Genomic DNA, 140,905 nt, shown 5'->3' on the forward strand with positions numbered 1-140,905 from the left:
CTCCTGCTCCTGTTCATGGCTGGGGTAGGGTTGGGGGAGTGGCAGGAAGGCCCAGAGTAAAGAGAGCAAAATGCAAGGTTACCTCATGGTGGGGGGGGGGGTGTAGTGGGAGGCTGGGCTGGCCCACCTGGCTTGGGTCTCAGTAGGGACACTCTTAAAGTGACTGCACCCATGTTCTAACAATTGTTGTTGCATCATGGAATTCATAGCCTAGTAGAGAATCCAGATACCAAACAACCCCTTATAAACAAACAATTAAAACAGCAATAGTTATTAAAATGAGTTGCAGAAGACTGACAAGGATGTGGAGGCGAAGCCTCAGTCAGAGGTCAAGAAAGGGAGGCAGAGGAAAGAGCACCAGAGGGTTTGACAAGGGAGGCAATAAGGGGAGAGAGTTGAAAAGATTCCAGGTAAAAGTTTTGGAACCCGGCTGGGCATGGTGGTGCACGCCTTTAATCCCAGCACTCGGGAGGCAGAGGTAGGAGGATCGCCACGAGTTCCAGGCCACCCTGAGATGACAGAGTTAATTCCAGGTCAGCCTGGACCAGAGTGAGACCCTACCTCAAAAAACCAAAAAAAAAAAAAAAAGTTTTGGAACCCGCCAAGGCAAGTGTGTCAGAGGTATTAAACGGCCAATGGGGCTGAGGTGAAACTGAGAAAGAGGCTGACATGAGCCAGATGATTCAAGACTTGGAGGCAAGTTTCCTCAGCTGGAAATACTCTCCTTCATTTGTGGTCTCAGAACTGACTCTTGTCCCTCATTTAGGTCTCAGCAAAAATGTCACTGTGATGGTTAATCTTGATTGTCAACTTGATGGAATTTAGAATCTCCATGGAAACACATCTCTGGGCATGTGTGTGAGGGAGTTTCTAGATTAGAGTAATTGAAGTGGAAAGGCTCACCCTCCACGGGGGACGCACTAATCCATGAACTGGGAGCCAGGGTTTAAGGGAAAGGAGGAAGTGTTCACCTCTCTCTTCTTCCCGACTGCAGATGCAATGTGACCAGCTTGCTCCTGCTCTAATGCCTCCTTGGCCATGATGGACTGTATCCCTCCAAGTGTGAACCAAAATCAACTCTTCCTTCGGTATGTTACCTCTGTCAGGTGTTTTTCACAGCAATGAGAAAAGCAATGAATACAGTCACCTCCTTTGAGTCACCCTTTAATTACCAGAACTAAAGCAGCTGCCCAGTCTTTGACCTGCTCTACTCTGATTTCTCTTATTTATAGCATGTACCACTCTCTAGAATTTTCTTATGTATTGATTGTCTAGGCATCCACACTTCCATAGGGGTAAGCTCCAGCAGAGCAGGAACCTGGTTTCACTCACCTTTTGTATCTCTCTCAAAACAGAGGCTGGCCTATAGAAAGCACTGACTAATACTGAGTGAATGAATGAAAATCTCAGGGAACAGTGTGCACAGATATTTCACTGCTGGCTATTCTGTGGAAAGAGGACTTGAAGCAAACCAAACTGGAGGAGTATTAATTAGCATGCTACTTCTCTGGTGCAGGAGAAAGGTGCACTTTTTCTATACTGACTCTTCTCAACCCAGGGGTTAGTTCTACCTGCTGCATGACCAGTTAGTTTAACAACTTTTTTGTTTCGAGCTGGAGGTCTCATTATGGAGTTACCTGAACTCCTCAATTCATGGGATCCTCTCACCTTAGCCTGATGAGGAACAACAACAGAACATTCATTGAGGGATTAGGTCTCCATAAAGATTTAGGAGACTCCTAGACTCATGAACCCCAATTTTGGGTCCTTGTCCAAGTTATCAAAGAATTGAAAATGTAGTCTAAGAGAAGGGTGAATGATGTGATTCACTTTAAGGATAATTAAGAGGGGAAACAAAGCAGGGAAACACCCTAGTCAATAGATGAGGCTGGGCTGAAGACATGGCTTAGCTGTTAAAGTGCTTGCTAGCAAAGCCTAAGGACCCAGGTTCAATTCTCCAAATCCCAAGCAAGCCAGATGCACAAGATGGCGCATGTGTCTGGAGTTCCTTTGCGGGGACTAGAGACCCTGATGTGTCCATTCTGTCTCTCTCTCTCTCTCTCTCTGTCTCAAATTAATTAATTAATTTAAGGGGGCACTTGTGTGTTCTAATTAATTAATTAAAAAAAAAAGAAGATGAGGCTGGAGCCAGGCATGGTGGCACATACCTTTAATCCTAGAACTCAGGAGGCTGAAGTAGGAGGATCACTGTGAGTTCCAGGCAGCATAGGACTAGAGAGTGAGTTCTAGGTCAGCCTGTGTGCTAAAGTGAGACACTACCTGGAAAAAAGAAAAAAAAAAAAGGAGAGAGAAAGCTGGGAGAATCTCACATACTTCTGAGGAAAGGGAAGAAGGAGGGAAAAAAGCCAGAAGGATCTTATAAAGGTGTGTCAGGCCCATTTATAGGAATCAGACATTTAATTAGAATGAACCACATCATCAGGCTCAGGTGGTGTGAGGGAGAGACCTGATTGGTTGGTGGGCCCAAGTGGAACACTGACGCATAAGGGCCCACCCACAGGGGCTAAGCCTGGGATAAAGAGGAAGAAACCGGAAGCTGTTGCTGAGGAGGAATTAGAAGGTTGGTTTTTTCAGTCATCTTGGATGAGACTGGATCAGATGCAAGTTTTAGTCTCAATAAGTTGGGCAGGGTAGCTTCCAAGTTTCTGTGGACCAGTTCTTAGTAAAGACCTATCAGGAAAAAGCTGCCTGCTTCTACTGCATATCATGACTAGTCACTGAAATTCTCAAGAGGAACTCAGGGCTCTAACTGGTGCCTTGTTGAGTCACCCTGTTTTCTCTTCACGGAACCCATGCCTTAATCTCTAATACACAAATTTTAAGTGTCTCTTTCAACCAGTCCCAGTAGTATTTTGCCTCTTAGCTTTGGTGGTCCAGTTACACTTTCTGTTGTCAGGGAAGTCACACTTGCCACTGGTCAGTTTCTGAAGGTGTTAGGCCTGAGAGCCACAGCGGTGGCTCAATGTGTGTGTCTTCTTACAATGCGTTCCCAAGGGTGTTATTTCCTTCCCCTTCCCACCTCTGCCTCCTAGACAATTAAAGCATTTAAAGATAAATTTCAGGGCTGGAGAGATGACTCAATGGTTAAGGTGCTTGCCTGCAAAGCCTAAAGGACCCAGGTTCAATTCCCTAATACCCATGTAAAGCTGTATATATAAGGTGGCATGTGTGTCTGGAGTACATTTGCAGTGGCTAGAAGTCCTGGCACACTCATTCTCTCTGTCCCTCTATTCCTCTCTGCTTATAAATAAATAAATAAGTTAAAAATAAAGATATATGGGCTGGAGAGAAGGCTTATCGGTTAAGGCATTTGCCTGCAAAGCCAAAGGACCTCCATTAGACTCACCAGGACCCACACAAGCCATAAGCACATGGTGGCCCATGTGTCTGGAGTTCATTTGTAGTGGCTGGAGGCCCAGTGTGCACTTCTCTCTCTCTCTCTCTCTCTCTCTCTCTCTGCCTGCCTCTTTTTCTCTCTTGCTCTCTTAAATAAATTGATTAATTAATTAAAAAAATAAAGATATACCAGGCATGGTGGCACACACCTTTAATCCCAGCACTTGGGAGGCAGAGGTAGAAGGATTGCCATGAGTTTGAGGCCACCCTGAGACTACATAGTGAATTCCAGGTCAGCCTGACCTAGAGTGAGTACCTACCTCGAAAAAAACAAATAAATAAAATAAAATAAAACAAAGATATGTTTTTTAATCCATTGCATGGGGTCAGGGGACATGTGCTTGCTGCCACATGCATGTGGAAGTAGGCAGGCAGCCTTGAATGTCTTTCATATTGCTTGAGACAGGGTCTCTTGCTTGCCACTGCATACACCAGGCTGTTTAGTGAGTTTCCAGAGATTTTCTTCTCTCTGCTTCCTGGCTTGCAGTAGGAGCACTGGGATTGCAGATGTGAGCACTGCTGTATCCAGCTTTATGTAGGTACTGGACATCCAAACTCAGGTTCTCATGTTTGCACAGCAAGTGCTGTACCTATGGAACCACCTTCTCAAACCCACTTAAAGATCTCAATTGCCTTTATTTTGTGATTCTAGAATTGGGCAACATTTTATTCCCTAGAATAGAATGTGTACTGGTGTGTGGAATAGAAGAGGTTCATTTTACAGACAGAAGTGGACATGTGAAAGTAGAAACAGCTGGGCTTGGTGGTATATGGCTTTAATCCCAGAGCTTGGGGGCTAAGGTGGGAGGATCACTGTGAGTTTCAGTGGAGCTTGGGCTAGAGTGAGACACTGCTTTAAAAAAGAGAGAGAGAGAGAGAGAGAGAGCGAGAGAGAGAGAGAGAGAGAGAGAGAGAAAGGAAGGAAGGAAGGAAGAAAGGAAAAGAAAAGAAAGAGCCAGGTGTGGGTGGTGCATGCCTTTAATCCCAGCACTTGGGAGGCAGAGGTAGGAGGATTGCCATGAGTTCGGGGCCACTTTGAGACTATAGTGTATTCCACATCAGCCTGGGCTAGACTGAAACCTTACCTCATAAAGAAAAAGACAAAGACAAAGACAAAGACAAAGACAAAGACAAAGAAAAATACAAAGAAAAAGAAAAAGAAAAAGAAAAAGAAAAAGAAAAAGAGGGCTGGGGAGATGGCTTAGGGGTTAAGCGCCTGCCTGTCAGGCCTAAGGACCCCAGTTCTAGGCTCGATTCCCCAGGACCCATGTTAGCCACATGCACAAGGGGCGTACACATCTGCAGTTTTTTTGCAGTGGCTAGAGGCCCTGGCGGGCCCATTCTCTATCTATCTATCTATCTGCCTTTTTCTCTCTGTCGCTCTCAAGCAAATAAAAAGAAAAGAAAAAAAAGGAGTGGTGTGCATACTCTTGGGAGGCAGAGGTAGGATCGCTATGAGTTTGAGGCTAGCCTGAGCCTACATAGTGAATTTCAGGTCAGCCTGGGTTAGAGTGAGACCCTACCTCAGAAAATCAAATCCATTTTTCTTGTGAGGCTGGGATAGAGAGACAGACCAAAGATAAATGGTTAACATCAGGTTAGCATGGGTTACTTTTTTTTTTGAGGTAGGGTCTCACTCTAGCCTAGGCTAACCTGGAACTCACTCCGTAGTCCCAAACTGGCCTTGTACTAACAGTGACCCTCTTACCTTAGCCTCTGAGTGTTGGGATTAAAGACATGTGCCACTATGCCCAGCATTGGGTTACTTTTTAAAAAATTATTTATTTTCTTGGGTGACTTTTTGTAAGAATTCAGGCAAAATCGGCCTGGTTTTAAAAAAAACACAACAAAAAATCATAACTATTATCTATCCTGGGTTCTTGACTTCCTGGAAGGTTTGATAACTAATTTTATGATAACATGGAAGCAGTACAAGTGACTCGATTTTTATTTATTTGTTTGTTTGTTTGTTTGTTTGTTTAAGAGAGAGAGAGAGAGAATGGGCATGCCCAGGGCCTTTAGTCACTGCAAATGAACTCCAGATGCATGTGCCATCTTGTGCATCTGGCTTATGTGGGTCTTGGGAAATTGAACCTTGGTCCTTTGGCTTTACAGGAAAATGCCCTAACCACTAAGTCATCTTTCCAGCTCTATTTTTATTTTTAATCTGTTCTGTTGAAACCTAGTTTAGTCCAAGACAATGATCTCCTGTAAGGGTGTTCACTCCTCCTACTTTGCAGATGAATCTAAGCATAGGGAATTTCACACAATGAACTTCCTATGTAGATCTGAGATTTTGACACACAGCCTGACTTCACTGAGTCTATGCTTTTGGCCTACCAGCCATACTGTCCTTCAACTTGAAACGGCTATTCTTCTTTACAAATCTTGGCTATTCGTCCTCTTCCTGAACTTCCCCTCTATTCTCCTCCTTCTCTATCTGAATATTGCCCACCTGAGAAAGCCCAGGATATTTACACATCTTTAATGAAGAAGACATCACTGGCCACACCTGTCCACTCTGCCGTTCTGTCCAGATAGTTTGCAGGCTACAACACAAGCCTTCTGTGTATTTTATCATATAGCTATCCATGAGGAATCATATTATCTGAGCAAGAAACTCTCTATAAGTGTTATTGGATCCAAATCTGGCCTTGAAAGCCAGTACTTGAGAGATGAAAGGTGGTGAGAAAGAAATCAGTCTTATTCAAAGGCCAGCACTCAGAGAAGATGGTGGAGGGACCTGTTGCCTCAGCACCATCTGGGGACTCAGGTATAAAGGACTTTTTTTTTTTTCCAAACTTTTTAAATTAACAGCTTCCATGATTATAAAAAATATCCCATGGTAATACCCTCCCTCCCCACACTTTCCACTTTGAAAATAAAGGACCTTTATAAGGAGAGTTAGGAGCTTGAGGGTAAAGGGTACAAAGGCTGAATGCTGCGTGGGGTCTTTTGTCACCCAGGGCATGTGGCTCCTTGCCCTTTGGCCAGAACACCATCATTGTCTATAACTTAAACTTTGCAGCAACCTTTGTGCTAACTGATGAACAGGCTAAACAAGTAATGATGTGATTTATTTTGATGGTATTTTAAGGGCACCAGATATTCTAGGTTTGTAAATTAATTTTGTTGCTTTGAGACAAGATGTTAATATTGGCATAGAATTTGTTATGTAACCGAGGCTGGCACAAATTCTCAGTCCTCCTGCTCTAGCCCCCTGAGAGCTGGTATTACAGAAGTAAGCCACCATGCCTGATTCTGGGTAATGTAACTGTCTTTATACCTGAGGCAGGCCGCCTTATAAAGAAAAGGAGTTTATTTTGGCTCAAGGTTCGGGAGGCACAAAGCCCAAACAGAATGATGTGGGCTCTAAACAGGGCTCTCTCCTTGGCTGTATATCATGATGGAAGCCTGAGCAAATATGCCTGTTTTCTCTCCATTTATAAAGCCACCACCAAGATTTCATCATGGAGGCTCCACCCTAATGACCTCATCTAATGACTTTTCAAAGATTCCTCCTCTAAACACCATTATCAAATAAAATGCCCACCCTTTAATGCCAACGACATCACACTGGAGAGTCAACTCTCGAATGAGTGTAACTGACAAACTATATTCAAAACGCAGTGGCAACGAAGCCAGTGACTTGCCTAAGCTCACAGAGCACACTGGCAGTAGAGACAAAACCTGGACGTGGTACTGTTCTGGGTTAATTTCTCTACCCATGTGTGCTTTCTTCATGAGATTACCCTCCGGTTGCCTCTCAAGGGGTGACTGAGAAACACGTGCCTCAGCACCACGCCCACTAGAATCTGCATCTCAACAGGCCCTTTGAAAGACCAAGGTGCAGCAGTCATTCGCAGCTCCGTTCTCAACACAAGCTTCGCCTTGCGAAAAGGTTTGGCCCTTAAATTCCTACTGCATCATGGGAAATGTAGTTTCGTCTCTCCTTCCGGTCTCCTGTTTCCAAAGCGCTCTTGGGGAGAAGCCGAGCCAATCCGGAAATAGCCGAGTGTTGCCCGGAGGGCCTGTTCCTGCCCGGTTGCATTCTGGGAAAGGGCAGTTTCCGTTAGCTGCTGAAGACTGAGGCGCGCCACCGGCCACAGTCCCACGTGAAGTACTTGTGCGGACTTCGCGCCGCGGGGCTGCTCCCTGATAGCGGCCGAGCGTCCCGGAAACAGCGGGGAACCGGAAGTGGCCCGCGGAGGCTCGATTGCTGATCCGGGAGCTCGGTGTGAGGCGGCTGGGAGCGCTGCGACGGCGCCATGTCCTTGATCTGCTCCAGTGAGTGTTGGCTGCGGCGGACCGGCGGGAGGCGGGAGGAACGCAGCTTCTGCAGGCCGGGGTCCCCGCGGAGTCGCGAGAGGGCGCCCGGAGGCGGGGGCGGCCTGTCAGCACCCGAGTCCGCTCTCCTCATTGCCTGGTGCATTTGCGCAGTGACGCCGCAGGCCACCGGTCTCGTCACCGTCATTGTCGCAGGGCTCCTTGGAAGCCCATCGTCTCGTTCTGCCCAGTGGAAACACGCCTTAACCGAGGGAAGCTGGTGTGGGAAATGCTAGGATTTGTCCAGAATCCGCCTCCGATTGTGATCTGGTTCTAGGGTTTGGGCTTCCATTTCCCCACTTGAAAAATCGAAAGTAATACATTGGTGGTCTTAACGAGGTCGGGCATGGGAGTTTCTGCCATTTGCAAAAATCACTCAGTGATTTCGATAGAGACAAGGCTGGAAGTCAAGGATCTGGTTCCCAGCCCTGCGCAGTATGACTAATGAAAACTGCACATTTGCTAAGCCTTTATTGATTGACAACACATTTCCAAACCCGTGAGCTCATTTTATCCTCGCAAGAACGGTCTAAAAGAGAAATGAGTAACGATCGGTGTTTTACAGGAGGACGTAAGGCTTATGAACAGTGGGGTGTGTCTAAGGATATGCAGCTAGTAAAGTGGCATAGCTGGGGAAAAGAGTAGATTCTTCGACCCTGAACCCATGCCTTTTCCAATGCTATGTGCTGTCTTGGTATTTATTTTATTTTTAAGAATATTTTATCTATATATTTACAAGCAAAGAAAGAGAAAAGGAATGGGTACTGTAGGGCCTCTTGCCACTGCAAACAAACTCTAGGCCCATGTGCCATTTTGTGCATCTGGTTTTACATGAGTACTGGGGGAATTAAACCTAGGTCATCAGGCTTTGATAGCACCTTTAACTGGTGAGCCATCTCTCCAGCCCTTCCTTTTTTATTCCCCTGGTTTTTTGAGAGAGAGTCTTGCTCTAGCCCAGGCTGACCTGGAATTCACTATGTAGTCCCAGGCTGGCCTCGAACTCGCGGTAATCCACCTACCCCAGCCTCCTGGGTGCTGGGATTAAAGGTGTGCACCACCATGCCCTGCCCTTTTGATATTTTGTTATGACATGCAGATGTCTTCTTTTCCTCCTGTTTCATTATGTTACTACCTTCCCATTCTTCTGTCTATTCTCTTCCTGCTCAGGGTGTTACTGTTGATCCAGAGAAGGAAAGGAAGGAATGGAAATGACAAACAGAAAAGGGTATCTCTTACTGAAGACAGGGCTGTGTGCACAGTATTGTCACATGCATTGTTTCCTTTCAATCTTTTTTTTTTTTTGAGGTAGGGTTTTGCTCTAGCCCAGGCTGATCTGGAAATCACTGTGTAGTCTCAGGCTGGCATCGAAATCACAGCAGTCCTCCTACCTCTGCCTTCCGAGTGCTGGGATTAAAGGTGTGCGCCACCGCACCCTACACCTTTCAATCTTGAGAGAGCTCTTTTATATGCCCTAGCACCATGTAGGGGAGGGTATACGTGGTTGAATCTGCAAGGTGAATTGACAGTAGACAGATTCACAGGGGGAAAGCCCTATTTCTTTACACGCTTAATTATATATGCATGAGAATCCTGTAAAAAGTATCAGACTAAGGGAAGCTTATATAGCCACAAAGAATGGAGCTTAGGTCTTCAGAATAGTGACACCACAAGTTATGGAGGGTGAAGAGAGTTACGTGGTGAGTAAAAGATGTCTTGTTATGCAGTAAGTCTCAAGTAATAAAAGTTGTCTTAGAGCAGTCCTCAAAAGAGTAGACAAGCTGTTTGAGCATGGCTGTGGCTTTCACACACCTGCTGAGACAAGCTAGTCTTTCCTGGTTAAGGGAAGTTCAGAGAACTTCCAGAGTTCCAAAGATGAGAGCATCAGAGAAGATTAGAGAGATTTTGGTTCTGAGCCTGCTTCTGAGGCCTTCCCGTCTTCATTAGTTCAATGTACTCAGCATGCCAAAGTTCCATGCTTTGGGTTATTGTTTTCTGAGTCCCAGTGCTGACACATATATTCACTTATCTCTTCAGATGCTTACCAGTTGCCCATCTGCACTGTCCTGGAGGTCAGTGACAGTAACTCCCATTTGCCTGGGTGCATTGCGTACTTCACATATAGTAAATACTGTTATGAAATACTATGAAGAAGTATTTTTTTTTTTTTATTCAGTGCTTGTCACATTGCTTTATAGTTTCTGATCTGTCTTGGGCTCCAGGCAGATAGTAGAGATTTGAGGGGTGTAGTATATATGTCTCTGTCATGTGCGTAGACATTTTTGTTTAAAAATGAGATGGGGGGGTACAAGGCCACCCTGAGACTACATAGTTAAATCCAGGTCATCCTAGACCAGAGTGAGACCCTACCATGAAAAACCAAAAAGAGAGAGGGAGAGATGGGGAGAGGAGGGGGCTGGAGAATTGGCTTAGTGGTTAAGGCACTTGCCTAAAAGCCTGAGGACCCAGGTTCAATTCCCTGGTACCCATGTAAGCCAGATGTGCAAGGTGGCACATATGTCTGGAGGCCCTGGTGCACCCATTCTCTCTCACACACTCAATCTGTTGACATCTCTCTCTCGCTCTCAAAAATTAATAAATAAAATATTTTCAAAAAAATGAGATGGGATTGGGTTTATGCCTTCTCTGTAGGTACCTTGCACAAGTATTTGGGCAGTAATTATTTGTTGACTTTTATTGTTGGTATTTGTTGACTTTTATTGTTGGTGGGCTTAAGAAAAGCCAGTTAAGTAGCTAACGAGCAATCTGGGGCCAGTACCAAGCTGACTTGTTGTCAGATACCTTGCTTCCTCACTGTTGAGTGTGAGGATGGATGATTTGTTGGGGCCAATGCAGCTCACTGCCTGCCTTTCTCTGCAGTCTCCAATGAAGTGCCAGAGCACCCTTGTGTGTCCCCCGTCTCTAATCATGTGTACGAGAGGCGACTCATTGAGAAGTACATTGCAGAGAATGGCACAGATCCTATCAACAACCAGCCCCTCTCAGAGGAGCAGCTCATCGACATCAAAGGTGCCTGCTGATGGCCTCAGTCCAGGGCCAGCTCAGCTCAGCCTGTGAGGGTGGGAGATGGAGTCAGTCTGGTGGAGAAGATGGTGGCTTTAATGGCTAAGGAATCTGGGGGAGGGGAGGGTCCCCTGATTATGGTTCTTCATACCTGTTTTCCCCCTCTTGGTAGTTGCTCACCCAATACGGCCCAAGCCTCCTTCTGCAACCAGCATCCCTGCCATTCTGAAAGCCTTGCAGGATGAGTGGGTGAGTTCCGAGAAGAGAATCGGTGTCTGGGTTGGGACTTGGAAGGATGGATGGGGCATCATTTCTTCTTCCTCTTCTCTACCTTTTATTTATTTAATTAATTTTTTGAGGTATGCTTTTGCTATGTAACCCAGATTGACCTGGAACTTGTGATCCTCCTGTCCCAGCTTCCTGAGTGCTGGAATTACAGGTGTGCATCGTCACACCTGGCTCTTTTGGAGGGAGGAGTGTTGGCCTCATTCAAGTGTTCTACTACTGAGCTGCCCCCTTATTTTCTGAACAGCCTTCTTGTGAGGAGCAGAATGGTAGCACAGGGAGGAGTCTGGTGTTGGATGGCATGCAGATATCCATTCTAAACCTCTGCGCTGCTTATTAGCTTTATGACTGGGCATGTTGCTCACTCTGAGTCCTGATTTTCCTGACTGTAGTACACAAATTAGTGCTGTCTCTCTGGGTTTTATGAAAAGTAGAATAAAATTAAAGTCTAATCTTTAAGAGCAGCACCTGATAGATACATATGTGCTCTAGAATATGAATGAATGACTCAGTCACTCTTGAGGGACTATCTAGCATGTTCCCTTACCCAGGGTGATCAATAGTGGCAACTGCGTTATTATTCCATTTCAGAGAATGGGCAGCATTATGTTCATGGTATGCGGGAAGGTAGGGGTGGGAGAAGATGGCACCCACTTCTCTCTGTGTACCCAGTGGCTGGTGTGGGGTAGAGCTGGTGTCTGCCCATGCATTCAGGATCTCTGGGATGTTGCTTGGGTCTCTGAGCAGCTCAGGTTGGATTTCGTATAGGGCAGAAGGTAGAGGCCTTCTCAGGGCTGACTGTGTGCTTCCTCACAGTGGTCTTTCCTTCTCCCAGGACGCAGTCATGCTGCACAGCTTCACTCTGCGCCAGCAGCTGCAGACGACCCGCCAGGAGCTATCCCACGCTCTCTACCAGCATGATGCCGCCTGCCGTGTCATCGCCCGTCTCACCAAGGAAGTCACTGCTGCTCGAGAAGGTGCAGCCTTTTCCTTGCTGCCCCTAGCTCTGGTCTGGCCCTGCTTTCTAACAACCCATTTCTAATATTATTGTTTTTCTCAGCCCTGGCTACCCTAAAACCACAGGCTGGTCTCATTGTGCCCCAAGCTGTGCCAAGCTCACAGCCAAGTGTTGTGGTGAGTGTCCCCCACTTTTTGACTAGCAGGCCTAGGTAGTTCTCTTTATGCTGATGTTTTTGGTGTTTTGCACCTTTCTCACCCTCCTGTTTCTTCTCTACAGGGTGCAGGAGAGCCCATGGATTTGGGTGAGCTGGTGGGAATGACCCCCGAGATTATCCAGAAGGTGAGTCATGCTCTTCCTTACTGGGACTTCCAGTAGGCCCTCACTTTGCCTCATAGTCCTTGGGTCCAGTGTAAGAATGGGACATGTTGGGCAGTAGTGTGGAGGGGTGCAGACATGGAGTCTGGGGCCAGATTGCCTGGACAGTTTTTTGTGAGCATGATGACGTTGGCTTTCATTTCTCTTGCTTCTGAACAGGGATCTCTTTCACAGTATCTATTTTACAGGATTGCTCTGGGGAAGATTTCATTACTGATAGTGCAGCTTATAGCTCTTGGTGTTATTAGAGTTCTTTGTTGATATTAAAACATTTTGTTGTGTCTGGTATTTTTTGTCTTCAAGAGGAGACAGAATAGGAGTTATCATCTTCATCTTAAAGATGAATCTGAGACGGAGGCAGCTCAGGAGAGGCAGAGCTGACCTCCTCATTAAGATCCAGGGCTCTACTGAACATACAGAATCCTTGTTTGTGGAGCCCCGTAGTGTCTGAACAGATCAGGTTATTGCTATGCATCTGAGCTCTCACCTTCACAGCATAGTCCTGGTCCCTGAGCTCTATAGCTTGGCTGGTGTCCTTGCTCTTTGGTGACCTTGGCAACAGGCTTTTTTGAGGTTCATTTTCTCAGCTGGAAAATAAGGTCATAGGCACCCACCTCATAAGGTTAGGGTGAATGTAAGATAGAGCATGTTAGTTAGCCCTTAGTATAGTTTGACAGACAGCATGTTCTTATTGACACCAATGAAAGCATAGGGGTGACTAGCATTTGTTGTGCTTTGTCATTGCAAAATCATTTGTCTCAACCTCCCCATCTTCCCCAGCTTCAAGACAAGGCCACCGTGCTAACAACAGAGCGGAAGAAGGTGAGTTCTCCTTTAGAGGCAGGCAGGTGAGAGTGAGTTGGCCTGGTGTGAGTACTTGTCTGCTTTGGGGGAAAGGGTTAGTGGAAGCCTGTACTCATTGTTGCTCTGCTTGGGGGCCTTTTCCTTTTATCAGAGGGGAAAGACTGTGCCAGAGGAGCTGGTGAAGCCAGAAGAGCTCAGCAAATACCGGCAGGTGGCATCACATGTGGTGAGTGGCCGGGTCTCCCTCCCCTGGAGTCTTGTTCCCTGATGTTTCTGCGTCAGCTGGGCCAGGGTGGGGAGCAGAAGGGAAAGAGCTCTCGCCTTGGCTGCTCTTCCTGCCCAGCCATGTAGTGAGTGAGTTGCAACCAGGCAGAAAGCCAAGCTGGATGGATCAGGAATAGAATGTATTTCTGTTCCCTGGCTGTGGAGGGTGACTGGGGGGTCACAGTGAGAGAGTTGTTGGCTCTGGCGTGCCAGGATTTGGCCGTGACTGGCTTGATGTGGCTCTCTTTGCAAAGGGGCTGCACAGTGCCAGCATTCCTGGGATCCTTGCCCTGGACCTCTGTCCCTCCGATACCAACAAGATCCTCACTGGTGAGTTTGGGTGTGGCCCAGAAGGCCAAGACTTGTGTGTGCGGTGAGTGGGAGGGGGAGTGAACAGCAGGGGAAGATGTAAGCCCCAGATCCTCTTCATGGTTTGGGGGACAAGATGACCTTTAGCAAAGAGCCTGATTAATTTGTTCTTCTTGGGATCTTTTGCAGGTGGGGCGGATAAAAACGTTGTTGTCTTTGATAAGAGTTCTGAGCAAATCCTGGCCACTCTCAAAGGTCATACCAAGAAGGTCACCAGTGTGGTGTTTCACCCTTCTCAGGTAAGACAGTCTCATAGCCACTCTTGGTCCTCTCTTGAGTCCAGTTTCAGTGTTTAGGCTCTCAGAAGTAATCCCCCAATCCCTGCTGTCTCCTTGGCGAAGTGGGACTGAGAAAACTCTTGACTCAGGAATGGGTATTGATGGACCTCACTTTGGAACAGGTGGATTGTCCTCTGAGTAGGCCCTCCTAAGCTAGTGGTCTTCAAGCCAGTGGAGAAAGGAAATGCTGTTAGACAAAGTTTATTCACTGAAGCATTTTGTATTAGGGAATGAAAAAAACCAACCTTATAACATTCATTGTATAAACTACAGAAACCAAAGCTCAGCACAGTGCTCACTGCCAGGTGACTGGGGAAGACAGGCAGACCCATGTCCCCATGGCTTCCAAGGGTGCGGCTCAAAACCTGTTGACTTGGCAGTGGTGTGAGTTCAAGTAGATGAGAACCTTTGGCTTAGGGGACAAATGTAGCTCAGTAAGGTAGGTGAATGCTCTCATGGGATTTGAGCTTTAAGTCTACTGTGAGTGTGCGACTGGACTGGGTGACTGGAGCAGTGCTTCCCCGTTGGCTTTTCCCTTGACCTTAGGGCATGAGAAATAGAAGAATAATATAGCAAACTTTAAAAGCTAAATTTGGGCTGGAGAGATGGCTTAGCAGTTAAGCGCTTGCCTATGAAGCCTAAGGACCCCGGTTCGAGGCTCGGTTCCCCAGGTCCCACGTTAGTCAGATGCACAAGGGGGCGCACGCGTCTGGAGTTCGTTTGCAGTGGCTGGAAGCCCTGGCTTGCCCATTCTCTCTCTCTCCCTCTATCTGTCTTTCTCTCTGTCTGTCACTCTCAAATAAATAAATAAATAAAATGAACAAAAAAATATTAAAAGCTAAATTTAATTCAAAGCACTTTTCCTATTTATTTGTTATTAGTATTTGTGTCTTTTATGATATTTGTTAATAAAAGATGACAGCTGCTTTTATCTTATGGCTGTTAATGTCCTAACTAGTAAAATGATTTGTATGGGACACAATAAATTAAGTTCTTCTTTCTTGTATAAAATTAGCTTGCCCCTGAAATCCAGGTGTGGAACATCACTTTGTAGCCCTCTCCAGACCCAGTGTTGCTGACCCATCCATTACTCTTTAGTTAGAAAATTAAGTTAAAAATTTCTTCATTTACACTGAAAGCACTTCTCCTATCTGGGAAGTAGGGTAGGGATAGCTATTGGATGCAGTTATCCTTTTTACCACTGGGTGGCAAGGCCTCTTGACTGGTGTGATGTCTGTTTGAGTAACATTTTAGTATTAGCTCTTTTAGGCGTCATTGTTTGGCTAGGTGGTTCAGGGCAAGGCTGGGCTGAAAGCAGAAGCAGTTGTTGGTAGTTGTGGCCATCCATGTCCCCATGGAAAAGATGGTTCTGGTCTGTTTCTCTTCTTGATCTTTGATACTCTGCTTTCTCTTTCAGGAAGTGGTGTTTTCTGCCTCCCCAGATGCTACTATCAGGATTTGGTCGGTCCCAAACAACTCCTGTGTACAGGTTGTTCGGGCTCATGAGAGTGCTGTGACAGGCCTCAGCCTCCACGCTACTGGTGACTATCTCCTGAGCTCCTCTGATGATCAGGTGCGTTCAGCTGGGGCCTTGAAGAGGCCGGCTGGTCCCTGAGCGTGAGCATCCTGGGATGAGGATCATCTTGCCGGGGGCAGCCAGTTTTCCAGCGTGCTGGTGGGAGGTGTTTCCTCTGGTGTGGGCAGTGGCTCTGCCCGGGCCTACTGAACCATGGTCTTTCCTGAATGCTGTCGGACCTTTCTCACTGGCTTCTTGGTCTCTTGTTTCTAGTACTGGGCCTTCTCTGACATCCAGACAGGACGTGTACTCACCAAGGTGACAGATGAGACCTCTGGATGCTGTAAGTGGCCTTAGGGGCACTGCACTCTTTTGTTTGTCTTCTGTCATTTGTTTTTAGATTTGATTCAATCATTTGCTTATTTGTTCTTCTAAAGACAATATTTGCCACTGGCACCTGCCTAGTGCCCATCTTGTGCCGCACAGTAAAAAGTGTGAAGAGGGGCTGGAGAGATGGCTTAGCGGTTAAACGCTTGCCTGTGAAGCCTAAGGACCCTGGTTCGAGGCTTGATTCTCCAGGACCCACGTTAGCCAGATGCACAAGGGGGCGCATGCGTCTGGAGTTCGTCTGCAGTGGCGGGAGGCCCTGGCGCTCCCATTCTCTCTCTGTCTCTATCTGCCTCTGTCTCTCTCTGTTGCTCTCAAATAAATAAATAAAAATGAACAACAACAACAAAAAATTTAAAAAAAAGTGTGAGAAGAGATCTCAGCCTCCTTGTGTGCTCTGACCTCAAGCCTCTCCCCTTCTCCACAGCTCTTACTTGTGCGCAGTTTCACCCTGATGGTCTCATTTTTGGAACAGGAACCATGGACTCTCAGATCAAGATCTGGGACCTGAAGGTAGGGCATGAGGGCCTCATGGAGCTTAGGGGCAGATTAGGGCTATGGCACCTGGCCCTCAGGGTATCTCAAGGCTGGGGAGAGCCTAGCTCCTCATGTGTGGATTGGTAGGTGTAATTTGAGGGCCCTGGGCTGGCTGGCTGCACCTGCTGTTGTAGGATGTCTTAGAATTAGGAGTTTGGTGAGGCCCATTTACTTCCTCCTGATCAGTAAGTAATGTTTCATTCTTCACCCCCACCCCCCACACACCGTAGGAGCGTACCAATGTGGCCAACTTCCCTGGCCACTCAGGCCCCATCACCAGTATTGCCTTCTCTGAGAATGGATACTACCTGGCTACAGCAGCCGATGACTCTTCTGTCAAGTTGTGGGATTTGCGCAAGCTTAAGAATTTTAAGACATTGCAGCTGGACAACAACTTTGAGGTATGTTGCCCCTCTTCTACACTCTTGATGGTTTCTCCACATTTGTTGATTATACAGTTATGTAAGCTGTTTTTGTCTCCATTTTTGGAGCTTTTGTTCCTTTGTGTAACCTTATTTTGTGGTTTTTCAGGTGAAGTCACTGATCTTTGACCAGAGTGGTACCTACCTGGCCCTTGGGGGCACAGATGTCCAGATCTACATCTGCAAACAGTGGACAGAGATTCTTCACTTTACAGGTAGAGGCCTGGGTCCGGATAGAAGTGGGGAAACATCACTAGGGGAAGAAGCTCTGGCTTGGCCCACATTTGTCCAGGCTAATTTTTTTTCCCTTTTCATTTTTGTAATGCAGGGATTGGGGTGGGGCTCATGCATGCCAGTCAAACATGTAAAATTGCATAGCGGTGAGTGCTGGTACTAGCTGTGCCCTCCCAAGCTGTGTGTGGTGAGGAGCAAGCTCTATCATCTCTCTGGAGCCCTAGCAAAGTGGGAAAGGCCAAAGATTGTTTTAAGGTTTACATGAAAATGTACACATACACAGTGTAGGTCAGTGTCCGATACACAGGAAGGGTTTGCTGTGTCATTTGATAGTTGTGTTAGTTTGATTTGAGCAGTGATTAAGACAGAACCAGACTTGGTAGTGGTGACATTTGTAGTCAAATTGGGAAGAGCAGATAGAGGGTGATTTAGTAGATTTTGTTTGCTTTTTGTGGTATAATGTTTGAACTCAGGGCCTTGCCTCCATAAGGTCAGTGCTCCACCAATGGTTAAATTCCCAGCACAAGTACTTAATGGCAGTTGGAAGTGATCAAGAAGAAAAGTGTGAGAGGCTGAGGCAGTACATAAGGTTTCTGCCCTCTCCGTCCTATGGCCCAGGGCATGCAGCTTCTATCTGGGAGCTTTAGCTTCTTCATCTTTAAGAAGGGGTCTTGTAGGTGTGATAGATAACTTATACCTGCAATCCCAGCACTCTTGAAGCCGAGGCAGGAGGATTGCCTCAAGTTTGAAGCCAGCCTGAGCTACAGAGGGACTCCCTACCTCAAACAAAACAAAAAGCCACAGAAACCAAACTAAATAAAAAAAAAATGGGGATGTTGGCACTGGTTTGTGGCATGGAGGTGGCCTGCCTGGTGCTCACTCAGATGCTAATGATTGGTAGCAGCTGCCGTGTTTTTGATGAAATGCTCATCCTCAGTTGCAGGTTGTGAGCAAGAGTCAACATAGTTTCTTACACCCTATGCTCTCTTAAGCCCTGTGCACTGTGTCAGTGGCAAAGGTGTCATAGTCTTAACTGTGAGGCCCACTGGCTTGATTTCAGCTGCACACTGGGCCTGAAACTGTAATTTGGGGCTGAATTAAGTAGACCAGCAACCTGAGACCACAGAGGGGCTTATCATTGGGGAGCTGGTGGGCTCCAGGTGTGATCCTAAGTCTAGAGGGTATTTGCCCTGATGTTTAAGTTACCTGAGTCCCACTTAGGAGGGATTGCTCAGCCTTATCAGCCTGGAATCTACTCACTCCTGTGCTGTGTGCTCAGATTGGACCTCCTTGAGCCATTCCAGGTCCAAGCAAGGAGCTGGAGCTACTCATAAACCCACAAAGTGGTTTTCAGCCAAGGTTCCTAGCTGAGCTGAAAGTGGACTTGCTGAGAAAGCTCAGGAGGAGGACTGTTCATTCATCCCACTGACAAATGGTGGAGTGCCTGCTTTGTGCCAGGTTCTAGCACTGGAGAAATGGTGAGCAGATGCCTGCCTTGAGACAGTGCCGTCCCATGCAGTGCAACCTGTACGACAGGTTGTATCAGGAATATGGCATTTGATGTGAGTGTCCAGCCTTAAAGGAGAAAAAGCCTCTCACAGCTGCCTCTTGTCTTTCCTCAGAGCATAGTGGCCTGACCACAGGGGTGGCCTTTGGACACCACGCCAAGTTCATCGCTTCTACCGGCATGGACAGGAGCCTCAAGTTCTATAGCCTGTAGGTCCTACGTCTTCACAGACACCAGGCCTTATTCCAGTAGTCCATTAGAGTTAGGGGTGAAGGGGTGTCTTGTGTGGGGGGAGGGGGGTCTATGGGGTTTGACATCCACATCATTTCACTCTGGCCTGAGTAATGGTCTGAGCCAGGGTTCATGGAATACTCTCATCCATGTAGCCTCCAGGGCCCCACAGGAATGGACATGGTGGGCTGGAGGGAGGCCAGGGGGACGTCACCTTGTAAAGGGTTGGGGCCCAGTGCCTCCCCAGTGGTGGTGGTGGTTCCATACCCACTGTTTCAGTTCCTCCAAGACAGGCAAGCTAAAGGAACTGAAGGGGCTGGTCAGGAGGGTTTGTGCAGGTTTTTGTAAGCAGTGATCTAGTTTCATTAAAAAAAGAAAATAATAAACTTGGTTAACTCCTTGTGTCTGTCTGAATCAGGGACATCTTTAGTGGGGAAGGTTAAGGGGAAGGGGCACAATGTGGACACTGGCTACCAGGAATCCCAGTGTTCCCACCCCCACAGCAGAAGTAAAACAGCGTAAGTATGTAAGCCATTTGTCAAAAGTTTTATACCCTCATAGGTCTTGACCTTTCCAGGGCCTCCAATCACTTGTGCTGTACTTGTGTCCTGGCCTTGGCTTCTCCCACAGGCCTGAAAGGCAGGAGAAGCTCAGCCTGCTGGGAGGAGCTGTGAGTGGATGTTGGCATGTTACAGCTCTGCCCCAGCTGGTGTGAATCACTTATTGATTGCCAGTTGAGGAAGAACTGGGCCAGAGAGACAGTGAACAGTAAATAAAAAAAAGGCGGGGCTGGAGAGATGGCTTAGCGGTTAAGCGCTTGCTTGTGAAGCCTAAGGACCCCGGTTCGAGGCTCGGTTCCCCAGGTCCCACGTTAGCCAGATGCACAAGGGGGCGCACGCGTCTGGAGTTTGTTTGCAGTGGCTGGAAGCCCTGGCGCGCCCATTCTCTCTCTCTCCCTCTGTCTGTCTTTCTCTCTGTCACTCTCAAATAAATAAATAAATAAATAATAAAGGCCAGGTAAGGGCTGGGGAAATAGCTTAGCGGTTAAGGTGTTTATCTGAGAAGCCTTAAGGACCTAGGTTCAATTCCCCCAGGCCCACATAAGCCAGATGCACAAGAGAACACATGCATCTGGATTTTGTTTGCAGTGGCTGGAGGCCCTGGCACACCCATTCTCTTATCTGCTTCTTTCTCTCTCTCAAGTAAGTACATACATACATACATACATACATACATATATATATATATATAATTTATTTATTTATTTATTTATTTGACAGAGAAAGAGGAAGCGAGAGAGAATGGGCATGCCAGGGCCTCCAGACACTGCAAATGAACTCCAGATGTGTGTGCCCCCTTGTACATCTGGCTAACATGGGTCCTGGGGAACCAAACCTGGATCCTCTGGCTTTGCAGACAAACACCTTAACTGCTAAGCCATCCCTCCAGCCCACCTGACCTTTTTAAAAAATATTTACTTGATGGGCTGGAGGAATGGCTTAGCGGTTAAGGTGCTTGCCTGTGAAGCCTAAGAACCCAGGTTCAAGTCCCCAGAACCCACATAAGCCAGACTCACAAGATCATGCATGCATACAAGGTGGCACATGTGTCTGGAATTCAGTTGCACTGTCTGGAGGCCCTGGTACACCAATTTTCTCAATCATGTTAAAATGTTACAAATTTTTTTTAAAAAAAATAGGTTGGATTGATGGCTTAGTGGTTAAGTGCTTGCCTGTGAAGCCTAAGGACCCCGATTCGAGGCTCAATCCCCCAGGACCCACATTAGCTAGATGCACAAGGGGGCACATGCATCTGGAGTTTATTTGCAGAGGCTGAAGGCTCTGGCACACCCATTCTCTATCTGCCTCTTTCTGTCACTTTCAAATAAATAAATAAAAATAAACAAAGGAATTTAAAAAAACAGGTCAGGTGATAGATGTGTGAAGAGGGGATTTACATAGGGTCTTGTGGCCACTCTTGGAGGTCACCAGAGGCCTCTGGCAAGGGTGGGGTTGTATGTGTGTTGATGTGAAGCCTGAAGGGCAAGGGCCTAAATGGAGAGAAGAATTGCAGGCAGAAACTGAAGGTTCTGAGCCTAGTGGTGATGTACGGTTTTAATCCCAGCACTGAGGAGGCAGAGGTAGGATCACTGTGTGTTTGGATTACATGGTGAATTCTAGGTCATCCTGGGCTAAAGCAAGACCCTACCTCCAAAAACAAAACAAAACAAAAAAATGAGCAGAGTAACAACTAGGAGGCCAGTGTGACCCCCGTGTAGTGACTAAAGGCAGGTAGCCATTAGGTGGGTCCTTGAGAATGTTGGGTCTGGGAGTCTGACTAGAGTGGGTGAGGAGAGTGAAGTGGGGGCAGGAGTTGGTAAGTGCTGATGAGAAAGTGCTAGGAAGGGGCAGTGGGGCCCGGTCACAGCAGTCTATATTGTTGATGCAACATATGGCCTATAAGCCTGAACACTTGTCGTATCTGCCCTGGAGGCCAGGATGCCTTCTAGCTTGTGAAAGCTCTGGAAATCTTACAGTAGAGACACTATTTGCTATCTATAGCGCTGTGATTACTATGCAGCCCACAGCTCCCTTGTGAATATACTACATAAATTATTTAAAAAAAAAAAAAACTTGATGGGGGACTGAAGAGATGGCTAAGCAGTTAAGGCACTTGCCTGCGAAGCCTGAGAACCCATGTTCACTCTCCAGATCCCACATAAGCCAGACGCACAAAGGTGAGGCAAGCACAAGGGCACAAGCATCAAGTTCAACTGTAATGGCTAAGCCCTGGCACGCCAATTCTCTCTTTAAAAAAAAGTTAATGAGGCTGGAAAGATGGTTCAGCAGTTAAGGCATATCCCTGCAAAGCCTAGTGACCTGGGTTCAGTTCCTCAGTATCTATGTAAAGCCAGATGCACAAGGTGGCACATGAATCCAGAGTTCGTTTGTAGCACCTGGAGGTCCAGAAGTACCCATTCTGTTTCTGCTTGGGAGGAAAAAACGTTGGGCATGGTGACACACCTTTAATTCTAGCATTGGAGGCAGGAGTTTCAAGCCAGCCTGGACTAGAGTGAGACCCTGCCTTAGAAACAACAAAACTAACCCAGTGTTGCAGTCCGGTCCACATTGCTAGTAGAAATCCCCAACCAATAGCTTCTGGGAAAAAGATTTGTTTGGCTTACAGGTTGGAGGGGATCCCCACGATGGCAGGGGAAAATGATGGCATGAGCAAAGGGTAGACGTCACCCCCTGGCCAACATAGTAAGGTAGACAATAGCAACAGGAGAGTGTGCCAAACACTGGCATGGGGAAACTGGCTATAACTCCCATAAGCCCGCCCCCAACAATACACCACCTCCAGGAGGCATTAATTCCCAAATCTCCATCAGCTGGGAACCTAGCATTCAGAGCACCCAAGTCTATGGGGAACACCTGACTCAAACCACCACACCCAGTTTCCTTAAAGCTTTGATCAGCTAAGCTTTCATCTGTGTGTACCTGGGAACGGTTCATGGAATTCACCATTTGTACGTTGAAAAGTTTACAGCTACTGTACAGACAGCAGTATGCGCCACATTGCCAGTGGACATCTTGGGGCATGTAGCCCCTTGTTTGTTTGCCCCGGTCCTGGTGGTGATTGTCTAAAATTCTAACCACAAGGCAGTGTTTGAATGCTTTCTCACAGGTTTCCAACGTTTGCTATCTGCTGTGTACTGATGAGACCCTGTGGCTCCCAAAAGACTATTACCTTAACATATCAGCCAACTTTAGATTTTTATTTTGGTTTGAAAAGCATATGATTTTTATAAATTTATTATGCAGTTCTGAGGCAGGACACATTTTAAGATGAATTAGGACAAGTAAGGAAGGTAGGTGGGTAACAACTATTTACATTTTATTTTATTTTATTTATTTTATTTATTTACATATTATTATTTTAGTGCCAGTGGAGGTAGAGTGAGGGTTTAGGGGATGGCTTAGGACATCCTGGGCCTGAGTTGGTCCCCATAGCTAGTCAGCACTAAAGCATCAAATAATTTCTGTTAGATATAAACGTGCAATTTTTACCATTTGTCCTGAGAGATACTGAAGCACAGATTCTCTTGACGAGCCTTATGGTCACCATAAAATGTTATCAGCAGTTTGTTTCCCTCATAACAGATATGCCACCATTGCACCAGTTAGAATATTTAGCCTGACTGGCCAGCTATAAATCTTACAGGGTCCAACTGCTGGTTAAGATCCTTAATGAGGGCTGAAGAGATGGCTTAGCGGTTAAGGTGCTTGTCTGCGAAACCTAAGGACCCATATTTGACTCTCCAGGTGCCACATAAGCCAGATGCACAAGGTGATGAAAGTATACAAAGTGGTACATGTGTCAGGAGTTTAATTGCAGTGGCTGGAGGCCCTGGTGTGACAAATCTCTTGCATTAAAAAATAATAATAGGGCTGGAGAGATGGCTTAGCGGTTAAGCGCTTGCCTGTGAAGCCTAAGGACCCCGGTTCGAGGCTCGGTTCCCCAGGTCCCATGTTAGCCAGATGCACAAGGGAGCGCACGCGTCTGGAGTTTGTTTGCAGAAGCTGGAAGCCCTGGCGCCCCATTCTCTCTCCCTCTATCTGTCTTTCTGTCTGTGTCTGTCGCTCTCAAATAAATAAAAATTAAAAAAATAATAATGATAATAAAATTTAAAAAGCCAGCGTGTTGGGCTTGCCTCAAAACAAACAAAAATTTTGAAAAGATCCTTGATGACTTGTCTCCTGCAGCAGGCTAGGCTGCATACTCTTTCAAGCATCGTAACGGTCACCAGGAGGCTTCCAGCTCAGCTCCAGCTTGGTCTTTGTGTCCTGCAGCCCAGCCCAGACATCCCACATTGAAATTTTTAAAATTTATTTAGGGGAGAGAGAGAGAGGGAGAAACGGCAGATAGAGTGAGAGTGAATGCCCACACCAGGACCTCTAGCCAATGCAAATGAACTCTAGATGCATGTGCCACTTTGTGCATCCGGCTTATGGAGGTGCTGGGGAATCAAACCTGTGTCCTGAGGCTTCATAGGCAAATACCTTAACTTCTGATCTATCTCCCCAGCCCTGAATTCTTTTTTTTTTTTTTTACAATTTATTATTTTCAATCAGAGAGAATAGGCATTCCAGGGCCTTCAGCCTCTGCAAACCCATTTTCTGCATCCAGCTTTACACGGGTACTGGAGAATTGAACCCGAGTCCTTTGGCTTTGCCAGCAAGTGCCTTAACTGCTAAGCCCTCTCTCTAGCCCCCACACAGAATTCTGAAGCAGCTGGGTCCGAGGATGTTCAGCAGTCTGAGCCACTTCTTTGTGCTGGTACACCAAGCGCCGCTCCCTTTGGCAGGGGGTAGAGGGGAGGAACATAGGTAGGCCTAGGAACCAGACTCCCTGACCTGACAGCCTGCTTCTGGCACTTAGTAGCTGTAGGACCTTGAGCAGATTGCTTTTGTGGATTTTTTGTTTTTTCATAAGATGGGGATACTGTACTTTTTAGGGATATTGTAAGGATTGAATGGATATGAGACATGCTCAGAACAGAGGCCACGTATAGGAAATGCTGTACAAATTAAAATTGCTGCTGCTGTTTTACTGCTTTCTTTCCCTGGAGTCTCTTACCTCCTCAAGAAGTCTTCATATCCAGCTGAGCAAGTGACCTTCCTCAGACGTCATGTTAACCATGTTACCTTGAAGGTCTTCACGCATTTGTCTCTCTTGGCTTGTCATCTTACGGACAAGACCACATATTCGCTGCTGTCATCCATCTTCCACTGCTAAGTGCAGGTTAAGAGGTGCAACTCTGTGCTCAGTCCAAACCCCACACTGTGTTTCCTTCTTTGCTGCATAAAAGCCAGAATGAGCCAGGCGTGGTGGCGCACACCTTTAATCCCAGCACTCGGGAGGCAGAGGTAGGAGGATCGCTGTAAATTCGAGGCCACCCTGAGACTACATTAGTGAATTCCAGGTCAGCCTGGACTAGAGTGAAACCCTACCTCGGGGAAAAAAAAAAAGGCCAGAATGAAATGGAGAGCTTCCACCACACATACCTTCAGAATTTGAAATCAGCTGCCTTGGGGGTTGTAGTAGACAGCCTCACACATCCAACAAGTTTTATGGGAGGAAGGGATTTATTTCAAGCTTACAGATCCAAGGGAAGTTCCATCAATGGTGGAAGAAACTGGTTCCTATTCATAAATCCAAGCAGAGAGAGAAACCACCACCAGCCAGCAAATGCCAAAAAGCAGCAAGCAGGACCCCCAAGCCCAGACCTGTCTGCATACCTTTGGGCTGGAATTCAGATCCACCCCCAGTGACATGGCCCCTGTAGCTGGAGTCTGCCTATGAGGGGCTGCAAGCTCAGTAAGACCCCTGAGTCTGTAGGGCCATACCTTTACACTGCCACGGGTGAAGTAGCTCTCTAGGTGTGTGCTCTTAAAGTTGGCAATGACCAGTAACAATCTTAGTCTTCAGGCTGTGGGAATATCAGTGGGGCTAGTGTCCAAAGGGAAATCATTTGGTGGCAAAATCAGTCTTTCTTGTTACCTTCAAAACTTTCTTGAGCCTCTTGGACAAAGGCATGACCCTCTGCAGTTGGACTGGCAGGGCATCTGCATTGTGTTTTAAACTTGGAACACTAAATGGGGTTACCCAGGCATAGTGTAGTTACACTAGTCTGTCCAGTATTTGAAGTCTCTTCAGTACCATGCATGACCCTGCCCTGCCCAGCAGGTGGTGCTAGCACTGTTCTGTAGGTGAGAAATTACTCTTGGTTTATAGACAATGGTGCTAGGCTTTTATTTTATTATTTATTATTAAATTATATTTATTGAGGGAAGTACAGAGCCAAGGAAAGACACCCACATGGCTAGAGATCCCATGTGGAGGGCCTGGAAAGAAAGTATGGAAAGAAAAGAGGAAAGGTCAAGGAGCTCCTTCTGTGTGGAGCGCTGGAAGGGAGTAAAGGAGCTCATGTGGAGAGTAAGAGCTAGGGGCCCTCCCTGCTGGGCCTAGCCAGCCCAGGCCCAGCTGAGGGAAAAGCTCACCCATAGCTGGAAGTTCCCAAATGGTCAGAGAGCCTGCCCTCCCCTTGCAAAGGCATTTAGAGACTTGTAGTGGTAGGCTGTCATTTGAGTCAGGTAAACCAGAGGGAAAGCAGGTTTGTTAGAGCTAGGGGCTGTCTCAGGAAGAGGTTAATTCTGACACCAAGTTCCCGAGGATGAACTTAACCAACCACAATGTTTAAATCCTATGAAAGCCCTCCCTCCCAGGAGGGGTCCTGGTTGTTTATGGAGAACTAGGTCTAGGGAACTAGGCAAGAGGTAAGTCAGATCATCTTTAATTTCTAGCAAGTGCAAACTTTCCTGCCCCTTTTACCTTCAGGAGTCCAGTTACCCTAACTGTACCCTCCTTTCATGAGAAGTCACTCTAACTGCTGTTAGAGAACAGGGGATGATGATATCAGATTTTGAACTACTTCTAGCTGAATGGGGCTGTAAAAATATGGTAGTTAGAGAGTCTCCCCCAGAGAGGGGAACTATTCTAAAGGACCCTGAAAGTGTATTGATGGAGTGCAGGAAGATAGTTTTGGAAGAAAATGTTGGGGAGAAAGACTAAAAGTAAGGAGTGAGCACATAGCAAACTGGTCTCCTCAGGGTTCTCTTCTTGTGGACTTTTAGGCATTGGGGAGCATTTGAGGGAACCCAGGTAGATGGAGTTGGATTGTCTCAGGACCATATGAGCTGGCTGAGATTTTCTTCCAGAACTGTTCATTGAATGGCACAGTTGTGTCTGACATGGCCTGAATCTGTTTCTGTATGGCTTATAAAACAGACAAGATATTAGCAGAGTTATCAAGAATATATACACAACATTTAACCTTGACAATGGTGAATGTACCATATTTTGCATTAGTCTTCCAGAGTGTACTTTTTTAAATTTGTCCTGGGGATAGCCAGAGCCAGATTGGTACCATAGAGCCATTGGGTGCCATTAAGACCTATACAAGTATATTTTTGGCCCTAGAGCTTAATGATGTCCTGGCACCAGTTAGAAGGGACTCCATTGTTTCCAGTATAAGGAAGTCTTAAATCAAGCAACCCTTGGTCAGCCATCCATATCTATTTTATGTTTGAAAAGAACCCTTTTGACATTTATGGTTGTTTTTCTTTATTATAGAATCAGAACTATTAGAGAGGGAGCCAACATGTCTTAAGGCCTTGTTTTTTTCCTCTCATGGAAAGCTGCTGATACTTAATAAGCCATTCACATAATATTTGAGGTATCCCTTTATCTTTGGTTATACATTTTTCTCTGAGTGTTTAAGACCAAGCAGACAGCCAGAATTTAACTAAGGATTAGTTTTGGATGTCACTGATGGCTCTCCAGAGGAGACTTTCGGGACCTAGAAGTAGCCCTATAGCTTCTCCGATACTGGTGTTATCTGTTAGGATGAGTCAGGGCCGTGCTGGCCAAGTAGTTTTCCCTTTAGTAGGCCTGGAGGACTGATTTCCCCTCAGTTGTGACTCTCCTGTTTCAGACTGTACACTGATTTTGTTTTTGGGTCTCCAGATCTTCCCTGCTCAGGAAGACAGGTGACCTACCAGGGGGCCAGTGTAGAAGTGTCCTATCATCTCCAGTGGCCTCATGACCTGGGAGCACAGGCCAAAATACTGGCTTTTGGGAGCTAGGATTTTAAGCCATTTGACTTCAGATACCAAGCAGATACCCCATCAGCACAGCTCTCTGGTGCTTAAGTCATGGTCAGTGCAAGCTCTGGAGTTGGAAGCCCAGGCTTGAGTCCCAGCTCGTCAGCTCTCTACAATATATGTTTCAGTTTCTGCCTTTGAAACCAAGTCGGTGGTTTCTACCTGACAGGGCTGTTGAAGGCCGCATGCACTAACAGTGCAGTGAGCACAGAGACCCTCAGTAACTATGGCTACTATTTCTTTCTCTATGCTGGCTGCCAGTGAGGGATTGTGGTGGCACTTGATGCTTGACACATGTAGTTAGGTTTGGCCTAACTGCTTTCTTTATCCATAAACCTAACATTAAGGCTTTGGGAACCCAAAATCGCTGGAACATAATCTTGGCAGGGAGTCAGGATGCTGGAGTTCTGATAGGTGTATCACACACAGAGGGTGAGGCTATACCTGGTTTGAAACTAGGTGACTCTGGGGGAAGGTGACAGGAGCATTTATAAGTAAATTCATTAGACAGAGGAATGGAGTCGTGTTGGCTGGGAGGAGAAAGGATCACTGCAGTCAGTGGCCTGTGGTTCAGCATGGAGGGGCAGATGGCAGGCTTGGGGAAGTGGTAGATCCTCCTGCCCGAAGGTTTTCAAGGCTTAGAACACACTTTTAGCTGACATGTTGAAGGGTTTTTATAAATTAATTTATATAAATTATAACAGGTTATTCTTTTTTATCCCCTTGCCCACAGCTCCCCTTACCATGGAGCCCCCCTCTGTGAGGTTATGGTATTCACTGTGGAGTCATGAAGACCTGTCAGTCCCTTCCCTATGGGGCAGTGGGAGGACCGAACCTCAGGGTATTCCTACTCACTCTCAATGTTCCCTGAGCCATGGCAGGCTTGTTGGCAGTCTGATTTAGTGTTGAGTTCTCCATAGCCTCTAGACTTCTGTTTTGATAGGTTTGATTGATCGCCATGTTTGTCGCCATCAACCTGGGCTATTATAAACTATCCATTTATTCTTTTGCATATATACATGTTTGTGTGTACATGTATGTGTCCATGCATGTATGTGGAGGCAAAAGGCTGAAGTGCATGTGGAAGTGTCTTCCTCATTCGCTCTCCACCTTATTCTGAGATGGTCACTCCCTGGGCCTAGAGCTGATCAAGTCAGCTCCCTACCTAGACAGAGAGCCACAAGGACTCCTTGTCTCTGCTTCCTTAGTGCTGGATTACAGACCCCACAATGCCCAGCATTTAAAAAGAATATTTGGCAGAGAGAATAGTATGGGTAACCAGGGCCGCCTCCTGTGGCAGACGAACTCCAGATGCAGGCTCCACTGGCTTTACATGGGTACTGGGTGATTGAGCCCAGGCTGTCAGGCTTGACAGACAAACCCCTTAACCACAGAGCCATCTCTCCAACCCCATGCCAAGCATTTTATATGGGTTTTGGAGATCCAAACTCACGTCCTCATGCTTGTGAGGCAAACACTTTACTTACTGAACCATTCCTCTGGACTCTGAATTATTCATTTAAAATATCTAAACCTACTTGTACAATTCAAAGAGTAGGAACATCCTTGTGTCCACCCGCAGCTCATGAAGGGGCATTGGGGCCCTTGGTGTGCCTTCCCTGAATGCGACTCAACCCCTTCTTGCAGAGCAATCACTGCTGTGAAGTTGCTGTGGGCACTTGCTTTGTCTTTCAGGATCATTTTACTATGCTCTTTGCTGTTTTCTTTTAAACTTCATTTGAGAGAGAAAGAGGCAGAGAGAGGGAGAGAGAATGGGCGTGCCAGAGCTTCCAGGCACTGCAAATAAACTCCAGATGCATGTGCCCCCTTGTGCATCTGGCTTATGTGGGTCTTGGGCAATCGAACCAAGGTCCTTTGGCTTTGCAGACAAACGCCTTAACTGCTAAACTATCCTGCCTGCCCCTCTTTGCGGTTTTCTTGAACTTCATATAAATAAAATCAGTCTTCTTTTATACTTTTTTTTTTGGAGGTAGAGTCTCACTCTAGCCCAGGCTGACCTGGAACTCACTCTGTGGTCCCAAGCTGGCCTTGAATTCACAGTAATCCGATCTTTGCCTCCTGAATGTTGAAATTAAAGCCATGACCAGCCTATTTATTTTTTTTTTATTGAGAATTTTAATATAGGGACATTCTGTAATTTGATCATAAATCCCTCCTATTGTCCTCATTAGTCTCCCTTCCCATATCCCAATTCCAGTGAACACCTTCCTCTTAAAAAAATAAATGCTGGGTTGAAGGGATGGCTTAGTGGTTAAGGTGTTTGCCTGCAAAGCCTAAGGACCCTGGTTCAATTCTCCAGGTCCCATGTAAGCCAGATGCACAAGGGGGCACAGGGGGCACATGTGTCTGGAGTTCGTTTGCAGTGGCTGGAGGACCTGGTGTGCCCATTCTCTCTCCCCTGCCCCCACTCCTCTGTCTCTAATAAAAAATGTTTTTAAATGCTGGGCATAGTGGTGCAGACCTTTCATCCTAGTACTTGGGAAGCAGAGGGAGGAGGATCACCGAGCTTCAGACCAACCTGAGACAACATAGTGAATTCCAGTTCAGCCTGGGCTAGAGTGAGACCCTACCTCAGGAGGAAAAACAAAACAAAACTTATTTACAGAGTGTGTGTCAAAGCCTCTTTCCACTGCATAAGAACTCCAGATGCACGTGCCACTTTGTGCAGCTAGCATTAGTGCATACTGGGGAATTGAAGCAGGCCAGCAGGCTTTACAAGCAAGCACCTTTAACAGCAGCCAGAAGCCCTTCCACTTGTCATGGAGCTCCTCTTTTATTTTGATGTCTTATTTTTTCTCTACCATCTGTGTCAAGGTGCTAATGGGCTCTGGAGACAACCTCCACTGTGAGGCCATGAAGGCCCCAGTTCCTTCATGTCCCTGAGCCTTGGAGGGCAAGATAGATGTTACAGGTAGCACTGAACTCCCAAGAGCCTCTTGTTATCAGCACTTTGATGAGTTTCGACACACCCCAGTATCCACCGCCATCTCCAAAAAGGAACTTCTCTGGTGAGTGGAGAGAGTAGCAGCACAGTTGTGTGTAAGACGGATACCTCAAGGACAGAGTAGGGACCAGCCAAGGCTCGGGGTGTGAGGTCAGTTTCCCAGATTCACCCGGCCAGGTTGCTAGACTAGTGTGCCTGGGAGAAGCTTCTGGGGAGACCCGAGAATTGTCAAGGTGATGAGAAGTGACCCTTGACAGCTCAGCACTGGCAGCACATCTGACTCTCCTGCCAAGGCTCGGGGCATATGTGGAGATGGAGGGAAACAATGAAGGCTTTGCACAGCAGCCCTTTGCCTATAGCATGCTTCTGGGCTGGGCCTCATCTTCTCCCTCTGATGTGCAGCATTCCTTTGATTTGTGATTCTGTCTGAGCATGTTTTCACACTGAAGTGTTTTCTCAAGGCGGGATTTGCATTTGCTTTAGCCTGAAACCCAGGGATCAAACTGGGAAGATGGCTTAGGAGGTAAGTAGTGACCTGAGTTTGATCTCCAGAACTCACAGGAAAGCTGGGTATAGTGGACACTTCTGTAATCCCCATATGGTATAGAGGTGGAGACAGGCAGGCAGTAGGCCAGGCCTGGTCTACCTGAATTGGTGAGATCCAGATTCAGCAAGGGACCCTGTCTTGAAAAGTAAGGTGGAGGGTAAGGAAGACAGTCAACATGGACCTCTGGCTTTCATGTAACCCCCCCACACACACACACACGCAAACACGCATGCACAACACTCAGGGGGAAGAAAAAGGTTGGGAATCACTTTAAAGTACATTAGAATAAAATTTTCCATATTGAACCTTTGAGGGCTTCCCTTTTCTCCTCTGCCCCTCACAATAAGAATTTGGATGGCACACAACCACTGCAATCCTTATTGTCAGGACAGAGTTTTCTAAGATGCTCAGCACCAAAATAAAGACAGACATTATTCCTAGCTGACCTTTTGGTGCCCTGTTTGATCTTCCTCTCACCTTTCCCCAAGGACTGGGCCCTCTGAGCTTCTTAGAGAATCTGCACCTAGGCTTCATTTGCAGGCCCAGCACTTGTCCAAGCAGAATTCCTCCAGGATTCTGTAGACATTCTTAAAATAGAAGCTGGTTTTGCTTCCCAGAGTTTTTGCTTCTATTTTTGTTCTATCTGTAACTTTTTTTTTCTCTCATATTAGTTCAACAGTGACTTAAGCATATTTTTTTGAGGGAAGCCCAACAGACTGGTTTTTTTTTTTTTTTTTTTATTTGACAGAGGGAGAGAGGAGAGAGAATGGGCATGCCAGGGCCGCCACAGTGCAAAGGAACTCCAGACACATGCACCACCATGTGTATCTGGCTAACGTGGGTCCTGGGGAATAGAATCTGGGTCCTTGGCTTTTTAGGCAAAATGCCTTAACCGCTAAGCCATCTCTCCAGCCCCAGACTGGTCTTTTATGAGAGAGTATGCAAATTAGTGAGTTAGGGCATCCAGCCACTGTAATTGAGCTCTAGGCTCACGTGCCACCTTGTGCACATGTGTGACCTTGTACATGAATCACCTTGTGTGTCTTGCTTACGTGGGATCTGGGGAGCAGAACATGAGTCCTTAGGTTTCACAGGCAAGTGCCTTAACTGCTAAGCACATTTAAAAAGTATGTATAATTTGGCATTTCAGTTGTTTACTTCCAAGGATTGATCCATTATCTTCTGTTAGCCTTATACATGCAATAGTCTTGCAGGAAGGCCTGGATAAGAGCTAGGAGTGAAGCAGTCAGCTCTGGCTTATCTGCTTCCCTTTCTTTACAACAGAGCACTGTGGAGGTAACTTGCTCTCAGTGTAGACGGCAGGTTTGAGGCAGGGATGGGGATAGGCAGGGGATCCCGTTGGCTCTTACAAAGCTGTGGCCCAGACACTGGGAAAGAAATGCTTCTGGAGCATGAGCAGCTCTGCTCTCTGCCGCAAGCAGCAGAGCTGTCTTTGCAGGTCTGGCCCAGCCTGTGACAGGGCTGGGGCCTGCTCACTCCAGGAGCAGGTAACCAGAAGTGAGGAGAGGATATGGCCTTCACTGCAAAATTCAGGTGAAGGGCTGGTGAGATGGCTTAGCTAGTAAGGCACTTGTGTACAAAGCCAAAGGACCTAGGTGGTGCATGCATCTGCAGCTTGTTTGCGAAAGCTAGAGGCCCTAGTGCATCCATTCTCTCTCCCTCTCTCTGCCTCTATCTCTCAAATAAATTAGTTTTTGAAATTCAGAAAAGCTGGGCATGGTGGCGCACGCCTTTAATCCCAAGACTCGTGAGACAGAGGTAGGAGGATTGCCAAGTTCGAGGCCACCCTGAGACTACATAGTGAATTCCAGGTCAGCCTGAGCTAGATTAAGACCCTACCTCAAAAAACAAAAACAAAAAACAATAACAAAACAAAACAGCAGCAGCAGCAGGGCGGGGTGGCACATGCCTTTAATCCCAGCACTTGGGAGGCAGAGGTAGGTGGATTGCTGTGAGTTCAAGGCCACCCTGAGACTACACAGTGAATTTCAAGCTGGCCAGGGCTAGAGTAAGACCCTACTTCGAAAAACCAAAATAAATTAATAAATTCAGATGAGGCTTTGATATCTAGGAAAATGAAAGCTTCGATAATTCAAGCACAGGGAACCAAACGTTAGTGCTGGTCATGTTTTCTACACTTGTTTCAGTGCACAGCACCCTTAATACAGATAGATTGACAGAGCACAAGAGCAATTTAAATATTGAGCAGCATTTTCCAGCAAGAATCATGTACGTACATACCTGAAAGTAAGGGAGCAGCCATCTATCTCATTGTCACAGGAATGTCACCAAAAGGAATGGGGAATTGTATGATTATACAGCACAAAGTATTTGCCATATTCAAAGACAGAAATATGACGGGAAAATTCACTAAAACATCATTTTCTCATACAGAAATATGGAAGAAGCCAGTAGCCAAACAGTAGGAACTTTCTAAGCATGTTGATCCCTGATTTGGGAGCATTCTACAGACAAGGAGGGAAAGAAATAAAGAATAGATAAGATGTGAAAGGCAATTTGTTAAGTGCAAGCAGCTATCAAGATGTATCACTTCTGATCAAGGAGATCCACTTTAAGAAAATAATGCTTTTGGCCTCTGCTCAGATAGGCAGAGATCTAAGTGATCTGGGGAGGAACAGCCCCCACCACCACAATCTCAGAGCCTAGCAGTCAGAAGGGATGTGGCTTTTGACCCAGCAGTTCCGTGAAAACAGTACACAAAGCAGTCCATGCTTACATAATTGTGCTCAACACTTGTTACCTATAATAGGCCTAGCGTCCTTCAAAAGCTAGAAAAGTTAGAGAGTATAACTATAAAAAATGATAGGAGCTGGCTCAGGGATTAAAGGTACTCACTTTACAAACCTGCCCTCCAGAGTTCAAATCCCGAGCAGCCATGTAAAACTGGACATAGCTGGGTGTGGTGGCGCATGCCTTTAATCCCAGTACTTGGGGGGCAGAGGTGGGAGGATCACTGAGTTTGAGGCCACCCTGAGACTACATAGTGAATTCCAGGTCAGCCTGGGCTATAGTGAGACTCTACCTCGAAAAACAAAAAAACTGGACATAAAATGTCAAATGTGCCTGTAATCCCAAAGTACCTATGACGATGGGGGGTGGAGTCAGGAGCATCCCAAAGCCCATGGGCCAGTTAGACTGGACTTCCCAGAGGCAAAAACAAGATAGCTTTTGTCTCAAAAAAAAAAAAGTGGAGGACCAACACACCAAGGCTGGCCTCTGATTGCTATTGCCATGAGTTCGAGGCTACTTGAGACTACATATGAACTTCAGGTCAGCCTGAGCTAGAGCAAGACCCTACCTCAAAAAAACTATAAAAAGGAAAAAGTTCCAAAATGACTCTACTTGGCTTCTGTGATTAACATTCAAAGCATCAGTGCTATTCTGAGGTCCTCTAAGGCGGATAAGCTGATGTGACTTGGTTCAGAGCCCTACTTCTGAGAGCAAGGTAGCCTGGCTTTTCTAACCAGCTATACAGATTCCGCACTCCAAACCTGCAGAATATATCCTCTGCCCTCCTTCTCTCTCGCTAGCCTGGCCAAAGCTAGAAGGCAGGCCCAGAGGTGAGAAGTTACTTCACTTCATAGACATATCTGAGGAGATGGCTCAACAGATAAAGGCACTTGCTTACAGATCCTGACAGCCTAGGTTCAGTTTTCCAGTACTCACTTAAAGCCGGACGCACAAGGTGGCGCACGTGTCTGGAGTTTATTTGCAGTGGCAGGAGACCCTTGTAGGCCAGTCTCACTCTTTCTCCTCGCATACTTTTTTTTAATGGGTGGGTCTTCTGCCTCCATGTTGTGCTTCCTTCTCTAGAAAAAACCCGAAAGTTGCAGTTCCCCCGACCCTTCTTCATATTGGCCTGTAAATTTGTCCTCATGTCAAAACTAAAAAAAATTCGAAAAAAAATACAAAAACTAGTTGACCTTCAATTTGGGATAGGAGGAAGAGAAATTCTAGGTTGTGGTCATTGACATACAGTTAACACTGGCTAACATTTACACAGTGGGGAAGGGTCATTTGCCTCATTTTATAGAGGGGAAAGCTGAGGTTCGGCAGCTCAATTTCATCTGGCCAGTCAGAAGCAGAGGTGCTCAAATAGCCTGAGTTTGGAGCCCGTGTATTTGATCATATCCTGAAGGCAGGACAGATCCAGCAGGCCAGAGCAGAGGCTGGGGAGGGTTCTATAGTATGAAGACTGCTAGTCTGACCACATTCTCTGTGTACTAGCTGTCTGAGCCCAACCCTTACCAGAGACCCAGAAGTGTGTTTAAAGCCAAGTCCTATCTTCCCCAGATTCTGCTCCCTCTACACCTTCTCCTCCAAGCCTGGATCTGTAGGACAGACTGGAAAGTTTCCTGCTGAATCAGATGAGAGGCCAAGTCAAACCCAGGCCAACAGGGAATAACAACTAGCGTGGACCCATCTGGTGGCTGTGCCCATGTGGCAGGCAGTGACAGCTAACTGGCTGTTTCACGCTGCCAGATGAGGAATGGAGGCTGGTGACAGGCAATGTGGCCTGGAATCTGTATCCTTCAGTGGAGGGATGATAGGTGCAGCAAGGGACTGAGACATCAACTCGGAGTCATGCTTTTTTCTCTGGGCTCCCCTCCTCCATGAGGGCAGTCACGCGGGGGCTTGGAGAATGCCCTCATCGGAACTTGGGTCTGAAGGAAGGTGAGAAGCCAGCCTCATGGATGAGAAGCTCATGGTAGGTCTCACACTCCCAGCCCATGCTTTTGTTGGGGAGAGGGGTAGTTGTTTTGAGGTAGGGTTGCACTCTCCAGTCCAGGCTGATCTGGAATTCACTAATGAAGTCTTAGGGTGGCCTTGAACTCAGAGCACTTCTACCTCTCCCTCCCCAGTGTTGGGATTAAAGACATGTGCCACCACACCTGTGTTTTACTTTTGTTTTTAGTATTAGAGTCAGACAGAGAATGGGCCCACTAGAGCCTCTAGCCACTGCAAACAAACTACAGACACATGTGCCACCTTGTGCATCTGGCTTTACATGGGTGTTGGGGAATCAAACCTAGGTCCTTTGACTTTGCAGAAAAGCACCTTAACCACTAAGCCATCTCTCCAGCCCTATTTTTTTTTAAGTTATTATTTGCTTGGAGAAAGACAGAATGAGGAAACTACCAGGACCTCTTGCTGTTGCAAATGTACTCCAGGTGCATATGCTACTTTGCATCTGTCTGGGGAAGCAAACCTGGCCAGCAGGCTTTGCAAGCATGCATATTTAACTGCTGAGCCATCCCCCCAGCCACTGCTGTTGTTCTTTGGCTCTCTCACATTCTGACCTGCCCCTACCTACCTCTGCTTATGTTTCTCCCTTGCTTTAAGGCTACCTTTTCTTGCTGAGAAGCAAGATCTCCCAGATCAATCTGAGACACAGTAACACCAGGGCATAGCATGTATTAGGTACTGTCATAAGTTGCTTAATGAGTTAGTTCTCGAACAGCATCATTAAGTGATTTCATGGCCGTGAGAATGCCATAGGATGCACTGACACCTCGATGGGCAGCTCAATTTGACCTCAATGGAATCTAGACGTGAGAGGCCTGGATAGTGACCATTTCAGTTATTTTTATTTTTAATTTTAAAATATATTTGAGAGGGAGAGAACGGGCACACAGGGGCCTCTAGCCACGCAAATGAACTCCAGACGCATGCAACCCCTTGTGCTTCTGGTTTGAGAGTCCTGGGGAACTGAACCAAGGTCCTTTGGCTTTGCAGGCAACTGCCTTAACTGCTAAGCCATCTCTTCAACCCCATAGTTTTATAAGCAAGAGTACACTCTGAAATGAGCAATATAATATAGAAAATCTAGGGCTGGGTTCCCTATGATAGCTCAGTTGGTAGAGTGGAGGACTGTGGTGGATCATTGGAAAATATAGTGCGGGGATGTGGCGCAGTTGGCAGAGTGCTTGTCTGGCATGCACACGGCTCTTGGTTCAGTCAGTACCGTATCCTGTCATGTGGCAAGTGAAGACAGGAGGATCATAGAAGTTCAAGAACATCCACTACATAGTGAGTTCAAAGCCATCCTGGAAAGAATAGTTTCAGATAGAAACGAGGGCTGGGCTGGAGAGGTGGTTCAGTGGTTAAGGGGCTTACTTGCACAACTTGATGGCCCAGGTTTGATTTTCTAATACCCACGTAAAACCAGAGGCACAAAGTGGTGTTGAGTTCATTTGCAGCACCAAGAGGCCCTGGCACATCCATTCTCTTCCCCCTTCTCTCCTTGAAAATGTTAAAAAAAAAAAAAAAAAAAAAAAGAAAAGAAAAAAAAAAGACAGGGCTAGAGACATGGTTCAGTGGGTAAAGGCCCTTGCTTACAAAGCCTGACTGTCCTGGTTCAGTTCTCTAGTACCCATATAAAGCCAAAGGCCTGTGTCTGGAGTTTGGTTGCAGTGGCAGAAGGCCCTGTTGTACCCATATTCACTCAGTTTTTCTCTCAAATTAGTCTTTTAAAAATGAGATATGTGGTCCAATAGCAGTTCTTCACAATGAGGTATTACACACTGCTGGTTAACTGTTACACCCATTTGTATACTCAACACCATTGTGTACACAAGCACACGTGGGCGACACGGCCTTGTGTTACACTGAGGATGTGATAGCACTAGAAAACAGTTTCTTGCCCCTTATAATTCTATGGAGCCATCATTGTGTAGGTCACCTTATAGTTGACTGAAATGTAGTTATGGGGTGTGTGACTGTGTGTGAAGGGTGTGATCCGGAAAGAACGGAGCGAACTCCAAGGAACAAGTTTCACAGAGCACGCTGGGTATGGTGGCTTGTACCTGTGATCCCATCGCTTGGGAGGCTGAGTCAGGAGAATCACCTTGCACTCAAAGCAAGCTTAGGCTACATAGTGAGTTTGAGGCCAGCCTGGGCTACAGAGACCTTGTCTCAACCACCACAACAAAAACACCCTTTAAAAACAAAATCTGATGAGTTTGTTATTCTAGGTTTCACAAATAACTTCACCATACCTGCTTTCAGTACTTTTGAAATAATGGTTTATTGAGTCCGAGTCTTCACTTTCTCAGAGCTTCTGGCTCCAAGCCTGGCTTAGACCCACAAAGACACTGGTTCCTAGCACCAGGGTGATAGCCAGGGGCAGCAGAAGTGCAGTAAGCACAGTCCTCGGGCTGGAGTTTCTGCTGGAGCCTGCCAGAAGGGAGAGAGGGGTTGCAGCCTGGGCATGGCTGGCTGTACTCTTCCTCACTCTCCCTGTCCACCTTCCAGCCACACAGGTTGAAGGCTGTTCTCTGCCGATAAGAGGTGGGCTATTTTTACTTAGTTCCTCATCAAAGACTTACATCACATCTGCTTTTCCCCTGCCTGTTTCATAGGCACTCTTACAGAGGGACCATGTCTGAGGCTACCCCTAAGTTCTCATACCCGAGAGCCCCAATTCGGAAGAGTCCTCAAAGCTCACTGCTCCTGGAGAACTCACGATGTCCAGGGCCCTGGCGGTGTGGCTGTAGTGACCTGAGGATCGTCGCCATCGTCCTGCCCAGGAGAGAAGGTCTATTCGCTCTCCAGTTCCTGGGGGCCTCAGAGCCAGACACAGGCTTAAGGATGTGCCACAGGACAAATTGTGCCCCACCCAGGCTTACCCGCCATCCCAGACCCGCACACAGTGGAGCACGAGTCTGGCCCCGTGAGGTGGCAGGCGGAGGCGCTGCAGAAGAAGTAGACCTGATGAGAGGAGGAGGAAACCGTCAAGGTAGGGCTGGCTGGGTGCTGCTGGGCAGGACTGTGGGTGCTACTGCAGGCTGCCAAGCAGGAAGTAGCCTGGGCAAGCCAGCTAAAACTGCCACACACCATGTGCTCCCAATTCGGAGTCCATGCCCCCCTTCCCAAGGGCCCAAAGCTGAAGTAGAGGACCGTGTGGGGAACCACTGCATTTAGGAGAGCCAGCCACTGGGAAGTATGATCACTCCCACCCACATAGCCAGAGAGCAGATGTCTGTTGTCTGTCTTCTTCCTGACCCTTGAGACCAAGGCCTGGGGCCACAGGGATGGTCAGGATAGCTTCCAGAAACTGACCTCAGTAGTTTTCCAAGAGGAGGAGGAGAATGGACCTGAGCCAGCTCCAATAGGGCCTAGCCATGGGCACCTACTGTAGCAGTAGCAGGTCAGCACCTCTCAGTTTGGAAAGCAATAGGCCATAGGAAGCTATCCCTTGGCCACCAACAGTGCCTTGCACTGGGTCTAGTCCACCTCTGATGCAGCCATGGATAGTGACTTGAAAATGGACCTGAGTCAGGCTGGAGAGGTGGCTTAGCAGTTAAGGAGCTTGCCTGCAAAGAGAAAGGACCCATGTTTGATTCTCCAGGTCCCACATAAGCCAGGTGCACAAGGTGACAAAAACACAGAAAGTCACATGTGTCTGGAGTTTGATTGCAGTCTCCATGCAAATTCTCTCTCCTCTGCTCATAAAAAAACATAAGAGGGTGTGGTGGTGCACCGCCTTTAATCCCAGCACTCGTGAGGCAGAGGTAGGAGGAACACTGAGTTGGAGGCCACCCTGAGACTTAGTGAATTCCAGGTCAGCCTGGGCTAGAGTGAGACCCTGCCTCAAAGACCCCCCCAAAAAAAATAAGTAAATAAAAAGGGCTGGAGAGATGGCTTAGCAGTTAAGCACTTGCTTGTGAAGCTTAAGGACCCCATTTCAAGGCTTGATTCCCCAGGACCCATGTTAGCCAGATACACAAGGGGGCACATGCGTCTGGAGTTCATTTGCATTGGCTGGAGGCCCTGGCACACCCATCCTCTATCTCTGTCACTCTCAAACAAAAATTAAAAAAGAAAATGGACCTGAGTCCATTATGTGACTGGTAGAAAGAATGTTGTATGACCCATCAAGAGTTGTAGGCAATAGAGTGACACCTATGTATGTTGCACAGAAACCCAAGTACACCCTAAGTTTACCCATATTTATCTTCTGGAGAAGTTACTGTCAAAGTCAAAGCAGAAGCACACCAACCATATTGGTTCTAGAATCAGAAGCAAGTCCATCTCAAACACCACAGCCATGTTTGGTTTAGGGTTGATTAAGATGTACAGCATTCCCTCTCTCCCCCTCTGAAGTCATTTCTAGGTCACCCCAAAACTCTGTGCACATTGCTATCCACAGTAGTGTCTAGGCTGGGGCTTTGGCAGTAGCTCACAGGGCACTGGTAAGTTGTGGTGGCCAGCTTGTTGCCACGGGCCAGGCACGAGGCATGAGGCCCATGGGCGATTCTTACCAATCCCCTGAGGGCTTTCTGGGAGCTGGAGTCAAGGAGGAAGAAGGTGGCGACAGTGAAGCGCTGGTAGTGAGACCAGAAAGGCAGTTCCGTCCTGTCCATGGCCACCATTTGTGTTCTATAGTTGTCTCCCTTAAAAGGGCACCTGGAGTGGAGAGAAGTCAGGCGATGTCCTCAGGGAGGCAGGGCACACAGGGAGCCCTAGGGACCGCTCACCTGTTACCACTCACCCATCTTTCAGGATGGGCCACTGGGGCTGCTGGAAGGGCTTGGCACCGGGGGTGGCCCAGCACTGGTGCAACATCAGGACCAGACGTGGGTCTGTCCTCTGCAGGAGCCGGACCTCCACATGAACAGGTTCCTGGAGCAGCCTCACGAGGGGGTACTCATCCTCGCCATAGTAGGAGCTGAAAGTCTTGTCTGAGGGGAAAGGGGCTCTTGAGGCCAGAGCAGGATGAGCGCCACGGAAGTAGGGGCAAGGGGAGGGAGAAGTGGGGATGCTATACCCTTGGCAATCCGCAGCTCTAGCTGCAAGGGTCCAGCCTGGGTCACAGGAACAGGTGATGGAAGTGGGAAGATGGAGGCCTGGATGGGCAAGAAGTCACCAGCATTGAAGATGCAGCGGACATGAAGCCTGAAGTTCAAGAACAAGAGGGTGGGGGAGAAGATAGAGTGCTGATCACTTATTCAACCAGGTACCAACAGTGGATGCAACCAAGCACCCACCACAGGGTGGAAGAATGTCCCCCAAGCCATCTCTAGGGCCCTGTGCTTTGTTGCTCTTTGGCGGGGAGGGGTGCTGCGTCAGGCCAGGCTGTAGGTGGGAGGACACCATGCTGTTGAGACAACAGGGCTCTGTCTTAGAACCTGAGGCCTTTGGAGCCTGGCAGGCAGGTCTAGGTTTGCATGCTGGTATTTCTAGATTGCAGGATCAGCAGCAAGTCATTTACCCTAAGCCTCAGCTTACCTTGGGCTTTGGTGAGGATTGTGTGAGGCCACCGGATATTAATACATCAGACTCATGCTTGTCTTTGAAACTGGTGTTCCACGGCGTCTAGTGTCTCTCCCGGTAGCTTAAGTGCCATATGGGCATTCAGCCTGCTCCTGGGTCAGTGCCCAGTGCCCCTGACACCAACGAGGCAGTGTAGCTATGGCGATTGCACTCAGTGGTGAAGGCCACACACTTTGCCTATTTTTTACTCCTCCACTTAGTTCTGATGGCCTACAGCCGGCCCCCTTCTGTCCCCTGGGACTACCTGTTGCTCCTGGAGCTCTTAAATCCAAACGCAGAAAACCTGACAGAATCATGCCCCAACCTTCAGTACATGACTTCTCTGTGCTAAAGTCAAAGGCAGTTGAACCCTGACAGTTTCCTGCTCCTGCCCCCCCAACCCTTGAAGATAGGGTAGAACAGCCACTTGGGTACCAAGAGAGCACCTAAGAGATTTTCTATAGCCCGTAGCTTAAGATGCTGGCCACATAATAGCCATGGAAATTCAAAGCCAGCTATGCCAAGGGCAGGTTCCCCTGGGGTCATCCCTGCTGACATCCTGGGCAACTTGGACGGTTGTGGCACCTAAGCCAGCAGGTCCAGGAGGCCCTTTTCCTTGGTGCTTGTCCCCCCCTCCCCAATTGTCTTCCTCCACCAAATCCTCAGACCCTTCAGTCTGAGGTATCTTTTATTTCTTCTATGGTGTCATAAATGAGATCAGACAGTAATAGCTGCGGCCCTTCCTGGGGCCTGGAAGGGATTTTTCCTCCCAACCCCTGAGTTAGTTCTTGAAGGGATAAAGGCCAAGCTTTCTGGGGAGTTGCTATTGGCTCTGCCTGGGTCCCTTAGGCACAAAGTGCTTAGCTCTCACATTAGCCTTGGAAGGGGTGTGGATGGTCCCTGCCTAAGCTTGGAGAGCAGGGTAGGCTCCAGAAGGGAAGTAGCTCATTTAATGTCACACAGCCAGGCAACCAGAGAACTGCATTTGCTTCAGCTGGCTCCCATCTCACCGGAAGATGCTGTCCCGAGTGATGGAGCCCTGTGGCCCGTTTTGGACATCTATGTCAGACACCAGCTGGTTCTCATAGATGAGATGGTCACCAACTACCTAGGGAGGAGATAGCAGGTGAGTCCCCCACAGGAGGTTAGACCCCCCCCTCCCCAATCAGCCCATGTCCCAGTCCTACCTGGACTGTGGTTCCACAGAGGGTGAGAGGGACATGGAAGACCACAAAAGCATTCAACTTCTGGGTTGGAGGGCATCGGGTAGGGGCATAGGCCAGGTGGACGTTGTCCAGTGTGATTCTGTGTGCCAAGGCCATTTCTTGGGACACAACCAGGATGAAGTAGCCACTTCTGAAACACTGGATGGTGGCTGGCACAAAAGCAGATCCAAGAGACAGATCAGGATGTTAGGACCTACTGTCTATCCAGTCTGGGGACAGGGGATGGGCTGGGCAGTAACTTTTTAAAAAAAATATTTTGTCTATTTGATACACACACACACACACACACACACACACACAGAGAGAGAGAGAGAGGGGGGGGGAGGGAGAGAATGGGCACACTAGGGCCTCCAGCCACTGCAAATGAACTCCAGATGCATGCGCCCCCTTGTGCATCTGGCTAACGTGGGTCCTAGGGAATCGAACCTGAGTTCTTTGGCTTTGTAGGCAAATGCCTTAACCTCTAAGCCATCCCTCCAGCCCCAGTAATTAGTGTTTAATCACTGGCTGGGAGTGAGGAAACCTGGACTCTCATCCCAATCATTGGTTTAACCAAGTTCCCCGGTGACTAATTTCCTCAACCATGGAACAAGGGTTGGTGCGTACCCTAGAAACAAGGTGACATGACAAAGCAATGTTTCTCTCCTGAAGGTCAGAGCCTTTGAGAAAATTGAACTAACACTTCCCTGGGGCAGGCGCTCTTCCTATCTCAGGGCCTCTGTCATCTCTGCCTGACAGTTGGGTTCTCCTAGACTGGATGTGAGGCAATTCAGCCAGAGGGAGGGGACACCTCTGCTGCCATACCAAAATCCAAGGGGACTAGAACCATGTTTGGTGTGGTAGGCTGTACCTGTGTTGCCATAGTAACAGGGCACCTCTCTGGCATCGTCATAGCAGCAGCCAGCCTGCTGACACGCTTCCTTCGAGCTACTTCTTACCATGCAGGGGATGTGTCCAGTGGCCACCTGGCACTGCTCCTGGGGCAGATGGGTACCTGGAATTGGTTACAGAACAGTGAGAAAATGGCTTCTTAGAACCCGAGGGCCCAAGACTCAGTCAGGGTTTATACACGAAGTCCCATGTACCTATGGAATCCAGCTCAGCCATTTCCTGGGGTCCCAAGGTGCCCCATTGGGGTGGAGGCAGCGTGGGGCCAGCAGGACCAGGTCCTGGAGAGGGCGAGGCAGGGGTTGGATGGGCAGCACTGTACTCTGGGTGCAGCGTTCTGGCAAAGCTATGACCAGAGCCAGGCAGAGTGTGGCTGGAGGCAGAGGGGAGGGCTGGAGGGCGAAGCATAGGAGGCGATGGTGAGGGGGGTGGCACCAGGGTGGGGTCCAGAGTCCAGGCGTGCTCTGGTTTGGGACAGATCAGAGTGACATCTTGCGTTACATCCACGCGGCCATCAGGCAGCACGGCTTGTATGAAGGCTGTCAGGTGGAAACGTCCATCCTGCCGAGGGGGCCGTAGAGAGAAGCCAGGTGAGGACGTCTGGCGCTCCAGGGAAACCGCCGCAGTGCTGGAGGTCAGGCCTGCCGACTGGCTACTGACCTCATCCAGCAACCCCCCTCCCATGGTTTGTGGCATGAGAGCTGGGCGAGCAGGCTGGTAGGCAGGGGCTGCACTTGAGGTAAGTCCCGGGGCTGCCACCTGCCAGCTTACCAACCCATACTGGGCTCCTGTTCCTCCTAGTCGTGAGGGGCTGTGCTCGAACACATTCCCTCTGCTCCTACCTTCTCCAGCACGTGGCAGCCTTTGTAATCAGCAGAGAGGACCGCTGGCCTTTGGGGCTCAGAAGTGACCCAGTGGTAGCAGATGGAGCAGTTGTTCACCTCGAACTGGTTCCCAAATTCATCTGGGCGGGGAGTAGAGAGAGTGAGTGCTTTCAGGTGCTGAAGAAAGAAGGCCGAGGCGGCTGAGCTAGTCAGAGAAGATGCAGCCCTGGCATTGCCGGCTTGGCTGCGTGGCCTGGACAAGCATCCTCCGGGACAGGCCGCAGGTCTACTCCTGCAAGGGTGTAGATATCGTAGGTTCTTTCTACAGGGTGGAGAGAGCGCTTCAGGGCATAGAGCACTCACCTAGTTTAAGCTTAATCATTCTAGTTTCCGGGCTGTGGCCCGGGCAGCTGGGGGGTTCCAGAGTGCAGTAGCATACACAAGGAAGGGTGGGATTCACACTAAAGCCCTCTGCTATGCAGAAAAAAAAAAAAAAAGCTTGTTTGTTATTTCACTAGCTGTTACAGATTCTTGGGGGCACTTACTAGGTGGTCTTCCTTTGAGAGGTTTCTGCCCCCAGCATTTGTTCTGGTGCATGGGGCAGGTTCGGGGCTATCTTTTCCACCTAGTGAAAGTGGCACCGAGAGGTCAGCCCACAGCTCAGAAGCTGCAGGTCTGAGTGTCTCAAGGAGCCCACACCCGCCTCCCGCCCCTAGGGCTCTGCCACACTTCATAACTCGATAGCAGCAGGGGCCCAGCAGCCTTGGCACTGCAAGGCTTGGTTGGAAATAGAGAGACTAGTGTTTGAGTCAGAACCTGCCTTTCCCTAGAGGGGCTGGTGATTTATGCGCACACTGACTGGGTGCACTCACTGTGCATGGCCCCCACTATATTCAGTTCTTTATGGTTTGTAGTTTGCATCTGCTGGCTACCTGGCTGGAGGCAATATCACTGGGTGATCTTAAGGTGTGGTGGTGGGTTTCAGATTTCAACCTAAAGATATGCAAAGTGTGCCAAGCTGAAGTTCCTGAAGTGTGCTGTGGCTTTTGACTCTTAAGCTTGTGCTTCTCTGTCTGCTTGGGCCTGTGAAGGCAGGCCAGCTTCTTCTGCCATTATGGAACTTCCCCTGGATCTGTAAACTTCAATAAATCTTTTCCTCCATAACTGTGCCTGGTCTGGAAGTTCATCTCAGTGAACCTGAAGCTGTCCGCTACAGTGGGGGGGGGGGGGAAGAAGGTGGAGGGAGGCTAGTCATGGCACTCCCCTGAATGCCCCCCCCCCAACCACCGCTACTGGGAAGGCCTCTGCCCTCCTGCTCTAGGGGAGGGGCCCCAACTCCCTTCTTTCTGCTGCCTGGGCTTGGGGGTAGGAAGAGGGAGAGGAGGGACAAGCCAGTCTTCTGCTAGCACTCACCTAGGACCTTGAAGCGGACAGTGCGGCCTGGCTTGGGGAACACCAGCAGCTGCATGCCTCGGAGCCCACAGTCATAGCTGTGCTGCAGTCCAGGAAGTCGCTGACCTAGCCCCAGGGTGGTGGCCACCAGCAGTGGCAGGGCTACACAATACCCCCAGGCCATGGTGGCAGCTCCTGCCTTTACACACGCCACAGACACCCACAGCAGACCCTAAGGCTTACCACCAGCTGGGGCAAGGCCTTATATAGGGGAGGCAGCCAATGGGAGCCTTTGAGAGCAAAGAGGACCCACCTGGGGGAGCACCGCCTGGCCACGAGGGCGGGGGGCTATGAACCAACTCCTGTCTTGAAGGCGGGGCAAGGCACCTCCCTGGGGCCTAGGCTTAGTGGGGCAGCTCAGAACACTGCCCTTGACCCCTATTCCAGCTTTCTGCCTCCCAGCTGTGGCTGCCCATGGACATTAACAAGGAGAATTCTAGCAAAGAGGCTGCAGGTGGGTTATGGAGCAGCAGCCCCCCCCCCCTCCTTGAACACCTCAGTCCACCAGCTGACTGCTCCCAAACCCCTCGCGAAGCCCTTCCTGCCCAGGTAGCTCTTTAGGTCTCCTGACTGCGCTGGGCCTCAGGACCCCTGGGAACTGAAGGCCATATTGGTTTCCTCTCATTGCTGGGAGAATCCGTGGCAGGCAGGGTGGCAGGTGAGCAGGAAGACTGGTAGCCCCTCTCCAGGCTCGCCAGGATGAAGCTGATTGACTGGTGGCCACCACAGGTGAGCATCCTTGTTCTGAAATCCAAAGTGCACCAAAACCTGGAACTTTCTTATCACCAACACAAGTGAAGTCTACCCTTGGCATTCTAAGGGGTCACAGCTAAAGCACAGAGCAACTTAAAATGTTGTGTAAATGGGGGCTGAGGAGATTGCTCAGTCAGTGAAGTGCTTGCTGTGCAAGCCTGAGGGTCTGAGTTCAGATCTCCAGCAGCTGTGTAAAATCCAGACACCTGGTTGCTCTTGTATAATCCCAGCTCTGGGGAGGTGGAGAAAAGAGGATCCCCAGGGCCTGCTGGCTAGTTAGTCCACCTGCGGCAGTGAGCTCCAAGTCTCCGTGAGGATTCTGTCCTAACAAGTAAGGTGGGGAGTGACTGCGGACGAGCACTGGACTTTGGCACGGACCTCAACCTCTTGCCTCTGCAAGCCCACACTTGTGCAGGTGCACACACAGAAACACGCACACACAGACATTCTCGTACCTCTACATAGATGTGATATGACATTCAGGTACCTGTGTATGGTGGTAAGTTCATCATCTCAGCACTTGGAGGCTGAGGCAGGAGGGTCATGAGCTGGAGGCAACCTGGGCTATATATGGAGACCTTGTCTCAACAACAGCAAACAACCTCCATTACCAACAGCAGAAATATCTCCAGGCTATGTACATAAGAAGTGTATGAACATAGAAGATTTTTCTGTTTAGCTTTGGGTCCAAGCCCCAAGATGTATCACTGTGAATATGCAAACTTTCTAAAATCTGAAAACAAATCTGAAACACTTCAAGTTCCAGGCATTTTGGGTAAGAGGCACTCAAGCTGTATTAATACAGGTAATAAGAACAGATAACCAAATGTAACATGACTTCCTGGATGGATGCTGGGAAAGCTCAGATGTCTGCCTCTGGGCTCATGGCTGACAATAAATGCACACATTAATGGACAGTGTTAATCACGCGGGGATCAGTGTGGGTCTACGGAAACACTCTGCACTGCCTTCTCATTGTCTGTTAATCTACAAGAGAGATAATGTCAAAGGCTGCCACCACAACAATGTCCCACAGGTTGAGGTGTTTATTAAGGGCCAGGCTGGGTTCCAAGGCTGTGTGTCAGCTTCTCACCCTGCCCAGTCCCCTGAGGGCAATCACCTTCTACCCTTTGAGGTACAAATTTACCCAGAGCCCAGTAGTCTGAGCTTAGTGTTTGTGGCAGCCCAGAGAACTGTGTGGTAGGTAGTTACCATCTGGGTCCAGCTGCTATGGCTATGATTTGTGACCCACATGTAACATTTCTTTCTGAGCCTTGTGTTTCCCCTGTGAGAATTGCTGATGACAAATCCTGCTTACCTGGCAAAAGATGCAGAGACTCACAAGAGGTGTGCTAAATTACGTGTGGCAATGACCTAATGCTTAGCTATGGTGGATGTTTACTGTGTCCAGGCTGAGCTGGGAAAGCTTGGTGGGAGGCTCTGGGAGCAGAATAAATAGAGGCGCATGACTCAGGGAGGGTTAGGGTGAGGTGGTCTTAGAGAGGTTTCTGAAGGAAAATTGACTTCAAAAATTGGGGTTTGGGGCTAGGGATATATAATTCAGTTGGTAGAGTGCTTGCCCAGCATGCTTGAAGACCTGGGTTTCATTCCCAGCATGACATATACTGGATGAGATGGTTGCATGTCTGCATTCTCAGCACTCAGAAGGTGGAGGCAGGAGAATTGGAGGTTCAAGGTCATCCTCAGCCATAAAGGAATTTGAGGCCAGCCTGGGCTATATGAGAACCTGTGTTTTTTTTTTTTTGTTTTTTTTTTTTTAAAGAAGAGTAGGGGCTTGTGGGAGAAGGAGGAGAAGGGGAGAAGATGAGGCCAGAATCATAGCATCCAGGGAGGTAGCCTTTTCTGACAGAACAATGTTTACTTACTTCTTGTTTTGTGGCACTGTAATTGGAATCCAGGTGCCTCATGAATGCTAGGCATACATCCTGCCCAAGTGTCAAACTTTCAATGCATATTTGTGTGTATGTGTGTATAAGTGTATGTGGTGGGGTACATGTGAGGGGTCATGGAGGAGGGCATGAGCCTTCATCCTTCTGGAGGAGTTCTTGGCAGTTAATGGTTGCTGGGGGAGCTGGAGGCAGTGATATAGCCACTGGTAAATGGCATCTGTACACATGTAAGAAATCCGAATTAGGGACTGGAGAGATGGCTTAGTGGTTAAGGCACTTGCCTGTGAAGCCCAAGGACCCATGTTCACCTTCCCAGATTCCACGTAAGCTGGGCACACAAGGTGACTCATGCGAGAGGTTGCACTTACTTGCACACAAAATGCCACACCCAGAGTTTGATTACAGTGGCTGGAGAGCCTGGAGCACTAAGTCTCTCTCTCTTTGACTCAGTGGGTAAGAACCAGAGTGAGAGAGAGAAAAAAAGACATCAAAGTAGAAGAGGGACTAATTAGAAAGGGTTTAGGTTGGACGTGGTGGTGCACACCTTTAATCTCAGTACTTGGAAGGTAGAGATAGAAAGATCGACGTGAGTTCTAGGCCACCCTGAGACTACATAGTGAATTCCAGGTTAGCCTGGCTAGAGTGAGACTCCGCCTCAAAGAAACAAAACAAAACAAGACAAAACACCAAAAAGACAGGGCTGGAGAGATGGCTTAGCTGTTAAGGCATTTTCCTGCAAAGCCAAAGGATCCTAGTTCAATTCTCCAGGACCCATGTAAGCCAGATGCACAAGGGGAATGCATGCATCTGAAGTTTGTTTGCAGTGGCTGGAGGCCCTGGTGCACCCATTCTCTCCCTTTCTCTCTCTCTCTCTTTCTACCTCTTTCTCAAATAAATAAATAAAACATATTAAAAAAAAACAACAACAAAAAGACAAAGGAAAGAACAAAGGAAAGAGAGAGAGAAAGAAAGAGGAGGTTTAGTAGAAAGGGACAGGGAGAGGGGGCCAGAGAAGGTAATGGAAGGGTATTATGCTCAAATATACTATATATATGTAAAAAATAGTCAACAAAAAACACAGGAGGGCTGGAGACATGGCTTAGCAGTTAAGACACTTGCCTGCAAAGCCAAAGGACCCAGGTTCGATTTCCCAGTACCCATGTAAAGCCAGATGTGCAAGGTGGGCAAGAGTCGGCAGTTTGTTTGCAGTGGCTAGAGGCCCAATGGTGTGCCCATTGTCTCTCTCTTTCTCTCTGCTGCTTTTTTTCTCTCTCTCTCAAATAAATAAATAAACTATAAAAACAACAGCAGCACAGGAATAGTCTCTGTCCCGCAGCTGCTCATCACGAGGGTGGGAGTGATTGAAGAAAGAGTGACCATGGAGGACCAGGGAGGCTGTGTGTAAAATGACAGAGGGAGGATGGAGGAGGGGTAGTGTCTGTCTGAGAGGGAAAGTTCAGGCTTTGAAGGACGACTAGGAGTTCCCCAACCAGCCAGAGGAAGAAATAATCCAGAGCGGGGAGCAGACAGCATGGGTAAGGGCATAGACACCATCCGGGGCGTGCAGAGTATGGGAGGGCATGACAAAGGCTGGCTGGTACAGCCCTGGGACCAGGAGGCAGGAAAGTGAAGGTGGAGGGGCGGGTGGGACTACTGGCTGAGAGGAGGTGGCCTGGGGCTTCGCCATGCTCCCTCTGGGCCTCCTTCAGGACATCACGTGGACTCCTGTCGGGCTGCTCCTCTGCTAGGTGTGTGTACTTTGAGGACCCGTTGAGCTTTGGACTGGAAGATTCCAGCGTTTCCTGCTTGCATCTCACTTCCTCTTTGGTTGATTTCTTTAAAGTGACCAGAAAGGAACTCATAAAAACCCACTTTCTAAGGCAGAGCCCAAAGGAGAGAAACCAGCTGGGCTGGGAGGGTATGCTGGCCTCGTCCCTTCACTGGGAGTGTTCAGCAGGGCTGCCACTGTTCCCTAGGGCTCCCAAAGCCCTGGTAGGGTCACTGACGGGGCAGGTGTGGGGGCTGGCGCCGCCTCTACTGCTGCCTGGCTGTGCAGAGTGACAGGGCAGATGAGGTACACCCCAGCCCTGCTCCTCAAGTTCAAAGCCCAAGACATGAACTACTCTTTTGTTGTTTGTGTGTGTATGTATGCTTTTTTTTTTCTTTTCTTTTCGGGGTAGGGTCTCACTCTAGCCCAGGCTAACCTGGAATTCATTATGTAGTCTCAGGGTGGCCTCGAACTCATGGTGATCCTCCTACCTCTGCCTCCCGAGTGCTGGGATTAAAGGCGTGTGCCACCATGACCTGCTTGTATGCATTTTTAAAAAGTATTTTTATTTATTTATTTGACAGAGAAAGAGGGAGAGAGAGAGAGAACGGGCACGCCATGGCCTCCAGACACTGAAAATGAACTCTGGCTAACATGGGTCCTGGGGAATTGAACCAGGGTCCTTCGGCTTTGCAGGCAAATGCCTTAGCTGCTAAGCCATTCCTCCAGCCCTATGTATTCATTTTATATGTGTGCATGGTGTGTGTGAATGCATGCTCGTGCATGTATGTATGTATGTATGTATGTATGTATGCATGCCTGAAGGGTCAGCAAACCTAGAGCTCACAGCTAGATTAGCTGCCAGCAAGCCCAGGGATCCTCTTATCTCCACCTCCTAGTACTGGGGTTACAGGCTTGCACCACCATGCCTCACTTTTACATAGATTCTGGGGATTTGAACTCAGGTCATGTAGCGAGCACTAAGTGATTGAGTCATCTTCCTAGCCTCTGGGCTACTCTTTTCCTGCTATTCTGTAATTCCTTCAGGGCAGCTATGGGTGCTTCCTGATGTGCTTGGTCACATTATGATGACAATTCCAAGAAATAACTGTAGCAGCTGGCCCTCGTGTCTTCCCTCTGGGCCAGGCCAGGAATAGAGCTCTTGGCCTATAACCTTATTTATCCTTGTGGTGGTTTGATTCAGGTGTCCCCCATAAACTAAGGTGTTCTGAATGCTAGGTTTCCAGCTGATGGGGATTTGGGAATTAAAGCCTCCTGGAAGGCATGTATTGCTGGGGGCGGGCGTTATAACCAGTGTCCCCGTACCAGTGTTTGGCACACCCTCCTGTTGCTATGGTCCACCTTATGTTGGCCAGGGAGTGATGTCCATCCTCTGCTCATGCCATCGTTTCCCCCTGCCATTATGGAGCTTCCCTTCGAGCCTGTCAGCCAAAATAAATCTCCTTTTCCCAGAAGCTGCTCTTGGTTGGGTGATTTCTACCAGCAATGTGAACTGGACTGCAACAATCCTCCCAAGGAGACAGAAGCCAGGCTTGCAGAGAAGAGGCTTGCACTCAGCCCTCAATGAAATCTGTCTACCAGGCCTCTGTTGTTAGCCTTGAGTCCTCCCTCCACTAGCTCAGTCTCTCCTGTGGTCCCTGACCTGGCAGCACTTTCCCTAATGTGATGAAATGCAGATTCAAGGGTCAGGGAGGTGGGTGACCTTGCTTGCTGCTGAGATACATCTCCAAATAAAAAGCCAAGCATGATTGCATGCCTGTAACCCCAGACAGGGGGATCTCGGGGACTCACTGGTCAGTCTAATGGCAAAACAGGGAGTCTGAGGTTCAGTGAGAGACTGGCCTAGGGAAGTAAGATGGAAGAGTGATAGAGGAGGGTAGCTGATGCCTCCCACATGCACACACCACTGTGCGCACACACCAAATTCGCACACACACCACATGCAGTATATTACACACAAAAGAAAAGAAGAAATGCAGATTTCCAGGCTCTGCCGTGGTCCTGCCGGATCAGGCGGTCTGTGCAGTTGGATGGGCTGCACATCTGGGTTCACCTAGTGCTCCAGGTCTTTGTCAGGTAAATCCTTTGGGAACGTCCCAGGTCACCCTCAGGCACACAGACTTCTGGGAGGCCCTGTCTGACAGCCTTGGTGGTCTTTCACCCCCAGCAGGGGCCTGACACACTGGTGGCCTTTCTCCTTCAGGGCCTCAGGCTGTGCAGGTGCCCTGGTCAGTCAGGGTCTACCCTTTACTCCTGGTCAGTGACATCCCTCCACGGGGACCTCCATCTCCTTTTCTGAGTGGACAATGTTGACTTGGTTCCCTAGACCCCAGGGAAAGAGACAAAAGCCACATCCTGCCCACCCAACATCCTGCCCAGGCATCTCTTCCACATAGGCAGGAGGACTCAGTTCTGAGTGTGTGCACAGAGCTTCTTTTTAAGATGGGAGCGTGGTCAGAGCCCATGAGGCCCTCTGGGACCTGGGGGAAGAGGGTGCATGCCTTGTACTTCTTCGGAAAATGCCCCAGGGTCTGACGCCTGTGGAATCTTTGGTTTGTTTTAGGAATTCTAGTTAGGTTTAGTAACTTGCTTGTTTGTTTAGTAATAAGTTGTCCTCAGGGAGGGCTGGGAAACAAGTATTGACAGTGATTCCAGGGTTAGATATGAGGATTGAGAAGGATCAAAGGAGGAAAGACTGTTCTGGAAAGAAAGCACCTCCGCATAGGAGAGGTTGTGTTCAAGGCACCTGGAAGAGGGAGGGGCCAAGAGAGGATGGAGACCCTGAGATCCTGAGTCTGATGCTCTGCTGGTGACCTGTGTCTGTACAAGAGGATGGGATCCTTTCTCACTTCAAAGAATAGACTGAACTCTAACCAGTATCGGGGCTGGGATGCAGCAGAGAGAAGACCTTTTAACAGTCATATTTTTGGGGGGCTGGAGAGATGGCTTAGTGGCTAAGCGCACTTCCTACACAAGCATGAGGGGGTTTGATCCCTACTAAACAGCTGGAAGTGGCCACATGCACCTGCAACTCCAGTCCTGCAGGGGAACCAAGTCTGAGACTCAAATAAGAACTAGAACAAGAGGAAGAGTGATGGAGCTGGCCACCTGACCCTCTGCTTGGGCCACCCCAGGTGAGTGCTCCCTGCCTCAGTGAATGCATGGGGCCCTGCAAGGACACATCCATCACACATACCCACAACACACACACACACACACACACACACACACACACACACACTCACTCACTCATCGGAGCTGACAGCTATTTCCTCCTTTGACTCACTCCCCTCCCACTGCCTGCTTAGTGCCTCCTGTCCCACTGCTTCTGTCCCCAGGAGCTGCTAGACTCTGGGCCCCTCCTGTGCTCCCTTTGTGTCCAGGTAAGGAGGTGGTGGCCTTGGGGTTAGGCTGCCTTGCTGCCCTCTCAGAACCGATATAAGGAACAGCTTTCCCAGACAGAGGAAGGTTGTTCCCAAGCTAGTGCAGCAGAGGGGAAAGTTTAGGAGCATGGCTTGATGATAAAAGGAAGGATCACGTTTTCTCAGCCACAATGGCAAGCCATTCCAATGTGTACCTTCAGCATTCTCAATGATCTCAGAGGGTGGTGGCATTATCACACAGTGGGCTTAGAGAAACTGCCAAGTTCACCCAGCCTGGAAGCCAGAGCTGAGGGCTTGCACTCAAAAAGCTGGTGTTCTCTCTAGAGTGGGAGGGGTTCCTCCAGCTCCGGGGCTGGGGCTGTCTCCATGCAGCCAGAGGGATCAGACTGGGTGGCTCCCAAAAGTGCAGCAGGAGGATGCCCTCCGAGCATCCCGTGGGGCTCTGCCAAGCCAGTGGCTACCTGCAGGGACTGTGTCAGGACAGAGAGGGGATGAGGTGAAGCCTGCTGCTGGGAGTGGAGCCCGAGCCCCGCCATGCAGCTGAGGAGCACCTTCCCCGGGGCTGTCGCTGTGCTTCTCTGAACCTCAGGTTCCTCTTCTGAAGGAGCCTCGGGGTTATCAGGAGTGTGACTGCCCTGCAGACCCAAGCTTAGGAAGTAGGGCCAGGGAGCATTCCCGGCCTCCACCTACTGCAGACCCCAGCTCCAATGGGGGCTTTTTTTTTTTTTTTAAGCTCTGTGTTTTTGTGTATGAATGCAGGCATACATATGCCATAGCAGGCATGTGCTCAGAGGAGAATGCTGAATGTCATTCCTCACTTTGCACCTTGTTTATAAGGCAGGATCTATTTGTTGCTCATTGCTGTATATTCCCGGCTAGCTGGCCCTCAAGCGTCCAGGATTCTCTTCCCATCTCACTATAGCAGGGCTGGGGTTATAGATGTCTGCTGCTGCCTGCAGCTTGTACTTGGGTTCTGTGGAATTCAAGCTCCGGCCATCATGCTTGCACAGCAAGTGAGCCATCGCCCTAGTCCTCTGAGAAGTGCTTCTGTCAAGGAAAGAAAATCTAGTTTGGTGTCCCAGGACCCCACCCTTCAAAGGAGGATGGTTTCTGGAAGGGACTGGATTTTCCCATTCTAACCAACAGTGTTTGCGCTGGAAAAAGGAGTTCTAAAGACCACTGACCCTCCTCTTCTCCTGTCTTTACTCAGAATAAGCTTTTTTTTTTTTTTTTAAATGAAAAATTGTCTAGGGAGGATATTCCACCAGATGGTTTCTGTTCCCTCAAGGTTTTCTGAGCTAAGGGAAGTTTATCAATTGGGAGTAGACAAGCCAAGTGTTTCTGAGGTTTCTTTATAGCCTGCTGGTCTTTGGGACAGTTATTAACTCTTTAGTTCTCTCTAGTTTTCAGGGAAGGTTATTAACCCTTCAGACTATTAGTGGCATCTCTGAGCAAGGTTTTCTTCTTGCCTTAGCTGCAGGCACCTGGTTCCCCCTTGTCAGGCTCAGCTCCCCTCCCCCTCCCTCCCTCCCCACAGAAGCCAACCATGGCCAACTCCACGCTGATTCAGCCGCTCTGTCCCATTTTGGAGGAGATGAGCACCCTCGAAAGTCACCGCAATTCCAGCATTCGCTATATCGACCACGTGTCCGTGCTTTTGCACGGGCTGGCCGCCGTCCTGGGCTTGGTGGAGAACGGCCTCATCCTGTTCGTGGTGGGCTGCTGCATGCGCCAGACGGTGGTCACCACCTGGGTGCTGCACCTGGCGCTGTCCGACTTCCTGGCGGCTGCCTCCCTGCCCTTTTTCACGCACTTCCTGGCGGTAGGCCACTCGTGGGAGCTGGGCACCACGTTCTGCAAGCTGCACTCGTCGGTGTTCTTCCTCAACATGTTCGCCAGCGGCTTCCTGCTCAGCGCCATCAGCGTGGACCGCTGCGTGCAGGTGGTGCGGCCGGTGTGGGCGCAGAACCACCGCACGGTGGCGACGGCGCACGCGGTCTGCCTGGCGCTCTGGGGCCTGGCGGTGCTCAACACCGTGCCGTACTTCGTGTTCCGGGACACCATCCCGCGGCGGGACGGCCGCGTCATGTGCTACTACAACGTGCTGCTCCTGAGCCCGGGGCCGGACCGCAACGCCACGTGCGACTCGCGCCAGAAGGCCCTGGCGGTCAGCAAGTTCCTGCTGGCCTTCGCGGTGCCGCTGGCCACCATCGCCTCGAGCCACGCGGCCGTGAGCGTGCGCCTGGGTCACCGCGGCCGCCCGAGGCCCGGCCGCTTCGTGCGCCTGGTGGCGGCCGTGGTGGCGGCCTTCGCGCTCTGCTGGGGGCCCTACCACGTCTTCAGCCTGCTGGAGGCGCGCTCGCACGCCGAGGCGGCGCTGAGGCCGCTGGTGTGGCGCGGGCTGCCCTTCGTCACCAGCCTGGCCTTCTTCAACAGCGTGCTCAACCCGCTGCTCTACGTGCTCACCTGCCCCGACGTGGGGCGCAGGCTGCGGCGCTCGCTGCGCGCGGTGCTCGAGGGCGTGCTCGTGGACGACGGCGAGCCCGGCGGCCGCCCGCGCCGCGCCTCCTCCACCACCACCTGGGCCTCCACCCTGTGGCTCAGCGGCCGCGCCCAGCCTCTGCGCCCCGCGCGGCTCCTCGGCTGGCTGCGGGGAGACTCGGCCGAGTCCCCGCAGGACGGGGCGCAGTTCCGGGGTGAGCGGGGACCCCTGAGCCGCGCGCTGAGCTCCACCTCGGATTAGGCGGTGGGCCCAGATGGCAGGGCACAGACTTCTTGACAGCTGAGGCGGGGCGGCGATCACAGGCCAAACACATCTCACCTTCTTCAGTACCCCAGTTTAAAAAAAAAAAAAAAAAAGCCGGGCGTGGTGGCGCACGTTTTAATCCCAGCACTAGGGAGGCAGAGCTAGGAGGATAGCTGTGAGTTCTGAGGACACCCTGAGACTACATACATTCCAGGTGAAACTCTACCTTGAAAAAACAAAACAAACAAAAAAATTACACACACACACACACACACACACACACACACACACACACACAAAGGGCTGGGTATATGGCTCAGGTCACAGGTTCAATTCCCCAGTACCCAAGTAAGGAAGGTTGCACATGAGCTTTGAGTTCGTTTGCAGTGGTTGAAAGCCCTGGCTCGCCCATTTTAAAAAAAATATTTTTTTGTTCACTTTTATTTATTTGAGTGACACAGAGAGAGAAAGAGACAGAGAGATTGAGAACGGGCGCGCCAGGGCTTCCAGCCACTGCAAAGGAACTCCAGATGCGTGCACCCCTTGTGCATCTGGCTAACGTGGGTCCTGGGGAACCAAGCCTCGAACCAGGGTCCTTAGGCTTCATAGCAAGTGCTTAACTGCTAAGCCCTCTCTCCAGCCTGGTTCGCCCATTCTTTCAATCTGCCTTGTTCTCTCTCTCCTTCCCTCTCTCTCAAAATAATTTTCTTTTAAAAAGTATATAGTCCAAAAATAAAAAAGTATATACTGGGCTGTGGAGGTGGCTCAATGGTTAAGGCCCTTGCCTGCAAAGCAATGACCAGGGTTTGATTTCCCAGTACCCATGTAAAGCCAGATATACAAGGTGGTACACATGCCATCTGGAGTTTGTTTCCAGTAGCTACAGGCCCTGGTGTGCCCATTCTCTCTCCTTACAAACAAATAGAAGAGAGCAAGACAGAGAACAGGTGTACCAGGGCCTCCAGCTGCTGCAAAGGGACTCTGGAGGCATTCATCACTTTGTGCATCTGGCTTTATGTGGAACTAGGGAATCGAACTCAGGTTGTTAGGCTCTGCAGGCAAGGGCCTTAACCTCTAAGCCATCTCTCCAGCCCAAAAATATTAAAAAAAATATGGGCATGGCTGTTGTGGAAGTTTGAATGGATGGCCCCCAACAGATTCAGAAGTTTTATTCAAGCGTGTATATTGATGTCACTGTGGGTGGATTCTGGCATCTAGGCTTAAGGTGTTTAACTAGGGGCAGATCTAAATTCCAGCCTAAGAGTGCCTGAGCTCTGCCTGGGTTCCTGGAATGTGCTTGCTTATGGTGCTGGTGGTGGCATTTTGCTGCATGGACCTGTGAAAGGGGGCCTAGCTTCTGCCATTATGGATGGATCTGTAAGCTTGAAATAAATTCCATTTCTCCCATAACTTTTTCTGGTCTGGAGGTCCAACCCAGTGTGAGGCTGACATGGCAGAAAGCCTAATGAGCAGGGTTTGATTCTCCAGAACCCATGTAAAGCCAGATGTACCAGCTGGCACAAATGCATCTGGAGTTCATTTGCAGTGGCTAGAGGCCCTGTGTATCCATTCTCTTTTACAAATAAAAATATTTAAAAAAAAATCTGGGTATGGTGGCTCTCACCTTTAATTCCAGCACATGGTGGCTGAGGCAGGAGGACTGCTGTGAGTTTGAGGCCAGCCTGAGACTACATAGTGAATTCCAGGTGAGCCTGGGCTAGAGAGACATCCTACCCTGAAAAAAACAAAAACCAAAAAAAAGTGTTTGTTCACGTACCAGTCCTGGAGATTTTAGGTAGGAGGGCCTGGCAATTAGCATTTTAGTGTTATCTTTTTCAGACACAGAACTGAAGCAACACTTCCCACTTTAGTTTTCAGTGCCATGTACAGAAGAACCCAGATTCAGTTGGGGGAAGGGGAATGAGTACACAGGTCAAAGCCTTTGTCAACATGGGGAGCTAGCTGGGTTCTGGTTGCAGGCCTCCAGGTTAGGCTTGGACCTAGGACCCTGAAACCAAACTGCACACATGGGCTGGTGTGCCTGAGTGTAGTTGACTCAGCAGGCCCAGCCTGGCATCTCTATCCCCTCCCAGGGGACCACAAGAGGCTAGACAAAATGGGCTTCTCAGGGTGCTGCTTTGTGCTTGTGGGGGCAGACTTTACCAGAGATGGGAGAGCAGGAGAGCTTTCCACTAAACAGTACTGTAATTGGGGGATGCAGCGAGAGGAAAGGTTCAGAAGCACCTTTCCAATCTACTGCCTTCATTTTTGTCACCCCAGTTGGCCTGTCAGCCAGATGCTTCATCCCACAAACCTTCCATATCAGCTTGTTAGTGTGTTTACACAGGCGCCAGCCTGTGCTCAGAGAAGCAAACTGCCCAGTTTCAGGGCTGCTGTGGACACGGTCTGCACTCTAGCCTTCAGTATCACACGCACAGTTCTATCCAGAGAACATCCATCAGCCCACCCTTGGTACCTGGCAGTGGCTGCCTCACTAGGACAGGGCCTGGGTACTTCCTTCCAACCTATGAATAGCCTCCTCCCATCATGCACTGGAGGGCAGTGGGCTGTAGTTGCAGGGGGAGTAGTGAGTTGGCAGTAACTATTTGGTGGATGAATCAGTGCTCATGCAAGCATGAGAAATTCTCAGGACCTCCTGGACCACTGAAGGTTAGACTCACTAAAGGCCCGGCTCTCTGTCAAGTCTCTGTACCAGCTGTAGCACGTGCTCTGCACACGGGAGAGTAAAGCACCACTCTCGGGCCTTTCGGCTTTACTCATTGTTCCTTAGTCTGGACACACCATGTATTTCACTTGTTTATTATCAGAACGAAAGCCCCGTGGAGCAGGGCCTTTTGCCTGTCTTCTTTGGTGCCTACGATAGTTCCTATGCACACAGGAATTCAATAAGTATTTCTGCTGTAGACTTTAGACTGGATGGGCACGCTGTCTGTGGGGCTTCTTCAGTTTGGTATGGGAAAGGGAGCAGCTCCCGGCAACCTTTCCACGTTAATCTTTGAATGCTGATGGGGTGGCCAGGGAGCAGTGAATCCCAATTCACTCAGCTGGGGGACAGAGGCAGTGGACTGGTCTGGAAACTGCTGTCCTCCACGGTTGGGTTACACCCAGCACGCTGAGAGAGAACTACTAAGGAAGAATTCACTGTTCACGATCTGAAGGCACTTGGAGAAGAATGGGGAAGAAGTGGGGAGGTTCATCTCTCTCCCCAGTCTCTGGCAGGTCCTGGGCCCCCCTGACTTGAGGCCATAGAGTAGGTGTGCAGGTCCCTGCCGAGGCATGTGATAGGGGCACAAGGCATGGTGTCTGCCATGGTTCTTGGCTGTCCTAAGCTCACACCTTGGCTGCTGGCCGCTGGGGCGGCTGCTTCTGGAGCAGGGCCAGGGTGTCCCGCTTCTGAATGGAGCGTAGCTGTTTCTTCTTTGCCCGCTTGAGCTTGGCAGGGTTCCGGATCTGGAGGTGGGAAGAATGGGGGTATCAGGGTGGCTGGGAACTGTGTGTCTGTCCTCTGGGGAAAGGAAGGAACTTGAGCTTACAGCAGTGGCCTAGTGAGTCAGGGGACTGAGGCACACCACAGAGCTGCTTCACCAGGCCAGCCTGCATCCCTCAGGTGGGGCTGGGGAGGGATACTCACCACTTGGACGATTTCGGCCTTCCGCTCGTTCTCCAGGCGGCGTCTCAGGTTCTCGGCCCTGCGCTCTTTCTTCTCCTGGAACACACACACAGGGGAAGGGAAACAGAAGAGGAGTTGATGGGGCCTGGGTCTCTCAGGTCTCTGCTGAGTGAGCCTAGGCATGATTCCCAAGAAGAAGGAAAGGCCTATCTGGGTTCTAGGTGGGAAAGGTGCAGGCCTGGGGGACCTCTGGGGAAAAGCAGAGGGTGATGCTGGCACTGTGCGCCCAGCACTGATGATCCCTGTGGTCGGAAGTGCCTGACTGCAACAGAAAGAAGGTGGCTACACAGACAGACAGGCATGAGGGCGGTGGCCCCACCACCAGAACTCTCTCACAGGAGGAGGAGGCCTCCACAACACCCCGTGCATCAGGTGCCAGGAGTGCTCGCCGGCCTTCCCACACGTTACTTCCCCACCTGTCCTGTCTGCCCAGGTCCAAAGGTCCTGGAATAGGAATGCACAACCTGGTGAGGCTGGGCTTTGGACCTGTTCCCAGGGTGGGCCTGGGCTGAGCCACAAAGAAGAGGCTCTGGAGGGTTTGTTGCAGCCTCAGTCTTGACTGCGACTTTCCAGTAAGGTAACTGTGGCTAAGTTTGTGTTGCCACCTCCCCACTACTAAAACGAAGACAACCACAGGTCCTACCACATTAGGGCTGATTTGACACATAAGCGTGTGAACCACGTGTAGGGCCTGGAACAGCACTGGCTCTGTGGGGAGGGACATTCAGAATCTATAGTCTACTGGGGTGAGCAGAAGTCCGAGCTTTAAATTTTTTTTATAATATTTTTGTTTATTAGAGGGGAGAGAAAGATCAAGAAAGAATGGATACACATGGGTCTCTGGCCACTGCAAATGAACTCCAGACACATAAGCCACCTTGTGCATCTGGTTTATATGGGTTCTGGAGAATCGAACCTCGGTCCTTAGGCTTTGCAGGCAAGTACCTTAACCACTAAGCCATCTCTCCAGCCCAAGTCCAGGGCTTTTTAACTATGCCATTGCTACTGTGGGCCAGAGGTGGGATGGCACCTCTACTGCCTCCATGTGGTGGTGGTGGCTCTTTTGGCTTTGACAACCAGCAGTCACATAGGTGATCTGCTTCCTTGGGGAGAAAGAAGTTAGCCCTTAGCTTCTGAATGTCAGGGCATGGTCTGGGCCAGGGCTGGACAGGAAGCGGGGGGGGCGGGGGGGGAAGGGGTAAAGCCTCAGCACACAGAGGCTGCCACCATCTCTAGGACCTCTGCAACAGGTTGGGCTGGGGTGACTCAAAGTGAGAGTGGCTGACACACCCTCTTCCCAGTGGCCAGGTTGGGTCAGTGCTCTTATGGCCTGGGGACAGCGCTACTGATCATCCCAGCACCACCTCCCTTGCTTGGTCGTGCCTTCTCTAAGTGTAGCCTTTTGCTTTTGCTGCAGACAGGACCCTCTGCAGAGGTGAAGGTGTCAGAACCCTCCATGGTGCTGGAAATGGAGTCCAGGGTTTTGTGCATGCCAGGTAAGTGCTCTGTCAGTGGGGCATTTTTGGTTCTGTGATGGGGGACAGGGAAATGAACTGGAGGAGAAAGGGAACGGGGACCACCCACAGGCTGGCATGTGGAGGCCCCTTCTTGAATGACAGAGCAAAAGAAGGCAAGGCTTTCTAACCTGTAAGCCTTTTCTGCACGGGAGGTCCGGGGAAAAGCTGCTTGGCCTTCTCCCTGGGTTTCCTACCACACTTCCAGCCTCCTGCCCATTCTTGAGCCGGAGGCAGATCTGGGCTGGCAAAGATGTAGGATGACTACTCTTCTCCTCCACCAGGCAACCCTCAGGCTCAGGGGCCCCAGGCCAAGCCCACCTCCTTCCCAGGCTTCTGCCTCAGCTGCAGCCACTGTACCCTCAACCATGCTCAAACCCTGGCCTGAATGGTCTCTCACCTGCCGCTGCCTTGCCTTCTCTTCCTCCAGGTGCCGGGCAAAGTCCTTGGCCAGCTTCTTCTCCTGCTTCTCCTTCATCTTCTGCTGCCAGGAGGTGCGCAGAGGCTTGTCCTGAACCATCTGGGAAAACCTGGGTAGGAGAGTGTGCATTTGGGAGCCTGGGCAGTACTGCCCATGTCCTCTGCTCTCAACTGGCTCAGTGCCTGCTTCTCCACATGCCAGCTGCCACTCATCTTTGCAAAAACCTAAGCATGTGGCTCTGTGCCAACATCCACTGGTTCTTGAGTAGCAGTTGGGAATTCAACCCTTCTGTGACCACAAGGCCTCGGCTGTAGAGTTTTGCTGCCATTAAGGGCAGTGGACTGGGTGCAACTGCCTCTGGAGATGGGGTGCTCACAAGGGTGACACGCTACTTCCCTAGCATAACATCCCTAAGTGGAGTTCTTTGTAATGATACAGACTCTCTCCCACTAGGAAGGTGTGAAGGTGCAGCAGAATCAGGCAAAGAAGTTGGGATTTTTCTGAACAGTGGTGATGCTTTTAGAGTCACGGGAGAATGGAGACAGTCCTGTAAGAATGCATCTAGATGTGCTTAAAGTGTTGTATGGTGAAAAGGCAGAGAGAAATGCTCAGGGACCAAAAATGAAATGATAGAAGAATGCTGAGAACTGTGGGCACTGGGTGGGAACGTGAGGGCTCATATAACCAAGGTCTTTCCCTTTCTCTCTGCTCAAAGAGCTCCACATTAAGAAGTAAAACTGAAAATAGCAAGCCTCCCCACTGCTCTCTCCTGTGACTGCCACCCTGTTGCTCGTTGCCCCGTGGGCCTGCTTTTTTCCAGCCTCAACCCCAAAGTTCCAAACCTACTCAGCAGATCCTCCCAAAGTGGCCCTTCTGCTTCTCAGACTATGGCCTTGACTTCTAAGGTACCCACATTCCTTATTGGGCACTTCAAACCACTGGGCAGAGCCTACTACTGACCAAGGGAGTGTCAATACTTCTCTTTGATTTTCAGCCCCCTTCCAAGGAGTCAGCACATGCAGCCTGGAACGTGACCCCAGGATTACCCATCACAGCCTCTTTCTGTCCTGCCTACTGCACTACTAGCCTCTTATCCCAGCACGGTCCTCCCTTTCTAAAGGCCTGCTGAAGACCTAGTCTCCTAAAAAGAGAACAGTGGGTACCACATTTCCTTCATGGAAATGGAAAAACAATCCAAAAATTCCTTTGGAAGCACAAAAAACTCGAATATCTAAAACAATTTTGAGCAACAAAAATAAGGCTGGTGGTATCATCATACCTCTATATTTCAGAGCCATAGTAACAAAAACAGCATGGTACTGGCACAAAAACAGACGTGTAGATCAATGGAACAAAATAGAGGACCCAGATGTAAGTCCAGGTAGCTATAGCCACCTGATCTTTGATAAAAATGCCAAAAATACTCATTGGAGAAAAGACAGCCTCTTCAGCAAATGGTGCTGGGAAAACTGGCCATATATCTGTAGAAGGATGAAAATAGATCCTTCTCTCTCTCCATACACAAGAATTAAGTCCTAATTGATCAAAGACCTTAATATCAGACCCAAAACTCTGAAACTGCTAGAGGAAAAAGTAGGAGAAACCCTTCAACATACTGGTATTGGCCAAGACGATTTGAATATAACCCCAATTGCTTAGGCAATAAAATCACAGATTAACCACTGGGACCTCATGAAATTACAAAGCTTTTGTACAGCAAAAGACACCGTGAATAGAGCAAAGAGGCAACCTACAGAATGGGAGAAAATCTTGGCCAGCTATACATCTGATAGAGATTAATATCTAGGATATACAAAGACTCAAAAAATAAAAAAACCAAACAACCCAATTAAAAAATGGGCTATGGAACTAAATAGAGTTCTCAAAAGAAGGGAGGGCCCTGATACCACCAAAACATTATAGGCCATTGCCAAGGCCTTTGGTTTCCCACCAGGAATAGATGGCAAGGCCCTATTGTTGAAAAATCCACATATTTGGGCTGCAAGGCCACTGAGAAATCCTACTGGAGCTGAGCTGAAAACCTCCTCCATGTAGACCAGCTGACAGAAAGCTGGGAAAAGCCATGCTGCATGCAGTTCAATGGTAGAGAGAGAGATATCACCAATGAAGATAATCAACAGTGGATACTGCAAGCCTTATAATTTGGCCAGCCAGGCCAAATGAGCCAATGGGTGCAATAGTGGCACGTCTGTTATGGGAGAAACCAACCATTTTCTAATTTGAATGGAGGCCTGCTCCATGAGAGGGAATACATCCCTGATACTGAAAACCTACAACAGGTGTAGTCATGAACCTTAGGGGTGCAATGTCTGCTGGTGTCTGGCTAAATGTATGTACTATGCTCACCAAACTGCCCAGTAAGCACTTTTCTTAATGTTCATACCCATATATTAATGCCACTCTCACTTTTGGTTAGAGAACCTTCTCTTTTCAGATGGCAGTGAGCTTGGGATGACTCAGAAGGCACCATGGTGCTGAGAAGTGACTAGAGGAGTGCTCAGCACTTAAATATATTAATCACACCTACCAAGACTCAGGGTCCATTGTGGAAGAGGTGGCAGAAAGAATGCATGAGCCAAAGGAAGGGTAGGACTCCTTACAACGTGCTCTTCCAGACACAAAATGGCCTGGATATCTAATGATCTCACAGTGCCTGACACTACCTACACAAGACCATCATAATAGGAAGAAAAGATCATGACATCAAAAGACAGACTGACTGAGAGCGGGATAGTATATGACAGAGAGTGGAGTTTCAAAGCACAAAATGTGGGGTAGAGAGGGAATTACCATGGGATATTGTTTACAATTATGGAAGCTGTCAATAAAAAATAAATAAATAAGAAAATGCAACTGAGCCAGGTGTGGTAGTACACATCCTTTTTTTTTTTTTGGCTTTGAACTTGCAATCCTTCTGCCTGACCTTTTTTTTTTTGACAACTTCCATAATTATAGACAATAAACCATGCTAAGTCCCTCTCTCCACTTTCCCCTTTGCAACTTCACTCTCTATCATAACACTTCCCCCTCTCAATCAATCTTTTATTTAGATGTCATCATCTTTTCCTCTTATTATGATGGTCTTGTGCAGGTAGTGTCAGACACTGTGAGGTTATGGATATCCCAGTGCTCTGGAGGCCAAGGTAGGATCATTGTGAGTTCAAAGCCACCCTGAGACTACATAGTGAACTTCAGGTCAGCCTGGGCTACTGTCAGACCCTACCTTGAAAAACCAAAATAAATAAATAAATAAATAAATAAACAAATAGAAGAAAGTGCAACTGATCTTTATTTCATCTTAGTTGCTGTAAGCTGTCACATGACTCCTGGCTAAAGTACCCACTCAGTGCAGATGCACAGCACCAGCTTCACCTGGAGACTCAAGCCAAGTACTGAGTTCATTACTATCTGTATGACTTTGAGCAAAGCAGCCCTTGAGTTACACAGCTGAATCATGCCCAAAGGGGGTAACATAAGGGTCAGCTTTGGCTTCTGTCCAGGGAGGGAAGCTGGGACCAATCACCACTGTTCTTGCCCCTTGACGGAGTGCTCCGAGGCTCCCTCCCTGATGATCCTTCTTTTCTGCTCACCTGGCATAGCCCAGTCCCTTCTTCCTCAGCAAGCACATCTTCCCTTCTCACAGCTAAGTACCAGGACAGGAGCCCTAGCTCCACTCACTCACCTCAACTTGCTCATCCTCTAGCTGGTTCTGTTTGGCCATAAGTGGGCCCACTATTCTTCTTGTGACCTGCTGGGATGGAGGAGGGGCAGTGCCATAATTCTACAATCACTTCAGCTTCAGAGCTTCTTTTGTTTAATGGGGTGGTGGTGGTGGTGGGGCTAACACTCACTGCCTCAGGTTTGAGGTACAAAATGACACATGCAAAGGGCCTAACATAAAATCCATCCTCAGTCAATACCATTTTCTTCCTTACAAACTTCCGCTATCCCCACAACCTCAAAGAAATACATTCTTGTCTCTGGTAAATTTCCACTGAAACCTACTTCTTTCCAGCAGTTACAAGTTCCCCTCTTCCTTCCTTTACTGAAAAGGTGGTACTAGGTGCTTAGGATGGTACTGAAAAGACCTTATGCTATTTTTTATTTTATTTTATTTGGTTTTTTGAGGTAGGGTCTCACTCTAGCCCAGGCTGACCTGGAATTCACTATGGAATCTCAGGGTGGCCTCGAACTCACAGCGATCCTCCTACCTCTGCCTCCCAGTGCTGGGATTAAAGGCATGCGCCACCACGCCCGCTCATGCCATTTTTTAAAATAAATATTCTTTAAATATTTATTTGACAGAGAAAGAGGGAGAGAGAGAAAATGGGTGTGCAGGGCCTCCAGCCACTGCAAACAAACTCCAGACACGTGTGCCCCCTTGTGCATTTGGCTAACATGGGTCCTGGGGAATTGAACCTCGGTCCTTTGGCTTTGCAGGCAAATGCCTTAAGCCATCCCTCCAGCCCCACCCCCTCCCTTAAGTCATGTTCCTTAACTCTTTAAAGCAACAGCAAAATGGTAGAAGTCAGCTGTGCAACAGGAAGAGCCAGGAATTCTTTTGCACTACAGCGTAACCAAGGATGGGGAAAATTCCCATCCACAGGTTTAAATATAGTGCTTTATTTAGTTTTACTTTCTTTTTTTCTTAAAGACAAATATTATTTTGTAGAAGAAAAGGTTAAACAAAGAAACAAGGTAGAGCTATCTGAGATCAGCAAGCTCTGCAGGGCTGCCATGATTTGGATACATGTCTCACAAAGGTTCGTGTTGAAAGACTTCATGTCTTAAAAAGGCTGCAATCCAATTCAAGGCAGACAGACTATGGCATTTCACACATAAGGCTTTGAAAATCAAACCTGCTCTCCGGCTGTGTATACAATCATTTAGCTTCCTTGAGACTCAAGTTAGTCAAGATGTAAATCAAGAACAGTAACACCGACCCCAATGGGCAAAGGCAGTTGTAGTATGTGCTGTTGTATTTGAAAGGCTCGCCCCCTGCCAGGTCCTGATTGCAGTGGCTTCTATAACTCTAACAGACAAGAGTGGGAGAAGACCTCACTGACCTTATCAGGTCATGGGTTCTTGACTTGCTTAAGCCTCCCTCACGAGGTAAAATGACTATTGGATGAATTGGGAACTCAGGTGATGGAGGGGAAGCCCACAAGGACCCCGAAAAGGTGAGGATTATAGAAATAACCTTTGAGGGCCTACCTCCCAGACCCCAGGGCATTATTTTTCCACATTCTGTCTGTGACCACCTGTTTGTTGACACCCTTACTAAAATGAGCTCTTTCCAATCCTGGAGCTGAATTTCGGAAAAGGTATGCCCCAAATGGAAGACCCCAAGCCCCGTCCACACTGCACCGTTCCCCCTCACCTCTTCTTGGAGCGGTCCTTCCACACACGCCCGGATTTGGGCTTCCCCTTAGGGATTTCAGGAAGCGCCTCCCTCTCCTTCAACTTTTTGGACGCTGGGGCTCGGGGGGAAGATCCACTTCGTTTGTTTATGCCGAGGCCGCCTGTCACTGTCTCCCCGGCCGGAGGTGGCTGGCTTGGCTCCTGCTGTCGCTCCAGGGAGCCGGGTGCATGGGGTGTCAACTCCCGTGGTGGCTGCGAGGGCTCAGGACCCGGCGCCAGCTGACCGGGACAAGGTTCTGGGGATCCCGGGCCCGGCTGCAGATGATGCTGAGGGGACCCCGGAGTCAGTTCCTCCTTGCCCGGGCTCGCCTCCGAGTCCGGTTTTCCCTCGGCCTGGGAGTCCCGGGGTGACTCCGCACGATGGAGGGGTTCTGACCTCAACTCGGGCAGTCTTGCGGGCGATTCCAGGCCTGCATCCTGCTGCGGCTGGGGGGACCCGGGGTCTGTCTCTGGCTGCCTCTGGGGGGACCCTGAGCCTGCAACCTGTTTTAGACCGGGTGATCCCGGGCTCCTTTCCGGCTCGGTTCGGGGAGATCCTAGGCCGTGCTGTCGCGCACTCGGAGGCGACCTCGGCTCGCTCCTTTCTTCCGGGTCCGAGTCGAACTCCACGAGGGCTCGTCTCGCCCGCGGAACTTCAGGAAGGTTCCCCGTGGACTCCGGATTCAGGCCTTCCAGCCTCCGGCTGCGCCTCAGCGGCGTATCCATAGTGCACGTGCAGTCTCTGCCGCTTCCGGCACAGCCGGCGCCTTCCTATGACGTCAGACGCAGCGACGTCCGTAGGGAGCGGGAGGACTGTTGCTGGGGCCGCCATGTTGGCGATGGGCGGAAAGGCGGGGCTGTCGGTAGGGCGGAGGCTGGGCATGCGCAATGGTGCATGTTAACCGGCCATGCTTGTCATCTCTTGGAATTGAGAGATCTTAAATCCACGTGTGGAACAAATGGTCTGCTTGAGGAAGGTAGGCAAATGGCCTTGGATGCAATCCCTTTCCTACTCCACAGAGACCATCATGAGGGAAAAGTGGAATCGTCCGTCCCCTGCTACAGAGAGAAGCCGATAAGGGAAAAAAAAAACTCCACCGTGAACTTTGAAGCCTTTGAGCCACTTAGTCACAAGAATAAGACTGGACTTTATTGCCTTCATTCTGGTTCCCTGTAAAAGTGCTAAGGAGAAAAGATTGGGAAGATGGGGTTTGGGGATGTCAATCTACTGTTTTCTCTGATTGGTAGCTCTTTGAATAAAGCAGATGCAATTTCTAGATGTTTGCCTATAGGCCAGGCAGCACAGACCTGAAGCACTGACAGATTCCTTCCCTTGCCACACCTCCTCCCCTACTGTGCTCAAGTATGTAGTCAGTGGTTTTCCCTCATCAACATTTTCAACTTTTATGAAGTTGACATGTCAGTACAATGTACCACCTCTGTTATGGCACACACCCAGGCCACTGTCATGTTGGGTTCCCTCTTGGGTCCCCCTTCTGGAACAACTGGCATTTCCTTTACAGCCTGACAGTGACTTCTGTCGTCTGTGTGTGACCTACCTGTCCTTCCTCTTCTCATTCACCTGCTGACTGCCTTTGTTCAGCAAGCTCTGAGGCCTCCTTGCATGCAGGAGCCCTGCCTTCTGCCCACACTTAGGAACATCTTGGGAGTGGTTCACATACATCCCAGATCTTTCCAACATCCTCAGAGATCTCAGGGCCCCTGCCTAGCACATTCCAGTGGCTTCTTTTAGAAATCTTTGTTTCTCCAGTTGGAGAGGAGAGAGTTGTGAGGGGGCCTGGGAAGTTGTTCAAGTTAGAAGAGACAGGCCAGAGCAGACGGCCAGGGGTAATCAACCAGAACAACCCTTGATGCTGGCACAGTCCCAGAGCAGGAGGGAGTGTCAGATGGGACCCCAGGGTGCCTTGGCCATGGAACCAGGAGGAGGCAGGACAGATGAAGATCCAGAAAAGGTTCTGAAAGACGGACAAGTGGATTGAGAAAATGATGGCTTGAATGAAATGTCTCCCATAGGCCTTTGAGGTGGATCCTTGCTGAAGGAGGTGTGTCACTAGGGGCAGACTTTGGGGCTTATTTGTCCAGCCCACTGGGTGTTCATAGTCAGTTCACTCTTGCTGCTTCCTCCCTACTGCTGCAATTTGATGATGTGAACCAGATTCTCCTCATATCATGCTTTCCATGCAATGATGGATCTTCTTCTTAAAATTGTAAGCTGAAATAAATCTTTTCATTTTATAAGCTGCTTCTGGTCAGGTGTTTTGTCCCAGCAATGAGAAGTCACTGTTACAGAGAAACCCTGAACACATCCTTCTGACATATCCCTTCCCTAAGGGGAAGACAATTGCATGATTTCTCCTATCCCTCTCTGTCACTAGAAATAGTTCCACCCTTGTACTGTAATTATGTCAGTTCCTGCTTCTTTGGCTCCTCTCTGAGGCTCTGTCTTTGGGTTCAGAGCCTTTGTGCCTGTGCCTGAACCAAGGAGAACTATGTAGGTAGGCTTAGCTTGCCCCAGCATTCCTTCCCTATTGCTCAGGCACCTCCTTTCCCACCCTTCTAGCCCTCCCAATTCTCAGAGGAGTGGGCTTTCTTTGATTACTTAACATTCTTGTCCCCACCTAGAGACCTGGAAAATACTCAGAACCACAGTGTGAGGTACCTGGGCCTCTGGAGATTCCCACTCCTGTTCCAGACTCCCTCAGCACATTCTGCTTCCTGATTCACACCCTTATTTGGAGGGATCACCAGTACATGCTGATCAGATCTTACCCCAGGTCTGCTTAAAATATCTCAGGGATAATTTTAGGTCTCCACCAGGGTGGTGTGCATTCCATCCAGAAACTGATCTATAGTAGCTATATTTTGTTTCATTTTTTTAAAAGACAGGGTCTTACTTTAGCTCAGGCTGAACTGGAACTCACTGTGTAGTTCCAGGCTAACCTTGAATTCACAACAATCCTCCTAACTCAACCTCCCAAGTGCTGGGCCTAAAGTAATGCATGCACCAGTATGTCCATAATAAGTGAGTTTATTAGGGGTTTAGTGAGCAAAAGTGAAAGAAGAAATGGAAGTAGTAGATAAAGAACAGAGCATCAAAGTGGGCACTAAACAACAACCTCAAGAAATGACTGGAAGCCATGTATCCCACCACATGGGAGGCAGAGGGAGGAGAATCCCCAGGAGTTCAAGGCCACCCTAAGAGTACATAGTGAATTCCAGGTCAGCCTGGGCTAGAGTGAAACCCTACCTCGAAAAACAAACAAACAGAAAACAAAGAGAAGAAATGACTGGAGTAGTGAAAAGTAGAAAAACAAACAGCAGGTAAGTAATACCATTAGATTGGGCATTTACTAACATCCAGCAGAAACAACTAGGGAAGTTCCATGAGACAGTCAGCTGGAGTGGCTGATGGAGAGTCCCAGGCAGAAGTCTCTTCAGGTGAGGCTTCCAGTTAACATGGGAATTGTGGTGTCTGTGAGAGCAAAAGAACCAACCCCAACTCTTGCTTGGGCTGTGACTTTGACTGAGGGATTAGAGAGCAGGATGGCCACAGTTACACAAAGCTTCCACTGAGTCAGTGACCTCCAGGTTCTTAGGAATTTTGAAGAAAGAAATCCACTGACCAGGCCAGGTGTGGTGGCACATGCCTTTAATCTCAGCACTCAGGAGGCAAAGGTAGGATTGCCGTGGGTTCGAGGCCACCCTGAGACTCCATAGTAAATTGTGAATTCCAGGTCAGCCTGGGCTAGAGTGAAACCCTACCTTGAAAAACAAACAAACAGAAAGAAAGAAGGAAAGAAGGAAGGAAAGAAAGAAAGAAAAAAAAATCAGAAATCCACTGACCATAGAGGATGAAGTTTAGAAAGATTTTATTACAGAGCTGAAGAAAAGAAAGAGTTCCTGATATGAGGAAGAACGGGGCCTTTGGAAATGGGAAAGCTCACCTGGTGATTGTGGTTGAGGTCTTTTATGAGGCTTTACTAGATGGGGTCTGAGCTGGTCTAGTTTCTATGCCAGGTCTCTAGGTGCTTTGTAATTTTTTTTTTTTTTTTTGAGGTAAGATCTTGCTCTATCCCAGACTGACCTAGAATTCACCGCATATTCTCAGGCTAGTCTTGAACTCATGGTGATCTTCCAGCCTCTGCCTCCTGAGTGCTGAGATTAAAGGCGTGTGCCTCATGCCCGGCTCTGCTTTGCAACCTTTACTCATACCTTCCCATTGCGTTTCTATGGGAGAAGGACTTCTAGGAAAGAAGAAACAATGGGCTCAGTTAATATGTGTCTCATATGATGTGACAGTGATCACTTGCCCTGTCTGTAGCACTCTCCATGTAGGGCTCTGCTAAATGGAAGGTCTGTTTCCAGGAAAGACAGGCTCCTCATTTGTGTGACATGGTAGTATGGAGGTGCTTAATTCCTTGGTCTCAGGTGAATGCTGATCCAGAATCCCTCACCTCCTCCAGATCCCAGCTTGTCATTGTGTGCAAGGGCCCAGGGGACACTCCTGATGCTTGTGGAGGAGGCTGCGACATAGCAGTCACAGTTCCCTGTCCTCTTCTACTGCATATACCTCAGCTTCCAGGCAAGAAACGGGAGGGTGAAGAGGGGGTACTGCATACCCCTGAGGCCCCTGGCAGCATTCAACTTCAGTGGCCCATGAAGGTAATTTGGTCATTCATAGCCCTACACTGCTCCCTGGCTCATATTCCCACTCATTTATAGGCCCTTCTAGACTAGGGTCACTTTCTAAACAGACTATTTGCACTCAAATCCTCACCTCAGAGTCAGCATCTGTGACTGTATCACATATTCTCCTGGGCCTTGGTCTTCCTGGTCCATGGAACAATAGGGATTATTACTTCTGCCCTGCAGGGTCCTAATGAGGATCCCTCCACTCATTCACAAAGTGTGGAGCACTGTGGGGGGTGAGCGAGTTGACCATCACCCTCCTGGCCTAGCACTCCAGAGGACTAAATGAATATCAGGAGATGTCGGGCATATAGTAAATGCTCATTTGGTGCTGCAGGTGACCTCTCCCCACCTGTGTCTGGCTGATCTGGGTGTGAAGAGAGACCCAGGGGGATGCAGGTCACTGGTGGTGGGTGGAGGTGCTGTTTAACACTCTCAGCAGCACTGCTTCTTGGCTGGTGGAAAGTTGAATGCTCAGAGAACACTTAATCTGTACTGTCAGTTCATCTGTGGTTTCCTTAATCAGCAGGATCTCAGGTTACATATCTAAGCTGGGGTTTTGATCATTATTTTATTTTTTGAGAGGTAGAGACAGAGAAAAGAGGGAGAGAGAGAGAGAATGGGCGTGTCAGGGCCTTTCAGCCACTGTGAACAAACTCCAGATGTGTGTGCTCCCCTGGCACATGTGCATCATTGCACACTTGCATCACTGCATCTGGCTACATGGGACCTGGAGATTCAAACATGTGTTCTTAGGCTTTATAGGCAAGTGCCTTAACTGCTAAGCCATCTCTCTAGCCCTATGCTGGGTTTTTTAATATGGTATTTTATTTAATAAAAGAGCACTTCAGGCTATAATTCTACCCAAGAAGAATAACATGCATACTGCGCTCTTAATTGGAAAAGGTAGATGGCAACAGTATATCACATATAATTTCACATCAACAATTTACAAAATATATGTATAAGTTCTCCATGTGCTTCTCATAAAAAGAGTCTGGAAATGTTAATGTTTGTTTCTGAATAGCAAAATTAATGATTACCTTTCTCTTCATTGTGTTTAATTTGTGTTATTTTATGTCTGAGACATCTTGTAAACTGTCTAAGTTGGGTTTTGCTGACTCAGTACTACATGTGAGATACATGACCAGAGCAGCGCACAGACCAGAGGCAGTGAAGGGACAGATAAACAAGGTCCCCAGGAGGGGTTCTTTCCCAGCAGCTAAGTCTTTCAGCTGTGGAACTGTAATCCTGGCTCTGCACTGAATCGCTGCCTGGCTTGGACCAGCACTTTACAGATAGAGGCCTTGTGTGCCTCAGTTTCCCTCTGATGGACAAGGAGAAGAGTTGGGCTCTGGAGTGTGAATCTCACCTCCACCACTTACTTGCTGTGTGACCCAGCCTTTCTGTGCCTCAGTTTCTTTATGCATACAACAAAGGGAATGACAACAGTGTACCTGCCTCCTGAGGTGGCTATTTGAGGGTTGGACGGGTTTGCACATGAGCAGGACTTGACAGCATGCTGCTCTCCCTCCGACCCAGGGGCTGAGGCACATATTTAAAGTCAGCTTTGATGTTGCTTTTTCCAGAACTATTCTCTGACCAGGAAGAAGACGCCCCTCTCTCCAGCTGTCCCTCCCATGTCAAGTTGGTAAGAAGCCACACACTGTGCCCAGGCCTCCTTCAGGCTGCCCAGGGATGACTGCCAGGAGACAGCCCAGTGAATTTGCTATCTCCTTCCTCTGTGGTTCCTAACACTGTGGTCTCCATATTCTTCTGGGCAGTGAGCTTCCCTGTCTACTTCTGGTCAAAACTCTCCATCTGGTCCTGGCTCCTGTCAGGCTCTTCTTCCCAACCTTGAACCTGAGCCAGTGCCTTTTTTGATAGTGTAGGATCTCTTTTCTTCACTTTCCCTTTACTCTCTCCTTTCTTTTCCTCTCTCCCTCCTTTTTATTTCTCTTTTCCTACCTACATCCCTCCCTCCATTTTCTTTCTTTCTTTCTCTCTTTTCTTTCCTTCCCTCCTTCCATCCTTTTCTTTTGTAATTCATTCATTCATTTTCATGTGTGTGTGTTTGCTGCTGTAAACAAATACCTGATGCTTGTGCCACCTTTTGCATCTGGATTACATCAGTGATTTGGGAATTGAACTCTGTCCAGCAGACTTTGCATGCAAGCACCTTTAACTGCTGAGCCATTTTGTCAGCCCCTCATGCTGGTTCTCATTGTGAACAGTTCCTTTGAGGGGGGCACATTTACTGTGTGTCTCTAAGTAGCTCACTATGTCCTTTAGATCTCTGAGAGGATTGGGGAGGAGGCTGCAGCAGAGGGCAGGGTGGAGAGAGGAGGATGGGAGTGTCCCTGCGCCCCAGGGTTGAGGCCTTCTAGCTATACCCACAGGGCATTGCCAGGCTACAGAGCAGCTTCCTGGATGGGGAAAGGCCTCTTTGCAAAGCTGTGCCATATCTGACACTGCCCAGGTCCCTGTGAGGAGCAAACTTATCTCATGATCCTCTTGCAGCATTTGCAAGTTTTGCTGATAAACAGGAAGGGTGCAACTTTGCCATCCTCTGGTCAGTGAGGTTGTATGCATGTGAGACAAATCTCCCTGTCTCTTCTGAGGCCTTGACAACCTCCTAGAATGCTCCCTGCCCCGAGCAAGTCAAAGAAGGGTTGAGAAGCAAACACCTGAGTGTTAGAACCCAGACCTTACAGGTACAGTTTCTGTCAGTCAGCTACTGTAGAGAGCTGAGAGGCCACAACCAGCTGCCACCCCTCTCTCTCTGTATAGCTTTCACACAGAGCCAGGTCCTTACTTCTCCTGTCAAGGTGGAGGGATAGGACTTCCAGATAGCAAAGCCCTACCTAGGAAAGGCTGCAGACAAGGTAAGAACATGCTCAGATCCCCTGCCCTAGGACCAGAGACAGACTGAGCAGTATCACAAAGGTCACATTTGCTTTTCTAGATGCCCCTCATCCAGGGATACAACATCTGACCTGCTTCCGACTCTCACAAGGAGCTGTAAAAGAACATGCTTTGTGTCTGGAGAGTTGGCTCAGTGATTAAATGTACTTATTTGCAAAGCCTGATGCCCTGGGTTTGATTCTTCAGTACCCATGTAAAGCCAGATGCACAAAGTGGTGCATGGATCTGGAGTTTGTTTGCTGTGGCAGTAGGCCCTGGCATGTCTACCTCCCTTTCTTCTTGCAGGTAAATAAAACATTAAAAAAATAAAAAGAACATGCTTTGCTCTCTCTGGGCAGACTAAATCTTTCCTTTAGACTGCTGTAAGGCTGGCATTTATAAACCATTTGTCTGAAGGTCAATTTGATGCCTTCTGTCTCTTGCAACAGGTCTTGAATCCTAAATCCTAACCCTGAGTAGGTGGGGGGTAGGGGCTTCTAGAAGGAGGTGTGCTTCTCGTACCCCAACCCATTCTCACCCTGGTATAGCCAACAGCAATGCTTTTCCCACTCCAATGAGCATCAGTCATGTGAAGGGTGTCTTTAAGTCCCAGCCTTAGAAGTTATGATTCAGGGGCCACTGGTTTGGATTTTTAACTGTTGCTGCTCGTGGTCCATGAACCACACTCTGAGAAGCAGTGTCCCAGAAGAAGAAACCAGCAGTATCTGAAGAGCCTTCCTTCTTTACCTTCCACACGGGGCCACAGCGAAGCTCACCATCACTTTATTATTTTATTATTATTACTTACTCACCAAGAACTGACTGACCGTTTACCTCATGACAGGCACCAAAGGCACAGCAGGGGACAGACCGTCACCTTGATGGACCATACATCATCTTGGGGCTCAGGTAGTGAACGCTTAAATCTAAAAGCCTCGAGATTGCCTGAACAAAAATGATTTTCCTTAATGTACAGGTGAGGAGATGACAATTCACAGAGGCATAGGAATGGTCGAAAGTCACCCAAATGTGACTTCAACTCAAGACTCCTCAGCTTGAGATCTGGCTCCGTCACCTGGCTGGGAGCCACCTGGGTTGGATTGGATGGGAGAGGGACAAAACTTGCATAGATGATCCCAGAAGATGGTAGCAGTTCATTTTTGTGTATAAAAAGGAGAGCTCGACTGAGAGGTAAACATGCCCACCTCATACTCTCAGTCTCCCAGTTCTCAAGACCTGGGCAGCGACCGAGTTTCCCAGTGAGTCACACCCCGCCCTAGTCCTGCTTACCAGCCCTAGCCCTCTCACTTTCACGTTTGGTTTCTCCACAGCTTTAGCTCCTTCACCGTGTGGTTTCTACTTCACTGTTGGTTGTCCCTGGGAATCATTATGGCAGCCCCATTGCCATGGCAACCCCTGGAGAAATTGTAATTTTGTGGTTCTGGGGCTTGAACTCGGGTCCTCTCAATGCAGGTTAGGCAAACAGTGTAACATTGAGCCATTCCTCTGGCCCTTGGAGACACGGGCTTGGTGATCCAGGAAGAGCACTCAAAAGCAAAATATGGATGTCCTTCTCTGAATGTCAGTCTCGGATCAAGCTGATGGACTGGTTTAGTGGTGGGAAGCTATGCTCTCTGCCCACTCACATTGCAGTGTTTGCTCAAGCAAGCCCCAGATCTGACTGCTGGTACATACAGGGTCAGGTTTGTGGGCTGAGCCTTCCCCTAAGTTGACAGTCTGTTCCCTGTTCTCATGGAGCCTCCAAATGCCCATCCCCATGTGTAGGGCAAGGGTTGACCCTAGAACCCACCAAATCAGTGAAGCACATATTCTGCATTGAAAATGCTCCAACTTGTTATACCAAAGGACTGTTACAGAAACAAACAGATCTCTGTGCAAAGTATCACTCACTCATACGTTTAGAGCATTTTATTTATTTATTTATTGTTTTTTTTTTTTTTGAGGTAGGGTCTCACTCTTGCCCAGGCTGACCTAGAATTCACTCTGTATTCTCAGGGTGACCTTGAACTCATGGAGAGCCTCCTACCTCTGCCTCCTGACTGCTGGGGTTAAAGGTGTGTGCCACCATGCCCAGCTTAGAAGAGCATATTATTTATGGGATATTTTAAGGAAGAAGATGGCAGCAATATTGACAAGAACACATTTATTTGCAGTGGATTAAACAACCATAAAATTGTACCAATTCCACTGGTAGTGTAAGTGATCAAGATTCTGAAGCCAGGTGTGGTGGAAGAAAAAAAAGAAAGGTTCTACCCAAAGTAGCTAGCAAATAAGGATTTATTTGATTCTCAGGACAACCCTGCTTCCCAGAGGTGGAGAGGCTTTTGCAGAGACCGGGAGCTGGCAACTGGCACAGTAGAGCTTGAATCCAGAACTCTGCTTTCAAAATGGGTGCAGTGTCATCCCACCCCTCTGTGATGCTGTGTCTTAGACACTCGATCTAAATCAAAAGTTAGCAGGGGCTGGGGAGATGGCTCAGTGAGTCAAGTGTTTGCCACACAAGCATGAGGACCTGAATTCAGATCCCCAGTTCCCACATAAGATGCCAGGAACAGTGTTGTACACATGAAATCCCAGCCCAGGGATGATGGAGACAGAGAATCCCTAGGGCTCCCTGGCTAGTCTAGCCAATCAGGTGAGTTCTAGGTTCAGCAAGAGACCCTGTCTCAAAGAACAAGGTGGACAGTAACTGATACAAGTCCTCAACGTTGACCCCTGGCCTCCCCACACATACGAATACACATGCACGTGCATCTGCATATACTGTGCCGCACAATGCAGATGTGTACGCACACACATAAGTCAGAAGTTTCAGGTCTTTAAGAGTCCTTCCCATACAGGGAAGGGACCAGCTAACTGAAGGTCTGTTCTGCTGCTCTGTTCTTTTCTGCTCAACATGAAACATTACACAATATGCAGATATTATCACCTTCTGCCTGTGTGGTTTTAGCTCTCTGCTTTTTAGCTGACTCTGCATAGATCTAGGTATCACAGTTTCTTGAAGAGGTATCCAGTACTGGGTCTTCTAAAGCTGGCCTCCATGATGTCTCCCATTCATGTAATCTTTTTTTATTGTTGTATGTATGGATTTTAATTTAACACAGTAAGGAAAGTTCAATGGTATGATTTCAGTGAGAATCCAAGAAGAATATCACAATTACCCAAATAAACTATTAAAAGACACAATTTTCCAACTACATATGCTGTCTTTACATACATTGACCAACAAGAACTCACAGCAGAATGAGTGCTGAGACAGACGTCAGAATCCAGAAGGTACCAGAGATTGACAAAACCATAACCAGTACCCATCTCACAAATTTTCTTTGTAGAAAGCAACGATTTTTCTTTGAAAGTGTTACATATCATCTTTATTGTTGCTATTTTAAGTTAGTAAATATTTATAAGGTTCATGTTTGATTTCTTTTCATTTGCATGTGGGTGCGTGCGTGTGCATGCATGTGCGTGCTCATGCTCACCAGGGTCTCTTGCCTCTACAATCAAATGCCTGTTTAGCTTTATGTGAGTGGCTGGGGGAACTGAATCTGGGCCAGCAGGCTTTGCAAGCAAATGCCTTTCACTGCTCAGCCATCTCCCCTGGCACTTATGTTCAGTTTCTGATAAGGTAAATATCAACAGATAATACCCTACACAAAACTTTCTGGTCTTAGAAAGCCAAGCGCCACATGTTCTCTCTCATATGTGGATCCTAGCTACAGATGATTGGGCTTCTGCGTGAGAATGAAAATACTTAGTAGCAGAGGCCAGTAAGGTAAAAAGGAGACATAAAGGGAAGAAAAAAGAAGGGAGGAGGATACTTAATAGGTTGATATTGTATATATGTAATTACAATGATTGTAATGGGGAGGTAATATGATGGAGAATGGAATTTCAAATGGGAAAGTGTGGGGGTGGGGAGGGAGGGAATTACCATGGGATATATTTTATAATCATGGAAAATGTTAATAAAAATTTAAAAAATAATAATAATAAAAAAAAGAAAAAAAAACTTTCTGGACTCGAGTAACTTTTTTTTTTTTAAATATTTTTTGTTCATTTTTTATTTATTTATTTTAGAGCAACAGACACAGAGAGAAAGACAGATAGAGAGAGAGAGTGGGCACGCCAGGGCTTCCAGCCACTGCAAACGAACTCCAGACGCGTGCGCCCCCTTGTGCATCTGGCTAACGTGGGACCTGGGGAACTGAGCCTCGAACCGGGGTCCATAGGCTTCATAGGCGAGCGCTTAACCGCTAAGCCATCTCTCCAGCCCTCGAGTAACTTTTAAAGAGTATTATAAGACTCTAAGCCCAAAAAGCTTGAGAAAATTGGGTATCAAAGCAGAAGTCTTGAGTAGTAAGAAAGAGATCTACCCCACCTTCAGTAGAATGAGAGAAATGAGGAAAGGACAGCCATCCAGGGAAAGCAACATTCTCCATTGCAGCCAGGTTTCAGTTATAGCAAACTGGTAAGCAGTGGTCCTCTCTCTTCTAAAACATCATTTCCCCCCTTTAACAAGTCATTCTTCTCACATTGTTATTACTGAACCTTAGAAAAAAAAGGTTACAACTCTAGTTGACTAAGACTCCAGGACAGTCTTCACATTGACAGCCAATATCTCCTGAACTTTAAATTTGGGCATCCACCAGGCAAATGCAACGTAAGCAAGTTCCACCTGCCGATCTCACATCCACTGCCCCATCCTGGACACTCCACAGGTGAAGTCACTCTCTGGGGCAATGGCCACCATTTTGTCCTTGTCTCCTTGTGGACCTCCAACCACCTTTGTACTTAAGATCATGTCAATTGTTCAACAACCCAATTCAAATACATGTTTGTAGACACTTGTTGCCATCCCAGAGATTCTTGGATTCTGTACCACACAGCAAGATGTGCACAGGAAGCTACAATCCAGTTGTGGTGGCCAGTTACTACCAGCACCATTCCCGGATCTACAGGGACTTCTAGCCCAACAGACTCCTCCAGGTCCAGAGAGAACAGGCTGTTTACCAATGTCCCTGTTTCACTGTCAGGAGAATTTGGTCTATTCCTAGTCTGATCATTCCTAGCATGATTCTAGCTGTGTTGCCTGGTGGGGTAAGTAACCAGGAAACAGGACACTGCCACAGGATGACTGCTCAATTCTTCATGTAAGAGAAGCCTTCTCCACACGCCTTTAATTCCAGCACTTGGGAGGCAGAGGTAGGAGGATCACTGAGTTTGAAGTCACCCTGAGACTAAAGCAAGACCCTACCTTGAAAAACAAACAAAATAAAACAAAAAAATTAGCCTTCTCACTAACAGAGTGATCCCATATGTGGTGGTATGATTCAGGTGTCTCCCATAACTTAGGTGTTCTGAATTTTAGGTTCCCAGCTGATGGAGATTTGGAAATTAATGCCTCTTGGAGGCAGTGGATTTTTGGGGGCGGGCTTATGGGTGTTATAGCCAGTTTTCCCTTGTCACAGTTTGGCACACTCTCCTGTTCCTATTGTCTACCTGATGTTGGTCAGGAGGTGACGTCCACCCATGATGCCATCATTTTCCTCTGCCATCATGGAGCTTCCTCTTGAGTCTGTAAGCCAAAATAACCCTTTTCACCCCAAAAAACCTGCTCTTGGTAGGATGATTTCTGTCAGCAATGCGAACCTGACTGCAACACCATAACACTTTGCTTTGTGTCTGAGAACATTCATACTCAGTCTCCTTAAGTCAAGTTCTTTTGTCTGAAGAAAACTTAAAGTGAGGGCAAATGCTATTGGATCTCTATCAGTACCTATAGAACTGGTTTCATCTCAAATTGTTGAAATTCTTCCACTTGGCAAATTGGAAAAAAAAATGTGGAATCACATAAAGGTTTTTCTTGAGATACTGCATGTGGTACCACACTCGTTTAGCCGCCATACTCAAGCCTCAGCAGGGCCCTCCTGCCATCTGGGGGGTCAAGAGGCCCAAACTGGGCCTGGGCCTATGGCTGCAGAGCCAGCGGGGCAGCCGCCTCCTCCATGTAATCTTATCATGTGACCTGGATACCCCTCAACCAGTGGGATGTATGTCCCTCCATCCCTCAAACTGGATGGCTCCTAGTGACTGCCTCAGTTTAAACAATATGGAAGAACTGCTGCTGTGCATTTCTAAGGCAAGGTTATAGAATGCAGTGCACTTCCACTTGGCTCCCATTGGATGTTGGCTTTTGAACTGAGCTGCCATGTTGTGAGGAAGCACAGATCTTTCCATGTGGACAGACTGCATGGAGCTCTCTCTGCAAGCCCAACCAAGGCTGCTGACACCCTTCATCATCTCTCAGGCCAAAGTGGAGACTTCGGAGATGGTTGTAGCTCACTTCTCATCAGGTCACACCTAGCTCTGAGCCTGCAACTAGAAGCAACCCAAGAAATTTTGTAACAGAGGCCAGCCTAGGATGGCCATGGGTGGGGCTCAGAGGGGGCGCAGCTCTGCCCTGGGGCAGAAGGACCCATGAAAGAACATGGGGATTCACAGAAACAGATCTCATGCTTCTGGTAGAAAGGAAATTAGAGTGCCTTATTTTTAAAATATTCAAAAAATATATTTTATTTTTTATTTATGAGAGAGAGAGAGAGAACAGGCACAGCAGGGCCCTAGCCACTGCAAGCAAAGTGCAGATGCATGTGCCATCATGAGCATCTGGCTTATGTGGGTTCTGGGGACTCACACTTGGGTCTTTAGGCTTCACAAACAAGCACTTTAACCACTAAGCCATCTCTGGAGCCCAGTGTCCCCCCTTTCTGTTTTTAAAGGGACACTACTAGTTATCATTCCTATTTTACCAAAATAGGCAATTCTCTTACATAGAGAGAAAATGATTCTCCAGTTGCAGTCTACCTCTGTAGGACGGTTTGTGATGTACTTTACAAGCAGTGTCCTCGTTCCCACCGCTGCCGCATGTAATCAGACTGCAGCATTCACAAGCCACTAGCTGGCCCTCATCCAAATATAGTTACTATGTGGGTCTGCTATAGGCCTTGCGTAATGTGGTTATTTTCTCCAAATTATCACTATTGCTATTTGTAGGTTTTTTTTTTTTTTTTTTGAGGTAGGGTCTTGCTGTAGCCCAGGCTGACCTAGAATTTACTATGTAGTCTCAGGCTGGCCTCGAACTCATGGTGATCCTCCCACCTCTGCCTCCCAAGTGCTGGGATTAAAGTCGTGCACCACCATGCCCAGCTCTAATTATTTTTTAAATTTAATTTTTATTTATTTATTTGAGTGAGAGGAAGAGATAAAGAGGCAGAGAGATAGGGAAAGAATGGGTATGCCAGGGCCTCCAGCCATTGCAAACAAACTCTGGATGCATATGCCCCCTTGTGCATTTGGCTTTATGTGGGTCCTGGGGAATCGAATCAGAGTCCTTTGTCTTTGCAGGCAAGCGCCTTAACTGCTAAGCCAACTCTCCAGTCCTATTTCCTCCACACTAAAACATTCCCTCCTGGAGGGAGGGAAGCAGGCTCATAAAACTTTTGAGTTCTTGTCTTGCGAACCATGAAGAATGATGAGTGCAGACATAACTGAGGGACAGGTTAAGTGAGAGTTTATTTTAGTGAAAGAAGTAAAGCAGAAAGCCCCTGAGATGGGCGGAATTCTGAATGGGACACTATATGGCATAGCAACTTGGATTGGGGTTTATACTTTTGGGATGGTAATTAGGCATCAGTGGGGTGGGTTGGTTACTTTGAGTGCACATGGGGGCTTCTGATTGGCTGGTGAGTTAGACAATGAAATGATGACATTGTATATGTCGGCTCCTGATAGCCGTGGGGAAAATGACCCACCAAACAGACCTCTTGGTGAGTCAGCCTGTGTCAGGACTTTTTGAGAGCAACAAATCCTAACCACTAGCCCACAAGGAACATCAGCAAGTCAGGATTTCAGTTCCTGGACTCTGTTAGAGTTATCATTAGTCATATGTATCATATTATAGAACCTCTATGCTTGTTGGTTCTGCCAGGACATACAGATATCTGTGCATTTCTTTTGTGCTTGTAACCCTGCTTGACTACTTACGAGATAGGGGCGACTTTACTCCTGCCACTTCCCGCCTGTAACCTCATGGACCTGGTATCGTTGGGAGCCATGAACCCAACCTCGGCCATGTTAACAGAGACTGCCATGTAGCAAGTTAAGTTTTTGCTTCCTCACCTAATACTCAACTACCACAAACAAAGACTGCCATATAACAAGTTAAGTTTCTACTTCCTCACCTAATATTCAACTACAGAAACAATGGGATCGTACACCTGGCTAAACACTCCCCCATCCTGCTGGTAGCTAATGAAGAAACAAAGGCATTGCAGTTTAACCAGTAACTCTGTGATCTTTGCCCTAACTATGTCCCCTTCCCCCTACAACCCTATGTAAACCTACATGTAAGAATAAACTCTCGAGGATGAGCACACCAACCCTTTGCTGAAGTTGAGCCCCTGATAGGTAAAGTGTTAGCTTCTGTCTGCTCAGGCTGATGACGGGCTTCTGCCAGGATGCAGAGGCTTCTGGCTTTTCCTGCGTGTAGCCTCCTTGCTGCTACCTGTCACCTGTTACCATGCATCCCAGCTCACTTTACCATGCAGCTGTTGTTCCCAGCCAGCTTATGTTGATGCTGAATTTTGCATGTGTATATGTATGTAGCATACATGTATGTATGTATGTTTGCATGTGTATGGGTGCATGTGTGTGTGCACAGAAACATTTGAAGGTAAGAATGCATGTGTGTGCGTGTGCATGTGTGTGTGTGTGTGTGTGTAGGCCAGAGATCAATGTCAGATGCTTACCTTGGTCACTTTCCACATTATTTATTGAAACAGAGAAGGCACACAGCTGTCTCTTTTTGTCTAAAATATTTGTTTGCACATTTGTGCATGTGTGCACCAGAACCTCTTGCTACTACAAACAAACACAAGACATTGGCACCTTTATTTTTCTTCTTTTTTTTAAAAATTATTTATTTATTTATTTGAGAGTGACAGACACAGAGAGAAAGACAGATAGAGGGAGAGAGAGAGAATGGGCGCGCCAGGGCTTCTAGCCTCTGCAAACGAACTCCAGACGCGTGTGCCCCCTTGTGCATCTGGCTAACGTGGGACCTGGGGAACCGAGCCTCAAACCGGGGTCCTTAGGCTTCACAGGCAAGTGCTTAACCGCTATGCCATCTCTCCAGCCCTGCACCTTTTTTTTTTTTTTTTTGCAGCCAGTTTACATGGGTGGCTTGGGGATTGAAGCCCAGGCCAGCAGGCTTTACAAGCAAGTGCCTTTAACTGCTGAGCCATCTTCCTAACCCTGAGACAGGGTCTCTTTGTGAGCCCAGAACTCACAGATTAGCTGGTCTAGCTAGCCAATGAGATCCTTCATCTCCACCTCTCCAGCTCTGGAATTAAGAGCACATACCACCAAGCTCAGCATTTACATGTTGTCATAGTCAGCTTCACACTGCTGGGATGAACCTCCAGACTAGACACAATTTATGGGAGGAAGGGACTTATTTGAAGCTTATAGATCCAGGGGAAGTTCCATAGTTGTGGAAGAAGCTAGCCCCCTTTTACAGATTGAGAGAGAGAGAGAGAGAGAGAGAGAGAGAGAGGGAGGGAGGGAGGGAGGGAGGGAGGGAGGGAGGGAGGGAGAGAGAGAGAGAGAGAGAGAGAGGGAGATTGAGAAAAGAAACCACCAGTAGCACCAACAAAAGCAAGCACACAGGGGAACCCCTGGCAGAGCTCAAGCATTCTGCATACCTTAAGCTGGAATTTAGATCCACCCCAATAATACCCTAGGGCTGGGCCCCAGGATCTGCCCACAGTGACACCTCTTCCAGCCAGGTGACTAGCAATCTAAGTTATAAGCTTTAATAAAACATTTGAGTCTACTGGAGGACATAAATTGAAACTACTAGACATGGGCTCTGCAAATCTGAACTCCGGTCCTCATGTTTGTGCAGCAAGCGTTTGGTGTCTGTGGTGGTTTGATTCAGGTGCCCCCATAAACTTAGGTGTTCTGAATGCCAGGTTCTCAGCTGATCGAGATTTGGGAATTAATACCTCCTGGAGGGAGTGTATTGTTGGAGGCGGCTTATGGGTGTTATAGCCAGTTTCCCCTTGCCAGTGTTTGGCACACTCTCCTGTTGCTACGGTATACCTTATGTTGGCCAGGGGATGATTTTTCCCTGCCATCACGGAGCTTCCCTCTCAAGCCTGTAAGCCAAAATAAGCCTCTTTTTTCCCCACAGGCTGCTCTTGGTTGGGTGATTTCTACCAGCAATGTGAACCTGACTGCAACAGTAAAATGGTACTGAGGAGTGGGATTGCTGCTAGACTCCTGACTGTGTGGCTTTGCCTTTTGGAACTGATTTTTGAGAAAAATGTTGGAAGAATTTGAAACCTTAGCCTAAGAGATGCCTTACAGTGCTGTAAGTAAAGCTTGATGGACTATTCTTGTCAGAGTTGAAAGACCTGAATGCAATAAGAACTATGGACTGTGAGGTTTGGCTTATGAGGGTGAGAAAGAGCTTTGCCTGGACAGGGCTAGCAGTTTGTGTGAGAAGCTTGCTCTTATGCCTGTGTCCTGAGAAGTTGTGCAGGGTTGCTTTGTGTAGAAATGAACTGGTATGAGCAGAGGGATATAGCACAGAAAGAAAAATCTTTGGGTGAACTGCTGCCTGTTCAGCTGCAATTGAGAGATTACAACCTTTGAGATTGGAGCAGCTGACCTGCAGTGGGCAACAGGAAGAGTGTACACTCTTTTGGAGGAGCCTGAGTGCTCAAGGAGTGTCCTGTTATTCAAAGTCTGCTTTATTCTCCCCTGGATTAACAAATTGGCACTCTACCTGGTATTGTGGAGTATAAGAAATGCTGGAAAGAGGGTCATTGAGTTTGCAACACGGTCTTGTGTTTTGGAAATGGCCATGGGCAGTGTGAAGCAGGTTTGCTGGTTGCCTGTATGGAAACCCTATGGGGCCGTGAGGATGAACCGTGGCTTGCGGTGGAGACCCAGTGGAGATGCCGGGACCATGAGATGGCTGCCGAGGAGCTGCCGGCCCCGATGAAGTTTTCCAGGACTGTGAGTAGCCTAGCTGGAAGGATGGAATTGGAATGCCAGAGACTTGTTGCTGGTTAGAATTATTGGACTTGGAGACTTGTCACTGGCTAGAGTTGTTGGACTTAAAGTTACATAGTTTGATGTTTGATGTTTGTCCTGGGTGTTTTAAATCATGTATTGGCTGAATGTTTCTTTGCTATGCCCAATGCCATCTTTTGCAGTGTGCATGTTTATTCTGTGCCATTATGGTTTTTTTAAGGTTATTTTTTGATATTATGGCTCAGTTGAAAGATCTTGGACTGTAGGGATGTATGAACATCATTGGAAATGATAAAAACTATGGGGACTTTTAAAGTTAGATGAATGCATTGCATTTTACATTGTGTATGGTTATCAGTTTATGAGGCCAGGGGTGGAATGTGGTGGTTTGATTCAGGTGTCCCCCATAAACCTAGGTGTTCTGAATGCTTGGTTCCCAGCTGGAGGGAGTGTATTGTTGGGGGCAGGCTTATGGGTGTTACAGTCAGTTTCCCCTTGCCAGTGTTTGGCACACTCTCCTGTTGCTACAGTTCACCTTATGTTGGCCAGGGGGTGATGTCCACCCTCTGCTCATGTTGTCCTTTTCCCCTGCCATCATGGAGCTTCCCCCTTAAGCCAAAATAAGCCTCTTTTTTTTCCCCCACAAGCTGCTCTTGGATGGATGATTTCTACCAGCAATGTGAACCTGATTGCAACAGTGTTGATCTTTAAGCTTCAGTGAATATATTCTTCCTCACACGTCCCTGTGCTCATGTGGTTGGAGCACACCCATTCCCACAACATAGGTCTAGGGAGGTTTACCCAGGCACAGAAGACCCTGTGTAGATAAAGGGGGCTTTTCCCAGCCATGGTGCAGACCATGCAGGATGGCAGGCTTCTGCCTCCTTCCCTCACTTCTGAGTTCTCTCCTCCCTCTTTCCCATGTCTCTTCTGGCCAGCTGTGGTCACAGAGCAAAAGTGCCTTTGTTTTGCAGAGATCTCGAGAACCCACTCACCAGCCAGGCACAACAGAAGGTGGCATGGACCCAGGAAGGTGGATGAACTTGTGATGCTCACCTCCATGTCAGTGGAGAGTGTAATGGCACCAAGAGACTTCTGGACACCTGGGAACCAGCAGCAGGAGGCTGCAGTCTGCACCAACTCAGTCAGGACACTGCCATGGGGAGATGGGCAAAGGAAGGGGTTTTCAGGCTGGTGAGTACCTGCTGTGTATTTTTTCCTTCAAACCCGATTCACCTTAAATTTAAGTGAAGTTCTATCATTAGCCCTATTTATTGGGGGATGAAGCTGAGGCTCAAAAAATGAAGGCACTTGTTAAAACACATGGCTGGTAAATTAAAGCTGGGATTCTGGTCTGGGGGGTTGGCTCAATAGGTAAGAGTACTTGCTGTGTAAGCACAAGGACCCGAGTTCAATCCCCAGCACCCATGGGAAAAGCCAGAAATCCCTGTAACCCTCGGTTTGAGTGGGACAGAGATTGAAGGATCACTGGTGCTTATGTGGCGAGCTCCAGGTTCAGTGAGAGACTCTGTCTCCAGGAAATGAGGTGGAAGAGTGAGAGAGGAGGAAACTTGACATCCTTCTCTGGCCTCCACGTGTGTGCACACGGGGTACATGCATCTGAGTGGTATGTGAGTTCTAGGGACCAGTCTTAAGGGGAACACTGCCCTTCATTGCAGGGTCAAGCAGGAACCCTCAAGGAGAGGATGGTGCTATAACAGTCTCTGTTTTTTTTCTGGAGTTGGAGCTGTGGGCAGTAGCTAGCAGTTCTGCTCTAACTTTCTGGCTGGCATAGCCCCTGGTCAACCCTGTTGACTCTTTCACTGTTGGTTTGGCCATCTCCTGACCCTAGTTCTGCCAGCCCTGTTCTTGTCACACATGGGACCCTTGATGGAAATGGTGGTCCTCTTCCTCTCAAGATGGCTGGCTCTCCCTAGAAAGGGACCTTCTCTGCGCTGGGCGTGGGTGCATTCTAGGCTCTCTGGGCTCTGGTATGACTCTCTTGGGACTTCTAGGGGAGCAGACATCCCTGGCCACTGCGGCTGGCTTGTCATCTCTGATGAATTGGCTTCTGGAGGGGGGCAGATAAAATGTGGGCTGGGCTGCTGGAAGCTGGCTGGAGACAGCTGGAACCCCTGGCCTTTGCCACCTCAGTCAAAATGTCTGTGGCACACATATACACAGTCCAGGAATGAGGAGGAGCCTTCCGGGACAGATCCTTGTGTCCTGGGTCTCAGCTCTCCTACTGTAAAGGTCTCACTATTGTAAAGTACTGTCATTGGTGGAGGTGGAGAGTGCAACATGGGTGTGGGATTTGTAGCAAATGAAAGCAAAGGACGGTATTCCACAAATAGCAATGCATGCTGATCTTCAAACATAGAGCTCAATGGGAAATAAAGCAGCAGAGAGGAGGAGACAGCACGATCCCGCTTATATAAATTAAATATGAACTTGCTTAATGAAGTAAGCTAACATCCTTGCTGGGGGCGGGAAGGATGAGGTGAGGTATGGAAGTAAAGGGAATGAATGACACAGGCAGGGGAGGATTTTGGGCCCCGTGACAGCTGCTGCAGGCTCTTACTTCTCAGCAAGCATTGGTAATAAAACCAGCTTCCACTCCACTTCATGCAAACTGAGGACCAGAGAAGTTCAGTAACTTCCTTGGACCACATGGTTAATAAATAGTGGAACTAGGCTCTGAGTCCTAATCAGCTGGCTGGAAAAGCAGGCTTTGCTCTCTCTTCCCGCTCAGCTAGCCTGGATAAGGACCTCAGTAGCTCCGCTGCTTACATCTGTCTGAGGAGCTTGTTATTAGTTTTCTGGAATCTTCAGGGTTGTCCCTTCTTAATCACTAGACTTCCTGCCTGGAGGGGGCAGGAGAGCATCACCTATGTTTATATAGGCCATGACTGGATAGGAATCTGGGTTTTCCACTCAGCTCTGGGTTCATTCTATTGCCTCATGCTGTCTCCCTAAGCAAAGATGGAAGACAGTACAAGACAAAGCCCCAAAACATTACATCTTAAATTACAAGTGAATCCCAGAAATAAGAGCTTAAACATCTCCTGGGGCCTCTATCCAGCAGCTCGAATGGCATGCCACCTCTCCCAGCTGCCCCTCCCTGCTCTCCAGACTCACGTTGCCCACTCCTGAGCTTTTACACAATCTTACTCATTACCTGCCACCCATTCTCTTGTCTCCTTCTCTACCCAGTGTCTTCCCATCTCGCTTGATCACGGCCATCACCATGGCATTTCATTTTATATCATTTATGGTTATCAGTTTATGGGCACCAGGAGTGGAATGTGGTGGTTTGATTCAGGTGTCCCCGTAACCTTAGGTGTTCTGAATGCTAGGTTCCCAGCTGATGGAGATTTGGGAATTAATGTCTCCAGGAGGCAGTGTATTGTTGGGGGCAGGCTTATGGGTGTTATAGCCAGCTTCTCTTTGCCAGTATTTGGCACAGCCTCCTGTTCCTGTTGTCCACCTTTTGTGGGTCAGGGGGTGATGCCCACCCTCTGCTCATGCCATCATTTTCCCTGCCATTGTGGAGCTTCCCCTTGAGTCTGTAAGCCAAAATAAACCTCTTTTCCCCATAAGCTGCTCTTGGTTGGGTGATTTCTACCAGCAATGCGAACCTGACTGCAACAGGGACCTGTGCACCAGCATGTCTCCCACACCTGAGCAGGGCGGTGGACCAGTGAGCTCCCTTTTGCTCAACTGGGAAGTGGGGCAAGTACCTAGCCCAGGGGATCTTGAGGGACTGAATGAGACACTGTATGCAAAGTACTCGGCCTGGTTCCTGGTGACAGCATATATATTAAGAACTTCTTCCCTCCCGATGTGAGCAGATGCAGGAATATGATGCAGAGTTCTTCTGAGGCTTGGAATTATGGCTGGGGTCCTGTAGACCTGTTTTGCCCTTAGGTGAAGCTCTAACCAGAGGCCCTTCTGAGATATCCACTAGGCCTCAGTGAAAATGGCCACATTCCTAGAAAAAGCCTATGGTTTCTTTCTATAAGTATCAGCTATCAAAGCTATCTTGTGCTCCATTCTTTTTACCAGGGACTTTGCCAATTGTAGTGCACCCTGTTAGACCGTGGGAAGACCGAACTTGTTTCGCTAGTCTGTGATTCTTTGACTTGGAGCCAAGAGTACTGAAGTATTGGATGGTGTCCATCCTGTGCAGGTGGCTGGTATAGGAAGCATCTTGATGGAGCATGAATGGGGAAGCTGGTTTTCACAAAAACAAAGGGAAGTCTCTGCAGGAGATCTGGGCAGCTGCTGAACTGATACCCAGACCACTGCATTAGGGCCTATGTGTAACCACCCCTGACTATGCTTGCAGCGTCACTCTTGTACCTCTTCTATGCCCAGAAGTGGACGGCACGATGCGCATGAACTTCAGCCAATGGCTCCCTATTGGCTGGCATTCAACTGCAGCCAATTGAGACACTGGCAGGGTAGCTCCCTCAATGGAGGAAGAAGGTGAGTTTGGGAAGCAGGCTCCTTCTCACTCTGCCGGGTCACTGCAGACTGGCTGCCCCTCTCCAAAGACTATGTCTCCTGGCCTGAGACTGTATTCATTTCAGCGGCCTGGGAACGACTCTCCGCTTGATCCTTCAGGCAAAGGATGGTGTCAGCGCCTTTGGATTAGTGGCCCCAGGTCAGGTACCATTCTTTTCCTAAGTCTTGCCCTGCCTCACCTTTGTAATCATCCTGTTATTAAACGTCCTTCCTCTTATCCACACCGCGGGCCACTTGTCTCAGTGCCAGCGCTTCCTAAATGTCCTCGCTCTCACCCCTTTGGCGTCTCCAAGATCTCTGCTCGAGGATCAAATCCAGGGCCTCAAAGTGCTAGGCAAGCCCTCTACCACTGAGCCATGTCCTAAGCTTAATTTTTGTAATTTTATCCATCCATTGTGTGATTTTCCTGGGTACGTGCAACAGAAATATCTGCTTCTAATTTGGGACAGCACCAATATCTCAAAAGATGACTCTTGACTAGTCCAGCCTGATGAGTAAATGAGTTAATTAGGGGAATAAGGAACAGCTCCATTCACCAAAGTGGTCAACACCTCACCTTCTAAACTATTTTTATGCCTGAAGACCGCTGAAGAATCCGCGCCCACCGGGGCTTAGTGCGCCGCCCAGTGTCGGGACGGCAGAAGCGTCTGTCGGCTCCGCCAACGTCGGACCGGTCAGGCTCCGTGCTCGGTCAGCTCGGTCATTGCTTGTGGTGGTTTGATTCAGGTGTCCCCCATAAACTTAGGTGTTCTGAATGCTAAGTTCCCAGCTGATGGATATTTGAGAATTAATGCCTCCTGGTGGGAGTGTATTGTTGGGGGCGGGCTTATGGGCTTTATAGCCAGTTTCCCCTTGCCAGTGTTTGGCACACCCTCCTGTTGCTGTGTTCCACCTTACGTTGGCCAGGGGGTGATGTCCACCCTCTGCTCATGCCATCGTTTTTCCCTGCCATCGTGGAGCTTCCCCTCGAGCCTGTAAGCCAAATAAACCTCTTTTTCCCAGAAGCTGCTCTTGGTTGGGTGATTTCTAACAGCAATGCGAACCGGACTGCAACAGTAAAGTGGTACCGAGGAGTGGGATTGCTGCTAGACACCTGACTGTGTGGCTTCGGCCTTTTGAAGCTGATTTTCAAGAGGAATGTGGAAGGAGTTGAAACCTTGGCCTAAGAGATGCCTTGCAGTGCTGTAAGTACAGCTTGATGGTCTATCCTGGTCAGAGCTGAAAGACCTGAAGGCAGTAAGAACTATGGACTGTGAGGTTTGTTTGGCTTATGAGGGTGAGAAAGAGCTTTGCTTGGACTGGGCTAGCAGTTTGTGTAGAAGCTTGCTCTTGTGCCCATGTCCTGAGAAGTTGTGCAGGGTTGCTTTGCGTAGAAATGAACTGGTGTGTGCAGAGGGATATGGCACAGAAAGGAAAATCTTTGGGTGAACTGCTGCCCGTTCAGCTGCAACTGAGAGATAACAACCTTTGAGACTGGGCTAGCTGACCTGCGCTGGGGCAACAGGAAGAATGTCAGCTCTTTTGAAGGGGCCTGAGTGCTCAAGGAGTGCCCTGTTCTTCAAAGTCTGCTTTATTTCCCCCTGGATTAACAAATTGGCACCTACCTGGTATTGTGGAGTATAAAATGCTGGAAAGAGGGTCATTGAGTTTGCAACACGGTCTTGTGTTTTGGAAATGGCCATGGGCAGTGTGAAGCAGGTTTGCTGGTTGCCTGCATAGAGACCCCATGGGGCCATGAGGATGAACCGTGGCTTGCAGTGGAGACCCAGCGGAGATGCTGGGACCATGAGATAGCTGCCGAGGAGCTGCCGGCCCCGATGAAGTTTCCCAGGACTGTGAGTAGCCTAGCTGGAGGGACGGAATTGGAATGCCAGAGACTTGTTGCTGGTTAGAATTATCGGACTTGAAGATTTGTCACTGGCTAGAGTTGCTGGACTTGAAGCTACAGATGTTTGCCCCGGTTGTTTTAAATCTTGTATTGGTTGAATGTTTCTTTGCTATGCCCAATGCCATCTTTTGCAGCGTGAATATTTATTCTGTGCTATTATGGGTTTTTTGAGGTTATATTTTGGTATTATGGCTCAGTTAAAAGATCTTGAACTATGGGGATGTATAATCATCATTGGGATTGATAAAAACTATGGGGACTTTTAAAGTCAGACTGAAAGCATTGTATTTTACATCATGTATGGATATCAGTTTATGGGGGCCAGGGGCGGAATGTGGTGGTTTGATTCAGGTGTCCCCCATAAACTTAGGTGTTCTGAATGCTAAGTTCCCAGCTGATGGATATTTGAGAATTAATGCCTCCTGGTGGGAGTGTATTGTTGGGGGCGGGCTTATGGGCTTTATAGCCAGTTTCCCCTTGCCAGTGTTTGGCACACCCTCCTGTTGCTGTGTTCCACCTTACGTTGGCCAGGGGGTGATGCCCACCCTCTGCTCATGCCATCGTTTTTCCCTGCCATCGTGGAGCTTCCCCTCGAGCCTGTAAGCCAAATAAACCTCTTTTTCCCAGAAGCTGCTCTTGGTTGGGTGATTTCTAACAGCAATGCGAACCGGACTGCAACATTGCTCTTATCAGGGATCCCGCCCGTCTTAGCAAACATTGTCAGATGGTGGGAGAGAGAGATTCATTTTGTTTCAGAGCGGCAGGCTGGACAGTACGTGGCGGCTGGTTGTCCTGGCGAGGATTTGGAGCCCAGGTCCCCCCAGAGAACCCCTCTGGCCGGGCTGCGGTGGAAACGGAGAAAGAGATCGCTCTCACACAGGCCGTTCAGATGCAGATGCTCAGTGAGCAGAGAGGCCACGACGCCCACGGGAATGGTCCACGGGAGCTGGGTTCAAGAGAGCCTCAGGGAGAGCTAAGACATCAGTGTGGGACTCTACCGATTCCGCTGTCAAGACTGTGAGGACCCTAATTCATCATACCCAGAGCATGGCAGAGATTTGGTGAGAGCCTCTGCCACTGCTGGTTTTGCCCAACACGTTCTTCCTCGATTATTCAGAGAAAATCTGAGCTCCGTTGGACAACTTCAGGTTTTGTGTCTTATTACACAGGCAGTAAAACATGTCATTGTCTGGAAGAGCTTGTGGGGAAGATTCAAAAGACCGAGGGACAAAGGTCTGGGGTCTTTGGAAGTAACTTTCTGCCTCCTGGGTCTTGTTTGCCTTTTGGGAAATGAATTGATAGATATTTTTGAAAGAGAGAGAGAGAGAGAGAGAGAGAGAGAGAGAGGGAGAGAGACAGTAGTGGGAGAGCTGTCTGGTTGGATGAGAGTAAGCTGGGGTAGAAGTAAAGCTTTATTTTATTAAGAGAGTCACAGTCAGCGTGACATGGTGGGGTGGGAATGTATAAAAAGGAGAGAGATGGCCAAGCAGCACTCTGCTTCCTCACTCTGGACTGAATGTGGCCCTCTTCGAGACCCTGCCACCATGCCTTCCCCATCATAACCTAGGACTCTACGCTAAAATAACCCCTCCTCCCTTAAAGTGATTTTTGTCATATATATACATATACATACATACACACACACACACACACACACACACATATATATATACATACATACACATACATACACACACACATATACACACATATATGTACACACACACACATACACACACACACATATGTATATATATTACCAGAAACGAGTAGGTAGCTGATACAGCCACCAAGAATGTGGTCCTGTTCTTGCCTCTAATTATAAGGACAAAGCCTGAGGCTCTACATGACCCTATGCAGAAGATCAGAAAGGGAGAGTGGGGATCCATGACAGTTTTGGTATTTGGGAAATGCTAGATTTTCGGTGGAATGAGAGATTTCCAGAGGGACAGGAGGCTGATGGCTGCAGAGAACCCCTCAAGGGATGTGTAGGCAGCATATGTGTTCTTCCGGATCTTTTCTCAGCCAGCCCGTGAGCTGACGGGGTGTGGGGGTGTGGGGGGTGGGGGGGGTTTGCAGCCAGGTTTACCTCAACCAAGAAAAGTAAAGACTTGGAATGCCCTTCTTTTAAACTTTTAAAAAATGCTTATTTATTATTATTTTGTTTTTTTGAGGTACAGTTTTGCTCTAGCTTAGGCTGACCCAGAATTCATTCTCAGGATGGCCTCAAACTCTTGGCGATCCTCCTACTTCTGCCTCCCAAGTGCTGAAATTAAAGGTGTGTGCCACTATGCTTAGCCCTTCTTTTAAACTTTTTATGAACAATTTCTATACATACAGACAATATATCATCATGATCATAATCCCTCCTTCTTCCCTTGTCCAAATCCCCCTCTAGTGAATCCCTTCTTTTCTCCAACAAGTCTCTCTTTTATACACACACACACACACACACACACATTTTTTTTTTGGGGTAGTGTCTCGCTCTAGCCCAGGCTGACCTGGAATTCACTCTGTAGTCTCAGGGGGACCTTGAACTCATGGCAATTCTCTTACCTCTGCCTCCCAAGTGTTGGGATTAAAGGAGTGTGCCGCCCCCCAGCTCCCTTGAATTAATTTTGATTTTAGTTAATTTATTTATATTTGTGTGGTGGTATATGATGTGTATGTGGGCATGTGAGTGCTACAGTGTGTGTGTGGTCAGAGACTTCCATTTTGTTCTGAGATAGTTTTGCTGCTGGGAAGGCCAGACTGTGAGGTTATGAGCTTCCATATTCTCTGGACTCTGCCTCCCATTGCCATAGGTATGTTGGGATTATAGATGTGTGCCCATTTTGTGGTCTGTGGGTGATTTGCTATCTCTCCAGACTTCCTTCAACATCTGAAATTATTTTTTATTTCTTTTATCTTATCTTTTTTAGAGAGAGAAAGAGAATTGGTGTGCCAGGGCCTCAGCCACTGCAATCAAACACCAGACACTTGCACCACCTAGTGGGCATGTGTGACCTTGCACTTGCCTCACCTTTGTGTGTCTGGCTAATAGTGGGATCTGGAGAGTGGAACACAGGTCCTTAGGCTTAGCAGGCAAGCACCTTAACTACTAAGCCATCCCTCCAGCCCCTGAAATTAATTTTTTTAAACTTAAAAAATTATTTATTTATTTATTTGAGAGCATATGAGAGAGAAAGAGGGAGAAAGAGAGAGAGAGAGAGAGAGAGAGAGAGAGAGAGAGAGAGAGAGGAAGGGAGAGAATGGGCATGCCAGGGCCTCCAGCCACTGCAAATGAACTCCAGATGCATGTACCACCTTGTGCATCTGGCTTATGTGGGCCCTGGGGAATTGAACCGAGGTCCTTTGACTTTGAAGGCAAACGTCTTAACCACTAAGCCATCTCTCCAACCCTGAAATTAACTTTTATGCATGGTGTGAAACAGGAAAAAAGTTCTTTCTCTCTCTCTCTCTCTCATTCTTTTCTTTCTTTCTTTTTTTTTTTTTTTTTTTTTTTTTTTTTGGTTTTTCAAGGTAGGGTCTCACTCTAGCTCAGGCTGACCTGGAATTCACTTCATAGTATCAGGGTGGCCTTGAACTCACAGTGATCCCCTTCCTCTGCCTCCTGAGTGCTGGAATTAAAGACGTGCACCACCATGCCCAGCTCCCCTTTCTTTTCCACCCTCCCTCCCTCCCTCCCTCCCTCCCTCCCTCCCTCCCTCCCTCCCTCCCTTCCTTCCTTTCTTTCTTTTTTGAGGCAGGATCTCACTCTAGCTCAAACTTACCTGGAATTCATTATGTAGTCTCAGGCTGGCCTTGAACTTGTAGTGATCCTCCTACCTCTGCCTCCTGAGTGCTGGGGCTAAAGGCATGCACAATCATGCCTAACAGGAAAAATTTTTTTTCTAAATAAATATACTGAAGAAAATAATATGATAGGGGAAATCTCAGGTATCTTTGAGAGTGATGGAGCCTTTCTCACCTTTTGGTAGGGCAATAACTCATGAGTTAGGGTGCCAGACACAGTCACACAAAACTTCTACTGACTTAGTGGGCTCCAGATTCTTATCTTATTAATTTCCAGAAATACCTCCCCCCCGACCACAGGATAAAGCTTAGAAAGATTTTATCATAGTGCTGATAGCATTACTTTGTGCATAAGGCTTTATGTGGATACAGGAGAATCAAATCCAGGCTAGTAGGTTTTACAAGCAAGTGCCTTTAATTGCTGAGTCATCTCTGGAGCCCCCTTCCCAGGAATCCTCCAGGAAAAGGAGCTGCCTTCTTGGAAGGGGGTGATGATCTTCTAGGAAAGGGAAAAGGGACTCCTGTAGGGAAGAAGAGACAAGGACAGACAGACCTCTAACACTTCTGACCTCTAGCAAAGTGGAAGCTGTGAGGACTCCTTTAGGGGAAGGAGGTAAAGACGCCCAGAGCCCCCCTGCAGGCTCAAGGATGGTCCTTGCTTTTACTTTCAGGATCTGTCACCCCTAAACTGTCTCAATTCTTTCTCCACTGAATTGCATGATGCCTTTGTCAGTTCAAGTGACTCTGTATGTGAGGGTTTGTTTCTGAGCTATCATATTAGGATATTCATCTATTTTTGCACTAAATCCGTATTGTCTTATACTAACTGTTTCTGTTTTGTGGTGTTGACAATCAAACCCAGGGCCTCATGCATGATAGGCAAGAGCTCTGCCTCTGAGCTACAGTCCTAACCCCTGCTTGATACTGACTCTTGAAATCTACTTTTGAAATCCTTCAACTTTGTTTTTCTTTAAAGTTCTCTTAGATCCTTTAGGTCATTTTAATTTCCATATGAGTGTCAAAATTAGCGTGTCCAATTTCCCCCAAACAAAACTACTGGAATTTTGAATGGGATTCTATTGAATCTAGAGATAAATTTTGGAGATAAATGAAATTTAACAAAATCAAGCTTCCCAGCTCATGAACATAGTGTACCCCTTCATTTATTTACATCTCAATCAATTTCCATAGTCTGTGTTCTATAGCAGTGATAATGTTCCATAATTTCTAGCATTCTTCTTTGTGGAAACCATCTTTCTAGCTGCTTCCACTCTGCCCCAGTCTTGTAGAAACCCTAATCTTGCAAATTCAGAATCACTCAGTTATTTCTAAAGCTGCCCGATCCTGAAGCTATCGTGTCCTTCCTGTCTTTTAAGGGGTACAGGCTGCCCTGGTTGTTCTCTTCATAGTGGACGCTGTCCCCACTGCATTTGTTAGAAAGCTTCAGCTCCACACAATCCACATGACCACCTGGCTATTGGCCATCTCTGGAAGCACGCAGCACTCTCTGTGCTTGGCTTACATGCTGCAGGGGGTGCAGGACTCTGTCCCCAGCCGTCCCCTCAGCCATGTCGACCTTGTGGCTTCATGCTCTGTGGACAGGGGACAGCTGTGGAGAACCTGAAGAAGGGAGTGTGGTGAGGAGCACAGCGCTACACATGTTAGCTCTGAGTTGAAGAAACAGGAGGAAGGGGGCAGGAGGTGGGTGGAAATCACTGATTTGCAGCATGAATCAAGAACCCAGACTGCTGTCAGAGCTCAGCCTTGCTTTTCACCTGTTCAGTGGTCTCAGGCCTGGACATCAACCTCTAAGCTTCAGAGTTCTTAGTTGATGCCCAATAAGCACTTCTCTTAATGTTCATACCCTTATATTAATGCTACTCTCACTTTTGGTAGAGAACCTTCTCTTTTCAGATGGCAGTGACCTTGGGATGACTCAGAAGGCATCATGGTGCTGGGAAGAAGTGAAAGGAGTGCTCAGTACTGCAATATCTCTATCACACCTTCCAAGGCTCAGGGTCTATTGAGGAAGAGATGGCGGGAAGAATGTAAGAGCCAAAGGAAGGGTAGGGCTCCTTACGTCGTGCTCCTCCCAGACACAAAGTGGCCTGGATATCCATGACCTCACAGTGCCTGACACTACCTACACAAGACCATCATAATAGGAGGACAAGATCATGACATCAGAATAAAAGAGAGACTGATTGAGAGGGGGAGGGGATGTGATGGAGAATGGAGTTTCAAAGGGGAAAGTGGGGAGAGGGAGGGCATTACCATGGGATATTGTCTACAATCATGAAAGTTGTTAATAAAAAAAGCAAAAAAATAGTTCTTAGTTGACAAGTGGGTATATGGATGCTGGTTTGTTGGGACTGAAATGGGGACAGAATAAGTTTAAGGCTTATATCATACAGAGAGCATCACTGGGCACCCATAGGTGCCCTTTTGTTGTGACAGTGGGACACTCTGATAAACCTAGACAGGCCTTAGAAAACCCTAAGGTTAGAGGGTAAAAACCACGGCAACGAGACCAGCTCAAAACGAGGCAACCCACACTGTTTATTTTTCTCCATAGCACAGATGAGACAAGCCATATACTTGGGGCCTATGACTACTGGGCTAAAGGTATCTCCCTGTCCCTTTGGGGACTCAGCCGAGTTCCCGTGGAGTTATTCTCGGGGCCATGCTTGCTCCTCAGGCAGGAGGATGAGTAGGAGCTCTGAGAGGTACAGGTGGCACAGGAAGGGCACTTCGCCTGTGGGTGATGATGTGGGTGGAGGCAACCTGGGAGAAGTCCATGGGAGATGGGCAGGGCCAGGGTCAATATTGATGCCATATAACAGATCAGGAAAAGGAAGCTTCCTCGAGGGAGTGGGGGACAGCGCCTGGCTTAGATCCAGGGCAGCAGGGAGCCCAGGGACGCTAGAACAGTCTTAGAGTTATTTGGTTCAATAGTAGTTTCCAGGTGGGAGAACTGAGGTCTGAAATGTGACCACAGATGGTCAAAGACTGAACTGTTCTTGGGGCTAGGAACCTGGAGGTCATGCCTGCTGGTGAGAGAACTCTAGCTATACTTCTAAAATGCCAGGATCTTCTCCACTCCGTTCTGGAACATTCTGGGTTCTGGGTTTAATGACTCCTGAGAACTCAAGCCTGGGTCTCTCTGAGGCCAAGGCCTCCAAGGACTAGCAGAGGGCAGTGCAGAGCAGAGCACTGCCACAGGTCTCAGCGGGCTGAGGGACACACACGTTGGACATTAGGAAAGAAACCAGTAGGGAAAATGAGAGGCAGAGGGAACACTTCACTTAGTTCCACCACGCATGTGGCTTGCAGGTGACAGCCCAGGAAGGGGCTGCCCCTAGATGAACAAGGTGGGGGTGGGGAGAAGCTGGGTCCAGAGGGAAAGACTGGATTCCAACCTGGTTGTCATCTACTACTCCGATGACTCCTTGGGCATATATGCCACATTGTCGTAGGCAGGGGGCGGAGAGGCTCCTGGACTGGGCATGTTGAAGTCTGTGCTGAAGGCGTTGGGCAGGAAAATCACAGACTGCAAAGGACAAGAACTCAGTTAAAAGTCCCAGTGGGCTCCGAGGTCTTTAGGGAGTGTTACCACAGTGTCCCCTTGTGGGGACTCTGAGGACAGCACTCAGAAGGTTCACTTGACACCCAGGAAGCATTTCCTGGGTCCAAGTGTGAAGCAGGCCTTGGGCACACAGCAGTGAGCAAGGAGAAGGTGCACTTCCCTGGGACCTAAGGAACCGGAGTTTTCCCTCTGGACCGCCCTGCGCTGGGTCAGGACTTCCATAGCTCTTGCCTGTGCACCACCTGCAGCCTCCAGTGCATTAACTCTCTTCTGCTCCAGAACACATCTCCAAGCAGAGTCCTCCAAACCAGGCAGATTGTGCCTTAATGGGTCCCTCGGCAATCCACACTGTCCGTCCCCACCTCGTTTTTGTCTTCCCTGTCCACTTTTCTTGGAAAATGAACTCGACGTCTGCCAAATCATGCATCCTTTGCTGATGTGCCTGCCTCCCTCATAGCCTGTGAATTCCTGGAGAATATCATTCCTTTTCCCAGGTGGCGCCCCTCCCCGGCTCCCACCCGGCACCACCCCACCACCCAGCCCAGTCCTTCCTCAGCAGGGATGTCAAGGCAGCCGCATAGAGCAGTGTCTCCTGGTACTGCCCGCCCCCCCCCCCCCCCCGCACCCATGGCCATGGCGTGATTAGTCCTGTCTTCACTGACCCGCAACTTCTTTGGGTCCTCTGGTGCCTGAATGGAAGTTCATCATAATCCAGCCCCTTGGTATTTTTTCCCAGAGGGTAAGTGGGATGGGAACAAAAGTACCACCTTCTCCCAACAGTTTCTCTTAGGAGACCAGGTTGGGTGGACATGGCATGGGGGTACTCACTGCATTGGCTTGGGCACGGGTGGCTTGGCACCCAAAGTGAGTGGCGATGACAGCGATGAAGAACTCCAAGATGGTGAAGATGGTGAGAACAGCAAGGTAGCCCCTGCCCACATCCTGGGGACCCAAACAGGCAGTCAGGGGGAGCTGAGGGTTTAACAGCAAGAGGCTCCAGAGCAAGAATGTAACCTGCCATGCAGAACTGTACCTGCAGCTGGCCTTCCTGCTGCCAGGCAGGGACCCTCTCCTTCCTGCTGTCCTGCCCCTCTCACTTCCCAGGATGTCTATTCTTAGGGTAGGGTCATGCAATCAGTATATATATATATATATATATATATATATATATATATATTTTTTTTTTTTTTTTTTTTACGAGGTAGGGTCTCACTCTAGCCCAGGCTGACCTGGAATTCACTAGGTAATCTCAGGGTGGCCTTGAACTCACGGCGATCCTCCTACCTCTGTCTCCCGAGTGCTGGGATTAAAGGAATGTGCCACCACGACCAGTGTGGGATAAGTATATTTATAAGGTATGTTGGGACCACCAGGCTATGCTAATATCCCAGTGCTACAAACTCTTAGGGTGTCTCCTAGTCTTGGGAACAACCCCATCCTTCCGAAATGATCACCCTTGGGGACACAGGACAACACACCCAGTTAGTGACACCAAAGTCCATGAGAAGAATGGCTGTCCCAGCGAAGGCTGCCATGGCACTGAGCATGTTGGTCCCCAGACTGCTCCTCACCTGTCAGAGGGAGTGGGACAAGATGGGGGGGGGAGGGAGTGGAGCAAAGAGGTAAAGGGAAGGAGAAGGGCTAAGAGGTGCCAGTGCACTGTCCCGACGCCTGCACCCTCCTTATGACCAACGCGGCCAAGGCCATTCTGCCCTGTGTGCGGCTGTGTTTTTCTTTCCTCTCCCTGGGACCGTAGGAAGTGGCCCTGCTGCCTCCCTTTCCTTCTCCCATCCTCCTGGGAGCTGCGAGGGAGAAGGCCTGACCCCCTTCATGGGCCTCCCTGGGTCAAGTTTCCAGCAGGCCCTTCACCTACCTCTCCCTGTGGTGTTCGCCTTCCTGCAGGCTCAGGCATGGCCGAGGGCTTCCCACCCACTGAGACCATCAGTGTTTATTCTCCTGGGAGGCCCTCCTGCATCTTTGCTTCCTCTGAATGTCTGCGAGAACTTCATCCCTACACTTTCCATCCTGGCTTGGATTTGGGAAGCGTTCTGGCTTCTCCTCCCTTGTGTATGTCTGGCTGCCCCTCTCCCAGGCACAGCAGGCCCCTGTGAAATGCTTGCTGAATGGGTCCAAGGAGTGAGCAGATGGGAGCCAGCGGCTGAGTAGACTCCAGCTGTGTGCAGACCCATCCCTACCCCTGGCCCCAGCCCTGCAATCAGACTTACAAGGCAACTGGTGTGGTTCTTTTCTGCTGCCACTGAGAGGGACCCAGCGATGATGAACTGTGTTGGGGAAAAGAAGGCCCAGTGAGGCTCCAGATGGGACACTGCCAGGTACGTCATGTTTGGGTTCTGTTAAGAGGCCACAGGAACTGACAGCGGGAAGAAGCTTCCTGGATGCTACGTCATTGGCCTCCCGGCCAGGCGTCTTTGAATCTCTCTTAATGGTACCCAAGTGGGGTTCTTAAGGGGCCTGTGTCCTGGGACCTTAAGCCATAGCTTACAAAGTGCCTGTTTTCATTGGCATCATATCATCCAAGTCTCATGGGACAGGAACTGTTTCTTCACTCACTTAGCATTTACCAAATAGCAGTTATGGACCAAGAACATAGTAAAATGGTGTAGGTGTGCATGCACCTGTGTGTGTGTAGTCAAGAATGTGGTGTGCTGTGAATGAAGGTCAGAGACTCATACTGGGTGTCACCCCCTGTCATTTTCCACCTTCTTTATTGAAACGGTCTCTCACTGAACCCAGAGCTCATTGACTCAGCTCATCTAGTTAGACAGCATGCTCTGAGGATCTGCCTGTCTCTGCCTCCTGAGGGCTGGGTGATAGCTACACACCACCATATCCAGCTTTTGGGTTACATACAGGGATCTGAACTTGGGTCCTTACACTTGTGCATCAAATTCCTTATTAACTGAGCCATGTCCCCAAATAATTGCTGCGTTGGCCAGGAAACATTTTTTTTTTTTTTTCGAGGTAGGGTCTCACTCTAGCTCAGGCTGACCTGGAATTCACTATGGAGTCTCAGGGTGGCCTTGAACTCACAGCGAGCCTCCTACCTCTGCCTCCCGAGTGCTGGGATTAAAGGCGTGCTCCACCACGCCCGTCTCACAATTTTTATTTTAATTTAAATTTTTAGATAGGGTCTCATGTAACCCAGGCTGGCTTCAAACTCACATACTGATCCTCCTGCCTTCTCCGCCCACATGCTGGGATTGCAGGCATGCAGCAGAGCGCCCACCAGTGATGTGGACTTTCAAAGTCAGGATTAAATGTTGGGCCATACATGACCTGCCAGGTCTCATCCCCCTGCTGTCTCCTGAGACTGACAAGCAGTTTCTTTACTTTTTTTTTTAAATTTTATTTTTACTTATTTATCTGTTTGAGAGAGAGAGAGAAAGGCAGATGGAGATAGAGACTCCCAGGAGGAGGGCTGAAGGAGGGCTGGGATCCATGCGGGGAGCTGAGATGTCGCTGCAAGTAGGGTTTGAATGCAGGCTGAGGCTGGGATTGCCGGATGCATAAGCGGCTAGGATGCTGGCCTTCGTGCCCCAGCACCCATCCCTTTGACCCATCCCCTAGCTCTTTGCTGAGACTCCAGTCTGGCTGGGATTTATGACGAGGGTTTGGGGAAAGGAGTTGGCCTTGCGTTATTCTTGCAAGTGCTTTGGACCTCCACCTCGGAAGGGCTGGGAGTGAGGCTGAGAGAGGGGAGTTGCAGGACCCTTCCCTCGCCCCAGACTGACCCCCTGCCCCGCACTCACGCAGGCTCCTCCCCAGAACGGCACGCCGCCTTCGATGAAGAGCATCCCCAGGTGTCCGCGGCGGACCATGAGCAGCACGCTGCCGAAGCCCAGGTGGATGAGGCCGATGAGGATCTGCACGGTCTGCGGGGAGCAGCGAGCGCTGAGCGCCGGCGCAGAGCGCGCAGGCAGCCCGCGGAGCCTGGAGGACGGGCTCACGTTCCCTCCCAAGCGCGCCGGGAGAACAGCGCGAAGTTTTAAGAAGCACACGAAAAGCTCCACTCTCGTGGACTGCAGCGCCTGCGATCTGGGCTCCAGCATCGCTGTGCCTGGTTTTCTTAGCCTTTTGGTTCCTTGACTCCCACCCTCCCGGCTCTCAATCTCTCAATGCCTTGCTTGCCTTCCGGGAGGGACAGGATCCATCCTGGGGTTCGGGGCTACAGCTGCTCTAGCCTGCCCAAACCTCCACTTGGACCCGTTTCTCTCTCTCCTCTCCTTTTCTTTTTCGTCTTTCCTTGTCCCTCTCCCTTTTCCTCCGTTCCCACTCCCCTTTCCTCTTCCCCTCCCTCTCCACAGGAACATCCCCAGAAGTGGGATAATTTTCCTGTGGGCGCAAACTTCCTAGGAAGGCGGGATTCTGGTTTAAATTGGAAAGCGGCTCTACCTAGTCCCAGAGCCCTTTCTAACTTGGTGACTTCCTCAGGGCTCCTATGTGACCAGAGCACATCACCACCCAAGCAACTGTCCATTCTGCCTGCGAGCCACGAGAACGTGTTCTTGGGGTCACGGGGACTAGTTTCACCTTCGAATGAACTCATGTCTTCTGCTCTCCCCGCCCCCCACTGCCTTTTCTCCATCTCTTCAGCTTCCTTAGGCAGCTCGGGGTCCCAGGGACAACAGTGCCCTCTTTTGTACCTCCTTTCCCTGCTGCTGTAATTATTTCTCGTGCAGCATCAGCTGCCACACCCCGAATCTGTGCTAGGCATTTTGCTGGGTGTTTTCAGACTTGACCCTTTCAATCCTCACACAAGCAGGTGAGACGTTTTAATTTCAGAGACTGGGAAGCTCTGGAATGCTCCGTAACTCACCAGCGAGGAAGCCGCAGGGCTTGGTTTTGTCCCAAGGACTTTGTGAGTGTGCGTGTATGGGGTGGGTCATCCCTCCCCACTGTGTGCTCTGTGGCCTCAGGCTTCTGGCAATTGACCCCCCATTTTGTTCATAGTTCCTAGTCCCTTCATCAGTAACCTGATGCAGCTTTTAGGGCTCAGCTCTATAGTCCAGGTTTGCGCTCGAGGTTCTGTCAGAGTTGAACGTAGAACTCAGGTGCTCCCTGGCTCACAGGTGGTGCTGAGAATTTAGACTCTAACCAGCCAATGAAGGCACAGTGTGTGTGTGTCTCTTGCAGACCCGTTGTCACCACCATTGCTTATGGTGTTTCCGCCTTTCACATAAAGAACCTTGTCTGGTTCAGAGGGCTGCCAAGTTCATGGATTTCTGGCTCAAATAAACTTTGCTATGATTGTCAGAAAAGACTAGTCATATATATGTGTGAAGATATAATAAAACCCATTGTTTTGTACACCAGTTAAAAAGCTGCTAACTTGAGCTGGGCGTGGTGGCTCATGCTTTTAATCCCAGCATTTGGGAGGCAGAGGTAGGAGGATCACTGTGAATTCCAGGCCAGCCTGGGGCAATAGAGTGGTACTCTGCCAAGCAAGCAAATAAAAAATAATCACCAAAAAAGCTTATCTTGGACTTTTGAAAAAAGCTGCTAGGTTGAAGCTTTTTTTTTTTTTAGCAATACACCTATAAATCATCTAGCTATATAATCTATCACTCATCTATTTATCATCTATCACTCATCTATTTATCTATCTCTCACCACCACCATCATCATTTCTATCCTCTATCATCTTTTTATTATCTATCATCTATTAGCTACCATCTATTTATATGTATTTTTGTCTATCTGTGTATCTACCTAACTATATCTATCATCTGTCTGTCTATCTATCTACCTATCTATCTACACACACACACACACACACACACACCATGTATATGTGTGTGTGTGTGTGTGTGTGTGTGTGTATTTATATTTATATATATCTGCCTACCTGTCAATATATCATTCCCTTTCAGTATTCAAGGTCATTCACAATTGAAACCAAGCTTAGAGGCCACTTTTCCATGGTCTGCCCTCCCTGCCAGCTGGTTCTTGCCTATCACTTCACCTTTATTCCCTCTCTTCCCTCTTCCTTTGCTCATTACATGCCAGTCTTCTATCCAGATGCCACACTTGGAGCTGCAGGTTTTGCTATTTGCTTCGGATCTTGCATTGATTCAGTCTCTTCTTGCAATGCCTTGTTTGTCAGTTGGAATGTCAGTCTGTGCCATTATGTGTATTTAACTTGTGTTTTAATTTTTTTTTTTTTTTTGTTTTTTCAAGGTAGGGTTTCACTCTAGCCCAGGCTGACCTGGAACTCACTATATAGTCTCAGGGTGCTCTTGAACTCACGGTGATCCTCCTACCTCTGCCTCTCGAGTGCTGGGATTAAATGCATGCTTGGCTTTGTGCTTTAATTTCATAGGCTTACAGTTGAGAGACTGTCTTGAGTCTCCGATGAGACCTTGGACTTTTGAACAGTGTTGGGATTGATAAAAACTATGGGGACTTTTAAAGCTGGACTGAATACATTTTACATTGAATTGGTTATGAGTTTATGGGAGCCAGCGGCAGAATAGGATGGTTTGAATCAGATGTCCCCCATAAACCCATGTGTTTTGAATGCTTGGTCCCTAGGTGGTAACAATTCCAGAGGTAGAGCCTTGCTGGAGGAGGTGTGCTGTTGGGGGTGGGCTTAGGGGTGTTGTAGTCAGCTCCCCGTGCTTGAGTTCAGCTTACTCTTTTGCTACTGTTCTCCACCTACTGTGGCAGAAATGGCATCCAGTCTCTGCTCATGACATGTTTTCCCTTGCCACCATAAAGCTTCCCTTTGAGACCATGAGTCAAAATAAACACTTTCTCCCCCCACCCCGAAAAAGAAAACTTTCTTCCCATCAGCTGCTTTTGGTCAGGTGCTTTGTTCCAGCAATGAGAAGGTGATGGTGACAGAAAAACTCCCATCTTAAGGCTTTGCCCTTGTTATTTCCTGGTGCACCCATTCCCTCTCCCTTTCTCATCACCAGATATTTCCACCTAACATCTAGGAGTTAGCTCTAGTATTATCTCTCCACAGAGAATGTTCTGCCATGTCTTGCTAGCCTTACCTTTCCCTCATCCATTGTCTTTAATAATCTTTGGAGTTGTCTTGCCCATTTGTTTACAAGTTTATTCTCTGCAAGTGCCATGGGGGTCAGGACCTATCCAGTACCCTAGACTCGGGCCATGTGGGAAGCTTTTCTTACCCCTAAAGCTTTGGGCTCGCCAGTCAGGAATGTCTCCATGGGACGAAGGTCAGGTGGCTGGGTGGCCCTGGGTGCCTGCGCCCCCAGCTGTGGTTCCTCAAACTGCATGATCCCTGGACGTTGGCACATGGAGGTGGGCAGAATGGCTGGAGGTGGGTGGAGGCCACTGGCATTGCTGGGAGGGATGACGACAAACACTCCATTGCTGGCAGGAGGTGCTGACATCGTGCTCAGAGTCTGGGGAACAGAGGCTCTAGAGATACCATGGGCAGCAGTGGTGGTTAGATGTCTGCATATGTCTTGGTTTATAAACAACTATCCTACCTGTCCTTGCTTATTGCATCCCAGAGAAAGTGGTGACCCCATTCCTCACCAGAGCTGGGGAAAGAAGGGGGAGACTCACAGAAGTGAAGGAGGTTCCAGGTCAAAGCTAAGAGGTGAATCCCAGGCTCTTTGATCTTAAATTCTGAGCTTAATCTCTGCTATTTTACATGGGAGGCCTTTCTTCTGTCCAGTGTTGGGGAGGGGACCCAGGCTGCATGCTAGGCCACTGGAGGCGAATTCACCCTGCTGCAGGCGGACACATGGGGCACCACTCGGGCACATACAAATGCATCCACCGCAACCCCCCACACCAGGCCAAACCAAACCAAAGCCAAGCTAAAATCAAGCCAACCACCAAGCTGCGCGCACAGCACAGTGGAACCTTTTAGATAAGCATGTACTTAAGCCTCCTTCTTTCCCCAGAGACTGACTTGCTCGCAAACACACAGCTAGTACAAGGTGGAGCTCGGTCCAGGTGCCAGCTTCTTTGTCCCATGATGAGCACTCGTCTCCCCTCTGCTCCATGGCCCACGTTTGTTCGTGGTGGGCACACAATTCTGCTGTGTGCCAGTGCCGTGAGAGCCTCCCTCTTTGACTACTTGAGCATCTGCCACTGACGTGACCAAGATGGACACCGATTAGGGAGACGTTAGATGTGTCTGGCCTGGGAAAACACTCCAGGGAATGCTCACTGCTAGCCAGGTGCCAGGGAAGGGTTTTAGGGTGCTGCACTGGCTAAACTGATGTTTTCTGAAATGTCATTAAGAAGTCACAGGGCTGGAGAGATGGCTCAGCAGTTAGGTGTGCTTCCTGTGCAAGTGTGAGGGACCAAGGGCACCTGAGACTGCCCAGTTCTAGTCTCTAGAACCCATATTAAACATCTGGGTATGGCCACACATGCCTGTACCCCCAGGCCCATAGGGGTGCAGAGACCCAGGAATTTCCAGAGCTGGCAGGGGGTCAGAGGTGGAGAAGAGATGGGCAGTGAGCTCTTGTGTCAGTACGAGAGGCTGACTCAGTGAATAACAGGAGGAAGAACGACGGGGTAGGACACTCGACATTCCACTCCGGCCACTGCAGGCAAAGCCTCCAGGGAATGTGAAGGGTGAGAAAGGGACCAGGCTTTGTTATTTTAAGCCAAGATGTTTGTTGCAGCAGTATAACCTGGCTTCTCCTGACTGGTGCATCCTCCAGAAATGAATCCTTACAGATAAAGGGACAAGGCAGCAGAAGAGAAACATGCACATCAGTCTGTCAAACCAGAGAGGGTGAATGCCTCCCTCATGGCCACACAGCCCAGATGCCCACTTCCCAGTACAGACGATACTGACTATAGAATTCATACAGCCCTGGAGCTGAATCCTGACTTGTCTGAGTGAGGTGACCCGTGCTTGTACTGCCCTCCTTGCAGCATTAGTTCCAAAGTGCTTGCCATTTACAGATGATCAAATGAGAAAAAGAGGGCTGGCTGAGCCTGCCAATGCTGCACTTCCCCAAGCAAACCTGTTTAAAGCAGCCCATATTCTCATCCTCACCTAGAAAGGATATTTTAACACCACCGAGTTAGGGACATCACCGTTTTAGAATAAAATGACACAATCTTTTAATTGAACATACTTAACTCTGTGAAAAGCTAGGCCACGACACCCCAGCATCCTCACCATTTCACCAGGCCCAGGTGAAGATGGTGCCTGAGGCCCGCAAGGGCTCGTGGGTGTGTCCATGGACCTGCTCTGAAGTCAGAAGGACTCAAGGGGCCAGAGCAGCTTGCAGGAAGCACACAGTTAACAGCATCTCTCCCAGGTGGGTGGTGAGAAATTTGATAAACAGACCTCATGATCTTCAGGTGAAAAGGAACACCTACAAAAATAGGCTGTCAGCCCTAGGCAGGCAAAGTGTCGAGCATGTGTGTGTCACATAGTTCCCAGGACAAACTCTTCTCTCCCTCACTCCTCTGCAGCCTGAGACAGGCTCTAAGCCATCTGTTGTATTCCAGATGCCCCTTGGCCCATATACCTCCTTTGTTTACCATCCAGTTGGCCAGTGTATCCCCAACACTCCTGCATACACACCAGGGACAGGCAGAAGGAAAAGAAGAAAGTCATGGTTGATTGTCTCCAAGAGTTTACTTGGTGTCCACTAAAACACCAAGGCATCAAGGGCAGATGTGGCATCAACCTCTGAACACCCCTCAGTGTACAGCCCCTTACAGGTTATAGAGCTGTCCTATAAACACTAAGGCAGACCTGGAAGGAAGGTGTGATGTGGCCCAATTTGCAGATTGACAAACTGAGGGTTGCCAAGACTGTGGCAGAGTGGGACAGGCTGTGGTCAGAGATGTTTAAACTAAAATTTCAGCTGAGACCAGATATGGAAGCAAGCCGTGCCACCAAAGACACAGGGGACTTGCAGAGGCAGGTGGTTGACAATTTACTGGATGACTTTTACAGCCTCTGCCCAGGGTTGGGATTGGGTAGGGATGAAGACCAGGTTTTGGGAGAGAACATTTAGAACGATCTGAGCCCTGTGCTTGAAAGAGGGGGCATGTTCTTGTTTACCTGAAGCTATGACAGAGAGGCTGGCTTTGAGGAGCCTGCTGGGAGAAATTCATACGGAGGTTCTACCCCATAGATCTGCAAATTCCTAAGTTGAGCTTGCACTTTTTGGGGGTAGGTACACAGGACAGAGAGCCTTGCAAAGGAGGGCATCTACACAGAACTGTCAAAACACCCTTTTAGTGAAGTGCCAGCCTTGGGGAGAGTAACACAGGCTCTTGAAGTACCAGGCAGGTGAATGTCCCTTGGCCCCTGTCTCCTCCTGTCCCATTGCTAAACTCTGGGGTGGGCAGGTGCCACTGTTAGCCAGCTGGAGGAGGGACAGGCATGGGAAAGGGATAGGAGCCACTAACGATCCATCTTATCTGCCCATACCTGGGACGAGGACCAGCCCTCGATCAAAATGTAACACGAGACAGGACACACCAATTACAAACATCCACAGGACTACCCCGGTGTTACCCTGCTATAATGACTGTGCTAAGGGTGAATAATTCCCAGTTAGCAATAATGCTGACACTGTGCCTGGCATGTGGGAGAACTGCTATCCTGTGGACTTCTGTGGTGGTAATGGCCTCAGAGGCAGGTGCTGTTATGAGATGATGTATAGATAAAATATATAGATAAGAAGCTGAGCTCAGGGACCTGTGGTGATGGGCGTCTCCAGGGTCTTGGCTGAACCACCCCTGGGCAGCTAGGACTTGTCTCAGGAGCACCTCTGGGCATCCTTTTAGGCACCAGGGATCAGAAGTAGCTTTGTCTGTTCACCTGTTGCAGCTGCTATACGGGGAGCTGTCAGGATCTGGAAGGAAGAGGCTCTAAGGAGGGCATCTTGGATGAAACACCCAGAACTTCTGGGTAGAGGTGTGCACATGTGGGAGTTGGCAGCTTTGCGTGGTGGGTGAGCCGCACACCTTGCACCTCTCCTGGCGAGAATCTATGCTCCTGTTCAGTAAGCCTAAGGAGCCGAGTGGGTTGGGCAAGCTGCCTAAGCTCTCTGGGCCGTAGTTTTCCCATCTGCTACATGGGTGGTTGTGGTGCTAAGGGGGGCGACACACTTCAGGCTTCTAAGGATTCATCACCTACCCTGGGTTTGCAGCCAGGCTCCCTGGTTGGCCAGTTTTGGGACTAGGTAGGAACTCACTCCTGTGTCTGACCCCACAGCACGAGGCTGCCATCCTGGGCTCCTCTCATCTTAGCCTTTCCAAGACAACCCAGGTCTGCCCCAGGAGCCCACAGACAATGCTGCCAGATGTAAATGCACCACGGGTACACAAACCCCTCAGTATCACCCCTCTTAAGCTGGACCTTGCCCACCCACCGCCCTCTGCTTGGCTCTCAGCTGACTCTGCTCACTCTGTTCTCCTCCCTGTACCCGCTTAGGCTGGGTTGCTAGGGCAGTCCCCTTTCTTCCCCCGGCTCTCACCTTCCCATCTATAACCAGTATTTGCCACAGCCTGTTTCTAGCAACGACTCCTTCCAGATCCTTCTCCTCTCACAGAAGGGACAGGGGAAGATATACTGGGTTGGACTCCTACCCCAGAGTAGATCATTTTGGGAGGGAACTTCTACTTCCTTGAGAAGATGCTTAGGGCCCCGGGCTCACTGGGGCATCATCTCAGCCACTCGCTTTGAGGAGAGAAGACAGAAGTCTCTCTTTTGTCCTCACTCTTTATATGGTGGGCCAAAGGCCCTGGGCTAGAGGTCCCTACCAGTGGGTGGCTTTGAGAGGTTCCTGCCCCCCGGGTGGGGAAGACCTTCAGAGCCTGACCTTCCTCTCTCCCTCCCCAGGAATGCCATGCACCCTGCCCCCTCCCCTTTGTGGAAGGGCAGCGGGTACTCACCAGCTGGGCCTGCCACCGCCGCTGTGCTGCCTGCTCGCTCCTGGCTGCCTCTGTACTCCTGCATTCACACATTGTCGTGTGAAAGCCTTGCTATTCCTGTGAGGCTTGGGAATCGCTGCTTTGGAAGCTGTGTTTCTGGGAGGTTCTTAGTCCCTCCTGGCTCCAAGGCCTCCGCCCATCTTCCAGTGGAGGGCACTGGGCAGAGAAGACTGACTGCCTCTGAGGTCACTGGCCTCCAAGCCTTCAAGGGTCTCATGTATCCCAGGTCAGCTTTCTTCCGTCAATCTCCAGCAGGGGGCACTGAGTCCAGAGAAGCGGGCGGCCTGATGGGGACGGGCTACTAGCGTCAAAGCTGGAATGAGGCTTCATCCTTCACCTGCTGAGGAGTCACCCCGAGAGAACTGAGCAGGTTGCCTTGTGCTATCCACCTGTGTGTGTCCACCGTCAGATGGGGCGATCACAGCTATCCAACGCTAGGCAGCTGCGAGCATAGATGTGTGTTGTGGGCATGGGTTAATGTATGTGTTTGTGCACATGGAGTGGCGTTCAAGTGGCATAGGTACATGGAGAATACTCTTTGACTCTGGATTCATGTTCTTATTAAAATAGCCTCTGAGGCAAAGGAGGAACCTCAGGACAACGATGAAGGATTCACAGGCTCAATGACAGCCCAGAAACATGCTAGAGCCGGCTTTCTGCTAGCCCAGGGAAAGATCAGTGTGGCAGGTGGACTGTGGGAATGACCCTAGTCCTCCAGGACTCCACGTGCCTCCCTCCTCTGCAGCCAGGGAGGAACCCATCCTCCTGAGCCCTCAAAACTGGGCTGCCTGTGAATGACTTTTTGTGCCAACGGAGAGTGGGAGTGGTCAAGTCCAACAGAGCACTCAGGAAGGCCTCCCTGTGCTCTGTTCTTTAGGCTTTGTACCAAGCACCTGAAGTGTCTGGCCGCACTGCTGGAGGGCGAGGAAGATGGAATAATCCAGTTGCCTCCTGAGAGATCTTATACATGTAGAACAGCTCTTTCCTTGGGGCGGGGCTGGGCTTGTTTCTTACAGTTCCAGTAGGCAGCCCGTTTTCTGCCTCGCTCCCACATCCAGAAAAGCTGTGCACACACACCGGCGATGGGCAGGGCACGTACTCTGCACTACTCAGGTTCCATGTGGGCGAGGCATGTCAGGACCAGGGTTTGGGAAGGGCGGTTAGCCATTGGACCTGTGGTTGGATTGCATAGCATTTTAAATTCGGCCTCTCATCATCAAACACACTCCAGGAGCCACAGAACAAAAACACAACCTTATAGCGCATGAAGGTTAAGAGACACCTTGCGGGCTGCGCAGAGAGCTTGGCCGTTGAGCAGGCTTGCTGCTTAGGACTGAGGGTCTCGGGCAGGTGTCTGGGAAGTTTGACTCCCCAGAGCCCATGTGCAAAGCTTGACTTGGGGGCTGGGGAGATGACTCGGTGGTTAAAGATGTTTACATGCAAAGCCTGCCAGCCTGAGTTTAATTCCTCAGTACCCACATAAAGCCAGGGCACAGAGTGGCGCATGCATCTGGAGTTTGTTTGCAGTGGCAAGAGGTCCTAGCATGCCATTCTATCTATTATCTATCTGTCTGTCTATCTATCTACCTATGTATCTATCTATCAATCATCTATCATCTATCTTTCTATTATCTATCAATCATCTCTGCTTGCAAATTGAAAAAAAAAAAAAAAAGAAAAAGCAGCTAGATGTGGCTATGCATATCTGTAACTCCAGTCTGTAGGAGGTGGAGATTGGAGAATTGCTGAGGCTTGCTGATGGACAGCAGCTGAGGGAGAGACCCTGTCTATTGTGCATAGCAATAAGAGAAGGATACCTGATGTTCTCTTCTGGTCTCTGAACACCCACACACACGCACATGTATGGGGCACACCTATCTGCACAGCCACATGCACATACCACACATCACACACACACACACACACACACACACACACACACACACACACACACACACAAAGAATAAAAGATACCTTGAATCAAAGAAAAACTATTTATGAATTTAAAAAGTGTATTAATAGCAAGCAAAAGGGAAGCTAGGGAGGAAAAGAGGAGAAAATAGATGTTCACTGTGAATGCTAGGGTTCAAGGACATGGGAGGTCCAGGGAGAGGTAGAGATACTGTTACAGTGGCTCCTCCTTGTCATCAAGGCAAACATCCCATGTCATCTATCTGTGGGAAAAATCAGTTATATCTTGGTATGAGGGCCCAGGGGGAATGTCACTGGGGAAGGTAGGGCTGGCTAGGCTGGAACTGGTGGTGTTAGGTCCAGTGGTCATGTTGACATTGAATATGGATGGCAGCCCTGTCATGTTCTGAAAGGCAAAAAATATGACACCATTATTATCTCCTGTAGTGGACTGAAAGCATGACTGTGCCTTTTTTCTTTTCCGTTTCTGTGTTGGGTAGACCTTCTCTCACTGATGATGATCTTGGCCACGTGACTGTCTTTGGGTAAGGGGATGAGGGTAAGGAGGACATACACAGAACTGTTACGTGCTTCCCCACTGAGGCTTGCTGTGGCGTCTTGCTGCTCTTTGGGACAGAACACAGCCTGGCTGGCCTGCTGCAGAATGAGCATAGTGGCCCAGTTGCTCCTGTTGACAGCCAACTTATCAACTGCCAGACATGCGAGTGAGTCTATCCAAGACCGCTCAACCTCTGGGCCTCTCTCCAACTAACTGCAGACTTGCCAAGCCCAGAAGATCCAAACTGCCCACCAGACCCAGAGAATCATGAGCTAAGCGGTTGTTGTGCATGTATGTTAGACTTGGGACTATGTGGCAGGTGGGCACTGCGGAAGGAGAGCGTGCTTCTAGGAAAGGGTGGAAAACAGACCTCACTGCTGGAGGCTAGAAAAGAGGAAACAAAATGGTCCCCACTGACTGGGTAAGTACAGAGAGTGTGTTAGGCACTGTTATGTTTTGGAAGAGAGGAAATCTATTAACTTTTGGATTTAGCTAAGAAGATCCCAAGGCCATGTTAAATGTCACTAAGGTACTCCTACCTTCTTATGAAGATGAGAGAAGACAGGGAAAAATTTAGTTGATAAGTAGTGTTTAGAGCAGATATGGAAGGCCCAGGACTCAATCTTTTATTTCAGAGGTCCTCAATTGATATATGACATTTAAAGTAAATTTAATACTTTCCAGGTCCATCCATTTTTCTGCAAATTTCATAACTTCATTTTTCTTTACCGCTGAGTAGAACTCCATTGTATAAATGTGCCACATCTTCATTATCCACTCATCTGTTGATGGACATCTAGGCTGGTTCCATTTCCCAGCTATTATAAATTGAGCAGCAATAAACATGGTTGAGCACGTACTTCTAAGGAAATGAGATGAGTCCTTTGGATATATGCCTAGGAGTGCTATAGCTGGGTCATATGGTAGATCAATCTCTAGCTGTTTTAGGAACCTCCACACTGTTTTCCACAATGGCTGGACCAGATTGCATTCCCACCAGCAGTGAAGAAGGGTTCCATTTTTCCCACATCCCCGCCAACATTTATGATCATTTATTTTCATGATGGTGGCCAATCTGACAGGAGTGAGATGGAATCTCAATGTAGTTTTAATCTGCATTTCCCTGATGACTAGTGAGGTAGAACATTTTTTTAGATGCTTATATGCCATTCGTATTTCTTCCTTTGAGAACTCTCTATTTAGCTCCATAGCCCATTTTTGGATTGGCTTGTTTGATTCCTTATTATTTAACTTTTTGAGTTCTTTGTATATCCTAGATATTAATCCTTTATCAGATATATAGCTGGCAAAGATTTTTTCCCATTCTGTAGGTTGCCTCTTTGCTTTTTTCACTGTGTCCTTTGCGGTGCAAAATCTTTGTAATTTCATTAGGTCCCAGTGGTTAATCTGTGGTTTTATTGCCTGAGCAATTGGGGTTGTATTCAGAAAGTCTTTGCCAAGACCAATATGTTGAAGGGTTTCCCCTACTTTTTCCTCTAGCAGTTTCAGAGTTTCCGGTCTGATGTTAAGGTCTTTAATCCATTTGGACTTAATTCCTGTGCATGGCGAGAGAGAAGAATCTATTTTCATCCTTCTGCAGATATATATCCAGTTTTCAAAACACCATTTGCTGAAGAGGCTGTCTCTTCTCCAATGAGTATTTTTGGCATTTTTATCGAATATCAGGTGGCTATAGCTACTTGGGCTTACATCTGGGTCCTCTATTCTGTTCCACTGATCTACATGTCTGTTTTTGTGCCAGTACCATGCTGTTTTTGTTACTATGGCTCTGTAGTATAGGTTAAAATCAGGTATGGTGATACCACCAGCCTCTTTTTTGTTGCTCAGTATTATTTTAGATATTCGAGGTTTTTTGTGATTCCAAATGAATTTTTGGATTGTTTTTTCTATTTCCATGAAGAAAGCCTTTGGAATTTTGATAGGGATTGCATTAAATGTGTAGATTGCTTTAGGTAAGATTGCCATTTTCACAATATTGATTCTTCCAATCCAGGAACAAGGGATGTTTCTCCACTTTCTAGTGTCTTCTGCAATTTCTCGCTTGAGTGTTTTAAAGTTCTCATTGTAGAGATTCTTTACTTACTTGGTTAGGTTTATTCCAAGGTACTTTATTTTTTTTTGATGCAATTGTGAATGGGAGTGATTCTCTGATTTCATCCTCTGTGTGTTTGTTGTTAGCATATATGAAGGCTACTGATTTCTGTGTATTTATTTTGTATCCTGCTACATTGCTGTAGGTTTTGATCAGCTCTAACAGCTTGCTAGTAGAGTCTTTAGGGTCCTTTATGTATAGAATCATGTCATCTACAAATAATGATAACTTGATTTCTTCCTTTCCAATTTGTATCCCTTTTATGTGTGTCTCTTGCCTTATTGCTATGGCTAAGCCTTCCAAAACTATATTAAGTAAAAGTGGGGACAGTGGACACCCTTGTCTTGTTCCTGATTTTAGTGGAAAAGCTTCCAGTTTTTCCCCATTTAGTAATATGTTGGCTGTAGGCTTATCATAAATAGCCTTTATTATATTGAGATATGTTCCTTCTATTCCCAGTCTCTGTAGGACTTTTATCATGAAGGGATGTTGGATTTTGTCAAATGCTTTCTCTGCGTCTAATGAGATGATCATGTGATTTTTGTCCTTCAACCCGTTTATGTAATGTATTACATTTATAGATTTTCGTATGTTGAACCCTGCATCCTTTTTTTTTTATCCCTGCATCCCTGGGATAAAGCCTACTTGGTCAGGGTGAATGATCTTTTTGATATATTCTTGTATTCTGTTTGCCAATATTTTGTTGAGAATTTTTTCCTCTATGTTCATAAGGGAGATTGGTCCGTAATTTTCTTTTTTTGTTCTATCTTTGCCTGGTTTTGGTATCAGGGTGATGCTGGCCTCATAGAAGGAGTTTGGTAAAATTCTTTCTTTTTCTATTTCCTGGAAAAGCTTAAGAAGCAATAGTGTTAGCTCTCCCTTAAAAGTCTGGTAAAATTCAGCAGTGAATCCGTCCGGGCCTGGGCTTTTTTTAGTTGGGAGATTATTGATAACTGTTTGGATCTCCATGTTTGTTATAGGTCTATTTAAGTGAATGATCTCATTTTGATTTAATTTAGGTAGGTCATATAGATCAAGGAAATCATCCATTTCTTTCAGATTTTCATACTTTGTGGAGTATATGCTTTTATAGTATGTCCCTATGATTTTTTGAATTTCTCTAGAATCTGTTGTGATGTTACCTTGTTCATCTCTGATTTTATTAATTTGTGTCTCTTCTCTCTTTCTTTTGGTCAGATTTGCTAAGGGTTTATCAATCTTGTTTATCCTTTCAAAGAACCAACTCTTTGTTTCATTAATTCTTTGGATTGTTCTTTTTGTTTCTATTTCATTAATTTCTGCCCTAATCTTTATTATTCCTTCCCGTCTACTGATTTTTGGTTTGCCTTGTTCTTCTTTTTCCAAGGCTTTAAGGCGAAGCATTAGGTCATTTACTTGCGACCTTTCTAATTTCTTAATATAGGCACTCAAGGCTATAAATTTGCCTCTTAGAACTGCCTTCATTGTGTCCCAGAGATTTTGGTATGTTGTGTTCTCATTATCATTTGACTCTATAATTTTTTTGATTTCCTTTTTGATTTCTTCATTGACCCATTCATCATTTAGTAGTGGATTGTTTAGTTTCCATGATTTTGTGTATGCTCTATAGCCTTTCTTGCTACTGATTTGTAGTTTAATTCCATTGTGGTCAGATAGAATGCAAGGAATTATTTCAATTTCCCTGAATTTGTTAAGATTTGGTTTGTGTCCTAATATATGGTCTATTTTAGAGAATGTTCCATGTGCTGCTGAAAAGAATGTATATTCTGCAGCCTTTGGATGAAATGTCCTGTATATATCTGTTAAGTCCATTCCTTCTATGACCTCATTTAGTTCAGATGCCTCTCTGTTTATTCTTTCCCGGGATGACCTGTCAATTGATGAGAGTGGGGTGTTAAAGTCACCCACCACCACTGTGTTTGTTGTTATCTGTGACCTTAGTTCTAATAGTGTTTGTTTGATGAACTTGGGAGCCCCCATGTTAGGTGCATATATGTTTAGGATTGTAATGTCCTCCTGTTGGGAGTGTGCCCTTAATCAATATAAAGTGACCTTCCTTATCTTTCTTGACTAACGTCGGACTAAAGTCTACCCTGTCTGATATTAGGATAGCAACCCTTGCTTGTTTTCTAGGCCCATTTGCTTGAAACACCATCTTCCAACCTTTCACCCTAAGATAATGTCTATCCTTTGTAGAAAGTGAGTTTCTTGGAGACAACAAATTGTAGGATCCTGTTTTTTAACCCAGTCTGCAAATCTATGTCTTTTCGTTGGGGCATTGAGGCCGTTGATATTAAGAGATATTATTGAAAGGTGTGTATTTTTGTTTGCCATTTTTGTGTGTGTGTGTGTGTGTGTTTCTGGTTCTACCTGTGCTCTCTTCTGTTAACTGGTATTTGAGTATAGCTTGTTTTTTCTAGGTTCCTTATATGTGTGCTTTTCCTTTTCTTCAGCATGGAGGATTCTATCAAGTATTTTCTGTAGAGCTGGTTTTGTCTTCAAATACTCCTTTGACCTGCTTTTGTCATGGAATGTCTTTATTTCTCCATCTATTTGAATGGATAACTTTGCAGGATAAAGTAACCTTGGTTGACAGTTGTTATCTTTCAGAACTTGGAATATATCACTCCAAGCCCTTCTGGCTTTAAAAGTTTGTGTTGAATAATCTGCTGTAATCCTGCTGGGCTTGCTTTTGTAGGTAACTTGATTTTTCTCTCTAACTGCTTTCAATATTTTTTCTTTGGTGTGTGTGTTTGGAAGTTTGATTATAATATGGCGAGGAGAGGTTCTTTCCGGGTTTTGTCTGGCTGGGGTTCTAAAGGCTTCCTATATCTGCATTGGCACCTCTTTCCCAATTTGGGGGAAATTTTCTTCTATGATTTTGTTGAAGACGCCTACTATACCTCTGGAGTGGAGTTCTTCTCATTCTACTATGCCCTGAATTCTTATATTGGATCTTTTCATAGTGTCCCAAATATCTTGAAATTCCCACTCATACTTTTGTATAAGTTTGTCTTTCTCTTTGTTGGACTGCATTAGGTCTGCCACCTGGTCTTCTAGCTTAGATATTCTGTCCTCTCCCTCATCCATCCTACTGGTGAGATTTTCTACAGAGTTTTTTATTACATTAACTGTGTTCTTTATTGCTAGTATTTCTGACTGGTTTTTCTTTATTATTTCTATTTCCTTATTTTTGTCTTGTATTGCCTTCTTTATTTCATGAAATTGGTGTCCTGCATCTTCTTTGATTTTTTTGATTTCCTCTTTAAGTTCCTCTTTGACTCCTTTGATTTATTCTCTGACTTCTTTGAACATATTTACAATCATTCTTTTGAACTCTTTCTCAGGCATTTCCTCTAACTCTTTCTCACTGGAGGACATTTCTGATGCATTAATACTTTTAGGTGGATTTATATCGTCTTGCTTTTTAGTGTTTCTTGTGTTATAATGTATATATTTTTGCATCTTGGATTAAGTTACTGCTTAGATTTTCTAGCTAGCTGTGTATTCTTAGGTGTATCAATTGATTTGATGTAATATATTTTCAGGGTAGGACCTTAAGGTGTTAGGTGTGGCTCTTAAGACTCTCAGAGTATCTACAAAGATGTTCTTAGGGGTTGAGTTTCCCTGCTATAGGAGTATTCAAGCAGGCTGAGTGGAATAAAATACAGGTAGATTCTAAAATTTAACTAAACACTGTACACATTCAATCAAAAACAGCCCCAAGAACGTATGCAAGAGTAGTTATTATAACAACCAGATCCTCTCTCAACAAAGAGGTTAAGATTTCTGGTCTGTTGAGGGATCCAAGTCAGCTTGTGACCAAGTGAGACCCTTCCCTGGTGCAATCCCAGTTACCTTGGATGATTTTGGTCTCAGACAAGTTGCTGCCTGGGCCATCGGGCTGCTGTTCTGATTTCTGGATCTGGGCACTTGCTTTTCCTGCGGGGCAAACCGAGCCTGGCAAGTGTGACCCTGCAGATCAGCACCCCTGCTGCTGGAACTGCTGCTGCTCAAGCTGCCCCTGCTGGGACTGTATCCATTGCTGCTGAAGGTGTTGCTGCTGGACCCACCGCTGCTGCTGCCTCTGCTGCTGCTGTAGCTGCCACTGCTGGAGCCACCACTGCTGCTGAAGCTGCTGCTGCTGTGTCCACTGCCACTGCTCCCCCTGAAGCTGCTGCTGCCGAGTCTGCCGCTGCTGCCGCTCCTGGGTCTGCTGATGCTGGGGCCGCTGTTACCAGTGCTGGAGCCGCTGATGTTGCTGCCGAACTCTGCTCCTGCTTGGGTCCCACTGTTGGCGTGGCCGGGTCCCGGGCTGCTGTTCTGTTCGCAGGAGCTGGGCTCAGGCGGTGGGGGAGGGGAGGGAGCCGCAGCTGCTCTGGTTCTCTCGCTGCTCCACGTGTTCTTCTACCTCGCGGTCTGCTCCTCTGCTGCTCGCTGCCGCTCTCCCCTCACGTTTCCCGAGTTGCAGAGAGCACGGTGTGAGGGGAAGCTCCGCCGCCTGGCTTTTCCTGTGGCTGGAGCCGAGCCTGGCGGCTTTCTGGTGCGCCGCAGCCACGGCAGTTGGCCGAGTTGCTGGAGCCGCTTTTCCCCGCCTGTGCAGGCTCTGGATGCTCTGGAACTCTTCTACTTCTCCGCTGCCGCTTCAATTTCCTATACACCTCACTTTTTAGTAAAAGTGTGTATTTTGCTGAGTTTTTTTGGTCTTTTTTTCCCCCCTAGGCTGCTTTGGCGTGGTACCTACGCCGCCATCTTAACCGGATTAAAGTAAATTTATACTCGAGGGGAAAAGGTCAAATCTGGGTTATTTCTACATAACAAGGATCATCTCTACACAGCCCTTTGTTAAGACTTATGGTTGTACCTATTAGGCCCTTTAGGCTTGACAGAAAGACTTCTAAGGTTCTTAAGGGCTTGGTCTCATAGAGGCCTAATCTCAACATAGATGTTGACAGATTTAGAGAGAGGCCTGTCAAAGACACATCCAAAGACATAGTTTCAGACAAATGGCAAAAGACATAAAACACCCTCAGAAGAGCTCATTTTCGGTGTGTGTGTGTGTGTGTGTGTATTTGCATGTGTGTACAGGTGTGTGTGCATGCACATGGAGGCCAGAAGTTGATGTGGGGTGTCTTCCATTGCTATCCACCTTATTTATTGAGGCAAAAATCTCTCACTTAAACTCAGGGCTCTCTGATTTGACCAGTCTGGCTAGCCAACTTGCTCTGGGACCCTGTGTTTTATATATATATAATTTAAAAAATTTTTTATTCTACCTCCATATTTTTAAGGGAGTGTTTTTTAATTTTTTTAATTTTAATTTTTTTTAGCAAAAGGAACTGGAATAACTCAGGCTGTGTCATGATTTGATTCAGGTATCCCTCATAAACTTAGTTGTCCTGAATGATGCTGAGATGGGATGAACACAGTCTGCTTGTCGTAGAAGCATTAGTAACGCACGGTGACCGAGATACTGGCTGTACATGTCATCTTTCTGACTCCTTGTTAAGTGACTTTTCTCCCCAGGAGCCACAGCCATTTCTCCACTCCCTGGATCTAGGGTCAGCCATGTGAGTGACTCTGGCCATGGAGCATCGGCAAGCAGGGCACAAGCAGGACTCAAATGTTTGTCTGTGGGGGTTTGCGTGGTGTGCTAAGCTGGGGCCCCAGATACCCTGCAAAGAAGCTCAGGCTGGTGTCTTGGAAGATGAGATCACACAGGAGCACAGAGAACCCACCACACTAAGGGGCCTGCACCCCAGCCTGCCCCAATCCAGACAGACAGAGGAACTAGTCATGTATTACAGACCAGACTGATTGTAAATAGAACCATGTGCCAAGTAAAATGGTTGCTTTTTTTTTCTCTCTCTCTCTCTCTGTGGTATGTGTATTCAGGTGTGTGAAGATTGTATGTGTGGGTATGAGTATGTGTGCATGTGCAGGTCAGAGGACAATCTTGTGTGTACTTTTCTGGTATGCCATCTAACTTCTTTCAGATGGGCACTCTCACTGGCCTGGAGCTCACCAATTAGGTTATAATGGCTGGACAACTAGCCTCGGGGATCCTCCTGACTCCACGTCCACAATGCTGGGATTATAGGCACATGTTACCATACCTGGCATTTTATGTGAGTGGGTACTGGGGAATCAAACTCAGGTCCTTAGACTTGCAATTTATCTGATGATCTATGCTTTAATATATATATTTTGGTTTTCTGAGGTAGAGTCTCACTCTGGCTCAGGCTTGGAATTCACTATGTAGTCTCAGAGTGGCCTTGAACTCATGGCAATCTTCCTAATGGAGGAACCAAACTGACGCCATGACAGGCTTCAGTAAGGCACTATTCTAACTAGGCCTAAGTTTCAGTTTCCTGGAGAGGCAGCCAAGATTTCCAGAAAAACCACGAACAAAGGACTATTAATCAACAGTGACTTTAACAAGATAATCACAGGGGCTGAGTCAGTTCTTGGAGACGTGTCCCTTTCCTGCTTCCTGCTCCAACCAATAAGAAATACACAGCCTGCCTATCCAATCATTTTAAAGATTAGCTAACCTACTTAAGATTCTCCTAGACCTAGCCTGCCAAAACTTTAAGACCAATAAAAGGAGTACAAGTACAGTTACTGTTCAAATTAGCCAATCATGTTAGAAGAGACTAAGCCTGCCAAAATTCCTCTAGCTGTGCTTAATAGGAGCCTGCAAGCTCCACTCCAGGTCGCCATTTTTGCATGAATGGCTGGTTCTGCAGAATAAATGCTCTTTGCTTTTACATACTATTTGAGTCTGGGGTCTTTCTTTAGCCTCCTGAGTGCTGGGATTAAAGATGTGTGCCATCACGCCTGGATTAAAAATATTTTTATTGGGCTGGAGAGATGGCTTAGCGGTTAAGCGCTTTCCTGTGAAGCCTAAGGACCCCGGTTCGAGGCTCGGTTCCCCAGGACCCACGTTAGCCAGATGCACAAGGGGGTGCACGTGTCTGGAGTTCGTTTGCAGAGGCTGGAAGCCCTGGCGCGCCCATTCTCTCTCTCTCCCTCTATCTGTCTTTCTCTCTGTGTCTGTCGCTCTCAAATAAATAAATAAATAATTTAAAAAATATTTTTATTTATTTGTGAGGGGAAGGGAGAAAGGGGGGGGAGGGAAAGAGAGAACTGGTGCATCAGGGCCTCTTGCCACTGAAGGGACCAAACTCACACCCTGACAGGCTTCAGTAAGGTGCCGCCCTAACTAGGACTAAGTTTTAGTTTCCCAGAGAGGCAGGCAAGACTTCTGGGAAAGACCACAAAGGGCTGTTAAAAGTGACCCTGACATGTGGCCAGGGAAGATAGCCACCCAGGGGTCTGAGTCAGCTCCTGTAATACTTCTGGCATGCCCATAGTGGTGGGCTCTGGGGGTTTAGTCAGTTCTTAGAGACATGTCCAAACATGCCCAGACATGTCCTTTTTGTGCCTTTCACAACCCCTTTGCACCTTCTGCCCCAACCAATGAGAGATGTACAACAGTAACTGCTGCTTGCCTAGCCAATCATTTTAAAAGGCTACCTAACCTGCCTGGAACTCTCCTAGTTGTGCTTAAAAGGGGCCTGTGTGCTCCTTTCGTGGTCGCCATTTTGCATGAATGGTTGACCCCCGCATGCTGGCTGATTCTGCAGAATAAACGCTGTTTGTTTTTACATACGATTTGAGTTCTGGGGTCTTCCTTCAGCGATTCTCGGACCCTTATACCATTGCAAAAGAACTCTAGATGCCTGTGTCACTTTGTGAATCTGGCTTTATGTGGGTACTGGGGAATTGAACCCAGACTGGTGGGCTTTGCAAGCAAGTGCCTTTAACTGCTGAATCATCTTCCCACCTCCCAGCTTGGCTGTCTTTTTATGTATACATGTAGGTGCACACATGTGTGGATAAACATGTACATATGTGTGCATGTGGAGGCTAGCATTTGACACTGGGTATCTTCCTAGATTGCTCCCTTCTATTCATTGAAACAAGGTCTCTCACTGAACTCAGAGCTCCCCAACTTGACTAGTGTAGCTGGCCAACTTGCTTTGGGTTGCCCTGTCTCTGCTTCTGAGTGCTGGCATTACAGGTAGCTGCCACATCTACCTGGCACTATATGGGTACTGGGGATCTGAACTCTGTCCTCAATCTTGCATAGCAAACATCTTATCTACTGAGCCATCTCCCTAGTCCCTTGTTGCTGCTTGATTTGGAGGCAGTTTGTTGTGTAGCAAAACTTTACTGATATACCTGCAAGGCTTTACTTTTCTCAGTCTAGTCACTTCTTGCTACAGCTTCTGGCCCCAAGCTTCTCCAATCCCTAGAACAGAGCCCAATACTCACCTCAAAATGAGTCCAGCAGACAGCCTGGCACCCAAAATGTGACACCACACATGTGAGGAAGAACTCCCAGAGGGCGAAGGGGAATATACTACCAGAGCTCCCCTTCGCGTTATTCTCGAGGCAGAGAGGAATGGGGATGTTTCAGTTCTTAGGGTTGATTATCTGGGTGACAGTCCACACTTATAGGGCCCACTGGAGGCAGCAGTACCATGTGTTTTGTTGGAAGGCAGGAGATGCTTGTTGCCTATGGTGTCTAGGAGCAGACGCTGTGGGCATCTCTTTTATAGGCCTTCGTTTTGTCCATTCAGCGAACCTTGGCCTGACTTTCATCTATCAGCATGTGCATTTCTTTGCCTCAGGAATTCCTATCACCTCTGGAACCCAGTCTTTTGTTGGGTTACAGGCTTGAAGCTCAAATGATCCTCTGCAGAACAGCCTTCCCTTGATGATTGTCAGGGTTGGGGTGTAAGCACCCCAGATCTCTGGGTTTTGGGTTCTTTTTTGCTTCCTCTCCCAGATAAACCATTGTCTCAAAATTTACTTTTGATAAGAATCTCAACTAACAGCCAGGCATGGTGGCACAGGCCTTTAATTTCAGCACTTGGGAGGCAGTGGTAGGTGGATTGCCATGAGTTTGAGGCCACACTGAGAATTCTAGGGCAGTTTGGGCTAGAATAAGACCCTACCTTGAAAACAAACAAACAAACAAACAACAACAAAAAACCCCCAAAAGAATCTCAACTGAGACATATCTCAACATGCACCTTGACCAGGTGGACCTGTGTGAGGGTCTGAGGGTTGGGGATACACCAGTGAGGTCAGGGACCAGCAGTTGTGTCTGTTTCCTGGATTTCTTAGGTGGATCCCTTTGATTCTGCTAGGATCAGAGCTCAAGAACAGGATTAAGCTCAGTGTGCTCTGTACGCCATCCACAGTGTGTGTGTGAGGAGGCCCATGGAACACTTTCCATTCTCCTGTCTACATTCTTCCTCTTCAGAAGATGGTGGGGCCCAGGGATTGGCTCCAGGCTTCCTGGACTCCCAAGCCTTTGAGCTACAACATGCTAGCATGTCTTTGATGATGATAGAAGTGCCCATTATCAAATAGCCACTTTAGTTGGCCATACTGATTCCTCATGACCACAGTCACATTTCTCATTGGCTCATCCTGTTGCTATATGCTGGATTTTAGAGGACAGGACCAAGCACTGTTGCCTAGTGTGCTGACAGACACATCCTGTTAGTGCTAAGTTCTGTCAGCAGAGCCAGACTTCTGGGGCCTGCAGGGAGCTCTCTCCCTTTGGCGAACTAGCTTCATTCCTGTGGAGGATTCTAGTTTAAGACCTTCTGTTCTGCCAGCCTTCTTGGGTTGTCTTGGTTAGTCCTGAAGGATGGGCAGGCTGCAAATGAAGACAAATAGTTCATTTGGTAGAAGAATCAAATGTAACTCTGAGGACAAGGGAGCTATGGATCAAGTTACTCTTTTACTGTGTGTATTTTACTCATGGTGTGATGTGTGTGGTGTATGCGTGTGTATGAGCAGATGCACACATTCTGTGCATGTGTGTAAAGAGGCTAGCCAAGAAGGTCTAATGTCTTTGTTCATTGCTTATCCATGTGTTTTCTTGAGACAGAATCTCTTGATGATTCTGCCATTTTCCTGAGCTCCAGTAATAACTCCTGTCTCTGCTCCACACAGCACTAGGGTTACAAACATGTGTGGCCGTGCCCAATTGTTTCTGTGGGTGCTAGGACCCTTGTGCTTATGTGGTAAGTGATCTTACTACTCCCTTAGCCCTCTCTCCAGTTCCTTATAGTCCTCTTGATCTTGAGTTCCAGGCCTACCAAGCACAGTGTCAGTGATACTGATGTCCACCCCATATTCCATTGGCCTATCTACTTTCCTGCTTAGCCCGAAGGCTCCCTTGGACACAGGAGATTCCTTTGCCTCATATGCATAACAGATGGGAACTGCCAGGGTAGATGGTCCTCAACAGTAGTTTTCAATCCATAGCTGAGTGGAGCTGCCTCATCCCACCCATCATGGGTGTAACTGAGAAGCATAACTGATGCCGTCTGCTGGGTTCCAAGCACGATGAAGCTCCAGTGGCCCTTTTCTTGAAAACACCCTTTACTCCTCTTGCTTCTCTTATTATTTCCCTTACCTACTGGTGTTTGACTCTACAGAGGCAAGACCCCGTGACAACAGCAACTCCTGTTTGTGTGACAGGCCGCACAGACTCCTCTGGGCAGGCGACCGTGTGCATCTGATTGTGCTGGCCTGGCAGCTTTCCTGCATACCTGTTAGCTCTAGGCAGGAAGTGGAGTGGGCATGAGGAGGCAGCAACTGCCCACCTCAGTCTCAGGGCCCTCACTGTGCAGTGAGAAGCTGTCATGGTTTTCTTGGCAGCTACAGGAAGTGTGGATCATCCTAGGATGGCATCTGTGACAGTTCCTTCCTGCTCTGGAGATGACCTTATAAACCCTCCTGGACCTTGGGAAGCTGAGGGTTCTGGTGGTTGGAATACTCACGTTGGGTATGGTAGTACTCATATCTGCAAGGAGGGTGATGATCCCGAACAGGGAGGAGATGGAGCTGACCACGTTCATGCCGTTCACCTGCGCAACATGCACAGCACTGAGCGGTGAGCAGAGGCCGAAGCTGAGCGTTTGGGAAGACACGGGAAGAGGAGAGGAGAGGACAGGGCAGGAAAGAGACGGCCAGGCAGGGTGGGAGGAAGCCAGTTAGTTTACCCCAAGTGTAGTGAGGCGGGGAAGTTGTTCCTTCGTGTGTATGTACATGCATGTGCAGGTGCACATGTGTGGGCATGCATGCGGAGGCTAGAGGACAATCTCAGGTGTGGCTCCTCAGGAGCTGCGCATGTATCTGTGGTGTGCATGCATGTGTACGTGTGTCCATATGCGCACACTACGTAAAGTAAGTGCATGGTTTTGGAACCAGAGGGTTCTGTTTTAAAACCTCTGCTCTGCCATCTAACCATTGTGTGATCTTAGGCAAGGCTTCAGATTCCTAATCAAAAACATGGGATGGCCAGAATGACAAAGCATTGAGTGGGTTGACTGAAGCAAGGTGTGTAAATGTACTGAACCTACGGTCAGATCCCACATCTACTGCAAGATCTCTTTTCCCACACCTGGGAACTTGAGCAACCTTAACACTCATGGGTCATTGTTGTGGTTTGAATGTAATGTCTCCCATTGGTTCATGTGTTTGAGCACTTTGTGCCCAGTTGTTGGCACTGTTTGGGAAGGTTGTGGAAACTTAAGGAGGTGGAGCCTTGCTGGAGGAGGTGGGTCACTGGGGGGTAGGCTTTGAGCTTTCATAGTCCATTTCCACTTCCTGTTCGTTTAGACAGGACATGATTAGCTCTAGTCCTGCTTCTGCCCTCTCTACAGCCCTCCCCTCCCCCCTTGTTAGCAAGCTGGATGAAACTCTTCCTTCCCAGAGTTGCTGTGGTCAGGCATTTGTTCATGAAAGACCCCCAGAGGGAGATCCTCACTCAAGTCTCGAGATAGCATGCACCCAAAGACACACGGGAGACCAAACTTGCTGCAAAAGCATGAGGCTTTATTCGGGGTGACCAGAGCTCTGGGGCCGACACATATCTCATACAGGAGACAGAGGAGTCGACCCTGAGCCCTACTGAGTGTTTCTTTTTATAGGGTTTTTAGCAAGGAAGGGAAAGGGGGGGTTCACAAGGGTATTTGCAAAGCTTGTACAGTTATGTCTATATATCTTATTTGTGCATAACCAGAGTTTAAGTCCTTGGTCGGGCTATCTTGGGAAACTATTTTATTATTTTGGTTTTTCTCAAACTGTATTTTTGTTTTTCCTCTTCCCGGGACATAAAGTTTAGGTTGACCCGACCAACCCACATCTTGGGCCACCCGCAGCCTATCTTTTAGCCTACTTTTGATTTATTCCTTCCTGAACATACAGTTCAGGCTGTCCCCCAGCTGTTTCTTCACTAAGTTTACTTTAAAATTTTCCATCCTGCCTTTCATTCACAGCATGAGACAGAAACTGATAGGGGCCTGTGAGAGGACACAGCAGCTCACCGTACAAGTGCTGGGGTCCTTGTCAGCCCAGAGGGAGAGGGTTCCAGATACAACAAACTGCGTAAATTAAAAAAAAAAAAGGTATGAATTATTGTGCAGTACAATGAAAGAGATATCCACCTGTAGAGAATTGCATCTTTTAGACTTTAAGTTTTATGCACTTTGTTTCTCAAGATAGGTAAATTTTGGGCTGGAGAAATGGTTTAGTGGTTAAGGTGCTTGCCTGCAAAGCCAAAGGATCCAGGTTTGATTCCCCAGGACCCTCATAAGCCAGATGCACAAGGTGGCTCATGCATCTGGAGTTCATTTACAGCAGCTAAAGGCCCTGGTGTACCCATTCTCCCTCTCTCTCTCTTTCAAATAAAATAAAAATTGAAAAAAAATTAAAGAAAGGTAACGTTTTGTACTTTCTCTTAACATTATCACTGTCCAAATGGTTGGATGCAAGATAGATAAACCACTGAGATTCTCAAACTCCTGTGTGACAAGTCTAGGATGCTTAAGTCTCATTATTATCACTGTTTAGCTACATCTCTTTGCACACATAGCAGGCCATATAATTGTCTATACTCATTTATTGTATATCTTTGATTGTGATCTTGGCAAACTGAGGGCAGGGTAGCCTGGTGGGCACAGCCTGTGGCTGAGAGGCAGGATGCTGGGAATTCTATTCCACTTCTGCTACTAACTCACCCTGCTGTGATCCTGGACCATCCGAAAGTTCTCACAAGTGCAGGGCACAGCCCCTTGCTTCAGACAGCAGCTGGTCTCTGAATTTCTGTTGAAGCTGCTTCACTCTTTACTCTTTACTTATATTAATTTTTTTTTGTGTGATACTGAGGATTGAACTGTGCTAGGTAAGTACTCTGCCACTGAGCCACATCTTCAGCCCTATATACTGAGATGGGGTATGAGAAAACTTCTAAAAACTATTCTATTTGTTTTGCATGTCTGTGTGTATGTATGGGCATGTCAGGGTCCCTTGCTGCTGCAAATGAACATCAGACATTTGCACCACTTTTCGCATCTAGCTTTATGTAGGTGGCCGGGGAAGTGACTCTGGGTTCACAGGCTTTGCAAGCAAGTTTTAACCACTCAGCCATCTCAGCACCAATATGCACTTTTCTTTCCTTTTTTTTTTTTTCTTTTCAAGGTCGGGTCTTACTCTAGCCCAGGCTGACCTGGAACTCACTCTGTAGCCCCAGACTGGCCACAAACTCAGGGTGATCCTCCTACCTCAGGCTTCCGAGTACTGGAATTAAAGGTGTGTTATCACTACACCCTGCCTGAGAAATACTTCTAAGTGGCAAAGTTCTCTATTCTTGTCTAATCAGAAGGGAGCTTTGAACCGGGTGATCTGAAATCCTATGAATGGTGTTTTTTCTACATAATTGAATTCAGAGGACTGAAACATCAAAGAACTGGAATGTAAGAACTCAAGGTGGGGATGGGGTGGCCACAGCCAGTATGATATGACAGGGGAATGAAATAAAACCACAGAAGGAATGATCAAGAAGGACTGACGAGTCATTAGTAGATGATAGGATAGTCCTGTCAGAAATTTCAGCAGTTCTGCAAGTCACTAGAATAGATAAGAAAGCACAGCTATTGCACTAGATGTAAGACCTGGGTGTCAATATATTCACATACTATCAACACACAGTTTGAAAATGTGATTTGAAAATATATATAAGGGTCTGGGTGTGGTGGTACACGCCCTTAATCCCAGCACTTGGGAGGCAGAAAAAAGAGGATGGCTGAGTGTGAGGCCACCCTGAGACTACATAGTGAATTCCAGGTCAGCCTGAGCTAGAGCAAGATACTACCTCCAAAAATCTATGTGTATGTTTGTATGTATGTATATGAAAAACCAAAGTAATGACATGTAGATTAAAAAAAAATTATTTGAGAGAGAGAGAGAGGGAAAGAGGCAAAGAGAGAGAGAGAGAGAAAGAGAAAGAGAGAGAATAGGTAGGCCATACCCTTTAGCCGCTGCAAACAAACTCCAGATATGTGTGCTCCCTTGTGTGCAGGTGTGACACTGCATGCTTGTGTCACTGTGTGTCTGCCTTACATGGGACCTGGAGATTCAAACATGAGTTCTTAGGCCTCCCAGGCAAGTGCCCCAACTGCTAAGTCATCTATCTCTCCAGCCTGACATGTATAAACTTTTAGTGGAGAAGTTGATTAAACATTGTTGAAAGACATAAAATTCTGGTCCATATTCAATATTATAGCAATGTGAATTCTTTCTAAATTCAACCAACTTGACTTGACCATTACAGGTATAGAATTATTACACTGCACCTTGTAAATTTGTATCATTAAAATAATTAAAATCAGAGCTGGAGAGATTGCTCAGTGGTTAAAGGCATTTGTTTGCAAAATCTGATGACCTGGGTTCTATTCCTAAGTACCCACATAAAGCCAGATGCACAAAGTTGTATGTGTATCTGGCACCCATTCTCTTTCTTTCTGCTTGTGAATAAATAAATAAATAAAAATATTTAAGAAATTAAAATCAAAAGACTTATGAAAACAAACAAACAGACAGACAGACAAAAAAGCCCTATGGAAAATATACCATAGCTTAAACTAAAATGTCACTTGTTAGAGTCAGAAAAAAAATCTCAATGGAGTTTCCATTGGAGTATGAAATTTATGTGGATGATCAAGGACTAAGATTAATTTAGATTAGTTTAGACACTACTGAATGAAAAACAATCCTGGAAATTGTAGATATCAAGATTTGCTATGAAACCATTATAATTAATGTAGTATATATACATATATGCATATGTATATATATAAAACTTACAAGGATAGATAGTAATATAGATATCTCAGAGGCAGACCCATATATATTCAATTTTTTTGTTTGTTGGTTTTGAGGTAGGGTCTCACTCTAGCCCAGGCTGGCATGGAACTCACTCTGTAATCCCAGCCAGGCTGGCCTCAAACTCACAGTGACAGTGATCCTCCTGCCTCTGCCTCTGCCTCTCTAGTGCTGGGATCAAAGGTATGAACCACTGTGCCCACCCATATTTATGTTTTCGACATGCAATGATTTTTTTTAAAAAGATATATATTTTTTAAAGGATTTTTTTTTTAAATTTTTTATTTATTTATTTGAGAGCGACAGACACAGAGAGAAAGACAGATAGAGGGAGAGAGAGAGAATGGGCGCGCCAGGGCTTCCAGCCTCTGCAAACGAACTCCAGATGCGTGCACCCCCTTGTGCATCTGGCTAACGTGGGATCTGGGGAACCGAGCCTCGAACCGGGGTCCTTAGGCTTCACAGGCAAGCGCTTAACCGCTAAACCATCTCTCCAGCCCTAAAGGATGTTTTTTAATGCACCCTTTTTAAATTTTTTTATTTGAGAGTGACAGAGAGAGAAAGACAGAGGGGGAGAGAGAGAATGGGCGTGCCAGGGCTTCCAGCCTCTGCAAACGAACTCCATATGCGTGCGCCCCCTTGTGCATCTGGCTAACGTGGGACCTGGGGAATCGAGCCTCGAACCCGGATCCTTAGGCTTCACAGGCAAGCACTTAACCGCTAAGCCATCTCTCCAGCCCTGCAATGATACTTTTTTTTTACAAGTTACTGAACAAAGAAGATACCAGGACAATAATTTATTTATAAAAATAAAAAATAAAATAAAATAAATCAGACTCCTACTTGAGAACATAAACCAGAATCAATCCCTTATGGATTAAGGATTTAAATAAAAAAGGGAAACTTCAAACAAATTTAGAAGAATTTATAGAAGAATTTCCTTTTGACCTTGGCTAGAAAAAATTTCCTAAGCAAGAAACTAAGAGCATAGACCATAAAATGCAGACAAATCAGACTATAGTAAGTTACAATCTTTTTACCATCTAAAATACCTAAAGAGAGCAAAAGGATGATTCAGAAAATTGGGAGGTTATTTGTGGCACATGGTTAACAAAGGAGAAACAAGTTCACAACGAATCCCAGCAAATTAAATAAATATGCAACTGAAAAAAAAAAAAAAAAACTGAATTGGCATCAGATGGAAGTGGAACCCAAATAGTGAATACATGAAAAGATGATCGAATCATTGAAAATCTAAAAATTAAACAGGTTTGAGAGAGGCTGAGAGCAATAGAAACCCGTTGCTGATGAAAATGTTGGCTGCTCTGACCTCTGGAAAGCAATTGACTCTGCCTAGCCCACTCAAGCTGCACAAATCCTGTACAAACCTGACATTTCATTCATTTTTTAAATTTTTTAATTTTTTTGTTTTCGAGGTAGGGTTTCACTTTAGCTGAGGCTGACCTGGAATTCACTATGTAGTCTCAGGGAGGCCTTGAACTCAAGGCGATCCTCCTACTTCTGCCTCCTGAGTGCTGGGATTAAAGGTGTGTGCCACCACACCCGGCTTTGACATCCAATTCTTTAAAGAAGTATGTCTTCAACTTAAATGAGAATTTCCCAGAGATCTAGTCAAAATGCGTGTTCAGTAGGAAAGACCACACGTTTGTTACAGATTTTCTTCTCACTGGGTCCTCACAAAGAATTGATATGGGAATTTTGGGGTTCCTTGCCAATATACCAATGCACCAATAAATTTGGGGTATCAGTAGATTCTTGTGATTTCAAAGAATTGAAATTCACAGAGCAGAGGGTAAGGTTTAGAGACTTTTATTAGACTGGCTGTAAGCAATGGGAGGAGCCTATGAGTGAGAAGGATTCCATGGTCCCCTTTTCTTCTCATTTCTTGATCCACCCGCCCCCCATGACCAAGGAAGGAGGTTGTACTCACAGATATTCTCCCCCCCCCCAAGACCAGGTACCCTGAAATCCCAATCACAGAACTGTTGTCATACAGCGTGGGGTTGACTGCAGAGAAGATATGGAGCAGCCCGATGATGATCTGGATGGCCTGTGGGAGAGAGCAGAGAGAGGGCAGAGAGAGAGCAGAGAGAGGGCAGAGAGAGGGCAGAGAGCAGGAGGAGGGAGAGAACAGGAAGGGGGGGGGGCTGTGAGCCGCACATGGCTCCCCAGGTGAGGCTGATGCCCACCCAGGGTTGAGTACCACAGGCTTAAAGAAAAGGCAAGGCTGTTTAGGGCAGAGGAAGAAGCATCCTTCCTTTGAAATTGGGTCCCAAAACCTTAGCACGGTGGGAGCTAAAGCGAATAAGCGTCTGAGCAGCATTACTTCATAATAAGGATAATGGTCATAAGATGGACTGACCAGGCTCTGTAACAGCATACACCGTCGTTTATAAGACACTCGGAGGTTAGGATCAGAATTTGCGTTTCCTGTCTTGTTTAATAGAATTTAGTCCAAGATGTGATTTTGGGACATTTGGGATGCAAACAGTGCTCTGTTTTTGGTCTAATCTAGTCTATTTTTGAAGGATGGACAAAGAGGGATGGGTTGGGGTGTGTATTAGCTTATTCTGGGTTGTTATGACAAAACACTCAAGGCTGGGCCTTGGATTAGGACCATGTGGACACTTGTTTAGCTTCTGTTCATCCATGTTTAAATTGCTACTAGGATGCCAGAAAGGCTGAGGGTGGTCAAGGCCTTAAAAAGGACTTTGTTCTACTGAATCTTCATCATGGAGAGGTAGCTGGGAAGAGAATAATGTGAGTGTGGTCAAGATTTGATTTCTGTTAAGGTGGAGTATTTCTTAAAGTTTTCTATGCTGGTGGGCAAGGGCACATGGGTGGGTAGCCTCCTTATCACAGAGAGGACAGATGGAAATACACTCCATTCAGTTGAGAGATGTTAATTGTCAATTGCTGCTGTAGCAGACTTTCTTATTTAGTCTGTGTGGTTCTTGTCGGGAGCTGCAGCCTCTCTTTGACCTCAGGAACTGCAGCTGCTCTTTGACCTCTTGACACAGAGGTAATTAACGTGAGGTGGGCACCAGGCACAGAGGCCTTATCGTACGGCCTAGAAGAAGCAGGCCCCAGACAGAGACATAAATTATTGTATGGCCCTGGTGAAGCTTCAGGCATGTAGGCATTGTCAAGAAAGTTTCTTATTCTGTATATAAGCTTGTGTCTGCCTGAATAAACCTGAGCCTTGATCAGAACTTGTCTTGGCTCCATTCCTTGTGTTCTTGTCTCAGATCCATTCCCACTCCCTCCTTCGGGGTCTGTTTCGACTCTTGTGCTGCAGGCTGGCACAGTTCTTGTCTCATCATCACAGAGAATGGAGCGGGCAGGCAAAGGAGAGGCAGCTTAGCGAGCAGGATTGCATTTCCACGAAGTGACCACTCTGAGCTCTGTGCTCTCCGTGGCTCCAGGATCTTGACTGACAGGATGAGAAGGTGGCACTGACAGCTCTGAGCTCACAGAGGCTGTGGGGTACTGCCGCGGACTGACTCTCGGGGAGATCAGGACCGAGGGAGAACAAGGGCGAAGGCTCAAGGAGAACTCGGGATTCGGCGAGGAAATGACAGACAGACACACTCTAGGTAGAATATGCTGCTGCAATTTACTGAAGGTTTCATGAAGTTTTTATACAGATTGAACAGGGAAACTTAGCAAGCCGACAAGTGATCTCAGAAATCATTAATCTAAACAATCTTAAGTATTGTTCTATTGTACGCATACATGCAATGTTGATCAGGCAGGAACTGTACCCATTTTTTAAGAAGGACGCCTTGCATCATTGACCATAGCTTTACATGAATAGAAGCTTGGGGTAAGGGATGTAAGGTGAACAATAGGTTATTTATTTTTTATAAACCGAGCAGAGAGCCATCTCTTTTCACTTATTAGATTATTTATATAATCCTCATATTTATTATAAAAGTGTTTCTATCCAAAAGACCACCAATCTTTTAAGGCTGGTTTAATGTTTTCCAGGAATTTTTTTCTTTCTTGTCTAGAGTATAAGCACCAAGGCTTACGTGTCTTTGTTAAGCATTTTATAAATGGAAGAGAATGCCATAGCCTCCTTTTTCCTTTATAATTCATTCATCTATTACCGAATTCATCATATCCTCCCTCATAGGGGAGTGGGTCTAGGTAGTTCCCAGCTCTGGGAGTCTATTATCAGCCCTTGATCAAGTACTGAACATACCCCCCAGGAAGTTTCCTGGTGGGAAAACCTAAGTTTTACAACTCCCTATCTGTAGAACTGTCATACTTCTAATGAACATTACCGATTAACATTTCTACTTTCACTTTCTCAGGATCAGTATCGTTCTCAAACATCATAAGCTGTTTCTACTCTACACCATCTAAAAACTGTTTTAGAGTTAATTTTTTATTCCTAGTAGAGTTATACATTTCCTCTATTGCCCTAATCATAGGAGGGGCACATTCAATACTCAAATTGTTACTTTGATTGTGTGCAAGATTAATAGTAAGTGTAGCGTAGAAACTAGCTGTTCTTTGACAAACAACTAGAAGGGAGCAGGAAAGAAACAGCATTGGCGCCAGCAATTAGGTCGTCGTGACTTCATGGGCAGCAGGAACCTTTACAGTAACTGACTGCCAAGGGGTCACCGGGGGCATCCCTCCGAGGAGTGCTGGCCCTCTGTCCTCAGCTCTCATCCAGTACAGAAGCATCTCTGCTTGCTACACAGGCGAGGTCGCCGTGGACGTACCAGGGTACTGACTAGGATGGTCACCACCTGAGAGCAGGTGGCCATCTGAAAACAGAGCCACTGGCCAGAGCCGGTCTTCCTGCGACAGTAAAAGCAGACAAGATTCTAGCGTGGTTTTTTGACAAAATGGAATCTTCAGGGGTTTATATAGGCTCAGGTGGGCTCGGATTGGCTGGGTTATGCAAAGGAAGTGAAATGGGTGACAGCCTATCAGATTGGGAGAGAGAGAGAGAGAGAGAGAGTGAGAGTGAGAGAGAGAGAGAGAGAGAGAGAGAGAGAGAGAGAGGGGACCTGCCAAAAGTGTTCTCAATTAGGTCCACAGCTCACGTTACCTTTCTGTAATGGTAGTTGTACGTGGGCATTCCAGACAAATTTTGTTCTCTGGGAATACATGTCTGGAGGGTGGGGCGAAAACAACCTTCACCTGGCCAGAGGCCCTCCTACCTCTATCATTACTGCTAGCCTTATCTCACTTAAATTGCACATTCCTTGCTGGCAGGAAATTCTGTGGCACAAAATACTATGTCCTGGATTCCAGCTGTATGAAAGTGGGAGTTTTCCAGACCTTTCCAAAATGAATCCATTCTCATGCTCCACTGCCCCAGCTTCTGCTGGCGTGAGGAAAGGAAGGATGACAGTCAGCTTGAGTTTGGTGCTGGCTGATGGACTGGCATGGTGTGGTATTAGTGATCCAGAAAATGAACTCAAAGGGAAGAGAGCTATCAGGGCTGAGAGACCAGCTGGCCCTGTGCCCGTGTCTCAGCTCCTACATTTATGACATGTGTAGTCACATCAGCTCTCACTTTCTTGTTTGTGAAAGGCAATGATGACATAGAACCTTCCCCACAACGTGTTCTGCAATTTTGTTTTCCATTGCTGAGGACAGAACCTAGGGCCTTGCTCTTGCTAAGTAAGTGCTCTTCTCCTGACGCACACCCCCAACTCCTGACCCACACTGGGTGTTCTGAGGACTCGGTGGGAAAGCTTCGGGCACAGAGCTTAGCACACAAGGACACTCAAGATGCACTTGTTTTTTGTGAAGGGTGTTGGCCGTTCAGAACAGAGGGGCCACCAGTTGGACATTTTCTTGGTTGATATGACTGTGTGCTTACAGATCCTGTCTCACTCTCAGCAGGAAGCCTCTGGTCATGAAGGGCTGAGAATGGGGTGGGGGAAGGTGTGGATCACAGCCCCTTCACCTGCCCTGGGAGAGAGTGAATTCATTCTAGCATCATCATCATTGCCATTGATCTTTAGGGTTAGAGAACTTTTTCTAGAAAGGGCTCAACACTAACTATTTTAGGCTTTTCAGGTTGTACGGTCTCCATTCTGTTGTTGCAGTGAGAAAAGTGGACAGGGAAAGTATGAGAACAAGTGGGTACGGTTGTGTTCCAACAAAACTATCGACAAAAATAGATGGTGTGCTAGATTTGCCCCTAACCTAATTCTTTTTTAAAGAAATTATTTTTGCTTAGTAGTGTGTGTGAGTGAAAGAGAGAGAGAGAGAGAGAGAGAGAGAGAAAGAGAATGAGAATGGGCCACTGCAAACCAACACTAGACACATATGCCATAGTGTGCATCTTGTTTTAAATGGGTACTTGGGAATTGAACTTGGGTTAGCTGGCCTTGTAAGCAAGAACCTTTAACTAATGAGCCATTTCCTCAGCCCCTTAGCCTTATGCTTGCATCTCTTGCCCTAGAAGAGGTGGGGTGAACTCCAGGTGCAGGGCCTGATGGGAGGTCTTTACGTTATTTGGGGCAGCAGGTATTTTTCACGTGACCCTTTTGGCAGCTCTTACAAGAGTGAAGTCATAAAAGGAGCAAGCCTGCACCCCCTCAGCCTGTTCTGCTCCTAGCTTGGCAAGTGACTACTCACATCAAGTGGTTCCATGATTTCTATTTGCCACTCGCTCTGATGTCTTCCCTTGACTTGATACAAATGTCTGGCCCTTGAACCTCCAAACTGAGCTGAATAGATTCTTCATAAGTAGAGTATGTCATATCTTGTAATGATGAGCAGATGGCTAATACACACAGAGCATGCTCTTGTAAAGCCAAAGTTCCTTGAGGCCAAGGATGATGTCATATCACAATGTTTACCCAACTCCTTCCATGAAAAGAGCTTTCAACGTATCTAATAAGTACTTACTATATAGTTATTAAGTGAGCAAGGTATTATAAAAGAAGATTGCATGTCTAGACATTCGTTCTTCTAACCCAAACGCTCCTGGGCAAGGAAGTGCTCATGTATGTGTGCACCAGTGCTGGCTTACAGATGCCCACGCCACACATGGGCAACTGCCTGGGGGGGGGGGGACTTGCATGTAACCATCCATTTTACATTCCTACTCACTTAATGGAAAAGCATGACTTACCAACTTGAGTTGAAGCATGAGATACAGGACACAAGCAGTGGGGGAGACATTTATTTCAATGCTTGAGGAAAGGCAGAGTTAGCTTGGGTTTGGGAAACCCAGAAAAGGGAGGGCTTCTTTTATTTTCAGTAATAGATGCCTCTGAGAATCTAAAGATTTGCTTAGCCTCATGTTGGGTTTCATTTGTCATCCTCTAGTTTTAAGAATTCTTGCGCTTTGATGACTCACTGTAAACACTCTCCTGGAAAACACAATGAGAAACATTAATAAGAGTGAACGGAGGACCACTGCACTCAGAGGCCTTAGACACTGTGTGACTCCACCCGCCTCTGCACAGAAATGACAAGTAGGAAGCCCCCTCTAGTCTCCACCCTCTTGGGCCATTTTTCCATCCCCGGGGGCAGGGGGGATCTCAAGACTTACTCTGTAATAAATATAGTCATATTCTCTTTGAGTATAGAAGTTAGCAATGGCTACGGTGACGACACAGAAAAGGATCACTCCACCACAAACCACCATAGTTGTGACCTGGAAGCAGAATGAATGGAGAAGACAGGAAAGTTTGGAAGTCTGGACATCTGAGGTTGACCTGCGGTTTTGTGATGGACCATCCCTGTAGCTTTCAGAAGTCCTCCATCCTCTCTCAGCCCTGTGGCATACCTGGGTCTTTGAGAGGCTCCAGTAGAGGTGGAAAAGAGCTGTGATTTTACTCTCGTTGCGTGCGCCCTTTTAAGGAAGGTAGCTGTAGGCAAATACCTTGACAGGTCACTCAGGTGGAGCAGGGAAGGAAGCCCTGAGGATGTGGTCTGCAATCAGGCAGTGAAACAGTGAGGCTGTTCTGAGTAGAACATGAATGGAGTTTGAGGCTGTGGACAAGTTACAGAGAGCAAAGTGAGATGGTTAGAGGTAGCATGAGCTACATAGGTGGGGCCTACAGAAAAGGCCTTCTTGGTGAGGGAAGATTCCAACCACAGGCAGGGTGCCTCATCTTCAGTAATAGGCATTTTCCTGGTCCTGATGTAAACCTTCACCATTGCTTTGAGCCTGTAGAGAAAACCGGATCCTGAAGCAACCTGCTAGGCAGGAACAGCGGCTTTTTTTTTTTTTTTTTAAGGGGGAAAGGAATCCAGACCTCCCTTTAGTTTGGAAAAAGAGTCAGTGAAGTATATTGATTGTCACCTTGACAGGATTTTGAACCACAATGGAAACGAATCTCTAGACATGAATGTGAGGGACTTTCTAGATTAGGTTAGTTGAGTTGGGAAGACCTACACCATGCCATGGGCTGGGGGTTCTGGACTTCCATCAAACACAGAAAGCCAGCTGAGTAGCAGCATTTATCTCTTTCTGCTTCCTGTGGGTTCAGTGTGAGCAACTGTCTTGTGTCTACTGCCATGTCCTCCCCACTAGGATGGACTGTGTCTTGTGTCTTCTGCCGTGTCCTCCCCACTAGGATGGACTGTATCTTCTTGAGCTGTAAGTTGAAGTAAACGCTTCCTTCCTTTAGTTGCTTTTGTCAGCTACTTGTCACAGCAACAAGAAAAGTCATGAAAACTAAGTGATTCTCAAATTGAGCTAATTCTGAAGCATTTGGAGGAAACCTGGGGAGATGTGAGTCTGATGGCAGGCAGGAAGATGGTGAGGAAAGGCCCTCTGCTTCCCTGGCGCCGTCAGACACACGAATATTGGCGTCCTCTGCGACACATGCTTGCTTCATCACCAGTAACACTTCAGTTTCAGGTCTGAGCTGAAACAAGGGGGAGGGCTAAGGATGCGGGATTGCTAATTTCAAAAAGGCTCTGAGAGTGACAGTGAGAGTAGCCATGCCTTTATTATGGGCTCTGCCATTATATGTGTGCAATACACACAGAACATGCTCTTGTAAAGCGAATTTAATCTGCTTTATTCAGGAAGGCCCACTCTCTTTATAGGTTGTTTAGGGAAGGCTCATTTCCTCTCTCTGCTCTCAGTAGAACTCAATGGATATATACACACACAC

The 140,905-nt window shown here is 47.8% G+C and overlaps 5 protein-coding genes, 1 long non-coding RNA gene and 1 other non-coding gene across 7 annotated transcripts in view; 2 read left to right on the top strand and 5 right to left on the bottom strand.

The window, feature by feature from the left end:
- The first annotated feature begins 7,463 nt into the window (after window positions 1-7,463).
- Window positions 7,464-19,336, top strand: Prpf19 (pre-mRNA processing factor 19). The gene is made up of 16 exons (XM_004667687.2): window positions 7,464-7,704; window positions 10,621-10,770; window positions 10,937-11,013; window positions 11,885-12,026; window positions 12,110-12,183; window positions 12,287-12,349; window positions 13,166-13,207; window positions 13,341-13,415; window positions 13,708-13,783; window positions 13,952-14,061; window positions 15,518-15,673; window positions 15,890-15,959; window positions 16,431-16,516; window positions 16,771-16,941; window positions 17,072-17,177; window positions 18,819-19,336. Exons 1-16 carry the CDS (start codon window positions 7,686-7,688, stop codon window positions 18,914-18,916), a joined length of 1,515 nt encoding a protein of 504 aa, XP_004667744.1. The 5' UTR covers window positions 7,464-7,685; the 3' UTR covers window positions 18,917-19,336.
- Window positions 19,337-38,250: 18,914 nt separating this feature from the next.
- Zp1 (zona pellucida glycoprotein 1) lies at window positions 38,251-45,982 on the bottom strand. Its single transcript, XM_004667566.3, has 12 exons — window positions 45,820-45,982; window positions 44,425-44,546; window positions 43,780-44,143; window positions 43,545-43,688; window positions 42,656-42,843; window positions 42,479-42,576; window positions 40,984-41,111; window positions 40,708-40,897; window positions 40,478-40,622; window positions 38,843-38,924; window positions 38,625-38,735; window positions 38,251-38,390 (listed from the first exon to the last, which is right to left on the bottom strand). The coding sequence occupies exons 1-12, from the start codon at window positions 45,980-45,982 to the stop codon at window positions 38,266-38,268; spliced, it is 1,860 nt and encodes a 619-aa protein (XP_004667623.3). The 3' UTR covers window positions 38,251-38,265.
- A 7,613-nt stretch (window positions 45,983-53,595) lies between these two features.
- Ptgdr2 (prostaglandin D2 receptor 2) lies at window positions 53,596-56,436 on the top strand. Its single transcript, XM_004667688.2, has 2 exons — window positions 53,596-53,693; window positions 55,231-56,436. Exon 2 carries the CDS (start codon window positions 55,240-55,242, stop codon window positions 56,434-56,436), a length of 1,197 nt encoding a protein of 398 aa, XP_004667745.2. The 5' UTR covers window positions 53,596-53,693; window positions 55,231-55,239.
- A 2,810-nt stretch (window positions 56,437-59,246) lies between these two features.
- On the bottom strand, window positions 59,247-68,233 carry Ccdc86 (coiled-coil domain containing 86). Its single transcript, XM_004667689.2, has 4 exons — window positions 67,467-68,233; window positions 62,045-62,174; window positions 60,092-60,166; window positions 59,247-59,910 (listed from the first exon to the last, which is right to left on the bottom strand). The coding sequence occupies exons 1-4, from the start codon at window positions 68,210-68,212 to the stop codon at window positions 59,791-59,793; spliced, it is 1,071 nt and encodes a 356-aa protein (XP_004667746.2). The 5' UTR covers window positions 68,213-68,233; the 3' UTR covers window positions 59,247-59,790.
- LOC123457834 lies at window positions 66,572-66,708 on the bottom strand. The gene has a single exon (XR_006635196.1). It is a non-coding gene; the product is annotated as a small nucleolar RNA SNORA46 (small nucleolar RNA).
- Window positions 68,234-98,987: 30,754 nt separating the features above from the next.
- On the bottom strand, window positions 98,988-107,418 carry LOC101612219 (membrane-spanning 4-domains subfamily A member 15). Its single transcript, XM_004667691.3, has 6 exons — window positions 107,175-107,418; window positions 103,788-103,910; window positions 102,243-102,299; window positions 101,496-101,588; window positions 100,846-100,959; window positions 98,988-99,981 (listed from the first exon to the last, which is right to left on the bottom strand). The coding sequence occupies exons 1-6, from the start codon at window positions 107,397-107,399 to the stop codon at window positions 99,865-99,867; spliced, it is 729 nt and encodes a 242-aa protein (XP_004667748.1). The 5' UTR covers window positions 107,400-107,418; the 3' UTR covers window positions 98,988-99,864.
- Window positions 107,419-138,952: 31,534 nt separating this feature from the next.
- Window positions 138,953-140,905, bottom strand: part of LOC123459114 — a 5,220-nt gene continuing 3,267 nt past the window's right edge. Inside the window, exons 2-3 of the long non-coding RNA XR_006636032.1 lie at window positions 139,330-139,434; window positions 138,953-139,147 (exon numbers count right to left, since the gene is read on the bottom strand). This is a non-coding gene — a long non-coding RNA (uncharacterized LOC123459114). The remainder of the gene's footprint in view (window positions 139,148-139,329; window positions 139,435-140,905) is intronic.

This window comes from Jaculus jaculus, chromosome 1, assembly GCF_020740685.1.
Source record: "Jaculus jaculus isolate mJacJac1 chromosome 1, mJacJac1.mat.Y.cur, whole genome shotgun sequence".
NCBI lineage: Eukaryota > Metazoa > Chordata > Mammalia > Rodentia > Dipodidae > Jaculus > Jaculus jaculus.

Coding starts and splice junctions, on each gene's coding strand:
- LOC101612219 (XM_004667691.3), bottom strand. CDS start 107,399: ATGTCAGCACCTCCTGCCAGCAATGGAGTGTTTGTCGTCATCCCTCCC. Junction 100,960..101,495: donor ACTTTGGTGTCACTAACTGG/GTGTGTTGTCCT, acceptor TTGGGTCCCCAG/GATGTGGGCAGGGGCTACCT. Junction 99,982..100,845: donor CCCGTGCCCAAGCCAATGCA/GTGAGTACCCCC, acceptor TGTCCTTTGCAG/TCTGTGATTTTCCTGCCCAA.
- Zp1 (XM_004667566.3), bottom strand. CDS start 45,982: ATGGCCTGGGGGTATTGTGTAGCCCTGCCACTGCTGGTGGCCACCACC. Junction 43,689..43,779: donor GGCTGAGCTGGATTCCATAG/GTACATGGGACT, acceptor AACCAATTCCAG/GTACCCATCTGCCCCAGGAG. Junction 38,736..38,842: donor GTGCGGGTCTGGGATGGCGG/GTAAGCCTGGGT, acceptor TCTCCTGGGCAG/GACGATGGCGACGATCCTCA.
- Ptgdr2 (XM_004667688.2), top strand. CDS start 55,240: ATGGCCAACTCCACGCTGATTCAGCCGCTCTGTCCCATTTTGGAGGAG.
- Prpf19 (XM_004667687.2), top strand. Junction 13,784..13,951: donor TACCAACAAGATCCTCACTG/GTGAGTTTGGGT, acceptor GATCTTTTGCAG/GTGGGGCGGATAAAAACGTT. Junction 15,960..16,430: donor AGATGAGACCTCTGGATGCT/GTAAGTGGCCTT, acceptor CCTTCTCCACAG/CTCTTACTTGTGCGCAGTTT.
- Ccdc86 (XM_004667689.2), bottom strand. CDS start 68,212: ATGGATACGCCGCTGAGGCGCAGCCGGAGGCTGGAAGGCCTGAATCCG. Junction 62,175..67,466: donor AAGGACCGCTCCAAGAAGAG/GTGAGGGGGAAC, acceptor TCTCCTACCCAG/GTTTTCCCAGATGGTTCAGG. Junction 60,167..62,044: donor AGAAGGCAAGGCAGCGGCAG/GTGAGAGACCAT, acceptor TGTGTGTTCCAG/GAGAAGAAAGAGCGCAGGGC.